Source organism: Hippopotamus amphibius, chromosome 13, assembly GCF_030028045.1.
Source record: "Hippopotamus amphibius kiboko isolate mHipAmp2 chromosome 13, mHipAmp2.hap2, whole genome shotgun sequence".
NCBI lineage: Eukaryota > Metazoa > Chordata > Mammalia > Artiodactyla > Hippopotamidae > Hippopotamus > Hippopotamus amphibius.
Window position 1 is genome coordinate 77910431 of NC_080198.1, and position 144179 is coordinate 78054609.

Below are 144179 nucleotides of genomic sequence, written 5' to 3' on the forward strand. Positions count from 1 at the left end.
AAGGGGGGATACAATCCCTGAGGCGGTACCCAGCTGCAGTGTTGAATGCATCTTGTAGCAGCCGAAGTATCCACGGGCAGTACTGGGGTCCTGCTTTGTCTTAAAATATATATTTTTTCCTATTAGCATAGCTGCACCAGGTTTCTTTTGGTTTGAATGTGCCTTGTTATCTTTTTCTACCCTTGTGCTTTCAATCTTTCTGTATCCTTTTGCATCTCTTCTGAAGAGTGTGAAATTGGATTTTAAAAAATTCAGTCTGATAATATTTGATTTTTACTGGAGCATTTGGTCCATTTACAAGCAATATAATTAGTAACAGGTTTGCATTTTTATTTATTATCTAATTTTGAGTTTTGTATTCATTTTATTTGCTCCATTCTCCCTTCTCTCCCTCTCCCCCAACATCTTTGCTTTTTTGGGGGATTGAGTATTTTTACTATTTCCACTATTTTCCCTTCTACTTTGGAGTGTATATATCTGCTTTAGATGGCTCTAAAAATTAAAGTATGAATATTAAACTTATCAAACTCTAAAGTAAATGAATGACTTTTTCTTCCTACCAGAAAATACAAGGATTCAGACCCATTGATCACTCTGTGCAAGTATTTAATTATATTTTTTACCCTGCAATACACTATTTTTATTATTTCCTAAAGTCAGTATTTCTTTACTCACACTTTTATCCCTTTTCGTGCCTTTCATTTTTTCCTAACAGACTTTTGATATGAAACTACCTTGTTTCTGAGTCAAATATAATCTTAGAATTTCTTTAGCAGGATCTGCTGGTGGCAAACTTGTCAGTTTTTATTTGTCTGAAAAAGGTCTTTCTGCAGGAAGCCCATAATATTCATCTAAAAGGCCTTTGTTTGCCCTCCTCATAATAGTTATGGGGATCATAGCAAGAGATGAAATGGAAGGCTCTGGAGAGTAGCATACTGCATATTGTCTTCCCATCCCCCACTTTGTCCCTTACTGCGAGGATTCTTAACGTGTGTGCAGCGCCTGAATCTCCAAGTTCTGTTCCTATAAACAGTCTCCATTTGAGAGGTGAGGCAGGGCCAGAGAGGGATCTTGTGAATTATAGGGGCCAGGGCAAGGCTCCTGATTGCCCCTGTCTAAAGGTAGCAGTATTTATTTTATGGTCATTCATTCCTGAAAAATATTTTCACTGTATAAAATTCTAGTTTAATACGTTCTTTTTTTTCTCAATCATGAGGAGTCTATCATTTGCTATTCAGAGTCAGCTCTCAGCCTAATGTCACTCATTTGAACGTAATCTGTTCTTCTTGTCTGACAACTTTTAAGACTTTCTATTTGTCTTTGGCTTTCTGAAGTTTCCCTATGATGTGTTTAGTATGGGTTTCCTTTTATTGATTCTGTTTGGGGTTTACTGGACTTGTTGAATTTGAGGATTGGTGACATTAATTAGTTTTGCAATATTCTCAGCAACTATTTCCTTAAATGTTGCCTTTAACATTTAATCATTTCATTCATTCAATCATCATGTGTTTATTGGTTATCATCCACATAACAAGCACTCCTCTTGGCACTGGGGATACAGGTCTGACCAAAGTAGTCCTGCCCTAGTGTTACTTGCATTCTACCAAGGACAAACAATGAACAAACAAGAAAGCAAAATCCATTTCACCTAAAGTGATGAATTGAGAAGAAAAATGCAGCAGGAAATAAGGTAGAGAGTGTCAGAGTCAGAGTTGCAATTGAAATAGTGTGTTCAGAGAAGGCCTCAATGAGAGAAGGTGGTATTTTAGTACATATATGGAAGAGAAAAGGAGGTGAACTTTTCACATATTTGCGAAGAGAATGTCAGGAAGAGGAATTCACAAGTGTAAGAGTCCTGATGTGGGAAGAAGTCGAGTGTGTTCACAGATCTGTAAGGAAACTGACCAAGCTTATGCAGTGTAGTATTTTCATTTCTTCATTCCTTTCGAGAAAGGCAAATTAAGGTTCTCATACACAGAAGAAAACAATTGTTCATTTTCAATGAAGAGGCACATTAAACACAATACTCCTACAGTAATAAACAAGTGTGGCAAATGCTGATATATAAACTACCCACACACAAATGACTATATCCTTTTCAGTTTAATGAGTGAAACTTAATTGCTTCATAATAGCTAGTGGTCTAACTATTTTAACACAGAGCAAGATGTTCTGTTTTTCAGTGATTATTTTTACGTTATTTGATCTAATCTTAAAATACTGGAAATTTCATCCTATCAAGTGGAACTTCTCATGTAGTAAAAAAAATAAATTTAACATTCAATTAACACAATTAAAAAACTCTTTTGGTGATAAATTTGAGGAATGATTTTTCTCCTTTGGTTAGAAATGCATATTCTTTTTGAAATTCAGTTTCTACTTTTTGGTCAAATTTAATCACATGGAAGGTAGCTTAGAATCTACACAGAAAGGGCATGATTTAGCAGAGCTGTGCATAAGTTTCTGTTCTATTGGCTTCATCATCTTTGATGGAATTGGTACTAATTAAAATGCTTTTAAATACTTTAAAAGAACTGCGTTTGGGGAGAACGTTTTATCATTTTACAAAGTATTAGCTACAATTAATTTGTTTTAGCTCTTTTGTGCAAGTGATTTATAGAATCTTCAGAGAAATGACATGAAAGGTGTTCTTTCAGGTCAAGACTGTTTAACCAAGTGAATGAGTTCCTTTCTTATCTAGGAATATACATTTTCTAGAATCATAAGCAAGAGAGGATCCATGGATAGAACTTTCTTCTCTCTTAAGTCTTTACCTTGGCAAAGATACCGTCCTCCATCCCAGGGCATCCTATTATAGTTCTTTGGGCTTCTTTTTTGTTGGCCTTTTAACCCTTTCCCTATACATATCATTAAATATTTCAGATCACATGTTAACTTTAATTAACATCTATGTGATGGCGATTCTAAAACATCCATCTCCATTCAAGATTTCTCTCCTATCCTAGGGATCTATATAGGCAACTGCTTATTGGTTATCCCTATTTTGATGCCTCAAGATTGTTTTAGATTTACCCTATCCAATTAATTTTATTTCAAAAATCCCTTTCCTCCTCCTGTGTTCTTTATTTTAGTGAATGACGTTACTAGCTACTATAAAACTTGAATGCAATTTATCTTTAACCCTGTTTTATTTCCCTATCCATATTCAGAAGCACATGACCTTTCCAGAGAATAACTTTTTATTTTATTTTTAAAGTCTTTACTGAGATATAATTCACATACCATACAATTCATCCACTTAGAACATACAATTCAGTGGCTTGTAGCATAGTCGCAGAGTTGTATACCCATCACCACAATCAACTTAGAATATTTTTATTACCCCATAAAGAAACTCCATGTCACTGTGCTATATCACCCATTAATGTTCTCATTTGCCACAGCCCTAGACAAGCACTAATCTACTTTTCTTCTCTATAGATTAATCTATTCTGGATTTTTCATATAAATAGAATCACTTTGCATAATGTTTATGTGTGTTGTAGCGTGTATCAGCATTCCAGTCTTTTTTGTGGTAGAATAATTTAGCAGTGCATAAATATACCACACTTTGTTATTCCTTTATTCATCATTTGTGTTGTATCCATTTTTTTTCCAATTGTAAATAACACTGTAATAATCACTCATGTACAAGTGTTTGGTGGACATATGTTTTCATTTATCTCGGACATATACCTAGGAGTGGAATCTGTAATCACATGGTAGCTCTGTGTCTAACCATTGGAAGAACCGCCAGATGGTTTTCCGAAACAGCTGCAGCATTTTGCATTCCCATCAGTGATGCATGAGTGTTCCAATTTCTTTACATCTTTCAAGTGTTTTCATTATTTGTCTTTTAGGCTATAGTCATCCTCATGAGTGTGAAGTAGTATCACATTTTGGGTTTGATTTGCATTAGCATGAAAGCTGATGATTCTGGGAATGTTTTTCATGTGCTTATTTGCCGTTTGTATATTTGGGAAAATTCTATTCAGAACCTTTGCCCCTTTTTAAATTAGTTTGTCTCTTATTTTTGGATTATGATAGTTCTTTATATATTCCAGATGCAGATACCAATTATGTGTATCAACCAAAGATGGTCTCTGTGTATTTGCCCCTACAGTGTTCATTTCTTCACTGCAGGTTGACTTGTTAGCTCAAAAGCCCACTGGTGGTAACTCCAATTTGTACACATCAATCCAAACAGTCAATTTTTAGCCATTTAGAGCCTGCTTGTTTATCACACCCACAAGACCTCACTCCATATCTGCTAGCAATAGATGACATAAGCCCAGGGGTATAAAGATACCAAGCAACACCTACACTTTAGTCAGCATAGCCCAGTAAAGTCTGTATATGCTGCTGCCACCTCATGGTCACATCTTTTTTCTTGATCAGTCCTCAAAACTCTAAAAGTCCCTCTAGTACCTTATCAGATATATGATTTGCAAAATTTTTCTCCCATTCTGAGGGTTGTCTTTTTTTCTTTCTTGATGGTGTCCTTTGAAACACATTTTAAATTTTGGTAATGTCTAGTTTATCCTTTTTTTTTTTCTTTTGTTGCTATTGTTTTTGATGTAATATCTAAGAAACCATTGCTTAAACTAAGGTCATTAATGTTTATACCTATGTTTTCTTCTAGGAATTTTATAGTTTTAGCTCTTATATTTAGGGCTTTGATCCATTGTGAGTTATATTTTGTCCTTGGTGTGAGCTGGGCCCAACCTCATTCTTTGTATGTGGATATCCAGTTGTCCCAGTACCATTTGTTAAAAAGATGATCTTTTTAATCCCACGGGTATTGATCTTCTTTCCCCCGTTCTTATTGCTATTGCTTTAGTTCACACCACCATTTTTTTTGGTGCATTTATATGAAACAATCCCTTGACTTACGTTTGTTTCATATTGCCAATTTACTTTCTGTACTATAGCCAATGATCTGTCTCAAATAAAAATTTGAGGGAGTTCCCTGGCAGTCCAGTTATTAAGACTTGGCCTTCCAACACAGCAGGTGTGGGTTCAATCCCTGGTCAGGGAGCTAAGATCCCACATGCCTCATGGCTAAAAAAACAAAACATAAAAACCAGAAGCAATATTGTAACAAATTCAACAGAAACTTTAAAAATGGTCCACATCAAAAAAAAAAATCTTAAAAATAATTTGATGTGTCCCTCTCTTGCGTAAAACTTAATCTTCACTGATTTCAGGTACAGTGCAAATGTCTTAGTAGGGCACAGAAGTTCTGTCTTGTCTCCCACACTTGCCCTCTATGCTTCAGTTGTATCAAGTGTACCGCTTCCAATTTTGTGCCTTTCATATGCAATTTCCTCTTCTGGGAATCTCTCAGTCAGTGTTCTTTAGTTCTAACTTGGACAATTATTTGAGAACAGTTTCCTTAAACAACATAAGTCAGTTTCTCCCATGGATTTGGGACTGGTCCTTATCATGCTGTTTATCAGAGAGTACTCTAACTACCTGATGATTGTCTTTCCTCCTCTAGTTGGTAAATTCAGTGATCAAAGGATTGCCTTTTTCACTCTGGTATTTTCAGGGCTGAGCATAGTATTGGGTACAAAGTAGATGTTAAATTAATATTTGCATTGTATTTTCTTGTACGTGAAACAAAGTCTGTAAGAAAATATAATTTGAGGCCAATTTGAAAGGCACGACACTGAGGACTATAAAAATAAAAGTATTGATTACTTATGGAAAAATAAGATTGCTATGTTCAAACAGTTTGTTGTGCAGTTTGCCATGCTAGGTATAAACCCATGGAGTATAATAAGTAAGAAGTCATTTACGTATTTCCAGAAAAAGTGTTGGAGAGGTGTAGCCCTTGATCCTGAATACATTTAAAGCAATTTTATATTAGGTAGTCATATTTGTTGGGAGGCAGAAAGACACTTAGATAACTATAATCCATTATAGTAATTGGAATGATCACATTTGTAAGCGTAACAGGAGGGCCTGGTCTAGCTTAAATATATATTTGGGAAAATGAATGGCAAAAGTAATTATTTTTAGCAACTGGATAGTAATACATGAAGAAAATAAAGCATGAATATAACCATTAAGAGTATTTCATCTACAGTTTTTCTTATATTTAGAAGCAGACAAACTTGTAACATTCCAAAATATCTCCCTTCACTGGTAAAATATAGATACTTCAAAAGTTGTAGAGGTAATGGAGGTTGTGGTAAATCTCAATTTCATTGTTAGATAATTAGATCTCGTGAATCTTTACTGTGTGGATCAACATTCAGCAAAGCCTTATATTACAGACTGGCTGTTTTTTTTTTTTACTTTAATCATTTTATGCCGTAGGGTAGACATTAACCAGAAATTGAATGATGGTGAAACCTTAATAGCTTTAGTAGTTTAAGGCAATTTAAATAATTATACAAAGAAGGTTCTCAGAAAAAAAATCCATAATTTACAAAGCTGAAATTGTTGCAAGATATTTCTTTCCTATGAGTTATCCAGTATCGTAAAGGCAGTTTTACAAGAATATATATATATACATGGAAAATCTTGACCCAGCAAAGGTATTTTCCTTCTCTTTTAGTTTTCTTGAACTTAGAACAATCAGTTTAAGTTGTTTCTAAATCAATATTCAAGATGTTATTATGTGTGGAACAATTCCCAGCTCTTTGCCAACTATCTTCCTTGAGAGGAATAATTAGTTAGAACATAGCATGACCTTGGAGAGGCAGTGATGGCATATTTAGGAAACTAGGCATGAGTGATGTCATTCTCTATGCCCACATAGGCTTTGGGAAGGCAAGTGTTTTTCTTTTTTAACTACCTCAAGAGCAGGTATGAATGAATAGTGTTTCACTGGGAAGTAAAATTAATCCACAGGAACTTTGCAAAATGCATATTGCTGGCCATCAGCACTGCACATATAAATGATGCTGAATGAATTGGAGATCATCTTGATACCAGTGCCCCAGAGGAGAGCTAGTTGGCACATTGATATAGATTTTCCAGCCACAAACTATTATCATTTTATACTCTTCCTTGACCCAGTGACTATTTCATTCTCCAGAGACTACAACTAGGGATCAGCTGTAAATGTTTAACAATGTCACGTTCTAAAGAATGACTTGAACAAGGAGACTATTAAAAAGTTGAAGTATTCATACAAAAATGGTACTATAGGACGATAACTAATATGATAAAGTCATAGCCCTGTCAAAGGATCCTATAATTAATTCCAGAGATTATAGGATATTTTGGACATAGAATGGATGGATAGATGAAAGGATAGATAGATATCTAGAAATATTCCATTTCCAATTTTCAAATGAAACTATGCTGATGGGGAAGATAGTGATCACTGAAGAAAGATATGAAATTTGAAGTTACAGAAAAATATGCTCGGAACTAATCAAATCAAAGGCAAATAATCAACAAATTATAATCAACTGGATAGAGACCAATAATTAGACTGCATATTTTTCCCATTCAATTTAAAAAGTGATTATCAAATCATGGGGCTAGACATTTAAGTATAGGCATAATATGCCTGTAATTTCTGAAACCCATACTTATACATAATCAGCTTAACATTTGTTACCTTTTCTGGAGTTTGATTATTAGACTCATTATTAGACTCACAATAAGCTTTAGAAAATCAGACTCTTGATGCCATTTTCCTCTCTGTTGCTTGATGCTATGATTTTCTGTTTCCTGTTTCTCTGCTCCATTTTGTAGCATCTTTTCTTGATGCTGCCTCCCCCTCCTTGCTTGTCATTCTCCTCTAATCAATCCCAATAGGAAGTGATCCTCCCCACAGCTCTGCTAAAACTGATCTTGCCAATGTCTTCAATTACCCGTGTTGACAGATCTTGTGGTCACTTGGTTTTTCTCATCTTACTGGAGCTATCAATACTATTGGATAGAGTTGATACACAATTCTTCATCCTCTTGATGCATTTTTTTTCCTGCTTGATGTAATTCCTTGAATGCTTTATTTTCTTCCTCCAGCATCAGCCATGAGTCAATTTTCTTTGTCAGTTCTTACTACTAGGCTTGATGTCTTGGGATGCCCCATCCATTGGTTGTAAGTAAGCCTTTTCTTTTCCCTTTGTACCCTCTTGGTAGATTATCTCCTCCAGTGCCTTTGTTTAAATATAGACTTTATGCTAATGGCTACCAAATTAATACCCTAGATCTTACCATTCCTCTGAAATTCCAACTACCTACTAGGATGCTTAAGAGACGTCAAAATTAATCGACCAAAACATAATCTTGATGTTCATTCTGACCCACAAATATGTTTCTCCTCCAGTGTTTCCTTTCTTAGTACATATTTTCATTATTCTTGCTCTTTGAAGTTATTTAAGTATAATTCATTATCTTATCTCATCTTTATGACATCAATAACCTAACTTCTGCTTCCATCTACATCTATTGTTAAAAAACAAATCTGGACTTAGGTAAGGAGAGACTTTATTCAAAACAATTATTGCAAGAAGAGGGAAAGGTCAATAGGGGGGAGGAAAACCCTTAGAAACAGGGGTTGCTCTCCTATCATGAGTTCTGTAAGCACCTGAGCAATTGGGCTAAAGAGGATTTTCTCTTGTGGGGAGGAGTAAACAAGGTTAGGAGAATGGAATGTGAGCAAGGGTGATGAGAGAGTGGATTGAAGGGATAATAAATCAGAAAATATTTTATCATGAAGCCAGCCTGTTTTCAGGAGATGGTGTATACTGGCTCAGCCTGTGGTGCATCCAAGTTCAGGAGTCTGGAGGAAGGAGAGAAAACTGTTTCATTAACAAGCATTTTGTTCTGATTGATAGTGGGACAAGCAGTTCAGCCAATCATTTATAAGGCAAAGAAAGGGAATTTGGAGGGTCTGTGTCTGGCCTGGTCAGAGGTAAATGTGTTGTGGGATAGCTGTGAGTCTTACCAAGTCTTCTGGGGAAGGATGTTTCTTTGTAATAAGCCATTTCCAAGAACACAAAAAGGGGGATTTCTTTTCTTTTTTTTTTTTGGAATATAATTTCTTTACACCCTTGTACCAGTTTTTGAGATACACCAAGGTCAATCAGCTGTATTTATACACATATCCCCATATTCCCTCCCTCCCTCAACTCCCCCCCACCCTCCCCATCCCTGCCCTCTAAGGCATCATCCATCATCGAGTTGATCTCCCTTTGTTATACAGCAACTTCCCGCTAGCTATCTATTTTACAGTTGGTAGTATATACATGTCTATGCTACTCTCTCACTTCGTGCCAGCTTCCCCTTCACCCCCCGCCCCCCCAACCTCATGTCCTCCAGTCCATTCTCTGCATCTGCATCCTTATTCTTGTCTTGTCACTGAGTTCATCAGTACCATTTTTTTTTTTTTAGATTCTGTATATATGAGTTAGCATACTATATTTGTCTTTTTTTCTTCCTGGCTTACTTCACTCTGTATGACAGACTCTAGGTCTATCCACCTCATTACATATAGCTCCATCTCATTCCTTTTTATAGCTGAGTCATATTCCATTGTATATATGTGCCACATCTTCGTTATCCATTCATCTGTTGATGGGCATTTAGGTTGTTTCCATGTCCTGGCTATTGCAAATAGTGCTGCAATAAACACTATGGTACATGTTTCCTTTTGGATTATGGTTTTCTCTGGGTATATGCCCAGTAGTGGGATGACTGTATCATGTGGTAGTTCTATTTGTAGTTTTTGAAGGAACCTCCAAACTGTTTTCCATAGTGGCTGTACCAACTTACAGTCCCACCAACAGTGCAGGAGAGTTCCCTTTTCTCCACACCCTCTCCAGCATTTGTTGTTTCCAGATTTTGTGATGATGGCCATTCTGACCGGTGTGAGGTGATACCTCATTGTGGCTTTGACTTGCATTTCTCTGATGATGAGTGATGTTGAGCATCTTTTCATGTGTTTGTTGGCCATCTGTATGTCTTCTTTGGAGAAATGTCTCTTTAGGTCTTCCGCCCATTTGTGGATTGGGTTATTTGCTCTTTTGGTATTAAGCTGCATGAGTTGCTTGTATGTTTTGGAGATTAATCCTTTGTCCATTGTTTCATTGGAAACTATTTTTTCCCATTCTGAGGGTTGCCTTTTAATCTTGTTTATGGTTTCTTTCGCTGTGCAAAAGCTTTTAAGTTTCCTGAGGTCCCATTTGTTTATTCTTGATTTTATTTCCATGATTCTAGGAGGTGGGTCCAAAAGGATCTTGCTTTGATGGATGTCATAGAGTGTTCTGCCTATGTTTTCCTCTAGGAGTTTTATAGTGTCTAGCCTTACAGTTAGGTCTTTAATCCATGTTGAGTTTATTTTTGTGTATGGTGTTAGGAAGTGTTCTAATTTCATTCTTTTACATGTAGCTGTCCAATTTTCCCAGCACCACTTATTGAAGAGGCTGTCTTTTTTCCATTGTATATTCGTGCCTCCTTTGTCAAAGATAAGGTGCCCATATGTGCTAGGGCTTACCTCTGAGTTCTCTACTCTGTTCCATTGATCTTCCTTTCTATTTTTGTGCCAATACCATACTGTCTTGATCACTATGGCCTTGTAGTATAGTTTGAAGTCAGGAAGCTTGATTCCACCAACTCCATCTTTCCTTCTCAAGATTGCTTTGGCTATTCAGGGTCTTTTGCATTTCCATACAAATTGTAAGATTTCTTGTTCTAGTTCTGTGAAAAATGCCATTGGTAATTTGATGGGGATTGCATTGAATCTGTAAATTGCTTTGGGTAGTACAGCCATTTTCACAGTGTTGATTCTTCCAATCCAAGAACATGGTATGTCCCTCCATCTGTTTGTGTCATCTTTGATTTCTTTCATCAGTGTCATAGTTTTCTGCATACATATCTTTTGCCTCCTTAGGCAGGTTTATTCCTAGGTATTTTATTCTTTTTGTTGCATTGGTAAATGGGAGAGTTTACTAATTTCTATTTCTGCTTTTCTGTTGTTAGTGTATAGGAATGCAAGAGATTTCTGCCCATTAATTTTGTATCCTGCTACTTTACTAAACTCATCAATTAGTGCTAGCAGTTTTCTGGTAGAGTCTTTAGGGTTTTCTATATATAATATCATGTTATCTGCAAAGAGTGACAATTTTACTTCTTCTTTTCCAATTTGGACTCCTTTTATTTCATTTTCTTCTATGATTGCTCTGGCTAACACTTCCAAACTATGTTGAATAATGGTGAGATTGGACACCCTTGTCTTGTTCCTGTTCTTAGAGGGAATGCTTTCAGTATTTCCCCATTTAGAACGATGTTGGCTTTTGGTTTCTCATATATGGCTTTTATTATGTTGAGGTGATTTCCTTCTATGCCCATTTTCTGGAGAACTTTTATTATAAATGGATGTTGAATTTTGTCAAAAGCTTTTTCTGCATCTATTGAGATGATCATATGGTTTTTATCCTTCAATTTGTTGATATGATGTATCACGTTGATTGATTTGTGTATATTGAAGAATCCTTGCATCACAGGGATAAACCTCACTTGATCATGGTGTATATTTTTAATGTGCTGTTGGAGTCTGTTAGCTAGTATTTTGTTGATGATTTTTGCATCTATATTCATCAGCGATATTGGTCTGTGATTTTCTTTATTTGTGACATCTTTGCCTGGTTTTGGTATCAGGGTGATGGTGGCCTCGTAGAATGAGTTTAGGAGTGTTCCTCCTTCTGCAATATTTTGGAAGAGTTTGAGAAGGATAGGTGTTAGCTCTTCTCTAAATGTTTGATAGAATTCACCTGTGAAGCCATCTGGCCCTAGGCTTTTGTGTGTTGGGAGATTTTTAATCACTGCCTCAATTTCCGTACTTGTGATGGGTCTGCTCATATTTTCTATTTCTTCTTGGTTCAGTCTTGGAAGATTGTATTTTTCTAAGAATGTATCCATTTCTTCCAGGTTATCCAATTTATTAGCATACAGTTTCTTGTAGTAGTCTCTCATGATCTTTGTATTTCTGTGGTGTTCATTGTTACTTCTTTTTCATTTCTAATTCTGTTGGTTTGCATCTTCTCCCTTTTTTCCTGATGAGTCTGGCTAATGGTTTATCAATTTTCTTTATCTTCTCAAAGGACCAGCTTTTAGTTTTATTAATTTTTGCTATTGCTTCCTACCTTCTTTTTCATTTATTTTTGATCAGATCTTTTTTATTTCTTTCCTTCTGCTCGCTTTGGGGTTTCTTTGTTCTTCTCTCTCTAATTGTTTGAGGTGTAAGGTTAGGTTGTTTATTCGATAATTTTATTGTTTCTTAAGGTAGGATTGTATTGTTATAAACTTCCCTCTTAGAACTGCTTTTGCTGCATCCCATAGGTTTTGGGTTGTTGTGTTTTCATTGTCTTTTGTTTCTAGATATTTTTTGATTTCCTCTTTGATTTCTTTAGTGATTTCTTGGTTGTTTAAGAGTGAATTTTTAGCCTCCATGTGTTTGTATTTTTTGCAGTTTTTTTTCCTGTAATTGATATCTAGTCTCATGACATTGTGGTCAGAGAAGATGCTTGATATGATTTCAGTTTTCTTGAGTTTATCCAGTTTTGATTTGTGACCCAAGATGTGATCTATCCTGGAAAATGTTCCATATGCACTTGAGAAGAAAGTGTAGTCTGTCGTTTTTGGATGGAATGTCCTATAAATATCAATTAAGTTGAGATGGTCTAATGTGTCATTTAAAGCCTGTGTGCCTTTATTTTCTGTTTGGATGATCTGTCCATTGATGTAAGTGGGGTGTTCAAGTCTCCTACTATTATTGTGTTACTGTTGATTTCCCCTTTTATGGCTGTTAGCATTTGTCTTACGTATTGAGGTGCTCCTGTGTTGGGGGCATAGATATTTACCATTATGACATGTTCTTCTTGATGGATCCCTTGATCATTATGTAGTGTCCTTCCTTGTCTCTTGTAATAGTCTTTACTTTAAAGTCTAACTTGTCTGATATGAGTATTGTTACTCCAGCTTTCTTTTGACTTCCATTTGCCTGGAATATCTTTTTCCATCCCTTTACTTTCAGTCTATATGTATCCCTTGGTCTGAAGTGGGTTTCTTGTAGGCAGCATATAGAAGGGTCTTGTTTTTGTATCCATTCAGCCAGTCTGTGTCTTTTGGTTGGAGCATTTAATCCATTTACATTTAAGGTGATTATTGACATGTGTGTCCCTATTACCATTTTCTTAATCGTTTTGGGTTTTTTTTTGTAGGTGTTTACCTTCTCTTGTGTTTCCTTCTTAGAAAATTTCCTTAAGCATTTGTTGTAAGGCTGGTTTTGGTGTGCTGAATTCTCTGAACTTTTGCTTGTCTGTAAAGCTTTTGATTTCTCTGTTGAATCTGAATGTTGTTCTTGCTGGATAGAGTATTCTTGGCTGTAGGTTTTTCTCTTTCAGGACTTTCAGTATATCCTGCCATTCCCTTCTGGCCTGCAGAGTTTCTATAGAAAGGCCAGCTGTTATCCTTATGGCTTTTCCCTTATATGTTATTTGCTGCTTTTCTCTTGCTTTTTTTTAATATTTTTTCTTTGTGTTTAATTGCCGTTAGTTTGATTAATATGTGCCTTGGTGTATTTCTCCTTGGGATTATTCTGTATGGGACTCTCTGTGCTTCTTGGACATGGTTAATTATTTCCTTTCCCATGTTGGGGAAGTTTTCTACTATAACCTCTTCAAATATTTTCTCAGACCCTTTCTTTTTTCTTCTTCTTTTGGGATGCCTATGATTCAAATGTTGGTGCTTTTAATGTTATCACTGAGGTCCCTGAGACTTTCTTCTCTTCTTTTTTCTTTTCCCTGCTCTGTGGTAGTTATTTCCCCCATTCTATCTTCCAACTCACTTATTCGTTCTTCTGCCTCAGTTATTCTGCTGTTTATAGCATCTAGAGTATTTTTAATTTCAGTTATTTTGTTATCCATTGCTGTTTGTTTTTCTGCGTTCTTATGAACTGTTTCTTGTACTTTCTCTATTTTGTTATCGAAATTTTGTATCATTTTTACTATCATTACTCTGAATTCTTTTTCAGGCATTTTTCCTATTTCCTCTCCATTTATTTGGTCTTGTGGGTTTTTTTTTTCCTGCTCCTTTGCCTGCATGGTCTTTCTTTGTTTTCTCATGGTAGTCCAAACTTCAGGGGTTGCTTGTCCCGGCAATAGAGGGGTTTGTCCCTCTATTGGGGGGGATTGTCCAAGCCCCAGACTAGTGGCAGAGTGTTGAGTCAAACAAATACTAAGTCTAGGAAACACATACATGTATAAGACACACAATTACTGAATCCAATAGAACATAAGGCACTAGAACCTGACAGAGGAACCCCAGTATGCTATCAGACATTCGACGAAGAAACCAAGAGAAATCAAAACCAAAACAGAACAAAACAGAAACAAAAGCAAAAACAAACAAACAAACACACATATAACACCATACACACACAAACACCAATCTGGGGAGATATTGAAAGCTAGGATCAAATATAAAAAAGAGCTAGAGTACCACTAGACAGAGTGGAGATTCTCAGAATGAAATTAGACAATTATACTAAGAACTAAGATAAAGACAAAAACCTCATATTAAATATCAAGGCGGTGTGTCATTTGGAGAATAAAGCAAGGAGACTGAGCAGGTCAATAATGTTTCTTATAGGTATGTTAAGATAAAATAAACTAAAAAGGGATAGAAGACAGGGCAACAGAAGAGCGTAGTGTGACTGGAAATATGAAAATAAAAAAGAAATAGAAATGTATAAAAGATAAAGATGAAAAGAAATTAGGAGAGATATATAGTGCACAGTATAAAAAACTTAGCTAGAAATAGAAATATTTTAAAAGGCTAAAAATAAAAATAGAATAAAAAATAGAATAAAAAATATGGTATAAAACTTGTAGATCCCTTAGGACTAAGATCGTAATTAATAAAGAAAAAGAAAAAAAAGAAAAAAAAAAAAAACCTGGAACTGACCCCAGAATGAACCAGTTCAATAGAATTAATACTAATATTTCTGTTTCCTTAGAGTCTCAGCTGTAAGTATCCTTCTACCTGCCTTGGGTTTTTTGTATTCTTCTGCAACCAGCAGAGCTTCCTTTACTGTTTGTCTGTAAGTGCTGATGTGTGGGGAGGGAGAGGGTACAGTAGTGGCTCCTTCCGCTGGGAATGAGTGAGCAGTGGCACACTACCTGGGTCATGTTTCAGTCAGGCGTGGTGGTGCCAGTTGCAGAGGGATGCCGGTGGCTCAGGTGTAAACAGAATGTCTCGGAGTTGGGCCTCTCTCTGGGCTTTTTTGCTCTCAGCTGCTGGCGCTCTAGGCCAGCCCTTCCCGAGGGCCTGAGGGCCCTTGTTATCCCTGAGTGCCTTAGCTTGGCCCACAGGGGTCCTTCCCCTGCCTGTTGCAGGTGCCAAAAGAGAGAGAGGCTATGCCCGTGGCTCCTCCCCCCCCCCCCACCTGTGAGCCAGGAGCATCCAGCTGCCATCATGGCCCAGCAGCTCTCAGGGACAGGCACTCCTCGCTGCAGACCTCTTCCCTCCTGTCCTCTCAGTCCGTCTCCCTACTGGCAACAATGTATTTCACCCTGAACCAGTTCTCTGGTTCCCACTCCCGCTCCCAGATCCCTTGTTCAGCTGTGAATTGACATCTCAGTCAGGGAACGCTGAGCCGTGGTACAGACCCTCCGTGTGTTTCTCACTCCCTCCTGTTTGCCACAGCTCCGCCACTTCACCCTCTTTGAGCCGTCGTAGATGCCTCCCTACCGGTTATGTCGGGATCCTTGTGGTCCTTTCTGGTGTCCAAGGTCGTCTGCTGGTGTTCAGTTGGTTCTCTGTGGGAATTATTGCATCTTTTGGTGCATTCCCAATGCATCTGTGGAGAGGGATGCATTCCACGTCCCTCTACTTTGCTGCCATCTTTTTTCCCCCAAAAAGGGGGATTTCTTAACTGTCACTGTTTTCCAGGAGCACAGGGTTCAGGTAGAATACAATGTTGACAGAAGTGTCCTATCATCTATTCTTCATTGATTGGGCAGAATTAACTTTCACAGAGTATTCTGTAATTAAAAGCTTTTTATCTTTTTTTTTTTTTTCATTTACAATGAAATCAAAACTTATTGTCTTCAAGGCCCTCTCTGATTAAGAACCTGTCTGTTTCTCTGAACTCATTTTGGGATTCATTCCCTTTTGTCCAGCATGCTAAGAACCCCTGGCCTTCTCAATGTTCTTCAGACAAGCCAGGTTCTTTTTCAGACCTAGAATGTAAGCTCTGTGAAATCAGGGGCTGGTCTCCCTGGTCTCTGGCAAGCTCTATTCTCAGAGATGGAATTTCCCTGGTACATCATAGCCAGATATTCAGACAATATTTTAATGAATAAACACCTTAGGTGTTAACATGTTTTTATGAATGGTTCTAAATTTGTATTTCACTTGATGATATATTTTGACAAATTCAACTTTGACTCAGGTTTACTCACTAATTATTGAAGTATAGTCAAGTCATTGAAAAAAAAAATTGTGGGAATCATGTGAGTCCTATACCCTAGATCTATTATTTCCTATGGATATCTTAAATTTTTTCTTACTTTAAAGAGAAGAAATAAGACGTCTATTATTGGAGCATGATCATGGCGATGCCCATAATTTTTATGTTGTACCTGTTGAGGAGATTTCAACTATTACTCTATAGACCTAAAAAGCATATTTGCACTGCCCTTAGCCTGTGTTCTCTCCTTTCCATTTTATAATGGTCAGAATACAACAGTTTTCTTTTCACAAATAATTTCTCCTCCTCTTCACTTCTGGGATCAAAGGAAAAAATGTAAGTCATTTCTAGCCCGTAGCATTTTGACTGAACTCTGTTAACCCAGGAAATAAGAATAAGGTTTCATTCTTTTCCCAGGTAACTGGCAATATTATGTAGTTAGAAGCAGTTTTGTCATTCATAAGAGTCTAGTGACTTTTGAATGAATCTGTGGCATGGAGACAATAGTTTCAGAAGAATTCTGTTAATTTTTCTTGTACAAAAATGCATTTAATGGCACAGTTCAAAATGCCTCACTAAAGAATTCTAGATTATTGGTGATACGGAAATGCGGAATAAAAGGAGAAGTACTGGAAGCCAAAATGATCTGGGGCTATGTTTAAGGGCCACTCATTTAAGAGTAAAATATTTAGTGTTCTGTTAGGTTTGACATACTCATATTTGATTTGAGTCAATGTTGGTGAAACAGAGCCAATGCACTGGATGGAATTCAGCTGCATAAGAATATAAAATGGTCAATGTTAAAATCAGTCAAGGCAAGGACATCATGATTTCAGGTGGCTAGGACTCTAGGAGCAGAACGGTAGTTAGTGTTTAGGTGTATGGAGAAGACACTCCAAAGTCAAATCTGGGAAGGACTGTGTGAGGTGCTAGAAGTCCAGCATTCTACTATCCAGACTCAGTGTATAATTGTGGTTCTAAGTAGGAAATTGGATCAAGCTGACAGAGACTGAGGGAAGAATGCCTGAATTTCCAAAAACAGCCCTAGAAACATATAGATAGCAACCACTGGATAGGTTTCTTATCCTGGTCAGTGTTGGTTGCAGAAACCAGGTGAGGCCAGTAACATGTTAAAGGAACTCAATGCCAGCAGCCATGTAGGCCTAAAAAATCTGATTTGGTTCAATGTTTATGTAACTCTGGAAAGCATCTTTATCAAGCTTCAGCAAATGATTGCTCTTACTTAATATTCTCAACTCACGCTCCTACAATTAAGGTTTATATGGATAGTGTCCATATTTGCCATGAATACAGGTATATGTGTTATCCCTGCATTTGACACTTATTACATTTATTTATACTCTGCCATTTACTTTCTTCCATTTTGCCTCATTTTGCAGTATGATAATGGGAAAATATACCTGCAGTTTGCATTTTTATGTTCATTATCTCTCATCAAGAAAAAAAGTTTAGTTTATAATCACTGATTACAGTGTTATCCTATTCTGAATTCTGCCCATGGATACATTTCCTTCAATTAGCAGAGTATTGACAGTTTGAAAAAATGTATTTAGGAAGATCACGTATTCTCCAGTTTTCTATAGTCTCAAAAACTTCCTTTTGTGTTAACCCAGGTGCTGCCTAACTGTATAAAGCCTGCCTGGCCACAGAGGCATTTACATTTTAAACCTTTCCTTTATATGCATGGAATGGTATGAGGAGGAGGGTAAACACTGGAAAGAAAAATGATTTTTCATGTATTTGAATCTGAAAACCAATTTTATGCAGCACAAAACTAAGCATCTGATACACTGCATCCTCATAAATAGAGTTATAATTGTTTTAGAATTAAATAGGTAGAGGTCCTATACGTTAATAAAGCTTTATTTACTTTTGTCTATGCTATATAGACATACTGGTTCATTTATCTTTCCCCCTTTGCTTATCAAAACAATGCATATTCATTTTGTGGGTTTTCGAAGTACAGAAAAGAGTGGAGATAAAGGAAAACTAGGACTCAAACACATCATACAGTCGTAACCAATGTTGAAATTATGGGTTTGCTTCTGGGCTCTCTAATCTGTACCATTGATCTGTGTGTCTGTTTTTGTGGCAATATCATACTGTTTTGATACCTTTGTAGTATAGTCCAAAGTCAGGGCATGTGATATATCCAGTTCTGTTCTTCTTTCTCAGGATTACTTTGGCTATTCAGGGTCTCTTGTGTTTCCATACAAATTTTAGAATTGTTTGTTCTAGTTCTGTGAAAAATGCTACTGGTATTTTGATAGCGACTGCATTAATCTGTAGATTACCTTGGGTAGTATGGTCATTTTAACAATATTAATTCTTCCAATCTGTGAACACAGTATATCTTTCTATCTGTGTATGCCATTCTCAATTTCTTTCATCAGTGTCTTATAGTTTTCTGAGTACAAATCTTTCATCTCCATAGTTAGGATTATTCCTGAGTAGTCTACTCTTTGTGATGGTAAATGAGATTGTTTTCTTAATTTCTCTTTCTGATAGTTCACTGTACCTGTATAAAAATGCAAAAGAATTCTGTATGTTAATTTTGTATCCTGCAAATTCACTGAATTCATTAATGAGCTCTAATAGTTTTTTGTGGCATCTTTAGGATTTTCTGTGTGTGGTATCATGTCATCTGCAAACAGTGACAGTTTTATTTCTATACAATATAGATTCCTTTTATTTGTTTTCCTCTCTGATTCCTGTGGCTGACTTCAAATACTACATTGAATAAAATTGGTGAGAATGGGAATTCTTGTCTTGTTCTTGATCATAGAGGAACTGCTTTCAGCTTTTCACTGTTGAGTGTGATATTAAGTGTGTGCTTATTATATATGGCCTTTATGATGTTGAGTTATGTTCCCTCTATGCCCACTTTGTGGAGAGTTTTCATCATAAGTGGGTGTGGAATTGTGTCAAAAGCTATTTCTGCATCTATTAAGTTAATCATATGATTTTTATTCTTTGATTTGTTTATGTGGTGTATCACTGACTGATTTGCAGATATTGAACCATCCTTGCATCCCTGGGATGAATCCCACTTGATCATGTTGTATGATCCTTTTAATGTATTGGTGAATTCTGTTTGCTAATATTTTGTTGAAGATTTTTGCATCTATGTTCATAGATTACTGCCAACTTACTGACAGGCAGAGCCTGTCCTTTTGTCTCTGGCTGTGGGACCCAGGATTCCGAGAGCTGGTGTCTGCCTGGAGGTGGATGGGGCCAAGGCCCAGGGTTTTCTGGAGCTAGTGGTGACATACTGTAGGTGGACCTGTGTCCCAGGGTCTCTGGTTATAGGGCTCTCAGGGTCCTGGAGCTGGTGTAGGCCTGCTGATGAGCAGGGTCAATTCCTGATACAGCTGGCTGTGGGGTCTGGGGCATCCTGAAGCTTTTATTGGCCCACTGTTGTGGGGGCCAGATCCTGGGGCTGCTGGCTGAGGGGCCCAATGTGTCTCAGAGCTGGTGTTAGCCTGCTGGCAAGTAGGCTGGGTAGTACCATGGCAGGTTGCTAAGCTAGGATTGTCCTGGGGCTTGTGTTGGCCCACTGGTGGGCAGAGTGGGTCCTAGGGTCTCTGGCTGCTGGGCCCTGGAAATTCTGGGGTTAGTTTCTACGCATTGGTATATGGGGCTGGGTCCAGGGCTGTCTGGGGCACAGGGGTGGCTGTGGGCTCAGGGGGTCTGAAGGCAGCTTGCCTGCTGGTGGATGGGGCTGTGTCCTCACCCAGCTAGTTACTTGGTGTGAGGTGTCCCAGCACTGGTGCCAGCAGGCTAGTGGGTGGTGCCAGGTGTCAGCGCTAATAAGCTAGGTGAAGGTTTCCAAAATGATTCTTGCCAGCACCAGTGTCCACATGGTAGCACAAGCTCTTCAAAGTAGCTGTCACCAGTGTCTGTTTGCCCAAGGTGAGCTCCATTGCCTCCTACCTTCCCAAGAGACCCCCCCAATTTCAGCAGGGGCTCTGAGCCAAAGTCCTTTCAAATTACTGCTTCTGCTTTGAATCCCAGAGGATATGAAATTTTGTGTGCACACTTTAAGAGTGGAGTCTTTATTTCCCATAGCCCTCTGTGTCTCCTAAGAGTAAGCCACACTGGTCTTCAAAGCCCAACATTTGCGGGGTTGCTCTTCTCATTGCAGAACACCTGGGCCGGGCAACCCAATGTGGGACTCAGACCCATTGCTCCTTGGGGAGAAACTTTTCAATTGTAATTATCCTCCTCTTTGTGGGTTGCCCAACTAGGGGTGTATGTCTTTTTTTGGAGAGGAAAGTTATGTATCCTGACTATACTGGGACTCTGCCCCTCTTGCCCATCTTTTTGTGGTTCCTTCTTTATATTTTTAGTTGTAGAAGATTTTTTTCTGCTAGACTCTGGTTTTTCTCATCACTAGTTTGCTCTGTAAATAGTTTTAATTTTGATGTGTCCTTAGAGTGGCTGGCTCAGGTCAGGGTCTTCTTACTCTGCCATCTTGGCCAAGCTCCTCCCAATGTCTTATTTTAAATGGATATCTTTTAAAACACAAATAAAGAGGACAGTTGTAAATAATAATGCATGATTATATTACTGTGTACATGTTGTATATTATAGTATGTATAAAACAGCTTTTTATTCAATATAAATTACCATGACTTGAATGATTAAAAGTGATTTGAGGCATTGATAGAATTTATATTTATTTGTATGTGATTTGTATATTTTGGAAATATATAATTATATAAATAATACCCATATTTGTATCCCTCTAATTTCCTAGAGTTAATGCATTTCAGTAAATAAGTCAAAAGGCTAATTATAAAATTATTTTTATTTATGTATTTTAAATGATGGAGTCATGAGGAGAAATTTGAAATTAACTATTTAAATTTAATAGTTTAGCAGAGCATGATGTTTAGTCATAGAATAGTTAAATGATCTAAGTTCAAATCACTAAGGATAGATCTGGAACCACATATTAGTTCATTTTTGAACTGCATTTTTTACTAATAAAACTTTACTTTGTATTAGATATTTAAAGATAGATTATTTTTTGGTGGAAAAATTTTATTTAAATTCTGAAGATTTTAGATATCAGCAGTAGAAAGAGGCTGTGTGATCTAGCAGTATACCACATCTTCCATTGGTAACCGTTTACATCGCAGGTACAACAAATACAGAGATTATGTCAAGAGAACTAAAACGTATTAGTAATGATAGTATCATAAATAATTGCCTCCTCTGGAACAGTGGCCTCTATTGTGGAGTAATGCTTTAATGGGGACACAGAAAAAGACAATTGAGTTGTTCATACTTTATTTCTAGTAAGAATAAGGGAGAAGTTAGGACCTTAAACTGGACAGGAAGTGGGTATCTTCACAGTTCACAAGTTGTCCAGCCGTAAGTTCATATGAGTAGCAGACCTGACAAGTATTTTCAGTCAAAACACTACCATGTGTTAAAAAAAAAAAACAAACCATCTTAATAAAAGTGTTCGTTTTTTCAAAAAGGCAGGAGACCTAAAATTTTTTAAGTTCATGGTTCAAAATGTGCCCTTACACAGCTCATTGTCAGTTTGGCCACAATTTCTACAGTGGCTTTTGCTGCCAGTGATCCAGCAGTGGAAAGTCTGTTATTGTTTATGGCTTATGTCTCTCATTTGTCTTCAGAGGACTGTGATGTGTTGCAGTTTATTTTGTGCCAACTTTAGTGGATAGTTCAGATCTTTGTTTTATCTTTGTTACAAAATAGACAAGTAGATTAAACGTTTCCAAAAATAAACTGTAAGTTGAAAAGTAAAACACCATAAATAAAAGTGGACAAGCTCAGTGGCAGAGCTATGATTTTTTTACTTTAACATTATTCAAGAACCCGAATATAAGAAAAAAGAGAGCAATATAATCATACATATACATGAGTTGGTAAAAAATGCAACATGATAAAGAGGGGTATATATGTATACTGTTAAAAATCAACCTTACTCTGAGGCATATTTGCCCTGAGATGTTTGTGAATTTCTTAGCACATCAGTCTACTTAAGTACTGGTAATATGTGTTTACAATTTTAATTTATAATGGTTAATTTTGGTTTTCCTATCGATACAGGTTCTGAAACGTGAATGTTTATTGAGTGAGTGAATAATATGCATGAGAATAAAAATAGTGAATCTTTTGCACACCTATCTAAATATTAAAGATATAAATAGCATATGTATATGTGTGTATACATAGATACATATGAATATAATTGTTAACTGCATCTGTCAATGTGAGATGCATAATCTACTAATGTTACGTAAAACCAAACTTAATCAAATCAGCCTCACTGCTTGGATAGTTATATCTAGGTATTGTGAATCAGATATGCCGTTTGTGTTTATCCAATCTGACTATACTTGTATTTGTATCTGCGAAGAATACTTCCAGCCCCTAAAATGTAATTGTTGGAAAGCAAGACCATTAGAAGAACTGGAAAAGGGCACATAGCTCCTGGAATGAGATTGACACCTGGTGGGTGAGGAGGCACGGTTATAAAAGCTTCCTCTTAGGGAGACTGGAATGAGAGGGTTTGGCCACAGTATGGGAAAATGTGAAAGATAAGCAGAGAAGGTGGGATTTGATCCACTAAGGAAAGAGGACTTCAAATGCTTATTTTAACCAAACATTATTCTAGATGCTTCCTCATCAGCTCCCTCACCATATGAGAGCTGTGTTTCCCCTGAATGATAAGAACCAGACATAAATAGTATTCCGCAGCCTGTTTCATGTAAATTTCTTTTATGTCTCTCAAATTTTCCAAAAACATATTTTCCACCTCTTTTATTTTACAATTTTCATTTTTTCCCCTAATGTGAACAGAAACTGTCTTTAGAGAAAGCATGTTGGTTATTACCCATTGACCTCTTCCTTTTTTAAATGTCTTTAGATCAATTTTATAAAGAATTTTTTCAACAGCAGTAAAATATACTTCCTTTTGTTTCTAAAGAAAGCTTTTGTGGTTAATATCATATCTTAAATTCATTGGTAACATGAAAAATGACAATCCTTTTCATTTATGAAGAATTCTGGTTGTAGCTTCACATTTAGACATCAAACTTAATTTTTACTTATAAAAACAAGTAAAGAGCTTAGCTAATCAAGAAAACATTAGGATACTGCACATTGAATTCTTGAGACCGTCTAATGCTTGGAGTCAAGTTTTTTCTTTTCTTTCTTTTCCTTTCTTTCTTTCTTTTCTTTCTTTCTTTCTCCTTTTGAGAAACGCTGATTAAAGCTGACAGATTTTTAGTTCCAGGGAATGGAGTTCAGTGTTGTGTAGTATGTCAACCAATTAAAAGCGAACTTTAAGTTCATTGATTCATTAATAACAAATTTTCATTGTACTAGCTGCTAATATTGTGCTGGTGAGTAAAAGAATCATGGTTGCTGTCCTTGATCTGGCAGGGGTGGCAGATGATAAACAAATAAGAACAGTGAATTAATTTTTAAAATGAGATGTGAAGACTTTTTAAGGAGGTGGCAATGAAGTGTACCTCCTGCTAAGAATAGAGTTTACATCCATTCACTTCCACGAATAGGAGTGCAGCGATATATACAAGGCTCTAGGACAGACATAAAGATACCAAGAAGAAAAATAACAAACACGAACCACAGAAGGTTGCTGAATATCGACAGCACCAATGCCTCTTTAGAATGTTTTTTTTTTTTAAAGATAAGCCTTTCTATTTACTTATTTACTTATAGCCACACCATGCAGCATGTGGAACTTCCCTGACCAGGGATGGAGCCCTTGTCCTGTGCAGTGGAAGGGCGTAGTCTTAACCACTGGACAACCTTGAGTTCTGTACTTTGCTGAAATGTGTGCTAAATTTGGCTTTTAACTTACCAGGAATTATCTAGCTAGTAAAAACTTGATTTCATCTTTTTATGGGAAGTTGCTCAGACAAAAAATTTCCTCCTTTTTTTTTCCCAAATAGAATTCTATTTAGAATTGATTTGGGGGTGGGGGGTATTTTTACTTTTAACAGTGAAGAAAATTACTGTACATTCAATAATGCTTAACTGTGTTTTATTCAGAGGACACTTGCTATATGTATTTGAAGTCTATATGTATGTAATGCACATTATCTATGTGACAGGAATATTGCACATATATGGTTGCAGTGGCTCACTGTTAAAACTGGAAAACATCACTAAATTTGACTTTATTTCATAGCGATGGAAAATCTCATTCAGTAAAATCTCATGCACATTTGTATGCTGTTTCAAATGTGTGAAAGATATGTTGAGTGTGTGTATAATACGCACTGTCATTTACATTTGAGAGATACATATATATTTATATTTTATATGACTGTATTTTTTAAATCTTATTTAGTTTTATAAGGCACACTTGGACACAAATGAAATGGATATCATCTCAGTGGAAATTAAGGCTTAGAATGCTTGGAGGACTTCTCAATATCACACAGCTGTGAGAAACAAAGGGCAAGATTGGTGCTTGCTTATTTGTTAACTATTGTTCAGATTCATGTTATTAGTTCTTTATGCTGAATTTATACTCATATAACCTAGAAATATGCCTTTAAAAGGCATTGGCACGTTTTCTAAATTATGCTTTTAGATTCATGTAAACACCAGTGACAACCTTGAATTTGTTGATTTTATCATAATGAGGATTGAAGAAGGGGGGCAGCTGTTTTTGAATTAAGCGAAAGAAGAAACTAATTATCTTTGGATATAAATATTTTTCTGTGTGTGATGATCTCAGTGAAATCCCAGTTGCGCCCTAGGAAATGTTCTGTGTTTTCTCAGATTTTCTTCCAGCCATGAGATTCTGTGCACTGATGTGAATGATACTGGTAACATTGAAATGGTGTGTTTTAAGTTTTAGTTTCAGGAATTTAGTTGTCATTGGCTTAAACTAGATCTTGTGCCTGAATCACAAAGCATTCTTTAACTTGGACCCTAGGCACTTCTAGGCTGGAAGGAAGATGTACAGATTACCACTGCGAACTTAGTCTAGCTCTCTTCATCCTTAATTTTAAATGAACCTTTAATGACATTACATTTTGCTGTCGTCTCAGTTAATCAAGTATCCCCTTAAATTGGGTGTTGATGCTTTAGTGGAATTAACAGATTGCACAATGAAAAGATTAGCTGAAACAATTAGACACTATTCAGTAGCCTTGAAAGCAAATAATGTCACCTGCCAGAAAAGATGGAGGTAGCAAGTGACTCACCCTAGGAGCATATTTCTTATGCTCTGATTCCATGTAGTGTGACTACTCATAACTGCCAGGGGCTGAAAAAAGCCTAAAAAGGACTTGCTTATAGGAATTAAATGGTGAAACCAACAGAGTGAACTGGTACAGAAAAATCTCAATTTAATAGTTTGGAAAGTTACAGTTTTTTATAGGATGGATTTGTAATTTTTAAAAAATGTAATTTAAAAATTAATTTAAAAAACCCAACGATTCCTCTATAAGAAACATGTCCACAGGTTCTCCGTTTGAGTGTTTGAAGTGAAATGTTTGAAGTAAACAGTGCTTCTTGTATTTCCAGAAAATATCTGCAGGCGGGGGAGATGCTGTTTTTTGGAGGGGGTATTTGTGATTATTGTAACTGTAACTCAGATCCTGTTTTCCAATCTAACCATAATTCCATCTGCTCAGTAATATTCTCTCTCTCCACATTCACGGTGCTTGTATTTTTTTCCAACAGAAAAGCCTTCTCTGATGCACCACTGTAAAAATCTTTCCAGACCACAGTGCCCACTCTACATGCAGGTGCTCCACTGTGATGTTTAAGACATTGGGGTAATGACTTTATTGCTATTGGAGGGCTACCTTTTATGGGAATAATTCTCACTGGTGCTAAATGTGGTCTCAACTTAAAAATGCATATCTATTTTTCCAATTCAAAGGATAGCAGTACCTCTTCGTTATGACACTGAAGAGAATGTAAATTAATATATTAACAGTTAAACACCATAAAATTAAAGACCATCACTGGTTAGGGAATACCATTTGGGCATGATATTTTGTCTCCTTTTATTCAGAATTCTTTTATAATTAGAGCTATTGTTTATTGAATTTTTTTTTTGGTGCTAGATATTGCAGGGTTTTTTTCATATAACAGCCCTTTCCATATGCTCATTATAAAAAGGAGCAAATGGAAGCTTAGGCAAAATTCCTTCCTAATGTTTCAGAGCTGTAGCAGTATGGGTAGACTGAAAATACCAAATTGGCAATGTTGAGCGACTCTGATGCTTTGCTGATGGGTCTGTAAAATGGTATAACCACTTGGAAAATAGTTTAGTTTTTTTTTTACTAAGTCTGAACATATGCATACTCTATGAAACAGAAATGTTATATTTCACACATTCAAAAAGGGAGGTACTGTTACTATTATAACAAATGCTTTGAGAGGAAGATAAGATGAAGGAAGTCACTGTGTTTCAGTCTGGCTTCAGCTTCTTTGAGCATTAATTTATAAGAACCCTTTCTAAGAGAGTCAATAGGTAAGATCAGAAGAGAAACCTCAAAAACATGGGACTCAGGGTGGTTGGAGCTTTTAGCATGGGGCTTACATATTTATTTAAGGAATGACATTTTGCAAATATTGGAAAGCATAAATCAGAATAAGACCTTTAAAATCCAAGCAATAGGAGTGTGTGATCTGATATCTTTTCCAACTTTGTGATTGATCATCTATATGCATTTACATAATAACGCTTGCTAAGGACAAATACCTTGAATAGCTAGTAGAGCATATTTTTTGCTTTAATAAAATAATTTACAAAAAGTAAGTTTCTGTAATGCACTTTGGTGGAGTCCAAACCTCATATTAAGTTTTATGCTTAAAAAATCTTTTCTTTTGTTTGAAAATGTAAACTTTTGAAAAAGGACTTAACACCTTGGGTGACACGACTTGAATTTCATTTTAATGTTGCTTTGATAATTTATCCATTACGATCCAGTACATGTTTTATTTTCTATCCATATTTGTTGAACTGCAACAAAAGTGTAGCCAACCCCTTTCCCTCTTTTCCCTACCAATAGCCCATGTGTACGTTGCAAATGCATTGCTAATAGGAAATATGGCAGTTTCTCGATCCACAGGTGAAGTGCATAGTATAACTTAAATGAACCAACACAGTATACCTTTTGATGACTAATGCGTTCAGTACGAGTAGTATTTCAGGACTTTTGGTAGGAATCAAAGGATACAGATCCTTTCTCTGGATGGCGTTTTGTGCACTTGTAAGGACTAGAAGTGCTATATTTATTTTGCTATCATGATCTGTGAATGAATTTGACTTATGAGAAAGACAGAGCTAAGATAGTCTCTCTCTCTCTCTCACACATACACACACACACACACGTACATGCACACAAATGAGATGAGGAGTCTTTACAAACTGAATGCTAACCCTGACACATCTGTTGATGTTTAATCATGTGGGGTAATCATATTCTTGCATTTTTTGCTAGTTTGATTTGCTATTATTAAATTTTCAATTAAAAAGTATATAACTGATACCATATTTGGTATCAAGAATGAGGTTTCACAAGTCATAGGCTCTAAAATACTGGATTACCTGAATTCTATTAGGATATGGTAGGTGAGAAATTGAGGATACTAGTTATTTAATTGCTCAACATATGGTTAAAGGGGTTTTCTTTTATTGCAGATCTCAGATCATGTACCTACCAAGACTTTGATGTTAGGGGAAGTGAGTCAAAAAGGTTTCTAATGCTAGAATCTCTATTAAGAAAGAACCAAGCTTGCTTTGCAGCTATTCTCTGAAGGCAGAGAGAGAAGGAAGTTTTGCCAAGAGTTGCTTTTCAGTTTTTGATGTACAATCCAAATTTATTGACAGTTTGATAATTCAGGTACTTGAATGGTCAGTCAAGCTTAATTTTGTTCAGTGAGGTGAAGATAGTGTTAACAGGGAAATGTGAGACTTAAGAGGAGAAAATATGGGGAACTTAAAAATAAATGACTTCACTGGCCTAATCCATGAGCATTATCTTACGAATTCCCTGCATGATAAACTAGCTAACTGCTCACATTGTGGACATGAAACTGAAATGTAGGCTTAGGACAAGTATATAAATATGCTTATTTTACCAACCCAGTCATGAATTCAAACTGCTGTAAGAGGCAGACCTCTTTGAAAAGATCTAGGTGAGTGATTAGAGCACAGAAGATCAATAACAACTACTAAGAGAGAGAAAGCTCCAATTCTATTTCTAGGCTCAAGGTCTATGATTAAGTATGATTTCTGGTTTGGATTACTAGAATATGGAATTGGCCAAATATAAATAGACCTACAGCTAGCTGTGATTTTTAAAGGTGATGTATTTATAAATAAACCCAAGCCTGGTAACTAACAGCTTATAATTGCTCAATTGTGTATTTCCTAGGCACCCAAACTTGCACTAAAAGAGGATGCTCAAAAAATATAGCCTCAATTGGATGGTCTCTCAAATGCAAATTGCAGTTTTTTACATAGAATAAAATTGACAAAGATTTTTCTCAATATTGGCAGAGTTAGGGTGCATGGACAAAATGGATGAAGGAGGCCCTCACCAAAGTTAAAACCAATACTGACAAACTGGCTGTTCAACGCCATTCTAAAGCAGTAATTGCCTACAACTCCTGCTTAGGAGGTGATGATATGTGATGTATATCAGTGACTAACTTTTCTCATAATCAAAGGAGAAATTTTACCGAGCAGTATTAGAGTATATTGGAAGTCAATAACTAATCATTTATCCCTAATTTACTAGGTCATCAAGAGCTCAATGCAGAACTAGGATTCCCTCATCCAGAAATCCTGGATGTAGAACTGGTTGCAGTACACTTAAGTTAGGGAGGGAGCCAGTAGGTTTCAAATTGGTGCTTCTTATTGAATGTTTGTTTGGGAAGCAAAGAGGTGAAACACACCTGCATCCTTTGCTTGCTGTCCTACATCCATCACTCTTTCCTCTTCCTATCTGCTCCTCTTTCCATCAAAGACCCATTTGCTTTGAGAAAGGTTGACTTCAGTGTTGGCTCCAGGGTTTGAGTACATTATTTGGTTTACTATTGCAGGTGTTGCTGAAACTTTCACAGACCCGAAGGAACCTTTGAAAGCATCCAGTCTCCTTCATAGAACTTCTTGTGTTTTAGCCCATTCACTTCCTATAAATGTTCTAACATGACCTAAAGGATGCTACCTACTCATGGAAATGTTACTTTTTAGCATTCTAGAAAAATCATTTGGTAAGAGAGATCAGATGTATTGTTAAAGTAAGGTGCTATTAAATCTATATGTGTGTGTATATATATATATATATATATATACACAACATATATATATTTTTCCCTTTACTCTATGACCACAGATAAATAAAAGTAGCTATAAATAGCATTACTCAAATTATTTCAAGCATTCTTTCTTAATGGAAACTGTAAGGCTAAATTCAGGACCAAGAGAAATATTTAGATAACTACATCTTTTAAAAGTTCGAAATATGTGTCTTAAGAAAAACAATTCTCAAAGATACTGTTGTGTGAACTCTTTCTTGTCACATTCCTTTCAGTACTGGCTTAGAATTTTTAACAAATAACTCTATATTATAGGATTTATGTGCATAAGGAAAAAATAAAAAAAGAAATATTTTTGTAATATCCTCCCCAAGGGAAAATCTTTTATTATTAATTATTGAGCTGCCAATGATTGAACTCGGTTTACTATAAAACATGAGGGTGGACATGGTCCCTGAACCTTGCAAAGTATTTGAGTTGAGATGTGTTTAAAATTTTTATTGAATGGTAAAATGTTTGTTTCTGATTGCATATGAATCAAATATGCCGTGTGATTTCTTGATGTTTCCAGCCAGCATTCTGTTTAATTGTTCAACTTTAGGGAAATATATCCAATGATTTCTCCTGTGAGTCATAATCAGACTGGTTAAAAGCATTCTTGGGGCCCATTCTCATCTCATTTAGCACCTCCCATGGTACGGATCAGAGTGTGGAGTCTACCTTGCCTTTAGAAGTCCTCCTGTGCTTGGATCCTCTCAGTGGGGCACAGAAAACATGCTGAGCATGTGGTCCTTCAGTTCCCATTACAATCTCTCTGAATTTCAGTTGGCAGACGATAAGACACTAATGTTTACCTAGATTATATTTAAGGAGGAACTCTGTGAAGTACTTGAAAGAAAACTGCTAAGATAAAACCTTCTGAAGAAGAACTTTTTATTCTACTATTCACATGCAGGAAATCTGAATATATATCATGAGATTGTTTAATAGAATGAGCCTGATTTTCTTTCTCCTTCACAGAAAGGATAGCAGATTTGCATAACACCGTGCCCCATGAGAAGCTTGGCATCGCTTCATATAGAGTGTGGAAGGACATAATTTTCCCAAATGAACTGTGTGTACCATTGGGCAGACTTCAGGCGTGGTGGGCAGGAATTGATCAAGCTGCATTTAAGTCTTGCCCTTTTGTGGATTGATCTCCCCATTGCATGATCATAGAGTATGTCCAGGATTAAGAGAAGAACACAAAGCCTCAGGGAATTGATGGATGGTGGAGAGCATTCTCTTATCCTATCATTTTGGCCTCATGTTTAGAATTGAGGGTGAATTGTTAACATACTTATGGGATCAGATTGTTTATTTAGATAAAAATTCATAACAACTATTCTTGGTTATTTGGGGGGTTGATCAGACAGGACCAGATTTAGGCTAAGACGCTTCTCCTCAGGAACTTGCACATGTGTGCATATACTACCACTCTAGGTAAGGGTGTTTGCAAGTATGGAAAGGTGAATACGTGCAATTTTGCAGGTACTGCTTTAAGGCATACGTTTTATATCTCTACATGTTATTTCAGGTTTAAGAACTGGCGGAAAAAAAAAAAAAAAAAACTCCAGCAGGGAGACTGCAATTGTTACTTCTGTTCTTTCTAAGATAGCATGTACTTACTGTTTTGTGGTTCCATGTGCCTGACTCTTTAGCTTGTTTCCAGGGCTGTGGTTCCTAAAGCCAGGACAGTTAGTTTCATGTCTTTAAGGAAGCTGAGGATTCTAAGATCATGATCTGTAGCTCTGAATCATAGGCAAAGTACAGGGATGTGGGGATAAAGTGGAGAGCTGATGATCTATTGACTGCAAACACACTACAAAAACATCAGTTAAATAATAATGAATACAAACAAATTTGACATCCCATCTATATAATTCAAAATCCAAAAATCTCTGAAAAAGAGAGAATTTTTTTTTTTCCTGGATATGTGTGATAAATTCATGTGACTTTAAAATCTGAGCCGAATTAATGGAGAATATGGAATCTGTATTTATGCAGTTTATCTTCAGTGCAGAAATATCAGTATGTTTGTTAATGAGGGATTTCCCCAGATAATTCTGAGAATATCATATAAATTATGACTTTGCACTGTATTTCCTTTATAAAATCTGAGGAAAAATGCTATTTCCTGAAATAGATCTGGCATCAAGTGTAGACCTGTATTTTTATCATTATGTGCTAATATGGGATATTAAGAAATACACACTTTGGTGTACCTCAAAAGCTGGTACCAGAGTGTAAAGCAATTATATTCCAATAAAGAGCTTAAAAAAATACAAGTGTATTTGAAAATTTCACATGGAATCATGCATCTAGATTTTTAAAATTAAAAATATTTCCTCTTTATATAATATATATATAAAATATTACCTTCACCTTCTCTTTTCCTGACATAAGATAGGACCAACCAAATGTCGTTACCTACCTAAGATAAGGATCCTTAATGTACCCTTGAAAACAGTCCCTTGAGAATTCATGTCCACTGGTCAAAGACAACCTGAGTTGGTGGAGAAACTGTCAAGTATGGGGTCATAAACCCCATCTACTTTTAAAACGGTATGCTTTTAACTAAGCCACTTAGATTTTATGAAACTCAGGATTCACATTTGAAAATGGGAGATTACATATGTCACAGATTATTAAGAGAATTAAAGTAAGTCAAATTATAGAATGCATGTAAAATGCTTAGGGAATTTCTATCTTACATACTTTTATAATCACCTCAGAGGGAGGTGGAAGACAGATTAAAAAAATGTAACATCTGAGAACATGCTCATAATTATTTTTCAAAGGTATTTTCATGAATAATTAAGCTACAGTAGTTGAGAACACTGTTCTCCCTTGCAGTAGTGGTTATTATTTTGTATGCATGTGTACCAGACTGCTATTCTAAGCACTGTAAATATGAAAACCGGCTAAGTCTTCCTAGCCTCTATGAGACAAGTAGTATTGTTGTCCTATTGCTTTGTTGCAAATGAGAGAATGAAGGCACAGAGAAGTTAAGTAACTTGTCCAAGGTCACATGGTAGTAAATGGCAGAGCCATGATTTGAATCCTGGCAGGTTGAGCTCATAATATTCATATTATGCTGTATACACCATGCTATAATGCCTCTCAGTGAAAGTCAATCGTACCTGGAAGTCTTTTACTACAGATGTGGCAAAGCATAGATGAAAATATTTCCTTGTTGACAGACTAGTTCTTCAATGAGATCTTATTGTCCATAAAGCGATTGGATTTTGCCATATTGAATGGTCATTGCAAGGATGAAGAGAACTAATTATTAGTTTGTGGGAAAAAAAGATCAAAGTCCATAGTCTGCTGTGTGGACCAAAATGAATTTTTTTTTAACTTTTGTAGATAAAAAATAGTATGTTTTATACTTCACTTGTCTTGTTTTGGATGTAATCTTTCTGAAACTCAAACTTCAAAAGTTAGTTTCTTTAGTAAATGATGATGGCTTTCTAAATCAAAATTCTAGATTTATCTCATATCTCTTTGAACTGGAGGCAGTTACTTAGCTTTTTTGTGTCTCTTAAAAATCACAACAATCAGTGATAGAGTTATGGTTTGAAGTCTGGGGTATAGGGTTACAGAAGTTGTTAATGATTCAAAGGATAAAGCATATATAATACTTAGAATTCCTCATTGTTTTATTTTCTTTGTGTTTCTGCAGACAATGAGGCGAAAAAATATTTAGCCATTTGGTGTAATTATTTTTACAACATATAGTTATGATCAACAGGCTGTGATCAACAGACTGGGCTGCCTTCGTTTCCCAGAGTAGCCAAACAATTACATATGAGATTTGATCACAGAAAGCTTTCTTTATTTAAAGAAAGTGCTGCAATATTGTTCCATAACATAAATTTCCAGTGTCTTGAAGTACACATCACGTGTCATCCCATTCCTTTCAAGGCTCCGCTGTACTGTCTTTTCTTTTGTTTCCCCAGCTGTTATTCAGTTCTTGGCACTGTCAGCTGGATTGTGTGTATTATTTGAGGTTAATTAAAATCACTGATGAATTATAAATTGAGGTGTAAAAATCAGCGCAGTAGCGAATAGGAAAATTTCAAGCCAGTTGTATGAAGTCTATAGGACACCAAAAATAATGGATATTGTCAAAGATGAAAGCAGAGCTTTGTGGGAAGTGTCAAGAGTTTATGCAGTGAAGTTGGCATCTACTTTTTGGTTCTAATTATATTCTCAGATATAAAATTCAGAAATCATTTTTACAAACAGACAAAATGATACTCAGTTATTGCAATCATTTAAGAGAATACATAAAGTAAACACAGCAAATAATACAACATACTACTGCAATTGGCAAGTGTGTTTATTTTCGGTTTCAAAATCTGTTTAATAGGACTTCCATGACAAAAATAATCAAATTTGTATATTTTCCTTAGATTTCACATCTTTCACATATCTTTTACATACAAAATAAAATATTAGTTTTCTAGAATTATGATGCTTATTTTCAATTGTTTGAGTGGCTCTTTTTTTTTTAAACAAAAAACATAAAATGTACATAACAGTAGTTCAATATTTTTGATACTTGTATGTTATTTTATGTAACTGATATTGTGGAATTTCTCTATAATTTCAGCCTACGATCAAAAATAATTATAAGAACTCAGTGATTCAAATACTGAGTTTCCCAATATGATAGCCACAAGCCATACACCACAAACCGAATAATCAAAATGAAATAAACTTAAAAATTTATTTCCTCTAACACAGTAACCATATGTCAAGTACCAAGTAGTCCCAAATGGTTAGTGGCTAATGTATTGAACAGCGCAGATGCAGAACATATCCACGATGGCAGAGGGTTCTATGGGACTGTGAACTGAATTAATTCACAACAATTGTGCATGGCTTTGGTAAATACTATATTAAATTGAAGTATTTGGTTTATGTAATTACATATTTTAACAATATTTTTATATTCTGATGATTGCAGTCCTTTTCCTGACAATGTGGTCATTTTAGTAAGACACTGAAAAATTAGGATTTACTATAAATGAGTCAGATTTTACTAAGTAATGTAGGTTTATTTATATTTTTCTATTAATCTACCTTAAAAATAATCATTTTTTAGCATCTTATTCTATCAAAGTTAATAAAATTCAGGACTTAGTCAAGCAATAAATATAAGTGTGAGTATATACTAGGTTAAAAGTATGACATCCTATTAGCTGTGGTTCAAAGAACATAAAACCCAGGACAAAATAAACAACATATAATCTAATTATAATATGGCATATATGTGAAAAGTTATAAGGCAAATATTTTATTGTAGGGCTTTTGATAGATAACAGGGCTTGAAAATCAGGGAAGGTTTTGTGGAAAAAGTGGGATTTTAGATAGCTTCTGATAATAGCAAGATAAGAAAAACAGTCTATGGTAAATTTACCAAAACAACATATTGCTTGTTTAGTGTTTTGAGATACTTAATTTAAAAAAAAAAAAAAAAAAACCTGAAAGCAGCTTTAGAATTTATCTAGTTGAATCATTCTCAGTTCTATCAGACCTAATATCTATTTTAAAAAAATATTTTTAATGCCCCCAGATCAAAATAGCTTCAACATTCTCCTAAGATTGGCTAAACTTCAAAGAGGTTTCTTCTTGACTATAGGCCCCTGATTTCCCTTTTCTTAGTGCATTTACTTTGGAAAACTTGAGATTGCAAATTCTTTCCCTGATTTTAAAGTGCAGATAAATCTTCTCAGAAGCCTCTTGCCAGTTTTACAACTCAAAAATGTCTTTCCCAAGTACCTGGGAGCCATCCCTGTGAAAGGTAATCATCAAGAAAGATAGCACCCCTAGCTCCCAGGTTCCAAGGGACAGTAGGAACCTAAAGTTGATAAACGACAATTAGCAAACACACATGGCCTTATCAACTTATCAACTCTCCCCTAATGTCCTCTAGAAATTCTCCATTAGCTCACCAGTGCTTAAAACAGGTTTGAATTTAATCTGTCTCCCATATTGCAATAGTCTTGAATAAAGACTTTCTACATACTTATCTCTATTCAGTGCAATTTTTCTCTGAGAACCTGTGTTTCCTATTGCTGCTATAACAAATTTCCACAAACTTACTGACCAAAAACAACACAAATTTATTATCTTTCTGTTCGGGAGTTCAGAAGTCCAAATGGGTATCACTAGGCTAATGTTAAAATCTTGGCAAGGATGCATTCCTCTGGAGGCTCTAGGGAACAATCTTTTTCCTTGTCTGTTCTAAATTCTAGAGGCTGGTTGCATTCCTTTGTTCTTGGCCCCATTCTCTATCTTCAAAGCCAGCAATTGGATCACTGTGACCCCTGCTTCTGTCATCACATCTTCTGTGACTCTGGATCTTCTGCCTTCTTCTTTCACTTATAAGGATCTTTGTAGTAACATTGGGCCCACCTGCATAATCCAGAATAATTTCATCTGAAGATCAAATCCTTTTTGGAAGATAAACTTACATAATCACATGTTCTGGTGATTAGGGCATGGGCATCTTTAGGGGAGGGCGATATCGATCTTCCTATTACTAAATATTTGGAAATTAAATATAAAATTATATAAACTACTAATAAACTGGGTTTTTTTGAAAACACAAAATAATGCCCTGACTTTGATAAAAAGGAGTTATAAAATGAAAAGTAATTTTAAATAAATAGTATATATGTATTTCAATATGTAGATGACTGGGCAAGAGACACTCAAAAGTAAAGTGGTCAGATGGTTATATTTACTTATGATGAGTAAGTTTGAAGATAAGCAAAGCAAAGAAACAGCACATAAATACTGTTGCTATTTTTTATATTTGACATTTGAAAGTAAAGTTTACATAGATTTATTCATACACATACACACACATACCTGTATACAAAAATTATCATGAATGGAAATATAGAAAAACAGACTCAGTAGGGGGTGTTATATTAGCAACTCAAATACCACAAAAGTCTTTTCTATTGGTAGTGTAATTTTCCAAAATGATGAACTCATGGGAAAAAATAAGGTACAATTATGCCTTAATAGTCAGGAAAGATTCATATTTGGAAATTCAGTGTATATTGAAACCAGCTAAAATGCTAGGTATTTATATGTAGAATAGAATATTTTAGCTTTAGATAGTAAAAATCCTATATAAATGCCTGATTACACAGGCAATCGTGAGATAATTTGAATTTCTATTACACACACACACTCACACCTTCCAAACTTTTCAAAACAACTATTGCATGCAACACTTCTCACCCTTGAAAGTCACCAGTGTTTCCAAACTTCTCATTTTATAGAGGAATACACTGCAGTTCCCATTGATTAAGTGATTTTGGAGATTTAGTCTAGGAGCCATTTGAAGTGTTAGGGATACACGAAAGAACCAAATTTACCCAAATTTTCCTTTCTCACCAGATTTTGTTTTTGTTGTAAATGTGACAAAAATAATTTATAACACAGAAAATTAAATTGTGTTATATACTAGAAATTGATATGTTTATTCATAACGCAGTCATTAAGCAATATTTATTATGTGCTTATCTTGAGCCAAGAACAAAAGCATACTTGAAAAAAGGTAGTACCATGCCAAGCATGCTAAAATGTTGGTAATTTATTTATTTTTACTGTTGAAGCAATGGGACTGTTTTGAGCATGGAAATGAAATCATCTGATTTTTGTATTTAAGCAGAATCACTCTGCTCTGCAGAAAATGGAGAATGGTATAGAGGATTGGAAGGAGAATGAAACCAGAGGCACTGGTTAAGAGTAGATTAGATTAGAAATGATAGTCGAACTACAGCGTGGCAGTAGGTAGATAGAAGTGCATGGACTTCACATATATTGCAGAGATAGAATTGATGAGACTTCCTGAAGAATTGAATTTCTGAGATATTGGAAGGAGGCATTTTCAGGATTGACTTCTTGGTTTCTGAACTGAGAAAATCTGTGGCACTTACTGATAGAGAATTCAGGAGGGTGTGTGGTAATCCATGAAAAGAAGAACTTGAGTGTTATTTTGTTTGCCAGGATTTCAGGGTTGAAATCCACATATTTAAATTTCTTTGCAGAATTTGAATACCTGCCTTAAATTGAGGTTTATGCATAATGTAAGTAAAAGTAGTTCATTAGAAAATAGAAGGTCTTGATTGTTAAACACTTTTCATAACTATGGGAACAATTTTTTATTGAATTTCAGCTTCTCCCTAGGGAATTACTGAAAAATTTCTGACAGGTAGTCACACTAAAAATATCAGTTCCAACAATGCTTAATACTATCTATTTTCTTCTTTAAAACTCAGACCAATAAATAAGATATAACAATTGTTTTGGAAAATATTTCACCAAAAATATTTTTTTGCACAAATTATACCTCTAGTCAGCACTTTCACATATTTCTGTTATTAGATTATTTCTATGTACTAGCACGTTTAAATATGCCTAGAAGTCAGTAATGAAATTCCTTTAGTTGAACAAAATTCTCTCATGAGTAAAACAGGAAAGAACAAACACTCAAGTTACTAAGAACTTATCCTTGCACCTTTTTAAAGCCCTCTTTACAGATGAGGTCACAGAAGCTCAAACCATTAAATGAACCACCAAAGACTCAACATTGAACAGGTGTTGTCATTCAAAGATTTAAACCTCATTAGTCTGCATACACCTTCCACGATTGTCTAAAATTCTGGCAGTTTGAATGTAGGCTATAAAAATAACTGTCAGTTTACAAAAGTAATAGATTGCACTTTTTTCAATGAAGTAAAGAAAGACAGAAATCAATAATGCTTGTCCTATTTAATATGTTAATATGTTTTTACTAATTTCCATTTTATTTACCATGATTTCTGTGAGATTAAACAATTGCAGATAGATATTGTTAAATCAGGAACAGCCACCAGAGCAGTCTATTGACAATTACCTGATGTTACACCTCATTATTTAAAACTAAACATACACTCAACACAAACATTTATGTGCTATTAAAACCTCATTATTGCAAACTATTCTTTGTTACTTTCTCTTAAGGCAGTTTGCTCCTTTCTATTAAATTTGTAATTCTTACTGCTGTTTCTCATTCTGTTATTAATGAGAAATTTAGGGGCCTCAGGTGCAGAGAGAACACAATTCAACTCCTATTCTGCCACCTATTTTGCATCCCTCCCACCTTTATTTTGGGTAATTTAATCAACTCATCAGAGTTCTGGTTTCCTTCTCTATAATATAATGATAATATCTAACCTGGAAAGATAATCTTTAGGATTTAGTTAATTTTGAGGGTTAACAGAGATAATGGATAGGTATTGCCTAATTTAGTGCCTGGCACATAGAGGCTGCTCAATTAACAAAGAAAAAATGGGGCTATTTGGAAGTTTGTACTCTTTGAACAATAGCTTCCCACTTCCCCCACTCCCAACCTCTGGGAACCACCATTCTACTCTCTGTTAGGCTTTTTAAGAATCCACATATAAGTAATACTACAGAGTACTTGTTTTTCTCTGTCTGACTTACTTTTCTTAGCATAAAACCTTCAAGGTCCATCCATGTTATCCCAAAAAGCAGAAGTCCTTCTTATGACTGAATAATATTTTATTGTACAAATACACCACATCTTCTTTATCCATTCATCCATTGATGTACACTTAGGTTGTTTCCGTTATCTTGGCTATTATGAATAATGCTGCAATAAACATGGGAATACAGGTGTCCCTTTAAGATTCTGATTTCATTTCCCTTGGATATATACCCAGCAGTGGGATTGCTAGATCATATGGTTGTTCTAATTTTAATTTTTTGAGGACCCTCCATGCTGTTTTCCTTAGTGGCTGTATCAATTTACATTTCCACCAACAGTCTACAAGTATACCCTTTTCTTTACATCCTCGCCAGAATATATCTCTTGGTTTTTTTTGTTGTTGTTGTTATTATGGTTAACAATACTGTATTATATCCTTGGAAATTTGCTAAGAGAGTAGCTCTTCAACGTGCTCACCACAAAAAAGAAATGTTAATTATGTGATGTGATGAAGGTGTTAGCTAAAGCTAAAGTGGTAAACATATTGCAGTATATAAGTGTATCAAATCAACACATTATATACCTTAAACTTACACAGTTATATATCAATTATATCTCAATAAACCTGGCGTGGGAAGGCCTATGATATGTTTTGAATAAAATTCTCAAATTTTCTTACTTTTTTTCTGGATAGTAATTAAGCATTTCAGAAAGAGCACAAGGAGGAAAGAACATATTTGATATCTAGTCTCCTAGCTGGCCCTAGTCTCCTCAATTATTAGCCATTATATAGCCCTTCTCACATCAAATTAAGACTGATCATATGTGATTAATGGAATTCAGCAAAAGTGACAGTATTTGACTCCCAACACTAAGTTACAAAAGGTATTGCAGCTTTTACCTTGGTCTTCTGGACAGGTTACTATAAAGGAAGTCAGAAGTCATGCTTGAGAATACTCAAGATACCCTGCAGAGAGATCTATGTCAGGAGGATCTGACCTACCGTTGCCCAGTAGCCAGCACCAACTAGACCGCTATGTCTGGAAACCACTTTGAGAGAGGCTTCTCCAGCCCAAGTCAAGCCTACTGATGACTGTAGCCCAAGTTCATGAGAGACTCCATAGTCAGTAATGCCTGAGTCACTTCTGAAATCCTACCCTATGGAAACCGTGAGAGACAAAGAGTGATTACTGATGCTGTAAGCTGCTAAATTTTGGGGTGATTTGTTATGCAGTGATAGATATTTAATAGAGATTTTTGTACCGGCTGAAGGGTGCTGCTGTAAAAACAAAACAAACAAACAAACAAAACCCCTCTAAATGTATGGCAGTAATTGTGGAATCGAACAGCAGGCAGACGTTGAAAAGCCTTGAGGAGACTATCAGAGGAAGCCAGAAGGTCCTCGAGGAGGCTGCGGGAGAGTGATTAAAGGAAAGTGAAGAAAACATTCCTGGAAACTTGAGGGAAGACGATCATTGTTGAGTAGTTATAAAATGTTTAACAACACTTTAGCCTGCAGAAATGTGGAATTTAGAAAATATGTCTAATTGACCGGATGATGTAGCTAGGGAAATTTCCAGCCAGAGTATCGAAGGTGCCACTTGGCTTCCTCTACCTGATTAAAGTAAAAAATGAAAGGAGATATGGAAGCCAAAGGAAGATTTGTTAAACATAATGAAGGCAGGATTTGCAGAGTTTGACATTAATTTCTTTCCTCATCCACAGCCTTTCCAGTTGGCAAGAGAAATGGCAAGTGGCTGCCAGGAAAAGATCAAATTCATAGCACTTGCAGGAAAACATGATCTAAAGATGAAGCCACGGTTGAAGCCATACAATTTTTTAAGATGTCAGAAAAGTCTAAGACGGTTTCTCTAAGAAGCACTTTGTCATATGAAAGCCCACTAAGGATCTTCAGCGTGAGCCTCAGATCTACTTCCTTTAAACTATGTGTTATAAGAAACTCGATGGAGTTGTCCCTTACCCACCTTAGTATATTCTCAACAAAGACACTAACTTATCTCAAAGAAATTTGTGAGTGACACATTTATATAATGAAATGAACCCTAATAAGATTCATATGAGACTCATAAGATTTTAAAGATTAACTATCAGAAATACCTTCAGTTTCAATTAAAAAGGACAGACAAAAAACAATATGACAACAGGCACACAGACTCTCTTACTATTATCAACAAGACAAAGTTGAAAAAACTCAACGGCAAGCATCAGCCATTTTTTATGGAAAAACAAGGACACCACAGCGTAGAATCTAGAACCCAAGGGGCAGAACAAGAGCCAAGATGAATTACTCCTAGGAAGTAGGTATCGTTTTTAATTAAAGAATTGGCATCATGTGCTGGGCAAATTCCAGAATTGTATGAAGCAATGACAGTTGTGTGCTTCCTTTTTTTTCATTTTGAAAATAAAGTTCTGGAGAGGTTATCTGTCTTACAATTGTATAGGAGGTGTTATGGAGTTGAAGGGAGTGGGTGGGGAAGAAGTTAACTTTCCAGTTCACAGGTCTTTACTTGAAAAGAACTTCTTCTAAGTAATTGTACTCCAGCAATCATACCTGAAGTGCTTTATCTATACTTGGAAGCTGAAGTAGACCCTAGTGATGCTCCGCTCCTGGTATTCCATCCTTGCTTAGTATCTTAACATGAAATCAGGGCTGGACCTTTGTGCCCAATGGAGTACAGTGGAAGGGGTGAGGTACGACTTCTACAGGAAGGTTATAAAAGGCATGCAGCCTCTACCTTGGACTTTGTGCTGCTTGATTTTGGGAAAGCCAGACCCCATGCCATGAGGACACTCATGGTGTCCTAGGGAGAGGTCTGTATGGAGAGAAGCTCAGGCTTCTCTACTATCAGCCACTACCAGTTTGCCAATAACGTAAAATGTGTGACCCACCTTGGAAGAAGATTGTCTAGTCCCAATTTGTCCTTCAGATGACTGCAGCCCAGATGACAACTGATTGCTACCTCATAAGAGACCTCAAGTTAGAACATGTCAACTAAGCCACTGAAGTTTCTGACCCACAGAAATAGTGAGAAATAATAAATGGTTATTGTTACTTTAGTTGTTTCAATGATATCCCACTAAAGCATACCTGATTTAAATTCACACTTTTTCCATTTCAAAAGATAAATACATTTATCATCTTCAGATATGTGAAAGAGAAATTAGGAATCAGACAACATATGGTAAAGTTTCTAAGATGCTGATCTGGCCTTTCAATAGGGAAAGTGAGAATTGTAAAGAATAAATTTTGGTTAAAATAACTGGTGAGAGATAAAATTAATTGATATTGGTCATATGACCTGGCTAAAAAATAATTCCTAGTATAAATTAAACTTCATGTGCCTAAGAAAAATGAAGCACCTGAGTTGAAACTGAATTAGCTCTTGGTTATTAGAGTATTGTAGAGGAAACTAAGTCACTGGAAGAAAGCCCCGCCTCTGATGTAATTAACAACCTTAGTGGAGAGTATCCAGTGTTCTGATAATTAGGTGTTGTACATGCATGTAAAGGCTGGCAATAGAGGACTGAATCCGGTCGTAAGGTGGAACTATTTGTCTGAGCACATCGCGATGATCTGAATGGTGCCCTGAGACCTAGTCAACCTCGTTACTGTTTCCGCAGAGAGGACAGTTGTGAATATCGTCATATTTGTCCTCATATAAAGTTGTCTATAATGTTAGGGGTCACATATTCTGTCAGGACAACAAGGACCTTTGACACAGTATGTTTCATATCTAAAAATGTGTCAGATTTCCTCATCTCTCCTACTTAACTGTTTTCTATGCGTCTTTCGGCTATGCAGAGTTTGTTAGTAGGAGTGAGAAAATGATGTTTAAGATATATAGAAAGTAGATTTTTTAAAAAATTGCTAGAGAGAACCTCAGCATAACCACTATCAATTACAATACATTTTCCTATTTATTTGTTTATTTAATTATGTATTTTTATCAAGGTATAGTTGATTTGCAATATTAGATTCAGGTGTACAATATAGTGATTCAAAATTTTTATAGATTATACTCCATTTAAAGTTATAAAATATTGGCTATATTCCCTGTGCTGTATGTCATAGTAGCTTATTTATTTTATTATCTTTGTGACCTTTAATCGCCTACTCCTATTTGGCCCCTTACCCCTTCCTTCTTCCCATGGGCAACCACTAGTTTGTTCTCTTTATCTGTAAGTCTATTCTGTTTTGTTATATTCACTCCTTTAAGTTTTTCGATTTCACGTATGTGATAATGTATAGTATTTGCCTTTCTCTGTCTGACTTATTTCACTAAGCATAATACCCTCTGGGTCCATTCATGTTGTTGTAAATGACAAAATTTCTTTTCTTTGGCTGAGTAGTATTCCATTGTGTATATATACATACAATGTATATACACACATTGTATGTATATATACATTGTATACATATGTACATACATATACATTGTGTGTATATATATATATATATATATATATATATATATACACATTGTACATCTTCTTTATCCATTCATCTCCTGATGGACACTGAGGTTGCTTCCAGATATTGGCTATTGTAAGTAATGCTGCTATGAACATTGGGGTGTCTGTATCTTTTTGAATTAATGATTTTGTTTTCATTGGATATATACCCAACAGTGGAATTGCTGGATCATACAACAGTTCTATTTTTAGTTTTTTTTGTGGAACCTCCATACCGCTTTCCATAGTCTCTCCAACAGTTTACATTCCTACCAACAGTGTACAGGGTTATCTTTTTTCCACATCCTTGCCACCACTTGTTATTTGTGTTCTTTTTGATGATAGCTGTTCTGACAGGTGTGAGGTGATATCTCACTGTGGTTTTGATTTTCATTTCTCTGATTAGCATCTTTTCGTGTGCCTGTTGGCCATCTTTATCTCTTCTTTGGAAAAATATCTCAGATCTTCTGCCCATTTTTTTGTTGGGTTATTTTCTTTTGGCATTGAGTTGTATGAGCTGTTTATATGTTTTGAATATTAACCCCTTATTAGTGTTATCACTTGCAAATATTTTCTCCTATTCAGTGGGTTATCTTTTTTATTTTGATTGGTAACTATTCAGCATCTTCTATGTGACAGGAACTGCATTTATATTATTTTGTTCTTCACTTACAATAACCACACAGAGTTTCCATTAAAAAGTAAATTACTGTTCTTAAAGGACAAATGAGTTGCCCAAAATCACACAATACAAGTGCAGGGATTCTAACTCATTTCTCCGATTCCAGAGAGGGGATTGATTCTATTGCACTACACTACCTCCAACTTACAGACCTATCCTTGAAAATATATCCTTCAAAATAGATGCTGGTTTTGCTTGATTATAGCACATGTATCTTTGTTGATTTATAGTTTATGAATTCTAGTTTTGTTTTTGTGTGGCAAATGTCATTAATCGTCTCTTTTTTTAAAGTCTAATTTTCTGTGATATATCATTATCAGTGCTTGAATTTTAGAAAACGTAGTTTTCCATCATCACTGGAGAAGCCATTTTATGTTTTCTTCCCTATCTGAAATAAGAAAAGCATTGTATACAATTTTATAATGTTCTATATTCTGCAGATTCAAAGCTTGTGCCTATAACACAGTCTGAGTATTTTAGATTAAAATTGCACAGAGTCTTTATGCAGATCTGTATTTGAGATTCTTTCAAGAAGCTTATAACTTTTAATTGTTTAGATTTTAAAACTGAAATTTGGAAATTTGGGACTGTAATGCAGTTTTCAACTAATCTAGGTAATAAGGAATAAACAAGGTAGCTCAGAGGGTACTAAGTATTTAGCCCAATGTTAACAATTACATTTGAACTTGAAAAAGAATAATAGTATAAAGTGCATTTAAGTGCAATTTGGAAGTCTTTCTAAACCTTGATTTAATATGTTTATTAATGTCTTGGGTAGATGAATGTTACACAAAGTATTGATAGGAGGGATTGAAAAGAAGTCTGTAATTTTTAGGGATGAGATCCAGTTCCTGCATTTAAAAAAGAAATCTTCATGAAATAATTGAAACAGAAGCATGAGTATTTCCACATCACCTTTCATTCAGTTATACTAATTTAAAAATGACTGGCTTGACAAGTTTTGACTTTAATTTCATCTTTGAACACTGTCAAATTTCCACTTATTCCTTTAGTATAATCAAAATAGGAAAACAACCAAACAAACAAACAATAAAAAGAGAATCTTAGAAACATGACCAGGACTATATATGTATAGCCTCTTATAAATCATATTTTGTTACTCTACCCCAAGTTGATGGTAATTATTGCTATCTCATTTTCAGCCTGTAGTTTCTTTCATGATTAAATTTGCAAATAACCGCATATCACTATTTCATTTATCTGTGAGGTTAACTTTATTTTACACTGTACTGCTTGTTGAAGCAACCCCATTGCTGTGGTCAGCAGGTTAAGCCAAGTCACTTCATTTTTTATGTAGTAACTTGTTTTGGTTTCTGTCCTCCACCCCCAATGATCCATCCTGCATATTGTAGAGAGATCAGCCTTTCTAAAATACCAATTTTACTCACCTACCAAAATCTTGGAAAAGTTCTTTGATGTGTATCTCAAATGCTGGAAATAGTACAGACATTTTAAAGGTGACTGTTCTATATGGTAGATGGGCCAGGAATACCTGGAAAACTGGTCCTCAGATCACTTCTTTCTTAAATCTTTTCCACAGGTTCTTAGCTGACTTTTGTATCACAGGGTCACTGAAATAGTGAAAATACCCATAGTATATACTTCAAAAGCAGTGGCATCAGGACAGTTTGCTTTTTATAAAGAGTTGTTTTCAAATCAGATGCTTGTCAGTTAGGCACTTGTGTCAGGTTTTCATCCACTCAGAAGATGGTTCTTGAGAACACTGGAAATACCCTCTGGAGGTTTCTATCTCAACATTACATTACTCTATTGGACAAGAAATTCTATTGCTGGGACCTGATTCTTCTGAGTTCAAAATTAATTATGGGTGGAAATAATTTGAACAAATGTCTCATAACATTAGAGGAAAAAAAGTATACAAAAAAGCCTCAAGAGAAAATCTTTTCAGTGACTTGCTAGATTCAAAGAATGAAGCCATCATGCCTTAAGCTAACAGTTAAGGCCTTTCACTGTCGCCTACAATTTTCTTCACTCCTATAATCCTATTACCCAAGCCAAGTACCATCCATTCTAATTCTCCAAATGTGCGTGGCTCACCATATCTGAGGCAGTTGTCTAACAAACCAATTGATATTTGTTTAAACAGAGCTTCAGCCTAAAGTGCATTTCATTTCTGTAGCTTATAACCTTTAAAAATGAAGGCACTTTTATGAAAATCCCATTCTTTTCTGTGCCATCTATGAAAAATCTCAGCCTACAGTTATGTCTCGTTACTCACATGGCCTGTGTAAATTATTGGGTGTCTTCCTGACTTAGCACTTACTGCTTCCTGTCTTTTATTATTAGTTCTCTTTCCAAAGGCTTATGTATTGTTTCCCCATTTTGAGTGTAAATTCAAATGAGCATAAAACCTGTACTATGTGCTGTTGTGAACCCTTAATAAACCCTACCACATTTCTTCATGCAAAGTAAATATATAGACAGTCATTTAAAATTATCCTTTATTAATTGTATTTGTGATATGCCTATAACTGTAAACAAATCAAAAGTTTTCTAATATGTTGTAAAGTGCTTAACAATACCATAAACATCCCATGCTTATGTGAATATAAAGTAGGATACTATTGATTTTGTGGTAAATAAGATGTTTGGGAAACTGATTGTCAGACAAATTGGTATTATAGCCCAATTTTATAGGGTTGAAAATATTTTGCTATCTATGTAAAGTTTACATATGAAAATATAGTAATGTGCACAGGTCTTTAGTATCACTTAATCATTAATTCTATCCAAGTATTTACACAGAGAAGTGGTACTCTGCTGTGGAGGTCTCATGTGTCTAACTTGGATGTAAGTGAATTATTTTAACCTATTTTTTTTCCTGTAAGTTATGAATCCTTTAAATTAAGAATAGATATAACTATACTAGATCTGGTTTTTTAAGACTAAATTCCCAAGTTGGTTGAGAGATTAAGAGTGAGAACTCTGCTCTCATGAACTAGACCTCAACAGGTGAATTGGACTGTACCTAACTGCACTTGTCCAGTACGCTCTTTCAATATTGGAAGCCTATAGTTTATATTCAAAGAGCCAACTTTGATGAGAAATATGATGGAACATATTGTTGGGTATTGGGTATAATTTTAATGCTACTATCAGAATTTAAAATTATACTTTATCCTGAATGATATATTATGAAATATTTTGTCCTAAGCAACATTTTGCATCACCATTAAGATTCTTTCAATTTCTTGTTTTCCTCTGTTGGAAATCCTTTACCATTTTTTTTTTTCAAAAGACCAGAAATTAGAAATAATATAATCAAGAGAAAAATGTTTATGAAATTAGATAATACCAAATAAGAAGATGTAGTTTCAGCAAGAGTAATGAGACAGGACATTCATTGACATTTGCTTTCTCCCATTAATGAAATTATTTAAAATATTATTATGTACTTCACAAATAATTCAGAGAGACATTTTGACAAAAAATTTATGCTTTTATGTTATTGATTCATAAATACATTTTTGGATATTTCTGTTTTTCCTTAGGATTCTCTAGGACATATATGCTTACATAAATATTACAATAACATTATTTTCTATACATAATACGAACACATTTCAGGCAGTTTATACCCTTGGTTGTAAAAAATAAAGGAAGAAATGATCCTCAAGAAATTTACAATTACATAGGGAAATAAGAGAAATAACACTGTGGGATGAAATTTGAGACAATGCCAAACTATGGTCACTGTGTTGGCCTGACTCAGTCTTGGCTTTGAATCTCTCCAACTCATGCGAGTAGAACACATTACTCTCCAGCTACATGTCCTATTTCAGATCTGAGGATGAATTCTGCCTTTAGGCAGATGGATTATAAAGATCTCCATATCTATAGCACATTTTTGGAAACACATTTTTTCTTATGCCAACTCATCTTTTTCTGCCAGATGCAGATCCCTAAGAAATACAGCTGGGGACATGACCCAGCCAAAAGCACAGTCTTATCTTGACCCCATCTTATCTTTGTAGATGGCTCCATGAGGTAGAAAGGAACCTAAGCTTTCTTGATGAAGTCTAGACCCTCAAGCAAGTTTAGAGGAATTATCTCTACCCTGGGCCTCTACCAGTCTTTCTTTAAAAATATGCTTTCTGAAGATTGAATCTCTCACTCTGTGGATTCCCTGAACTTTTATAATCCACACACTCCTTCTTTGTAAAACCAAATTGTGGAGTCAAACTGTATGTTCTGTGTAACAATGGCAGGCTGTCTATGTTCTCTCCTCTTGGAAGTAATTTTCACTAGATTTCAATGTACTAATAGACTCTATTATTATTACTTATGTGACAAACAATGTCAGTTAAGACAAAGGAAACCAAAACCAAGCATTGTTATTGACTGTATGATTGATAATAATATGTTGTAAATATGTGTACACTCAAAAATATGAAAATATCATTGAAAAATTATATAAAATGTTTGTTAGTTTTGAAATTATTTTTTAGTCAAAATATTTACTTTTTTTTTTTTAACCTGAAATACCTTTCAGTTTTATACTAGAAAGTTTAAATCCTGCCTCTTATCCTTATGTAGTATATAGCACTTAGTCAAGTTTTACCACACAATGTTTTGTTTTTTAAAGTTAGTTTTGGCTTATTCAATTATAATAATATACACAGTATGGATGAGAAGGATAGACTTGGCTTCTTACCATTGATCTTCTATTCATGCTAGAAAACTTCATAAAGTCTATGGAAAGAGTAGCTTTTCTCCTTTCAGAAACTTGGATTACAATATTATGAGTTTATTTGCTTTTGTTTGTTTTTTAGTATATTTTAACAGATAATAGCCTCTAAAAACAATGTTGTTAACATAAATTTTTTTATGTAATAATCAACATCTACCATAATGGAGATGTATCTCTCATCTCATATTTTGTCTGTTATCCTTTTTTCACTGTCAACTAGTTGTATAAAATATCTGAATGTCCTGTACTTAGTTGCAAATATATGTTGTCTATTGTACTCTTCAAATTAATATCTCTATTAACAAGCTGATAGGGGTAACCAAATGTGGATGAAATGGATATGTTTCTCAAAGTGCTGCCTAGAGAATGGCCTCACGTTTGGCCAAATGTCTTCTAAAGTGCCGTATTGATTTTGTTATAAGGAACATTTGATATTCTGAAAAGAAATCAATAAGAGGCCAAAATAATTTAGATACTATCTCTTAAATCACTACTAATGTATATTGCTTTCCATTAGCTATGGGATTTGACATTTTGAAGTCTATATTTTGATTTATATTATTATTTATGTAGATTGGTTATAAACACTAAAGACTGATCTTTTATATACCTTATTTAAAAAGTATAACTACTTTAAAATATTGGGTCTCATTCTGACTTTGTTAAATAATCAAAATAAGGACTTCTCTGGATTATGTATTATTGTTTATTAAACTGCTCTCAAAATAAGAGAATAATATAGCCATCCATTTATAATTTCAAAGTTCTTTTAAAATATAAAGAGAATTTTTGAGTTCAATAACATTTGAAGAAAAATAGGTTAAAAGAAAACCAATTAATGAAAATCATACCTAAGTCACTTTGAGATGACCAAAATGCATTTTATTAATGTTTATTTATGTTTATGTTATTTAGCAATCATTATAATTGACTGTGGTTCCCAAATATTTGTTCCTTTAAGCAGGATGTGTTTGAAGTGGTGCATGAAATTACAAAATTGCTTGGGATTTGACTATTTTAAATAGTCTTGGATAATTCATTTATTCAATTATTCTGTCATTTCCTTGAAACTGATAAGCTATAGTAATACATAAGCTTTTCAAAAATATGCAAGTTTCTTAAATAAGCATATTTAATATGCTTAGATAAGGGAAAATCCGTGAAATATTTTAAAATTCTATGATGGCAGATAACATTTTTAATATGAAGCCCTGCCTAAAGGTTAGCTCTTAGAAGAGGTTAATAGTGTCAGCTTACATGTGAATATATAAAAATTGAAAAAAATAATATTGATAAGTTTATTTTTTAATATATTCCTTTTAGTGACTAGTTAAGTAGCATGGGATGGGGACACTAAAGTCCCTCATATCTAGATGTGAATCACATCAGTGACTTTATAATCTAAGCAAGTTCTTCAGCCTTAGAGAGCATGTTTCCTATTTTACAAGTGATAAAATAGCATCACTTACCTCATAGGGTTTTGTGGGGGTTTAATTAAATCATGCAACATTAAGATCTTAGAACACACCCTGGCAAATAGTATTTTTTAATGTAGGTAAAATTTTATTTTTAAATTGTTTCACTTTTGAAAGGATAATCTCTCACTGTCATAATTTTAGAAGCAGTTGTGTCTCTTATGCTTATCTACCACAGCGTTTTAATAGGCTATTAATTATTAGATGGTAAACTTTCTCCACAGCAATAATTCAAAGAAACTGACAAAAATTTGGGTGTCTATCCCTTACCTTAAGAAGATAATGGTATAGAAATCAAAATTGTGTATCCTGTGATTGTACTATCTTCTTGTATCACTTCAGTGATGTGGTGTGGGCTTGTGGGGAAGCTGGGCTAAAGGCAGAGTGGGCCTGAGGCCAGATGCCCAAGGCCACTGTTACCCACATTCCTGGGAAAGATTGATGACTCTGGACACAAAAACAGCTTATGTAAAGTAGCTGTTCAAACTGTTCTGGTCACTCCATATTTACTCAAGACCATAGATCTGGTAACCATGTTGAACACCCTAAATTCTTTTTTTTTTTTAATTTTATTTATTTGTTATTTTTTTTGGGGGGGTACACCAAGTTCAGTCATCTGTTTTTATACACATATCCCCGTATTCCCTCCCTCCCTCGACTCCCCCCCAACCCTCCCTTGAGTCCCCCCCACCCTCCCCGGCCCAGTCCTCTAAGGCATCTTCCATCCTCCAGTTGAACTCCCTTTGTTATACAACAACTTCCCACTGGCTATCATTTCACAGTTGGTAGTATATATATGTCTGTGCTACTCTCCCGCTTCGTCTCAGCTTCCCCTTCACCCCCGCTCCTTCCCAAACCTCGAGTTATCCAGTCCATTCTCTGCATCTGCGTCCTTGTTCTTGTCACTGAGTTCATCAGTACCATTTTTAGATTCTGTATATGTGAGTTAGCATACAATATTTGTCTTTCTCTTTCTGGCTTACTACACTCTGTATGACAGACTCTAGGTCTATCCACCTCATTACATATAGCTCCATCTCATCCCTTTTTATAGCTGAGTAATATTCCATTGTATATATATATGCCATACCTTCTTTATCCATTCATTTGTTGATGGGCATTTAGGTTGCTTCCATGTCCTGGCTATTGTAAATAGTGCTGCAATAAACACTATGGTACATGTTTCTTTTGGGATTATGGTTTTCTCTGGGTATATGCCCAGTGGTGGGATTACTGGATCATATGGTAGTTCTATTTGTAGTTTTTGAAGGAATCTCCAAACTGTTTTCCATAGTGGCTGTACCAACTTACATTCCCACCAACAGTGCAGGAGGGTTCCCTTTTCTCCACACCCTCTCCAGCATTTGTTGTTTCCAGATTTTGTGATGATGGCCATTCTGATTGGTGTGAGGTGATACCTCATTGTGGCTTTGACTTGCATTTCTCTGATGATGAGTGATGTTGAGCATCTTTTCATGTGTTTGTTGGCAATCTGTATGTCTTCTTTGGAGAAATGTCTGTTTAGGTCTTCCACCCATTTGCGGATTGGGTTATTTGCTTTTTTGGTATTAAGCTGCGTGAGCTGCTTGTATATTTTGGAGGTTAATCTTTTGTCCGTCGTTTCATAGGCAACTATTTTTTCCCATTCTGAGGGTTGCCTTCTAGTCTTGTTTATGGTTTCTTTCGCTGTGCAAAAGCTTTTAAGTTTCCTGAGGTCCCATTTGTTTCTTCTTGATTTGATTTCCATGATTCTAGGAGGTGGGTCCAAAAGGATCTTGCTTTGATGGATGTCATAGAGTGTTCTGCCTATGTTTTCCTCTAGGAGTTTTATAGTGTCTGTCCTTCCATGTAGGTCTTTAATCCATGTTGAGTTTATTTTTGTGTATGGTGTTAGGAAGTGTTCTAATTTCATTCTTTTACATGTTGCTGTCCAATTTTCCCAGCACCACTTATTGAAGAGGCTGTCTTTTTTCCATTGTATATTCGTGCCTCCTTTGTCAAAGAGAAGGTGCCCATATGTGTTTGGGCTTACTTCTGAGTTCTCTGTTCTATTCCATTGATCTTCCTTTCTATTTTTGTGCCAATACCATACTGTCTTGATCACTATGGCCTTGTAGTACAGTTTGAAGTCAGGAAGCCTGATTCCACCAACTCCATTTTTCCATCTCAAGATTGCTTTGTCTATTCTGGGTCTTTTGCGTTTCCATACAAATTGTAAGATTTCTTGTTCTAGTTCTGTAAAAAATGCCATTGGTAATTTGATGGGGATTGCATTGAATCTGTAAATTGCTTTGGGTAGTACAGTCATTTTCATGATGTTGATTCTTCCAATCCAAGAACATGGTATGTCCCTCCATCTGTTTGTGTCGTCTTTGATTTCTTTCAGCAATGTCTTAAAATTTTCTGCATACAGATCTTTTGCCTCCTTAGGCAGGTTTATTCCTAGGTATTTTATTCTTTTTGTTGCAATGGTGAATGGGAGAGTTTCCTTAATTTCTCTTTCTGCTCTTCCGTTGTTCGTGTATAGGAATGCAAGAGATTTCTGTGCATTAATTTTGTATCCTGCTACTTTACTAAACTCATCAATTAGTGCTGGCAGTTTTCTCGTAGTCTTTAGGGTTTTCTATATATAATATCATGTCATCTGCAAAGAGTGACATTTTTATTTCTTCTTTTCCAATGTGGATTCCTTTTATTTCTTTTTCTTCTCTGATTGCTGTGGCTAAAACTTCCAAAACTATGTTGAATAATGTGAGAGTGGACACCCTTGTCTTGTTCCTGTTCTTAGAGGGAATGCTTTCAGTTTTTCCCCATTTAGAACAATGTTGGCTTTTGGTTTCTCATGTATGGCTTTTATTATGTTGAGGTAATTTCCTTCTATGCCCATTTTCTGGAGAGTTTTTATCATAAATGGATGTTGAACTTTGTCAAAAGCTTTTTCTGCCTCTATTGAGATGATCATATGGTTTTTATCCTTCAATTTGTTGATATGATGTATCATGTTGATTGATTTGCATATATTGAAGAATCCTTGCATCCAAGGGATAAACCTCACTTGATCATGATGTATGATTTTTTTAATGTGCTGTTGGATTCTGTTAGCTGGTATTTTGTTGAGGATTTTTGCATCTATATTCATCAGCGATATTGGTCTGTGATTTTCTTTATTTGTGACATCTTTGCCTGGTTTTGGTATCAGGGTGATGGTGGCCTCATGGAATGAGTTTGGGAGTGTTCCACCTTCTGCAATATTTTGGATGAGTTTGAGAAGGATAGGTGTTAGCTCCTCTCTAAATGTTTGATAGAATTCGCCTGTGAATCCATCTGGTCCTGGGCTTTTGTGTGTTGGGAGATTTTTAATTACTGCCTCAATTTCCGTACTTGTGACTGGTCTGTTCATAGTTTCCATTTCTTCCTGTTTCAGTCTTGGAAGATTGTATTTTTCTAAGAATGTATCTATTTCTTCCAGGTTATCCAATTGATTGGCATCTAGTTGCTTGTAGTAGTCTCTCATGATGTTTTGTATTTCTGAGGTGTCCGTTGTTACTTCTCCTTTTTCATTTCTAATTCTGTTGATTTGCATCTTCTCCCTTTTTTTCTTGATGAGTCTGGCTAATGGTTTATCAATTTTGTTAATCTTCTCAAAGAACCAGCTTTTAGTTTTATTAATTTTTGCTATTGCTTCCTTCCTTTCCTTTTCATTTATTTCTGCTCTGATCTTTATGATTTCTTTCCTTCTGCTCACTTTGGGGTTTCTTTGTTCTTCTTTCTCTAGTTGTTTTAGGTATAAGGTTAGGTTGTTTATTCGATAATTTTCTTGTTTCTTAAGGTAGGACTGTATTGGTATAAACTTTCCTCTTAGAACTGCTTTTGCTGCATCCCATAGGTTTTGGGTTGTTGTGTTTTCATTCTCGTTTGTTTCTAGATATTTTTTGATTTCCTCTTTGATTTCTTTAGTGATTTCTTGGTTGTTTAAGAGTGAATTGTTTAGCTACCATGTGTTGTATTTTTTGCAGTTTTTTTCCTGTAATTGATATCTAGTCTCATGGCGTTGTGGTCTGCGAAGATGCTTGATATGATTTCAATTTTCTTGACTTTGCCAAGGTTTGATTTGTGACCCAAGATGTGATCTATCCTGGAGAATGTTCCGTGTGCACTTGAGAAGAAAGTGTATTCTGTCATTTTTGGATGGAATGTCCTCTAAATATCAATTAAGTCGAGATGGTCTAATGTGTCATTTAAAGCTTGTGTGTCTTTATTTTCTGTTTGGATGATCTGTCCATTGATGTAAGTGGGGTGTTCAAGTCTCCCACTATTATTGTGTTACTGTCAATGTTTCCTTTTATGGGTGTTAGCATTTGCCTTATGTATTGAGATGCTCCTATGTTGGGGGCATAGATATTTACCATTGTGATATGTTCTTCTTGAGTGGATCCCTTGATCATTATGTAGTGTTCTTCCTTGTCTCTTTTAATAGTCTTTACTTTCAAGTCTAACTTGTCTGATATGAGTATTGCTACTCCAGCTTTCTTTTGACTTCCATTTGCCTGGAATATCTTTTTCCATCCCTTTTCTTTCAGTCTATATGTATCCCTTGGTCTGAAGTGGGTTTCTTGTAGGCAGCATATAGAAGGGTCTTGTTTTTGTATCCATTCAGCTAGTCTGTGTCTTTTGGTTGGAGCATTTAATCCATTTACATTTAAGGTGATTATTGACATGTGTGTTCCAATTACCATTTTCTTAATTGTTTTGGGTTTGTATTTGTAGGTATTTTCCTTTTCTTGTGTGTCCTACTTAGAGAAGTTCCTTTAGCACTTGTTGTAAGGCTGGTTTGGTGGTGCTGAATTCTCTTAACTTTTGCTTGTCTGGAAAGCTTTTGATTTCTCCCTCAAATCTAAATGAGATTCTTGCTGGGTAGAGTATTCTTGGCTGTAGGTTTCTCTCTTTCAGGGCTTTCAGTATATCCTGCTATTCCCTTCTGGCCTGCAGAGTTTCTGTAGAAAGGTCAGCTGTTATCCTGATGGGTTTTCCCTTATATGTTGTTTGTTGCTTTTCTCTTGCTGCTTTTAATATTTTTATTTTGTCTTTAATTTTCATTAGTTTGATTAATATGTGCCTCAGTGTATTTCTCCTTGGGTTTATTCTGTATGGGACTTTCTGTGCTTCTTGGACTTGGTGAATTATTTCCTTTCCCATGTTGGGGAAGTTTTCCACTATAACCTCTTCAAATATTTTCTCAGACCCTTTCTTTTTTTCTTCTTCTTCTGGGATGCCTATAATTCGAATGTTGGTACTTTTAATGCTATCACTGAGGTCTCTGAGACTGCCTTCTATTCTTTTCATTCTTTTTTCTTTTTCCTGCTCTGTGGCATTTATTTCCCCCATTCTATCTTCCAACTCACTTATTCGTTCTTCTGCCTCAGTCATTCTGCTGGTTATAGCATCTAGAGTATTTTTAATTTCAGTTATTTTGTTATCCATTGCTGTTTGTTTTTCTTAGTTCTTATGAACTGTTTCTTGTACTTTCTCTATTTTGTTACCGAGATTTTGTATCATTTCTGCTATCATTACTCTGAATTCTTTTTCAGGCATTTTTCCTATTTCCTCTCCATTTGTTTGGTCTTGTGGGTTTTTTTCCCACTCCTTTGCCTGCATGGTGTTTCTTTGTTTCCTCATGGTTGTCCAAGCTTTTGGGGTTGCTTGTCCTGGCAATAGAGGTGTTTATAGAAGACTGTCCAAGCCTCAGACTAATGTCCAAGTGTTGGGTTAAACAAATGCTAAGTCTAGGAAACACATACATGTATAAGACACACAATTACTGAATCCATTAGGACATAAGGCTCTGGAAAGACCTGACAGAACCCCAGTATGCTATCAGATATTCAAAGAGAAACCCAACAGAAATTGACAACTGAAACAGAACAAATAAGAGAGAAAAGCAAAAGCAAACTAACAAACAAATAACACCTTACACATACAAACACTAATCCAGGAAGATTTTGTAAGCTAGAATCAAATATAGAAAAGAGCTAGAGTACCACCAGACAGAATGGAGATTCTCAGAATGAAATTAGACAGTTGTACTAAGAACTAAGATAAAGACAAATACCTAATATTAAATACCAAGGTGGTGTGTCATCTGGAGAATAGAGCAAGGAGTCTGAGCAGATCGATAGTGTTGCTTATAAGTATGTTAAGATAAAATAAACTAAAAATGGATGGAAGAAAGGGGAACAGAAGAGCGTAGTGTGATTGGAAATATGCAAATAAGAAGAAAGGAATAGAAATGTGTAAAAGATCAGGATGAAAGGAAAGTATGAGAGATATATTGTCCGTACTACCAAAAACTTAGCTAGAAATAGAAGTATATAAAAAGGCAAAAAGTAAAAATAGAATAAAAAATAGCATTAAAAAATTATGGTATAAAACTTGTAGATCCCTTAGGACTAAGATCGTAATTAATAAAGGAAAAAAAAATCCAGAACTGATTCCAGAATGGACCAGTTCAATATGATTGATACTAATATTTCTGTTTCCTTAGAGTCTCAGCTGTAAGTGTCCTTCTACTCGCCTTGGGTTTTTTTGCATTATTCTGTGACCAGCAGAGCTTCCTTTATTGTTCGTCTGTAAGCTTTGGTGTGTGGGGAGGGAGAGGGTACAATAGTGGCTCCTTCCCCTTGGAGTGAGTGAGCAGTGGCGCACTGTTGTTTCAGTCGGGCTTGGAGGTGCCTGTTGCAGAGGGACGCTGGTGGCTCAGGTGTAAACAGAAAGTCTTAGAGTTGGGCCTCTCTGTTTTTTTTTTTTTTTTTCTCTCTGCAGCCTCCCTGCTGCTGGCATTCCAAGGGGTTTTAATCCAGCCCCGCCCGAGTGCCTGAGGGTACTTCTTATCCCTGAGCACCTTAGGTGGCCCACAGGGCGTCTCTCTACTGCCAGTTGCAGAGGTGCTGAAAGAGAGAGAGTCTATGGCCACGGCTCCTCCCCCCGCCCGTAAGCCTGCAGCTTCCAGCCGCCATCATGGCCGGGCAGCTCTCAGGGGCAGGAACTCCTCACCGTGGACCTCTTCCCTCCTGTCCTCTCGGTCCGTCACCTTTCTGGCAACAGTTTTTCTCACCCTGAACCAGCTCTCCGGTTCCCACGCTCCCGCTCCTGGACCCTCTGTTCAGCTGTGAATTGACGTCTTGGTCCGGGAATGCTGAGCTGCGCTGCGGACCCTCCGTGTGTTTCTCACTCCCTCCCGTCTGCCACAGCTCCACCGCTTCACCCTCTTTGAGTCGTCATAGATGCCTCCCTACCGGTTATGTTGGGCTCCTTGCGGTCCTTTCTGGCGTCCGAGGTCGTCTGCTGGTGTTCAGCTGGTTCTCTGTGGGAGTTATTGCGTCTTCCGGTGCATTCCCAATGCATCTGTGGAGAGGGATACATTCCAGGTTCCTGTACTTCGCTGCCATCTTTTTTCCCTAAATTCTTAAGATAAGTTGTAAGACACCTTCAACTTTCTGTGAATTCCTCCTTGCCCTCAGGCAAAACATATCTGATGATAAGTTAATATGTGTGTATGTGTAAATATATATGTATATAGATCAGGGTTCTTCGGAGAAATAGAACCAATAGGAGATGTATGTGTGCGTGCATATATTTATTTATGTATGTATGTGTATATAGATATGTATATATGAGAGAGAGATAAATGAATGAATAAATGAATATGGGGGAAATTTACCATAAAGCGTTGGCTCATGTGATTATGGAGGCTGAGAAGTTTGGACCCAGGAGAGCCTGAGAAGACTAGACCCAGGAGACCTGATGGTATAGGTCCAGTCTGAGTCTGAGTCCAAAGGCAGGAGAAGACCAATATCCCAGCTCAAAGACAGGCAGAGAAAGAGACTTCTTTCTTATTCAGCGTTTCATTGTATTCGGACCTTCAACAAATTAGATGAGGCTTATCCACATTAGGGAAGGCAGTGTGCTTTACTCAGTCTATGAGTTAAACAGATTCACATTTTTTAAGGATGGTCTGTGCTTAGAATCCAAATTCAGCTGACTATAAGGGGTAGGCAGATGGCATAATGGATGAGATAGGCTTGAGGTGCACAAAAGGGAAGGGATGTAATAAATTGGAGGGCACATTCTCTTTCTGAAGACACTCAAACTTAGTTAAAATTAAATGTCTCCAGGCTAGATATGCCTTCAGACATCTAGTCTGTGACACTTATCTAGATGCCTTTTGGAAAACAAATTGTGGGGAAGATGAATGGGGACACATAGGTTTTTGTGGGAGCCAACTTCAATAATCAAAGCCAAAGATGATGCAATCTTGGAAGATTGATGGCAATAGAAGTAATGACAAGTGCATACCTTTTAGATATGTTTTGAAGTTGTAACCAGTAAAACTTGGAGAAAGGGGAGAGAAAAATGGAGTAGTTAAATGTAACTTCTAGACTTTCGGATTGAGCATCTGGTTTATGGTGGCATTTTCTGACATTGGAAAGAATGGAGAAGAAACAGGTTTGTGGGGGGAGCATTTCAGTTTGGATGTGCTACATTTGAGCTACCTATCAAATTTCAAGTGGAGACTTCAAGCAGTTGGGTACATAAATATAAAAGTCTAGAAATCAGAGGAGATTCTAGTGCCAGAATATAATTTTGGAGATCATCAGTATGGAACCATGGGACCAGATAAAATCTTCTGGAGAAATGCTATTGAAATCAAGGACTGAGAACTCCTGCATCGAGAGAGAATGTGGAGGCGTATGTTCAGCAAAGGAAGGGATAGCCAAAGGGTAGGAAGAAACCCATAAAATGCAGAGTCAAAAAGTCTGAGAGAATAAAATACTTCAAAAAGGAGGGAATGATCAACCTCAAAGAAACTTTCAGGAAATATTCTATCATGACAACAAACATGTACCAATAAATTGACCAACATGGAGGTCTTTGGCAACTTTGATAAAAGACATTACAGTGATTGCAGAGGACAGAAATCAGAAGGGTGGGGATTAAAAAGTGAAAAGGATATGGGAATATGGAGATGTCCTTGCACGTTTTTAAGAAGGTTTTTCTGAAGAGGAGAAATGGGGAATATGTGGGAGGATGTTCGTAGTAAACAGGAAGTTTGGTTTTGTCTTGGTTTTTATAGAATAATGCTAGGATTGTCTTTTTATTACAGAATGATAGTAGAACATTAGAATATTGAACAGAAAAAAAATTATATAGTAAAACAAGGATTAACATCCTTAAGATGAAAGAAAATACATAAGGAGCACACAGGGAAGAGGTACTTTGAGAAGTATAGAGATATTTCTGCTTTGTAATAGGAAGACAAAGAATATGTGTACGGGTTTAGTCATATTTGTAGATTTGGTGGTAGAAGATGAGGAGGTCTGTTTAAATTGGTTCCATTTCCTCAGTGAAGTATAAGGACAAGTTCCTTCCATGAGAAAGGGGTGAGGATTTTGCAGAACTTAGAAGTGCAGACTTTGTGAAATCACTCTTATAATGTGTGGGAAAGTGCACTCACTAGGGCAGTATAATAGGATTGTTGTGAAGTGTTCTTTTGAACTTTGCAGTTACACATTAAAATAAGAAAAGTCCACACAGTTTTGTGATTTTCTCCACCCATTCATGTGGTCCTATGAACAACAAAAAAGCAGATATGTAGGTTGACCTAGAATATTAGTTTCTCAGGGCTGTACCAAAGTACTACAAACCTGGTGTCTTAAAACAACAGAAATTTATTATTGGCTCCCACTTCTGGAGGCTGAAAGTAAGAAATCAAGGCGTTGATGGGGCCATGCTCCCTCTGAAACCTGTAGGGGAACCCTTTCTTGCCTCCCTTTAGTTTCTAGTGGTTTACTGACAGTCTTTGGTATTCCTTGGTTTACAGCTGCGTAACTTCATTCTCTGCCTTTGCAGTCACATTGCATTCTCTCTGCTTGTTTCTATCTTTACATGGCTGTCTTCTTATAAAGGCACCAGTTACATAGGAATAAGGGCCAACCTTACTCTTGTATGATCTCTAACTTTACTTATATTTGCATCGAACCTATTTCCAAATAAGGTCACATTCTGAAGTACTGTGGTGTAGGACTTCAACATGTTTTCTTTGTCAGGGGAGCACAATTCAATGCATAGCATCTGGGTTGATGTTTTTGCCAGGTGAGTATGACTGAGAGAGAAGATAGAAGTTAACTGTTCTCTTATAACTCCAGGAAAGTCAGGTATGTTTTTCGAACTCAGCTTCCGCACTTATATAATGAGAGAGTTGGTCTTGATGATCTTTTATGTACCTTCTAACCTTAACATTATATGATGTATCTATCTCTATTCTTAAACTTCATTTTAGTCTAAGGGTGGTAAAGTTTTCCAGTCATTTTAGATAATATGAAAACTTTTATTTTTTTCCTGATGTATTTCTACAGCACAAAATCAAATGGACATGGAGATTTTGGCTATTGTAAGGAGACCTAAGAAAAATAAACAAACCAGCCAGTTAACACAGGCATCACAGGACTCAAATATTTAGCTTGCTTATCTATATTCACTGTTATTCATCAGAAAAGGGTTATTGTGCATTGAGTGAAGAAATAAAACTAGTGGTTGACTTTGGGCATGCGAACTGCAGCCTTTTAACCATAGGACTGACACTATTAAACTTATCTTTACATGATGCAGAAAATTGTATCTTGCAGTTCATTGATAGATGCAAAGTGTAGTTTATTAGAAAAGTTACTCAAAAATTATATACAACAGAATTTACTGTTGTAATTTTTATAATTTCAATATCAATAGAGAAAAGAAAAAACTGCAGCTCAAAAAGCACATCAGCTACTAAAATCACACTTATTTTTCAGACTGTACCTTGCTTCTAGTTCTGCTTTTAATTTTAAATTAACTAGCTTGCTGAATATCTTTATTCTGCAGGGTTTTTTTAAAAAGGCTTTTGGATTAACATACAGCCTTTCATCTCAGGATAAAGATGCATACATCCTCTGATGGATCTAGTATACGAATGACAATGCTGCTATTTGGTTGACTACATTGTGTATAACTTATGCTCCAAATTATTATGAAAATATTTATATTGAAATGTAGCAGAAAATTAAAAATACAGAAGTGAGTATGTTCTCTGTCCACATAATCAAGTGAAACTGGCATTTTCTATAGCGTAGGAAAAATTCATTTTATTCTTCAGGCCCTGTGGTATTCTTAAAGACAAACTAACAAATTAACAAATGGATTTCAAATACCTAAATATGATTATTAGCCCTTTCAAAAAAGGGAATTGTCCCATTGTTTCATTTTTCTTAATAATACTGTTGTAAAAAATACATACACGTGAGAAAAAATGCAGTGTGTGAAATGGTTCCTGTGTCTGTAATGACTGTTATGTCCTGGGTCAATCTGTATTCTCTTCTTCTCTAAGCATCTAAAAGTTTCAAACATGCATTCCTAGAATTGTACTTGTTAGCATTTGATTCTTGCATTTCTCTGTGTCCTTGACTCCTCTGTAAACCAACCTACACGGAACTCCAAAGTTTTATACTTGTGAAGTATAGGCTTCCACCACTGCTTATCAGTTCACACCTATTTATTGTTAATCTATAATAATATAACTAAAATATATATGATAAATAACGTATAAAATAGTATTAGTATAAGCATTTTTATTACAGGTGCACAATAAATTACCATTGTTATAATTTTGGCACTTTGTTGATAGTATAATGTATATAAGGACATTTAACTGAGGGTTCTTATTAAGAGTTCACATTCTATTTAGGGAGAAAGTAAAAAACTTTGAACTTTGGATTCAGGCAGATTTGAGTTCAGATCCTAATTTTATCATTTGCTATCAAAACAGAGACCCTGGGCTTTATATTTTTCAAATTTTTCAAAGCAAATTAGCTCAAGCATAAAGGGAATTATTAATTCATATACCTGTCAAGGGTAAGATTCGTTTCAGTAACTGCTCAATTCAGGAGCTCAAACAGGTTAGGCAAAGTTCTGTTTCTTGCTACGTGTGTAGCTCTGATTTCCTCAGTGTGTTGATTTCAGTCTGCATGTAGTTTCCTCCTTAATATCCAGAAAAATGGCCACTAGTAGTTCCACACTTACATTGTATTATATGCAAGATAAAGAATGGTGTGCTGTCTCTTACTACCCTCATTTCAAATCTGAGGGAAGAGTCTGGTTAGCCTAGTTTGGGTCATGAGACTTCCCATGTGGCATGAGAGGACTGACATTCATAATAGATTATCTTGTCATGATGTGTGGAATGAGAAAGGGGAGATTGCCAAAGGAAACATGGTTGAAAAAAAGGTGGGGTATAAATGAGATTATGGGAATCTAAAAGTAGCACAAGTCCAATTACATGTTCAAATTCTAGCTTTTTCAACTTTAAAATGTGAGTAATCACACTTATATAAGTGTATGTAAAGTGTTTAGCCTAGTGCCCGAGACATAGTGTGTATAATGACAGGATTATTATTATAATTAATATTATATTATAATAGTTATTGTTACTTGAAAAGGTGACTACTAATACTCATTTAATGCACATAAACATGTACCAAACACTCATGCTTGATTTGATAGTAGAGAAATAGAAATAAATCAAAGTTTTTTCTTTTGCAATATATTAGGCTATAATTTATGGGTATTTCTCTGTGTGTGTACAACTACATACATACATAAACATGGAGGGAAAAAAGGTAGAGAAAGAGGCGCTTAGCACATATACATTATACAAGATACTGTACTTGACCTAGATTCATTATATGGGAGTCCAGAAAAAGAGTGTTTGATTCCAAAATTTTAGGCCAGAGCCATCTTCAAAGAGAAGATAATGAAGTGAAATTTCAACCATGCACAGGAGTTGCTGAGATAGTAGGAAGGACAGAGATAGTAGGAAGGACAGAGATAATAGGAAGGACATGAGTGATGGCTAGAGGTATGAACAAGTGTGGTAAGTTCAAGAGACTAAAGGCATGTATTTGTCTATTGCTACATAAAGAAACTACCACAAGTTTAGCATCTTAAAATAGCACATGTTTTTTTATCTCATGGTTTCTGTGAGTCAAGAGTCTGAGCATTGTTTAGCTGGATTCTCAGCTCAAGATCTCACAAGGCTGGAATCAAGACATCAGCATAGTACATTCTCATCTGGAGACCTGACTGGGGAAGAATCCATTTCCATATGTAGTTAGATTGTGGGCATAATTAATTTTCTATGGTTGTTTGACTGAGGTCCTCATTTTCCTGGTGGTTGTTGGTCAAGGCTGCACTCAGCTCCCATGTTCCACCTGCAGTTCCTTGCCATGTGGCCCCCTTCATAGGCTCTCTCACAACATGGCAGCTTCCTTCTTCAGAGCCAAGAGGGGAATGTAATTCATTAGAGAAGAACATATTTGAAACTAGTATATATCTTTTTATTGATGTGGTATTCCAGGAATAAATTTGAATAAAAATTCTCTCTTGCTGGTCTGCTAAGGTGGGGCCTTATATAATGTAATGATCAGAGTTACTTCCTATTGGTTTTGCCATATAACGCAATCTAAGCCTGTGGCATCCCATCCTATTTACCACAGTGTGTTGGTGAGAAACAAATCACTCGATGAGAGGCATCGATACAAAGGCATAGATCATTGGGGATATTCATAGGATGTGTTTACTACAGGGCAACTGAATAAAGCTTGGGATGTGAATCAGTCATGAGGATACAAAAAAGTAAATAGAAGCCATATTATGAAAGGTCTTGAATTTTTGGCTAAGAGATTTGAACATTATTTTCTAGGAAATTGAGTATCATTTGGAAATTTTAAGCAAGGAAGTGGCATAATCAGATCTGTGTTTGGGAAGGACAACACTGCTGAGAAAATGAAGAATGTGTTGCAGGAGGCACAAAAGGGACGCAGGAAGATAAGGGAAAAGGCAGAATTACACAGGTTATAAGGAACCAGAAAGAGTGGGAATGGGAATGGGAGGTTAGTCATAGAAGATTCAATATTTTGAATTTAAAATTATAATTCAAATTTGTTCCTGCAATACCACATCAATAAAAAGATAAATACTTTTTCTAATATGTTCTTCTCTAATGAATTACAGTTAAAATTTTCATTTAAAGATGTTTGCAACATTCATTCACTTGACATTGAAAATCCATTAAAAAGTAAATGATTTCATAAATTTTCAACGTGCTATGTTAATAATGTGTTGCCTAAATGCCACAAAATTTGCATATTCAATAAACAATATTTGTTTAGCTATGCATCTTTTAGCTTAAAATATTATGAACATTTTGATAATATTTTACTTAAAGTCAGAGCTTAGAGTTTTGTGGCTCTTTAAGCTATGCGTGATTCACTTTGACACGTAAATTAGTTGTATGCATAATTTGGCCCATTTGTATTTTGTCTTTAGATTTGGGAAATTATTTTGCAACTGAAGATACTTTAACCTTGAAATTCAGGGTTGAGCACAAATATTATACGTGAATTGCCACATTGCCCCTTTAATTCAGATAACATTTCGTTTTCCCTTTGGAGGCTGAAGTTCTTTGCCTTGCATATGCTGTGAGGTCCTAGGCTGACAGCAATGCTGAATACTAAACCCATCTGTCAGGACCCAGGGGAGTTTGCTATTATTCACTGCTTCCTCATGGTGTAAGGTCAATACTACAACAAGGTATGTTTCAATAAATATGCAGTGAGAAGAGAAATTGTCTCAAAGTAGGAACTACCAGCTGTCAATACAATTAGTGACAAAAGAGCAGGGAAGTAGCCTTGAGGGCTCACAGATTCATTTGGGAATTGATTTCCATGGGGTTCTGAGCTTTGTTCTGCAGAATGTCTTTTAACAGAAAAGAAGTGTGTGTTGAAGTGGCATCTTTTAAAATATTGTTTTTCTACACAGTCTCTCAAGCATTATTGTTACAGATCTATGTTCGTTTTGTTGTTGACAGATACAACTATAGGATATGATGTATATATAATTTTTTCTCCAAAGAGAAAAAAGGCTTATTATGTTTAAAGGGAAATCAAAAATTTGTGTTCAGCCATCTGTGGTGCTGGCTGTAGGTTAAGAATATTGTCATTGGAGCACTGATTCTTGAGATAATTAATTCTAAATGGACTAAGTTAAGTATTAATGACTTTCAAGAGTAGGGAAGCAGGGTGAAACATATGTCACTCCCACATTAAATATACTGTTTCTTTCTTTTCTTTTTTTTTCAAAAAAATGCAATAATCCATTGCATTATGTTGAGGTTGGTTAATATTTTTAAGAGAGACTAATGAAAACCAGTCAAGGTCAAATAATTATACACTGTCCCAATCTTAAATATCAAAAATCTATTGGTATCTCCATTCTTTCACTCTATTCCTGAGTATAATTAATATTTTGGTGCAACCCTATGTAGTTTCCACTTTTCTTGGCAAATTATAAGCAATGTCTGTTTTTCTCTACCCTTTTCTACACAAAATAGATCATTTTGGCTACAGCGATAAACACTTTAAAAGGAATAAACAGCATGTTCCAGGTATTTAAAAGCAGCAAGTTACTGAGTACAAGATAGATTTGTTCATTAATATGGAGGAAAGAGTTAAAAACAAACAGGAATGGTTTGTTATAGGATTTCCTGAAACTACAGTCTGCCTAAGCTACTATCTCCTAACTGCTGTTTTTGTAAGGACAAATAAAAATTAAAAAAAAAAAGACAATTCTCTCTGAAAATAAGGGAATTGTTTTCCCTCCTCTCCTTTTTCTTAGAGAATTTACTTTAGACAAAACTAGGTAGGCCTTTTGTCAGTTTTGGGACCGAAGAATGTTTTTCTCAAGGACCTGGTCACCCTCTGTTTGAAATGTAGTCATCAAGAAAGATAGGGTCCCTCTCTCCCAGCTTCTGTGGGAGGGTCGGAGTCTAACTGCACTGGGCATCTTGCTCCACGTTGCAAACAACCTTCTGATATGAAAATAGGAGAAGTTTGTTTTTCCTCAGGATAAAGCCAGTAAGCTGAAACAGATGGTCACCCCAATTACCAGGCAGAGTTAGCATAAACTATTTGTGACAAAAGGTGCTGTCAAGTCATCATACTTGAGGACTAATCATTGTTGATCTTGTAATGAGTTGTATCTGCTTGGCTGTGTAAGAAAGGAAGATTTCTGTCTGTCTTCCCAATTTATTAGCAGATAGCCTATGAAATGTATCACATTTTGGTATAATGTTTATTCAATAATATAACTTTTGAGACTCCACTACCTTTGTGGAGAGGTTTCCTGGGTTGAGAGAAAAAAAAATTGTTTTTGGTTTTGTGGTTTTTTTCTTTTTTAAATTATATCTCCCCAATAGTTCCTTTCTCTTTTACAAGGAGAAATCATTAAGGATAAGGATTGTTTACAACGTGGTACTTCTTTGTTTACAACTCCTTAAATATGCTGTGAATATTTGTGCATTATTTTGTTTGTTTGTTCATTCCTGCCAATATATCTGTTTTGATTATTTAAATCAGATAAACAATTGTACTTGTTTAGAAAGAACCTCAGTGCATGGTTTATGGTAAAGACGATGTCAATACTTAAAACTAACCAAAATTACTACCTGTTATGGATTCTGTCAAGTGTCTTTTGCATTTCTTGTACGTATTCTAAATACATTAAGATTTTCATAAAATTTATGTTTCATAATTCCAAGGCATTCAAATGTAAACTTTAGAAGAGACTCTCATGTTCTGAAAATGAGTTGAACATAGGTACTGTTTTCATGGCAAATCTTTATTTTCTTGAATAATCTACTTTTACAATGCCACTTTTTCTCCTGAGAATATCATGCTATGATTATGTTGAAATCTATATGGTGCTTTTAATGGAGTAGGTGAAATGGCATGATGGTTAAAAGCAGGATCTGGAGTCAGATTTCTTAACTTAAAATCCCAGCTTTACTTTTTGTTATCTGTGAAAATACTAATGAATTACTTGGTCTCTAGGCTTCAGTTTCTTCATTAGCACAACAGAAATGTGTCTCGTCAGGCTCCTTATAATGAGACTTTGTTGTGGCGATTCGCCGGCAGGAGATTTATTGCAGATTGCTTAGGGGTACAGCACCTCTAAGAAAATAAGGGAAAGACGTTGAAGTCAAAAGAATCCTTAGCGGATCCTAGGTAGGACTGGAGCTAGGGTGGTCCTTCAGAAGTATTCTAAATGAATGCAAGAAAGTTGGGCTGTTGTTTTAGGGCATGGACCACTTGATAGATTTGGGCTGTTCCCCCAGGAGGGGCATAAACGTAAATGAGGCAGTCTCTTGGGCCACAGAGCAGGGCCTGGAAAAACCATCAGGTGCAACCCTTTAGCAGCCAATACTTCCAGCAGCTGGGGGAATAAATGCCTTGGTCCTGAAAGGGGGCTGGAGGTGGATCCACCTAGGCAGCCTAACACAGCCTCCACTACAAAAAGATACTACTCCCTATATATTTGTTGTTTTCAGATTTAAAAGAAATCACTGGTGTACGCCCTTAGCTCATACATAGTAAATACACTAAAAATGTTAGCTTGTAAAAATAGATAAGTTTTCATTCTAGGTAATTTTATTTAGGTTAAAGTGACATTTACGTCTGAAATATACTGTTGGCTTACTAGAACTTTTAATGCACAATTATCATTCTAGGAAATTTTCTTTGGGAGTGACTCTTTAGCTTTCATGGTGAATTTGAAAATTTCTTTTGTACTTAATTTGTCATTAAGATGAGCCATTTTTATACTCTGCAGGAGTTTCATACCTTCTGACCCAAATTATTGCAGAGATTTCCAAATTCTGACAATTCTTTAAAGAGTCAGGACAAAATAGGACAGAATATCAATGATGTTGCTCCTGTATTGATAGCAATCTATTATGTTAATGGATAGCCATTCCCTAAAGTTGGGTCTGTATTATAACGAGTTGTTGTTATTAAATAAATCCTAAGACTAATTACTCAATGGAATGCTCTTCACCAATGGAATCAACTTGAGAGGCATTAAATGTATTTCAATTCCTATTTTAGAATTTTCCATACAGCCAATTTTCTAGCTACAAAACACACAAAATTTAATATTAACATTCAATAAGACAATTTTGGACATAAGTAAACTGTCCTATCTTACTGATAACTATTTTCATCTTGCTTAGTGTAAATAATTTTCTTATTGTCATATTTAAGTCAAATATATTCACTAGAAGCAAGATTTGACAATGTGAACTTGAATATCTTCTATGTTAAATGTGAGGTGGCACAGTATAGTGATTTTGAGTTTGAAGAATTTGGTTTAAAATTCTTATTTTGCCATTATGTAGCATGTGTGATCTTCAGCAATGTATTAAATCTCTTGAGGTCCAGCTTTCCTCATCTATGAAAAAGACAAGAATACATCCATCATTTGTTTTTTGTGAAGATGGTGAATTTAAATGAAACAAACAAAATAGTGTGTTTAATATAGGCTTTCTTAAATGATGGTTGGTTGTATTAATAGCTATTTTGGTGACTTAAGCCCCAAGGGCAGTTTTTAAGAGAAATTCCAGAAAATGTTTTGATAATGGGAAACATTATTAGCATAAGTATTTAGCCTCTGAATGTGACCATTTTGGAAAGAAAGTCACTCATCCAAAGGTATAAGAAAAAATCATGTTACTTAAAGGAATAATTGCTACAAAGCAGGCTTCACTCCAAGGGCTGGATTTTCTTTGGAGGAGTGAAATACAATCTGAGATTTTTGTCACTAGATGGCAAACTTTAATATAATCCCACAAAATTTCTTCCTTTAAAAAATGTGTCAAATTTGCATTTTTCTTAGGAGGAATTCCCCCCATAGTGTTAGCCTTACTAGTGTACAAAAAATTTAACACGTTAAAAAAAACAATAAATATTAAGAGCTTAACCCTATAAAAATCACATAAGAAATATTGTATCAACTTTAAAGCTAGAATATGATGTAAATGTACTTGAGGATAATTGTGCTTTATTTCTATGAATAACTTTTCTGTGCTACTATTAAATTCACTCTGGTTTGTTTACCTATTTTGTACCTCTCCTATATGAAGACTTCTGTAAGAGCCCTTCAGAAAAAAATGATAATAATTCTCAGCTTTGGGGCTGCCACTGAAAGTCAGGAATCTTGCTGTGTTCCTGCAAGATCTTTATCTTTTTATCCTTTAATTTAGTGATCAAAAAACCTCGAGGCTCATCTCTATATGAAATAGTTAAGACCACTGACTGCCTTCATTACACTAGGGGAAAATGCACAGGAGCTGGATTTTTCTTTTCCTTCTGCCCTTTTTCTTCCTGCAAAAAATTTAATTTCCCCAGTGCCTTTATTCTGATGACTGGGTACTATCTGGTGAATGCTGCACACAAAAAGAAGATGTTATGGACATGTTACTATAGAGAAGTACTGTTAATTTCCACTTGTGTTCATGTGGAATTAGAAGACTGATCATTTCATGATTATGTCCCTTCCTGTTTCATTTTGCTGCTAACAAATTTAAAGGTTGTTTAAATTATTGTTTAGCAACTACATCATTTGCTGAAACATAAGCTGTGTTCAACTAAATAGTTAGGAAATAGGATATTCTATTTAATCTAATCTATCATCTATCTATCATAGCATAAACTGAAGTTCATTCAAGCAACTCCATTCCCTAATTATGTAGTTGTTTTTATTTTCTAGCCAAAGTGCTAGATTTTCCTGTTAAATTGTGTTTTGATAGGATCAGCCCATCATTTCAACTTAAGAGCATATGGATTCTCTAGTTCAGAAGTCAGCAAACTATAGTAGTCTGCAGACCCACTGCCTGTTTTTGTAAATAAAGTTTTATTGGAACACAGCCACATGCTTTCATTTATGGAATTCCTATTGCTGCTCTCATGCTATAATGTCAGAGTTGAGTAGTTGCAACAGAGATCTCATGACCTGAAAAGCCTAAAATATTTACTATCTGGTCCTTTACAGAAGAAATCAGCCAAACTGTATCTAATCCAACCTGTTAACTATTTTTTCCAGATAAAATATGCAAGTACTGTAGATGTGTTAAAAAAAAAAAAAAAAAAAAAAAAAAAAACACTAACTGGGCTAACAATTTAAAGGTTGAAAGGGATCTACTCATTAATATGAGAAACAAAAGTGTATTTTGGTTCTTATTGGCATGAAAATAAGTGACTAAAATTATTAGCAACGATAATAAATTTTGACTAATGATTACTCTCTCTCTAGTGTCTCAGTCAAACAATGCTTCTACCACACAGAGTGGTCCACTGAACCCTATCACTTTCATCATCCAACAGACTTCTCTTAAACTCATTCCTCCAGCAGAATGAGATTTCATAGAGCCTGAGCTGCAGGCAATTTAGAGGCTTTCTTTCTTATGGTAAAGAGTAAAGAACTCAAATGTAAACTTAGAAATGAAAATGAATCTTGGGTAAATATTCTAAAAATAGCTAAGTAATTAAGTAAAAATGGGAAAAATCTCAACAAATTGCAGATTTTAAAGAGTTGAAAAATACCACAAAGAGTAAAAACAAAGTAGAAAAAATAGCACATATGATATTAATTATTTGACTTACCCTTCAATACTTTTTATTAAACACTTTTAGTTGTAATTACTTTCTTTTATGATAATAGTTTTGTAATATAATTTTCTATAGAGAGACCATAAAGATTTTTTCCAGTGTGAATGGTCAAAATTTTTGTTTTTAGCATTAATAGATTATAAAAATAAACATCAACTTCCCAAATTGTAGTTAATAATACCAAGTGATTTTTTAAAATTGTCAAATGTGGACAAAGCTGTATCAAATTTCTTTCATACACAAGCTGAAAGGTTCAAATGCCAGTGCATATTTTGTCTCTATACCTGTCCATTCCCCATCCACATTTATCCAGTTGCAAATGCTATAGGCCCATGGTCCCCAACCTTTTAGGCACCAGGGACCTGTTTCGTGGAAGACAATTTTTCCACGGTGGGAGGATGGCTCAGGCTGTAATGTGAGCGATGGGGAGCCGCAAATGAAGCTTCACTGGCTTGCCTGCCGCTCACCTCCTGCTGTGCAGCGGGGGTTGGGGACCTCTGCTATAGGCTACTTCAGTATCTCAGTGTGGCCACTGGCCCAGCAACTTTGTGTCAGGGCTCATGGTATGTGGTAGGAATAGTCCTGGAAAACATTTTTATGTTAGAACAGCTAACAAGTACTGAACTATATATAAATGTGACTGCAAATCATATACCTGTACCACAGTAATCCTGATATAAATGATGCATTCCAAATTCATTTTCACTTTATGTTAAATTCAACACCACATGGCATAAAGGACAGTGAGACAAAGGGTAGGAAGGACTAAAATAAAACATTTTTAAAAAGGATAACTTAATTGTGGTTAAAATACCTTATTATGACTTTTTAAATTATAATCACAGGTATTAACACATGGCTATAGCCCCATCCAAGGCCTTGGAAGAAGGCAGAATAAGTGAGGAGCTCTGAAATTGAAGCTTCATTAGCTTTGAATTAGATTCACCTCACTTACTCTCTTCTTTACCCAGCCTGAAATCCATGACCAGTTCTTGGAATCATTGCCTTATAAATGCCCTTTTTTCTCTTCTCTTGCTTGGTGATATTAACTTGGTGAAGCCATAGACGTAGTGAATCCTGTTCTCTCTATATGCTCCCATATCGCTGAAGCCTAGTTTTTACTGATCTCTCTCCTTGATGAATGCACTCGCCTGCTTACCACCCTTCTCTGGCTTCAACTTATTTTACATATTTAATTTATTTAAATGCAAATCAGATTTATCCACTCCTCTGCTTAAAATCTCTCAACTGTCCTCATATTTTTCTAAGAGGAAAAGGCAAAGTTCAAAACGGTGATCTACAAGATCCTAAGCAATCTGAACCCAATACCTCTCAGAGCTCATCCTGTTGTCCCTCTTACTTCATCTCTGCCCTTCTGGCTTCATTCTTCGTGTATATCAGACACCCTCCATATCACAGCCTTGGCACTTACTTTCTCTGCCTGAGAAGCTCTTCCTTTAGATACTCCTACCCTTGCCTCTTTTACCTTTTTTTCGTTCAAGTACTGCCTTTCTGACAATTCTACATAAAATTTCACCTTCCAACTTTTGTTTTTTCCTTTCCCAGTTTGTTTCCCTCCATAACAAACTTATCACCATCTAACAAGCTATATATACATATATATATTAACTTTTTGATGTTATTATTTTTAAATTTTCCAACTCTAACCCATTCTAAGATAATTCCATGCGGGTAGAAATTTGCATCTGTTTCCTTTATTGCCATTTCCACAGCATTTAGCATTTTGCCTAGAAAATATTTGGAAAATATCGTCATTCATTTTTAAATGAATGTATGATTAGAAAGTGAATCTTAAAATGACACCTGACATTAAAAGAAGTTTAGAAGACTAACTTCATGGCTGAAACAAAAATTTTAACAGATATAAATGGAAAAAGTAAGATTAGATCCCCACAGCATACCAGGTACCATATTTAAATCTAGATGGATTCAAGTGCTTATCATGTTTTTTAAAAAGCTAAAAAGCTAGAGAAAAGATAATGTCCATCAAATATCTGACTGGTAGAGGATCTTCTATACATAAAAGCAAATAAAGATATCTTAAATTTATAAATATTTTAAAGCAATGGAAACTAAAATGCAGGAAAGTATTGATAGATGTGATTACTCTGGATATCTATAAAGAACATAAACATTCAATTAAAAATTTGGTTAAGACAAATAAGACAAAATTTTAATAATCTAAAGGAAGATAGCAAAAAAAAAAAAAAAAAAACCCTAAAACCCCAGAAGATAATATAGGAGATGAATAGAATATTCAGTAAAGTATATTTATAACTACTGGAAGCACGATATAAGTTTAATGTTGACTTTTTTAGAAAAATGTTTATTAGAATATAGTTGATTTATAATGTTGTGTTAGTTTCAGGTATAAAGCAAAGAGAATCCATTATACATATACATATATCCACTCTTTTTTAGGTTCTTTTCCCATATAGGCCATTACAGAATATTGAGTGGGCCTAATTTTTGATACGGTTCTCAGAAAACAAATTTGCAACATTATTAAGAGACCTATTTTGCCTTCCCCTGTTGTAGTAGGTTGAATACGCTTCTTCTCTCCATGCAACAATATGTGCACCCTGAATCTGTGAACATGACCTTATTTGGAAAAATGTCTTTGCTAATATAATTAAGGATCTTGAGGTGAAATCAGCCTGGATTAGCATGGACTCTGAGTCCAATGACAAGTATCATAAAGAGAAAAGAAGGACAAAGTTTCCCTTTTGTCCACATCCTCGCTGACACTTATTATTTCTTATCTTTTTGATAAAAGCCATTCTAACAGTGAATTGATATTGTAGTTTTGATTTGCATTTCCCTGATGATTAGTGATACTGAGCATCTTTTCTTGTACCTGTTGGTCATCTATCTGTCTGCCTTCTTTGGGAAAATGTCTATTCAGATCTTCTACCCATTTTTCACTCAGATTTTTTTTCTGCTATTATTTTGCATGAGTTCTTTATATTTTTTGGATATTAGCCCCTTATCAGATACATGGTTTGCAAATATTTTATCTCATTCAGTGGCTTGCCTTTTCATTTAGTTGATAATTTCCTTTGCTGTGCAGAAGTTTTTAAGTTTGATATAGTCCCACTTGTTCATTATTACTTTTGTTGCCTTTACTTTTGATTTTAGATCCAAAAAATCATTGGCAAGGCCATGTCATGGAGCTTATCCACCTCTATTTTCTTCCAGGAGTTTTAAGGTTTCAGGTCTTACATTCAGTTCTTTAATACATTTTGAGTTAATTTTTATGTATGATGTTAGACAGTGGTCCAGTTTCACTTTTTTGCATGTGGCTGTCCAGTTTTCTCAGCACCATTTGTTGAAGAGACTGACCTTTCCCCATTGTATATTCTTGGGTTCTTAATTTCTGTTGTTTTTAAGCCACTCAATTTGTAGTAATTTGTTATGGCAATCATTAAGTATTAAAGCACATTTCTAAACCTGAATGGACTCAGAAAACAAAACAAAGCATAGACATACACATAGACACAAACGTACAAATGCATACACACATACAGAACCACTTTTCCTAACCTGAGGTGGAAAATGGCACCTAACTTTTCAAACTGGCATTCCAGTTTTTCAAGACATTTTGATCATTTTACAATACGTTTACTAGTTATTTGTGTTAAAAGACAGTTTTCCTTGAGTTTCTTTTTCTGTACATTTTGTGAGCAAGCCATAGAATTTTCTTATTTCTAGACTGTCTTTTCAAAGATGTTTGAGTTGAATTAAACCTTGGAAAAAATAGTATCTCCCACATAGTAAAAAACAAGCATATTGACTATTCATTATCCAATATCGGGGTTCCTAAGCTTAGGGTCGTCTTCTATAATGCAACCTTCTAAGCATGCAGGTGTCATCTGGCCTCTTTATGTGGCCCTGTGAAAACTGGGGCTTGTGGCTCCAGTACAATGGTGATACGCTGGCTAATTTGTTTGCCATGTGTAATAAACGGTTTGTCTCTGATTCAGGAGTCTCATATCTTCTACCAACATTCATAAAGCTGTGATAGGCTAACTTGTTCGCTTGCAAGTAGTATAAAACTTGACAAATTGATGTATTTTTCAGTAGTTTTCTTAATTTGTATGACTGTCAAACATGTGTCTCTGGCTTTTGTCTAAGTTATGAGTTGATGACTAATACTTATAACTGTCTTCTGAGCATCATTCTCCAGAGGGCCCATAATTTCTCATTCTGGACATGTTCCAAAATTGAACTCATAATTTTTCCTTCAAGTACTCTTCCCTCCCTTTTTGAAACTTCAGTTAATGTGATCACCATTTCAAACGAGTAGTATTTGATCTTTCTTCTGTTTCACAAAATCAGCTAATATTTCCTGTTAATTTTACTTTGAGAATTGCTTGTTGTAAACTCCTGTCCTGTCTCTGCCCTTGTGTTAGTCTAGGTCCTTTGAGAAACAGATGCCAAGATGGGATTAAACATATTAGAATATTATTAGGGGAATTATCCATGTGAGAAAACGTGGTGTGAATTCTAGAAAGGCTAGAAGAGTCCTTGGGCCATGATGCAAGATTGCCCTTGAGAAAAAGAATTAAGACTGGATGAGAGCATCCAAGAATGTCATGCAGTCTGAGAAAAGCTGGGCAAGCAATGGGAGATTCTCAAACCCAAGCCAGCCCTCAGATGATCTTCCTGACTCCCAGTAATGAGCCTGCCTTAGTGTTCTGCTGAGAACTGCAATATTCCGGAGGACAGTCTGTGAGAAGAAGCGTGGGTTGGCATAAATGCCACAGGGTGGCCTAAGTCACTTACTTTCCCTGTATTTAGAGTCTATAAAATGCTGTCTCCGGATTGCCACAGCCTCATGCAGGATTGTGTGTTTTCACAATAGTTTTAATATTCAGCCTTATCCAGAAACTCCCTGTGCTAACCTGTCTTAAAACATGCTGCTAGAGTTATGTTCCCTAAAGTACAAATCTAACCATTTACCTCTTCATGTGAAACTATCAAGATTTTCTTATTCTCAGTCCTATCCTTCAATGTCCCATACCTTTAAAAGAATGTGCCTACCTTGACTTTTCAAGCAAGAATATCCCAAACTATGCTTTCAAATTTGATCAGTTAATTGTACATAGCAACATTTTGGGGACCATTTTATATGATGCTTAGTGACATAAACAAAAGTTTACAAATTTTAACATTGGGTAAGAGTTTCTTTGTGCCATTTTCTCTGCTTGGTGTCTTAAATTACAATTATAGCACTTGCAACTAGAAGTCTCTTGGTTAGGGCACCAAGCTCTTCTATTCACCTTATCTTCCACTTCATTCCTCTTAGGCTTTCTGATTTTGATGTTAAAATCTCTGCAGTGGCATGTCTGACAGCTTAATTAGATCTGCAGACAGCACTTGTGGAGAATCTCATCCTCCTTGGAGCCATGAACTCATGCTTACAGGGCTTGAGACTGGAGTACACATGGAAATGTACTTATATTCTCACGGTTTTTGCCAGTAATTAATATTCATCTAATAAAGACCTGGTATTGTTCTCTTCATAAATTTCCTATGGGTGTGCATTGTAGATGTATGTTCACTTTTACTATTTATAGGTTTTTTACAAAAATACAATAGGCTGCATATTTAAAGATTTGTCTTTTCTTTTTTTCTTTTAGAATTTTTCTTTTCTGATATTTATTATTATAGTTTTATTTTTCCAAATTTTAATTGCCTCATTCTCAATTATTTAAAGAATGAAAAAATAAATGTAGTTGTATTTAATGTTTTCAATTTGGTTCTAATTTCATTAAAATGAGATTAAATATAAAAGTCAATAAAATTGACATTATTGTATTTATATTTTCAAAGAACATTTTTACTAAAATATTCAAAATCATACAAGTTAAAATGAATAATATAAATTATAATTGAAAAGTTAAACAAAATGAAATAAAAAATTATAAAATAAAACAAATGTTTTAATTTTACGTATTTTAATTGTGTTAAATATTTTCATAAAAATAAAAGTCTTTACAATTCAGTGAACATTATGTAGCCAAAGAAAAATTGGCGTTACACTTTGTTGTAATTAATTTTATATTTCAACTTGAGTGGGCCACAGATTGCTCAGACATTTGGTCCAACATTATTCCAGGTGTTTCTGTGAGGGTGTTCTGCATGAGGTTAACTTTTAAATTGGTAAACTGTGTAAAGCGCTTGCAGCGCATTTGGTCCTGTCCCAAACATGCACTGAAACTTCCTAGGATGTGTTAAATAATGCAAACATTTAACTTCACCAAAAGGATCTTGAAATTTGGTCCTGTCGAGACATTTGGCTCACACCAAAATACCTTGAAATTTGGTACTATCCAAAACACCCACTGAGACATTTGGTCCATGCTTTGTTATATAATACAAATATTTAACTGTTTTGAAATTTTATATACATTATTTTTATCACAATTCATGATGAATGTTGTATTTCACATTTATTCTTGTTCTTTCTTGCCATGAAATTCGGCAGAGCTGTTCTTAAGTCAATAAGCAATTGCTCTCTAATCTATACACCTGATTATTGACTTTGTCATATCTGATAACAATTTGAGTTATATGCATTTGATTTTGTCCATATCATCATGAAGTTGGTGGCTGTATTTGAGTGTGACCACCAAGAATCTGGGTGATAACTTGCTCATTGCTTTGCTCTTCCTCTTTTAACACTTCAGTAAATCTTCAGATCAGAGGATGACGCACTACCATCAGCTTTTGAAATTCACTATGCCAGCCTTCAACTGCATTGTTCATTCTGTGATCACTGTTCAGTACTGATATATAAACATTTCCAGTTTCTGGTGGAAATCTTGGAGCTTCTGGTCTTCTGATTCTGCCACACCTTCCTGAATATACACTCTCTCAACATAATGCATTAGGCCATCTAAGTTTTATTCTGCATTCACCACAATGTATTCAGATTTTCTTCTACATCTTTTAAAGGCACAAATGGAAGTCCAAACACTTGCAAGTGTTGCTTTTCATTGCCATATACTTGTGTGTTAGACCCAAAGAAGATACTTTTTGCCACTGTGATTGTGAAAATTAAAACAAGCATCCTTTTACTTGTGCATTTGATAGGAGTAGTTGAATTGCATTCATATTTGCAAACTCAAAATCTGTTCTGCACAACGAAGGATTAATGTCAAGGTTTCTTTCCTCTACAAATTCAAGTATTTCTCAGGTATATATCTGTAAGTGTCTTCTGACCTTTTCATTGTTAGTGCATAAATCAGTGGCATAGTATAACCCAACACTACATTGGGCACAGTAAATAACTGAGTCAACTGTGTTGATGCCATCTTGAAGCTGCCATCATTGAAGAATGTGGTACTGGCACTTAAATATTGAGTACTGTCTTAAGTTGTGTAAATGAGAATTCTTCTGTCATCTTGAGCACTGGAATCATTTATAAGAAATGATTTTCCACATCTGGTCGTTTTTTAATCCACTGGAACTTCAATTATATGCAGTGAAGTTGAGCTTGGGGGTCTATGTCTGTTTTGAATTTTATTTACTTGCCTCTTTAATGAGTTTCTTTCTGGTAGCACTAACAGGACCTTTTCATCTCTAAATATTACAGAGAGTTCTTTGAAGTACCTGTGATGAGGTTGCATTTGGCTCCTCTGTGTGTCCTTTTAACCTACTCAGGATTTCCCTTATTTCACCTTCAAAACCAACATTGTGTGGATGTTTTCATATCTTATCTTGAATGATTATAATGTTATCCAAATCCTGACCAGTTGTACACTGGGCAATGCAGATTCTCCTCTCTTCAAAACATTAGTACCTTTTATTATTTTTTGTGAGATTTATATTTAGCATTATTTATTTATTTTTAATGAAGTATAGTTGATTTAAAATATTGTATTAGTTTCAGGTGTACAACAAAGTGATTCAAAATTTTCATAGATTATACTACATTTAAAGTTATTTTTTAAAAAGATTATATTACTCTGTGCTGTAAATACATCCTTGTTACTTTATTTTATACATGGTAGTTTGTATCTCTTAATTCCATACCCTTATCTTTCCCCTCTCTCCTCCCCTCTCTCAACTGGTAACCACGAGTTTGTTCTATAGATTTGTGAATCTGTTTCTGTTTTGTTATATTCATTCCTTTCTTTTGGTTTTTAGATTCCACATATAAGAGATAACATATAGTATTCATCTTTCTCTGTCTGACTTTCTGACTTATTTCACTAGCATAATACCTTCCAAGTCCATTCATGTTGTTTCAAATGGCAAAATTTCATTCTTTTCTTTGGCTGGGTAGTATTTTATTGTATACAATACCATATCTTCTTTATTCATTCATCTGTTGATGGACACTTAAGTTGCTTCCAGATATTGGCTATAGTAAATAATGCTGCTATGAACATTGGAGGGAAGGTCTCTTTTCAAATTAGTGTATTTGTTTTTATTGGATAGATGCCCAGCAGTGGACGTGCTGGCTATATTTTTAGTTTTTTGAGGAACTTCCATACTGTTTTCCATAGTGGCTGCACCAATTTGCATTCCCATCAACAGTGTACAAGTATTCCCTTTTCTCCACACCCTCGCCAAAATTTGTTATTTGTAGATTTTTTGATGGTAGCCATTTTGACAGCTGTGAGGTGATATCTTTTTTTTTTTTTAATATTTATTTATTTATTTGGTTGCTCCAGGTCTTAGTTGCAGCTTGTGGGCTCCTTAGTTGTGGCTCACCAGCTCCTTAGTTGGAACAGGCGAGCTCCTTAGTTGGAACAGGCGAGCTCCTTAGCTGGAACAGGCGAGCTCCTTAGTTGCAGCTTGCAAGCTACTTAGTTGCAGCACACAGGCCCCTTAGTTGTGTCATGTGAACTCTTAGTTGTGGCATGCATGTGGGATCTAGTTCCCTGACCAGGGATCAAACCCCGGCCCCTTGCATTGGGAGTGTGGAGTTTTAACCACTGCACCACCGAGGAAGTCCCAGTGGTATCTTTTTTTTTTCCCCCAGTGATATCTTAATTGCTGTTTTGATTTACATTTCTCTGATGATTATCAAAGTTGAGCATATTTTCATATGTCAGCCATCTGTAGGTCTTCTTTGGAAAAATGTATTCAGGTCTTCTGCCCATTTAAAAATTCTTTTTATATTGAGTTGTATTAGCTGTTTATATATTTTGGATATTAACCACTTATCAGTCACATCATTTGCAAATACTTTCTCCCATTCTGTGTCTCTTAATTTTGTTAATGGTTTCCTTTGATGTACAAAAACTTTTAAGTTTAATTAGGTCCCATTTGTTTATTTTGCTTTTATTTCTTTTGCCTTAGGAGACAGATCCAAAAAATATTGCTACAATTTATGTCAAAGAGTGTGCCACCTATGTTCTCCTCTAGGAGTTTTATGGTTTCAGGTCTTACATTTAGGTCTTTAATCCATTTTGAGTTTATTTTTGTATGTGGTGTGAGACAATTGTCCTAATTTCATCCTTTTACGTGTAGCTGTCCAGTTTTCCCAGAACCACTTACTGAAAAGACTGTCTTTTCCCCATTATATATTCCTGCCTCCTTTGTCATAGATTAATTGACCATAAGTGTGTGCATTTACTTCTGGGCTCTCTGTTCTGTAATATTGACCTATATGTCTGTTTTTGTGCCAGTATCATACTATTTTGGTAGGTTTGTGATATAGTCTGAAGTCTGAGAGTGTAATATATCTAGTTCTGTTCTTGTTTCTCAAGGTTACTTTGGCTATTCAGTATCTTTGTGTTTCCATACAAATTTTAGAACTATATGTTCTAGTTCTATGAAAAATGCCACTGGTATTTTGATAGGGATTGCATTGACTCTGTAATTGCCTTGGGTAATATGGTCATTTTAACAGTATTAATTCTTCCAATCTGTAAACACAGTATATGTTTTCATCTGTGAGTGTCCGTCTCAATTTCTTTCATCAGTGTCTTATAGTTTTATGAGTACAAGTTTTTTACCTCTGTAGTTAGAATTACTCCTAAGCAGTTTGTTCTTTTTGATGTGATGTTAAATGGGATTGTTTTCTTAATTTCTCTTTCTGATAGTTCACTGTACCTGTATAAAAATGCAACAGAGTTCTGTATATTATTTTGTATCCTGCTACTTTACCGAATTCATTGATGAGCTCTAGTGGCATCTTTAGGTGGCGTTTTTAGGATTTTCTATATACAGTATCATGTCATCTGCAAACAGTGACAATTTTATGTCTTCTTCTCAAATTTAGATTCCTTTTATTTCTCTTTCTTGTCTGATTGCTAGGACTTCCAATTCTATGTTGAATAAAAGTGGTGAGAGTGGGCATCCTTGTCATGTTCTTGATCTTTTAGGAACTGGTTTCAGCTTTCCACCATTGAGTATAAATGTCAGTTGTGGACTTCTATGTGGCTTTTATTGGGTTGAGCTATGTTCCCCCTATGCCCAAGTTCTGGAAAGTAATGAATGGATGTCAAATTTTGTCTGAAGCTTTTCCTGCATCTATTGAGATGATCATATGGTTTTAGTCTTCAATTTGTTAATGTGGTATATCACATTGATTGGTTTATAGATATTATACCAACCTTGTGTCTGTTGAATAAATCCCACTTGATCATAATGTATGATCCTTTTTATATATTGTTGAATTCAGTTTGCTAATGTTGAGAATGTTTGCATCTATATTCATCAGAAATATTGGCCTGTAACTTTCTTTCTTTTAGTGTCTTTGTCTGGTTTTGGTATCAAGGTAATGGTAGTCTCATAGAATGAATTTGGAAGTGTTCCCCCCTCTTCAACTTTTTGGGATAATTTGATAAAGATAGATATTAGCTCTTCTTTATATGTTTTGTAGAATTCCCCTGTGAAGCCATTCCATCCTGGACTTTTGTTTGCTGGGAAATATTTTTATTACAAAATCAATTTCACTACTAGTGATCAGTCTCTTCAGGTTATTTCTTTCTGATTCCTTCTTGGAACATTGTGTATTTCTAGAAATTTGTCCATTTTTTTCTAGGTTGTCCAGTTTGTTGGCATAAAACTATTCATAATTTTCTCTTATAATTTTTTGTATTTCTATGGTATCATTTTTTATGTCTACTCTTTCATTTCTTATTTTATTTATTTTGATCCTTTCTCTTTGATGAGCATGGTTAAAGGATTATTATTTTTTTTTCTTTTCAAAGATTCAGCTCTTGGTTTCATTGATCTTTTCTGTTTTTATTTATTTTTGTTGTTCTCTATTTTATTTCCTCTCTGATCTTTATTATTTCCTACCTTCTACTGACTTTGGGTTTTGTTTGTTCTTCTTTTTCTAATTCCTTTTAGATGATAGGTTAGGTTGTTTATTTGAGTCTTTTCTTGTTTCTTGAGGTAGGCCTGTATCACTGTAATCTTTCTTCTTATAACAGTTTTTGCTTCATAACATGGATTTTGGAAAGTTGTGTTTATGTTTCTTTTTTTGTCTCAAGGTATCTTCTGATTTCCTCTTTGATTTCTTCATTGACCCATTCATTTTAGTCTCCATATGTTTCTGCTTTTTCCTTTTTTCTTTCTGTATTGATTTCTAGTTTCATACTGTTGTGGTTGGCAAAATTGTTTGATATAATTTCTATGCTATCAAAGTTGTTGTGACTTGTTTCATGGTCCAGCATGTAATCTATCCTGGAGGATGATCCATGTACAATTGAAAAGAATGTGCATTCTCCTGTTTTGAATAGAATGTCCTATAGATATCTATTAAGTCCAGCTGCTATTGTGATGTAAGACTGTGGTTGTATTATTGATTTTCTCTCTGGATGATCTATTCATTGATGTTAGTGGGGTGTTAAAGTCCCCTACTATTGTATTATTGTTAATTTCTCTCTTTATGTCTGTTAATATTTGCTTTATATATTCAGGAGCTCCTGTATTGGGTGCATATATGTAATGAATATATTGGGATGGCCAAATATTTCATTCAGGTTTTTCCATGATATCTTATGGAAAAACCTGAATGAACTTTTTGGTCAACCCAATAATATCCTCTTGTTCTTTGATCTGTTATCATTCTATAATGTCCTTTTTGGTCTCTTGTTATAGACTCTGTTTTAAAGTCTATTTTTTTTCTGGTATAGTATTGCCAACATGCTTTCTTGTCATTTCCATTTGCATGAAATATCTTTCTCCATTTTCTCACTTTCAGTCTGTATGTGTCTTTAGCTCTTAAGTGAGTCTCATGTAAGCAATCCAATATCGATGGGACTTGTTTTTTTTCCTCCACTCAGCCACCCTTGTCTTTTGATTGCAGCATTTAGTCCATTGACATTTAAAGTAATTATTTTTTAAGCTTTATATTGGAATATAATTGCTTTACACTCTTGTACCAGTTTTTGAGGTACACCAAAGTCAATCAGCTGTGTTTATACATATATCCCCATATCCCCTCCCTCCTGCGACTCCATCCCACCCTTCCTTTCCTGGCCCTCTAAGGCATCACTCATCATCAAGTTGATCATCAGCTTCCCACTAGCTATCTATTTTACAGTTGGTAGTGTATATATCTCTATGCTACTCTCTCACTTTGTTCCAGCTTCCCCTTTGCTCCTCCCCCCAACCCCATGTCCTCCAGTCCATTCTCTGCATCTGCATCCTTATTCTTGCCCTGTCACTGGGTTCATCAGTACCATTTTTTTTTTTTTAGATTCCGTATATAAGTTAGCATACAGTATTTGTTTTTCTCTTTCTGACTTACTTCACTCTGTATGACAGACTCTAGGTCTATCCACCTCATTACATAGAGCTCCATCTCATCCCTTTTTATGCCGGAGTAATATTCCATTGTATATATGTGCCACATCTTCTTTATCCATTCATCTGTTGATGGGCATTTAGGTTGCTTCCATGTCCTGGCTATTGTAAATAGTGCTGCAATGAACATTATGGTACATGTTTATTTTTGGATTATGGTTTTCTCTGGGTATATGCCCAGTGGTGGGATTACTGGATCATATGGTAGTTCTATTTGTAGTTTTTTAAGGAACCTCCAAACTGTTTTCCATAGTGGCTGTACTAACTTACATTCCCACCAACAGCGCAAGAGAGTTCCCTTTTCTCCACACCCTCTCCAACATTTATTGTTTCTAGATTTTTCGATGATGGCCATTCTGATGGGTGTGAGGTGATACCTCATTGTGGCTTTGACTAGCATTTCTCTGATGATTAGTGATGTTGAGCATCTTTTCATGTGTTTGTTGGCCATCTGTATGTCTTCTTTGGAGAAATGTCTATTTAGGTCTTCCACCCATTTGTGGGTTATTTGCTTTTTTGGTATTAAGCTGCATGAGCTGCTTGTATATTTTGGAGGTTAATCCTTTGTCCGTTGTTTCATAGGCAATTATTTTTTCCCATTCTGAGGGTTGTCTTCTTGTCTTGTTTGTGGTTTCTTTTGCTGTGCAAAAGCTTTTAAGTTTCCTGAGGTCCCATTTGTTTCTTCTTGATTTTATTTCCATTATGCTAGGAAGTGACTCCAAAAGGATCTTGCTTTGATGTATATCATAGAGTGTTCTGCCTATGTTTCCCTCTAGGAGTTTTATAATATCTGGCCTTCCATTTAGGTCTTTAATCCATGTTGAGTTTATTTTTGTGTATGGTGTTAGGAAGTGTTCTAATTTCATTCTTTTACATGTTGCTGTCCAATTTTCCCAGCACCACTTATTGAAGAGGCTGTCTTTTAAAGTAATTATTGATAGGTATGAACTTACTGCTAGTTTATTACTTGTTTTCCGGTTGTTTTTGTAGTGCTTCTATTTTCATTCCTTCTTTTTATTTCTTCCCTTGTGGTTTGATTAATTTCTTTAGGGGTATGTCTGTATTCTTTTCTCTCTAGTTTTTGTGTATCTACTGTTGTTTTTTGATTTTTCATTGCCATGGAGTTCATATATGCTGACCTGTAACTATATCTACTTTTCTTAAGCTGGTAGTCATTTAAGTGCAAACACATTCTAAAATATCCACATTTTTTACTCCTCTTCCCCACATTTTTGTCTTTGATGTCACATTTTATATCATCACTGTTTATTGTAGTTATAGTTGTTTCTGCAATATTTTTGTCTTTTAATCTTTGCTAGTTTATGTTGTTGATCATCAGCCTTTACTCTTTATTTGCCTTTATTAGTGGGATTTTTACTTTCCTATAGATTCTTACTTCCTGATATAGCCTTTTCTTTTTGTGTTAGAAAAGACCTTTTAATATTTGTTTTAAGGTAGGTTTAGTATTGATGAACTCTTTTTGTTTGAGAAGTTCTTCATCTCTTCTTTAATTCTCAGTGATAATCTTGCTAGGTAGAGTATCCTAGGTTGCAGGTTTTTCCCTTGAAGTACTTTGAATATAATGTGACACTCCCTTCTGGCCTGCAAAATTTATGTAGAAAAATCAGCTGAGAGCCTTATGATGCGTCCCTTATTTATGACTTTTTATTTTTCTCTTTCTACATTTAGAATTCTCTCTTTAACTTTTGCCATTTTAATTATGATATGTCTTTATGTGGGTCTTTTTGGGTTCATCTTGTTTTGGACCTTCTGTACTTCCTGTATGTGCATATCTGTTTATTCAGGTTTAGGAAGTTTTCAGCCATAATTTTATTAAATACATTTTCAACCCCCTTCTCTCTCTTCTCCTTATGGGAGCCCTATGTTGTGAATGTAGGTACACTCGATGTTATCCCAAAGGTCTCTTAAACTGTTTTCACTTTTTACATTTGTTTTTCTTTTTGCTGTTCTGATTGGGTGATTTGTACCATTCTATCTTCCAGATCACTTATGTGTTTTTCTGTATCACCTAGTCTGCTGTTAATGTCTATTAGTATGTTTTTCATTTCAGTTATTGTACTCTTCAGTTCTTAGTTCTTTTTTATATTTTTTAGATGTTTGTTAAAATTCTCAGTATTCGCTAATTCTCTTCCTTAATTCAGTTAGAATTTTTTGTTACTAACACTTTGAATTCTTTATCTGGTAAATTATTTATTTCTGTTTTCTTGTTTGTTTTTTTTTCCGGGCTTTTATCTTGCTCTTTCAATTAAAGCAAATTCCTCTGTCTTCTCATTTTGCTTAACCTTCTCTGCCTCTATGAAATTAGGTGAAATAGTTACCTATTGTGTTCTTGAAGGGATTTCCTTATGTGGAAGTATAAAGTCTGCACGTGCCCTATGCCTTTGGTGGGAGAGCTGGATATAATGTGAACACAAGTCATGTTTTTCCTTATGGTGTGCTGGCAGCCAGAGAAGGAGGGGCTAGAGCCAGAGGCAGCTCTGAGCCAGGCTTCCCCTCTATTCATTGGCTGTCCACACTTTCAGGTTCAGGGGTGTGTCCCAAGTTGCTGGACAGAAGTTATGAGGGTCAGGTCCAGGCTGGTTCTGTTCCTTTAAGTATGCTCTCTCCCCTCTCCCAGCACCTCCATTCTTGCCCCAGAAGGGAGCAGTTCTGGTGGAAAAGGGGCCTGCAGGCTCTCGGCATGTGACTTAGTACAGGCTGCAGTGGTCTGGCTGCAGAAAGAGGTTCGGGCTGCTTCTGATGTGCTTCTTGTGGAAACTATAGTAACAGCTGTGTCTGCCTGGCTCAGAGACCACTTCAGGTCTGTCTCCTTCATTCCTCACAGCCAATCTCTCCCCTTGTCCTCTGCTGCTCCCACCTTGGTGCAGAAGTGTGCTGCAGGGGAGGTGGTGACCATTTGTCTCTGATGTGGGTCAGAGTGGGAACCGTGGTGGTCTGGCTGCAGACAGAGTTCAGAGCTGCTTCCGATGTGTTCCCCGTGTAAGCACCAGTAATGGTTTCCCCTGACCTGTTCAGATGCCAGCTTGGGTCTTAGCCACCTCTTTGTCTCATGGCTGAGTACTTTCCTTGGTCATGACAGCCCTTGGTCCAGTGTAGTGATGTGACATGAAGGAAGTGGAGCTGGAGCATTTGCCTGGCTCAGGCTGAGTCTCACGCTGGAGTGGTCACAGGAAACTAGTTAGCCACTAGCACAGTTTAAATCCACTGTCTCCACCTTGTTTTGGAAGTACGCAAGCCTGCACACAGTCTCACAAGCAGAGTCCAGGCTTCCTGCAGCCTTTCTGTTAGTACTACCAGCCAAGGGGGCTCATCTTCCCTGTGTTTGTATCCAGGGCTGGGTGCCCAATATGTGACTTGAACAGTTCACCCTCCAGGGTGGATTTCCCCCTATTTAATCTTCCTTTTCCTCTGAGTCCAATTCCAGGGGCACAGGTCCCCACCTGATCTCTTCTCTTCCCTTCCTACCTGATTCTGTGTGGACCTTTCTTACAGCCTTGATTGTATAGGAGGCTTTCTGACAGTTTCCAGTTAGTTTTTCGTGGGAATTGTTACACTTGGAGATGTATTTTTGATGTGTTCACGGGGGAAGGTGAGTTCTGTGCCTTCCTACTCCACTATCTAGATCAATAACAACAATACTGTTACCATTTATTTCTGTCTCTGTTAAAGGAATGGAAATGGTGACAAAAACCATTATAATGTAGCACTGGCTTTTATTTTTGTGAGTATACTATTTCTGCCCTATTTCACTGAGAATTTTGAAATAAAAATATCATATTGCCAAGCAACAGGGGAAGAAGTTTTTTTGTTTGCTTGGGTTTTTTGGGTAGCCATCTGACCAATAGTTGCTGGTTTACTTGTAAGGGAAAACTTACTAGCTTCAATTTGACCAGGCTGGATCAGCCAGTAGGTAAGCACTAGCCAATTGGCAGGTAAGTGTGGGCATCACATCCACTAAAACCTCTCCAAATAGCGGGAGACACTTCTTGTACTCTACTGCAATCATACCTCTATAGAACATCTATTCAAGGGAAACATTGCCTCTTAATCCTGGGTAGTAGGATCGATGTAAGGGGTTTAATTAAATGCCCAGTATCCCCCTCATGGCAGCTATTATACCTGACCGCTATGTGGTGGGAGAGGCACACTCTTCTCACTCTTCCAGAATAAGCAAGATGCTCTGCAAAGTGTTTATGTCAACATGTTTGCCACATATTTTACATAGTAGTCAAACCACTAGCACAGTTAGAATCTACCCTTTCCACCCTGTTTTGGAAGTATGTAAATATGTGGCATAGGAGCTTGATCACTCCTTTCAGACTCCACCCTTATTGAACACCTCAGCCACATCCAGTCAAATGTCCAGTGACATATTAATGCACCATGCATCGTGAGATCCCATTCTCATTTGTTGTCCTTTGCCTCTAACTATAGGACTCCTTTTGGTACTCCTAGTTAATATAAATCTCACTCTTCTGCAAAGTGAAATCCTAATCCATCTACCAAAACCCACGTACCATTACCAACTAGGCTACAGGGGCAAGAAGAATTATTTTTGGCAACAGCCATAGCACAATTATTGGACCAATAAAACATGATAGTATTTTTTATGTATTAACCCTGTAAACCAATAGTATTAATAAACTTTGTGGGCTATTTGAACTTGGGGATGTTTTCTAAGTGTAGGTGTTTTTGAAAGGACAAAATATCAAGGACCGTTTGTCATGAACCAAATATGTTGAACATTTTTGATAGAACCACATTTCAAAGACCTTTTGGTGTGAACCACATGTCTCAGTGGACATCTTGGATAGAACCAAATGCCAAATGTCTGCGAATTGTGCAAAGCAGACTGTCTCTTTACTGTGGGTAGGCCTCGTTCAATTAGTTGAAGGCCTGAATAAAAGAAAAAAACTGACCCCCCCCACCGACTCTCTGCCTCCCCCACCCCCCACCACACACACACCAAGTAAGTGAGGATTCTTTGATTCCTTCCTTCTGTCTCTTAATGGGAAATTGTTTTTTTTCCTGCCTTGAGACTTTAACTGAAACATTGACTCTCCTGGATCCCCAGCTTGCCAATCACTCTGAAGATATTGGGACTTGTCAGCCTCTGTAATCACATGACCCAATTCCTTCTAATAAATTTCTCTTCTCTCTGTCTCTCTGTCTCTGTCTCTCTGTCTCTGTCTGTCTGTATGTATTTTACTGGCTTTGTTTCTCTGGAGGACTCTGATGAATACCTATTTCATGCACACACAAGTTTGAAAATAGAACAGAGTATTTAATAATGAAAAATTTTCTCAGCTGCTGCATGCCATTGTTGTGACTATTGTACTAACTAGTGGGTACCTTGGTATCACACACTGGGTACCAAGAAAAACTAGAAAGCAGATGCTTGACACTGTACCTCATTATGCAAGAATCTATTACATCCTTGCTATCTGAGAGGAAGGATTTGACAAGTTAATTAAATTGTCTTTTTTCTTATCTAAGCACTTCCATCACACAAGTCCTTTCTGCAATGCAAAATAGTATTTGTCTTCAATAATGACAGCAACACCATCAGCAAACCTTCATGACACTCAGATATAGTTATGTTTTGTTATGAAGAATTAGACACATAACAGCAGACATATAGAGTATATGTGAGTGCTGGCTGGTGAATCCCAAGTGAAATAATTGTTTCTGTGGTGTGTGTGTATTAGGGGGCGGAGGGTGGGGTGCATGTATGTCTATGCCCATAATTTCCGAGGCTCTTAAAAATGGATACAAATCAGTGGTTCCTCTTACCTAGGTGTCATGATGGTAGTGATAGAATCAGCCCATAGGTTTACCAACTTTGTTGGAGTTTTAAATCTTTAGGGCTAAACATGATATTCTGCCTATGTGCTATAGACTGAATGCTTATCTTCCTCCAGAATTTATATGTTGAAATCTAATTTCCAATGTGATGGTGTTTGGAGATGGGACATTTTGCAGATGATTAGGTCATGAGGGCAGAATTTATGTTGTTGGGAGATAAAAAAAAAAGAAAGTCTTTACTCTTCTAAGTTCTTCTGGCTTAAGAATTAAATTGACAAGAAACAGATTAACAGGAGAAAAAAAATCAAAAGTTTAATAACACATATATTTCCTATACACCTGGGAGAGATCCAGGGTAACTGAGTAACTTGCCAAAACTGCCAAAGTGCTCATGTTAAATACCATCTTCAGCTAAAGACAAAAGAGAATGTTGGGGAAGAGGTTTGGGATTTGGAGGAAGGCAATTCATATGGAGATAGAAAAGCAGATGTTTGATAAACAACTATTTGCTGGGCCCAGCAGAGGCAATGGGGCAGAGCGGACTCAGGTTTCTCTGCCCCCAAACCTAGCCCATGTTCTTTGTAGATATCTCTGGTGATAGAGCTCTTCTGGAAACAAGCCCTCTATCTTAATTCTTTAGGCATCTAAAGGGGAGGTAAAAAGAAAGACTTCCTGAGTCTTCTCTTTCTTAAAAATAATCAGCCTAAATTAATCCTTTTGCCAGAGAGACATATTTTGGGGTGGCACATTTTGCTTCCCTACAGTGTCCCTGTGAAGGAGGCCCCCGAGTGCTCCCTCACGCCCTTCCACCATGTGAGATTACAGTGAGAAGACTGTCATTTCCAAGCCAGGAAACAGGCTCTTGATCTTGGACTTCTCAACCTCCAGAGCTGTGAGAAATACATTTCTGTTGTTTGCAGGCCACTAAATCTATGGTATTTTATTATAGCAACCAGAACAGACTAAGATAGTGTAAAAGAGATAGCAGACCTACTTGGGGGAAGACACTGTGCTAATTTTAGTGCTTCAGTGGTAAGCAACAGACATGCTTTCTAACACTGCAGTTGTTACAATCTAACGATGTGTACTTGTGTTAAAGAGATGATTACTCAGAGTCTGGACTAGGAACTATATTGTAAAGTTACAAGGTACAGCGGACATCCTAACTGGTAGGCTGTGGGTCAGTGCTATGGCTGGGAAGGTAAGGTATCTTGATGATCTCGGGTGGTCTCGGCCTGCAGCAGCTTGAAGCAGGGTTCCAGTTCCTGGCCAGAGATTGAAGTCGGGTCACAGTAGTGAGAGCGCTGAATCCTAGCCACTAGGATTCAGTGGCACATGTCTTGGCCAAGATGGATTCTAGCTAAAAAGCCTATGGGTAGGTTGACATCACTTACTATCAGGTGATGCCCACTGCCTTTTTGACCTTCAAGGAGCCTTTCTGCACATTGTAGTTGGGAAGGTCTCCTTGACTTCAAGAATGAGGAATATGTGGTCTTTTATCTGGGCAGGGCTCAGCTCTTCTCTTACCCCTGCTATTTTGGAGTATCTGTCTGCAGAAAACGTCTCTAGCTGCCTAGTCTGGGGCCCATCTATCTCCTGCTTCAAAGAAGGTTATTTTCTACTAGATACATACGTTAATGTTGAAGAAGGTGGTTTCCCAAAGTTAGAGGATTATCTGATAATATAAAGATGGTCTTCTATTATAAGAATCAACATTTATGAATATTTCTGAACTGCAGTACGTTAGTCAAGGCTGGAGTCTTCTATTTGAACTTTATTGCCACATAATTTGTACTTGGAGCCCTGAGAATATCTGAGAGCCCCAGTGACAAGGTATGGAGTGAATATCAGTGAGAAGAATGTCCAGAACGATTTTAGCTTTTTATCTTCAGGCAAACAAAGCTGAGGCATACTAGCTAGCAAACAGTTTGGTTAGAATGATTAAAGCAGTTTCCGAGTCTCCTTGGCAAGGCTGCACCCTTATTATGTTTAGTTGAATTATGAATCATGTTTTTGTAGCTCTGTAGACTTCCAAGGTGTCATTGTACTCTGGGGACTGATTGTTCCAACAGGTGTTTAACCATGCCTCTAGGAAGAAAATTGTTCTAACAAGTTAATGAAATCTTTATTTATGAGAAATTTTATAACCAATTTCTGAGAGGAGATCAACAAATAGTTCTCTTTGCTGATGTACTTATGTCAATAATTTGGAAATTATGAGCCAAATATAGCACATTTAATATGTATCCATGTAGTGTCTGAAACCAGAGTTCCAAAAATAACTACAAAATCTAAGAGGCTGCAACGCCTTGATAGAATCACATGCAATTTAGGTATTTAAATTTTCAGTAAGTTTAGTGTGAGTCAACAGTAAAAGGTGATGGCTAATAAGTTCTTTAATAGAAGAGTTTAGCCTCTAGAATGAGGGAGGTAATTTATCCTTTTTTTTTTTTTTTTTTTGAGTTTTAGACAGGCCAATAAAAAGTATTATGATAAAATGGAAAACATTTAGAGGACAGTTACAGGAATGATGAGAATACACAAAACCAGGGGATATTTATCCTGTAAAAGAGAAAACTTAGTTGTCTTTATGTGAAAAATTACCCTGAAAAACTGGATTAGAATTGTTCTTTAGGTCCTGGCTTCTATTTAGATAAGGTTGTCAAGAAAGAAAAGTTGGAGTAGGTGACATTTTATCAGAGATGTGAGGGAAGTGATCAATTGAGCAGAATAAAGATCTGGAAGAAATAAGTTTGGTTTGAGAAAACAGCAACTGCACAGCCTAAGGCAGGAATGAGAAAAGGATTTGGAAAATAAGATTCTATACACATATACATGTGTTGCAATACCATGTGTGTGCATAACACATATATATTCAATTATATATGTGCTCTGAAAATCCCTTCAACAAAGAGCAGTCTAGAGTCTTAGGTTATAGATATTACTCACAGTGGAAGAAAGGTGGTACAAAGCTTTTCAGCAATGAGACCCCTCAGACAATTGGTGTTGCTTTCCTAAATGGTGGTTCAATAAGAACATTTAATCCTTTAGGTTATTTTCAATAATATAATCTAGAAAAACAAAGAAATAATTCTTTTTTTTAGCTGAAAAATGTTAGAGTTGTAATGACTAAAAATTCTTTCATATCCATTTAAGCAAATTTATTGTGATTCAAGTTCATTTTCTGTGTGAAATAGGAAGACTAAAAAATGCAGAAAGAGTTGACTATTCAAAGGCAGATTATTGCAAATATTTCTCAAGTTTTTGGTTGACATGCTTATCACTGGCTTTGCTAAATTAACTCCTTTGTTAATATTGTCTCACCTTCTTGGCTCCGAGAGGTTATTTCAGAATAACGTTCTTGTGTGAATTTCAATCATACTTCTATAGTCAAAAATTACCTTTTGCTTGACTATAATTTCCTAAGGAGAGTCTTAAAGATTATATCAGATCCCTTCCCATGTGTGAGTACTGCATTCAATCTCATTAAATAAATGAAATAAATAATTTAAAATTTAGCAGATATGGTAGTAGAAAGGTCTGTAGTTTAAAAAAAACAAACATGTCTTTTCTAGAGCATGAGTATCTTCCTTAAGTCATATGATATTTTACAAAGTATTTTCATATGTATACCACTCTGATCTTCACAAAAATGTTTCAGTAGAATAGGTATCGTGTATATTATTTTGAAAATCAGGAAATAGACTCATAGATATTCAGCACATTTACCAAGTGAATAAGAACTGGAACCACTACTTCTTACTTCCAGCTCAAGGTTGTTCATATTTTTAGTCAATCGCTTTCCTTGAAATGTTTTACTGAAAAAAATAATAAACTGACCAATTAAGAAAAAGAATGATCTAAGCAAACTGGAATAATATATGATCACAGATATCAGTTTGTACAACATCCGACATTACATTCTTTTTTTTTTTAATTTTATTTATTTATTTATTATTTTTGGGGGGTACACCAAGTTCAATCAACTGTTTTTATACGCATATCCCCGTATTCCCTCCCTTCCTTGACTCTCCCTCCCCTCGAGTCCATTCTTTCCCTACTTTTTGAAACTATCTTCCCTTGACCTCCCAGAACTTGGATTCCAATCAGTCTTCTTCTAATTCTTTTTAATTCCTCTTGCTGATTGATCCTTTCACAATCAGTGAAACTTAGTGTCCAGCAGGGCTTTATTCTGGCTTATTTTCGCAGCCTGCCTACTCTTCCTTACAGATTTCAAATTTCTAGTTCCAGAATTCACCTGCCTTCCCAGCTTCCCATCTATTCTGAGTAGGATATATATCATCTATTGATGAAGCCTAGAAGTGTTTACAAAAACAACTTATTGGAATACAATATAAAATTCAACTAAAAATAAGTTTAAAAAAAGTTTTACCAGCATCAAGGAACAAAATTTGAAATCTAAGACTTTGTGATTAAACTTATTGACCTGTTCTAAGCATTTTTAAAATTCAAGAATAATAAGTTAAGAAAACTAACATGGTTATTATTAGCAGAAGGAGAGACGAACTCAAGGTTGAGGGGTTCCCTGTCACTGAAGTGAGCAGGACCAAAAAGCATCAAGATATACACTCTGTAAATATGGAATTGTCTGTTTAGTTCACTGCTGTAAGCCTGCCACCTATAATCATGGTAGCCTATAGTAGCTGTTTAATCAATATTTTCCCAATGAATGGATAAATACAATGCTCAAAAGCAGGACTATTACTGACAGTGTGTATGATGGATATTCTAGCAAACTTTTTATTAAATTCCATTTTCTTTAAAATGTAGTCAGTTTTAAAAATGGCTAGTTTGGGAATGAACTTGTCCAGTGTGTTATTCTTCCTTCCTCTAACTGAATATAATCATCAAATTCTATGACAACATCATAAACCTTGTATCTAGCAAGGGTACATTTGAAGAAAGTGTTGAATGATAACATGTGCTTTTACTTCTTGACTGGATCAGATTAGTATCGATTGTCTTTGTGTTTAAAGCAAAATGTTTTATGCCTCTTTGAATTTATTCTTTCCAGCTCATTTATTGTTGATGGAGAACACAAAGTACCAATCATAATTTTCTTGTAACATGGATATCCTGTTATCAATGGCAATGCTGAGATTATCAGAGTAAAAAGGAAGTGTGTAGAGAGGTCCAATTAATAGTAATGCTTAAGCAATGCTTCGGTGCAGTTTTTAGAAAGCTTGCTTTGACAGATAAATGTGTTTTTTCTTATATTGTGCTTAGTATTAATTAAAATTTTGTAATTGGCTCTTTTTTTGTTTTTGTTTTTTGAGACAAAAAACAATTTTTTTATTGTAGTGTTATGATTGGGTTAGTTTGACCACATGCCCGGTCTCCAGTTGGGAAAAGATGGGAAACCTAATAGTCCCACTTGATTTTATCCAAAGGAAGATAAGTTTCCCGAAGGACATTGGGTACTAATAGAGAAAAGAATTATTTTTTGGTCTGATTGTTTTATTAAACAGCTGTTTTAATTATGTATTTTATATACAGTTAGAATTTCAGTGTCAGAGAACTAGGAAGCAAGAATTAAAAGAATGGAATGAAAATCTTTAGCCAAGTGATAAAAAGACTGAGAAGAGTTGGAGTTCATTCATTTTAGTGATATCACTTAATGATATAAAGAATCCATAGTATTTACACTGCAAGATTATAATTTTATGTTTCTATAATACTGACAGAATATAACTGATTTTTGTAATATCACTTATATAATAAAAGTTTGTCTGCAATTTTTTTTTAAAGAAAATTCAATATTGAGAACGTATGGTCATATATTTTTGACGTTGTGTAAAGGAACTCCACACTGTTTTTTGGTAAATTTAGTTTTTCTGAAAACATTACCAAAGACAGGCAACTATGGCATCTATATTACTAAAAGTATTTACCTTCATTTCAAACAAGTTTTTTTTGTTTTTAAATTTTATTAAAGTATAGTTGATTTAAAATTTCTGGTGTACAGCAATGTGATTCAGTTATACATATATATATTCTTTTTCATATTCTTTTCCAGTATGGTTTATTACAGGATATTGAATATAGTTCCCTGTACTATACAGTAGGACCTTGTTGTTTATCCATCCTATGTATAATAGTTTGCATCTGCTAGTCCTTAACTCTAATCCTTCCCTACCCTATCCCCCCGCCCCCCCACTCCCCAGCAACCACAAGTCTGTTGTCTACATCTGTGAGTCTGTTTCTGTTTTGTAGATATGTTCATTTGTGTCATACTTTAGATTCCACATATGTGATATCACATAGTATTTGTCTTTCTCTTTCTGACTTACTTCACTCAGTATAATAATCTCTAGGTTCATCCGTGTTGCTGCAAATGGAATTATTTGATTCTTTTTTTGACTGAGTAATATTCTATTGTATGTATGTATGTGTGTGTGTGTATATATATATATATATATACCACATCTTCTTTATCCATTCATCTGTCAATAGACTTTTAGGTTGTTTCCATGTCTTGGCTATTGTAAATACTGCTGCTATGAACATAGAGGTGAATGTATCTTTTCAAGTTACAGTTTTGTCTGGATAGATGCCCAGGAGTGGGATTGCTGATCATATGGCAACTCTATTTTTAGTTTTTTTTTGAGAAACCTCCATACTGTTTACCATAGTGGCTGCACCAATTTACATTTCCACCAACAGTGTAGAGGGTTTCCTGTTCTCCACACCCTCTCCAGCATTTATTATAAAACAAGATTTTTTTTTTTGAGAGAAAAATAAGATTAAAAGAAATTTTTTTTGAAGTTACCTGTAGGAGGAAAACGTTGAACTCAGTGGCATCTAGTGTGTATGCTGAAGGGGAAAGTAAGGAAGAAAACTTGTCCTGTTTTATTTCCTTAGGCCATTAGAAGCATAGCAACAATTACCTTGAGTTTTACAAATCCCTGGGCTAATCCTTTAGTGATTAGCTTGTCAAATTAGCTCTATAAATATTATGTGAATGAGTAAAAATTAAATTAATAAATACAGAAATTACAAACATAACTTTTACAAAATAAACAATGATTACTTCAATGAGGAATGACATTAATACATATGCATTGATAGTAGAAAAACATTACTTTTCACAATGTTTACTCTTTTGAAATTTATTTAAATGCTTTTCAAAAATTTACACTTACATATTGACATAGAGAAAATAATATAACCTATACTAGACTACAAAATTGGCTGCAAACTCTTGCCCTCCCAAGAAGAGATAGATTTTCTTCCCTTGACTCTGTATTGGCCACACAGCTTTCTTTGGCTAACCAGGCATTAGTAAGTGTCATAAGCAGAGGCTTGAAACATGTTTATTAATTGGTGTTTATTCTTTTGTGACTCTTGGAAGTCTTCCAGCACTGTGTAAAAACACCCCTGGAGAGCCTGATAGAGAATGAGTGTTTCTTCTGAGCAGGGACACAAGCAGTCTCTACCCCTCTAGCCATGACCCTGCTCCCTGCTGTCCTGGTAGCTAACTGTAGTTGCAAGTGTAAGACCAGGTGAACCAGATGAACTGCCCAGCTGAGGTAAAGAGTCATTATTTTAATCTATCAAGTGTGAAGTAAAGTCGGCCCTTCATATTCATGAATGTGGAGGGCCAACTGTACTACGCCATTCTGTATTAGGGATTTCAGCATCTGTAGATTTTGATATCTGAGGGGTTCCTGGAAACTATCCCACCCCCCAACACTGAGGGATGACTGTAGTTTGTTACATAGCACTAGATAAGTGATACAGAAATTGGTACTTAGAAACAGTGTTCCCATAGCAGGAACAGAAAACTTGTGGTACTGGATGGAAGAACAATGGAAAATTATTAAAGATGCTGTTAGCATTTTCACTCTCCTGGGCTCCTTCTTCTGTTCCTTTCAGACTCGATAAGGATTCCATCTATTAACTTTGGGACTGTAGTACACAGGGTTTCAAAAGCAGTGTGTTGCATTGCTAACAATTTCTGCCACTGGTATTCCATGTGGATAAGCGAGAAGAGGGACAACTTGTCACTTCTAGTTACCTCCTGACAAAGAGAAAACTTCCATAGTGCACATCCTACCAACTGAGATTCTTTTTAAAACACTCCTAATAAAAAACAGTTCTATCTAAATCATGACTGTTTAGTACTTTTAGAAACAGTGTCTTTTAATTACCATCAAAATGGTTTCTTGCTTACACGAAGGAATTAAGATCATCGAGGGGCACTGGGGAAATTCATAGAAGAAAATCAAATTCTCCTACTTTATATTTTGCTTTGAATTTGTCCACTGGCTATTTAATGGATACTGAAGATTACCTTAAATATAACTTGGGAGTTTTTGGAGTGAACTTGGGCTTGTTACATGAAGTATATCCATTAAAAAATCACTTTATAATGTTTCTGTGAATATTAAATGAAATTAAGTGTATAAAGAACTTCCTGAAAAACTTATATTGTCATATGAATTTCGATGATGATATCAATGGACATGTCAATACCTGAAGTTATACATGCTGAAATTGTCTTAATTCCCACATATAATGTGTGATCATGTTAGTCAATAAATTTCTATAATTGGGGGGAAAAAAGTGCTGTTAACAAAGCCAGGAAAAATGTTAGGCAAACTTTGTGGATGCTGAAAGTTGTCAAGTAAATGGCATGATGAAAAAAGGTCAAAACTGTCAGAGACAATAACTTGAAGACTGAAATGAACTAATGAACTTGTCATTGGCAACATGATTTCCAAGCAGAATGCTGAAACTGTCTATTGTTTTCTTTTATCTGCCTAAAATAAATATGTTCCAGGAAGAGAGAGATGAGCTAAGGCAAGTATGATTCAGTTCGCAAGAAGAATTTAGAGGGAATGTAAATGGGCCAGAATGTGATGAGCTGGAAAATGAAACTGTTTGTCTTCAGCTAAGGGAAGATTCTTAAAATAAATAAAAAACTGGAAGATGAAATCCAAAGCATTACCGATGAAACTTGGCGTTAGGGTCATGATGATCACAGCAGAGTCATGGCATCAGATCAAAACTAGGGTGTTAGCTTTAGACCCTTTGTTAAGACCTCTGAAGATTTAAGTAGTTGGATATGTTCAAAATAGAGAAAAGTCTGTCTGGAAAACAAATAGTGATGTAGCTTTTATCAAGTGCAATGGTCTATTATTTGATACATGGCTAGCCTACAAAGATTTTTAAAGGGAGTTTTGTCAGTTAAAAGGATCCCAGCTTGAAATAAAGGGACTGAGAAAATTGCATAAAAGCCTCTGGACCTTTTATTTTCTATGGACAGAAAACAGGCTGAGTAACCCTCTCAGCTTTTCACATAGAAAAGGTAGAATTTCTCAAAGGACAAAGCCAAGAGCCTAGTATGTGGAGTTAAGAGCCAGCTGTGGGAAAAAAAAAAAAAGATATTCTTTTCTTTTTTTTTTTTTTTAAATAATAAACATTATGATCAGGTTATTTATTAAGGAGGTAACCACACATACAAGTTTGGCTATAGAAATGTTTGCATATCAAACTTCATGTGATCTAAAAGGACCATGCATAATGTCAAAAATTATACTGTAGAGAATCAGTTGTGAACGGGGAGCCACTTGCAAGGAAATGGCTAGATCCTGTCCCCAGGGTAAGAGAACCTGGCAACATCTATCCAGGAGTAATTTATAATGGCTATGGACCAGTGATTGCTATGTGCCTCTCATTCATCCTCTCTGTGAACAGGTGTCAGTTGCAGTTATGTTGCCCCTCTTTCACCATTGTATCATGTGTATGTGTGTGTGTGAAGGGGACAGATAGCAGATAACTCGCCTTTTTAGTTCATAGCGCCATGAATTAAGAGGAACCACCATCTGTATTCACATTAATATAGAGCATGAGATCCTTTACTTCAAGCTTGCAGTGCAATTCAGTGAGATTCTGGAGGATCCTGGGGTAGAAATGAGCATATTTCAGGCAGGAGGAATGTGAACAACTATGATGAGGAGAATTGCGGCGTTTTTGCAGAAATGATTATAATACTTTGAGCTTCTCCCATCAACAGATGGAATCTATGTCCCCATGTTCACCTCTTGAATCTGGATTAGCCATATGCCAAAGGCTTTTTAGCAAGTATGATACAAGTAGAACCTTGAAAGATGCTTGCACATTGGACTTTACCTCTTGAGGGCTTTGAATCCCTCCTTCCACCTTTTGAGCAAGCCTGGGGTAGCCTCCTGGCAGACAAAGCTACCCTAGATAGGGCCTCGCTACAGAGACCAGACCCATGAAGATCTGGCAGTTGACTACAGATAAAAGTGAGCCCAGGAGAGACTTAGCAGTAGAACCAATCAGTTAAACTCATCCAGAAAATCAAGAGCTTAAATAAATGGTGTGTTTTGAGCAAAAAAAGTTTTGGAGTTATACAGGAAAAACTAACTGTTTAGCATCATCCTCGATTTAAAGTTGCTGACATTTTGTTATGTTTTCCTCCAGTGTTTTTTTGTAAAAAAATAAAATAAAACATTACAAATTAATCTGAAGTGAGAACCTTCTCTTTCCTTCTCTACCCAGAAGTAACCACTACTGGGGAGTTGGCTTGTTTTATTTTTATGCACATAACGTATTTAAAATTGTGTAAACAATACATAATGTTGTTTTATAGTTTTAACATGTTACACAAATGAGATCCACTGCACTTTTATTTACTCTTTTAATTTAGAAAAATGAATATGGTTTGGAACTATAGTCATTCATTCATTCATTTTTTAACACCGATTGAAAGAAATTCACAGGACATGCAGTAGTTGCTGGAAATCTTAAAAATGTATGAAAACTGGTCACACTGGACCAGTAGAATCATAGAGCAGCTAGGGTGACATCTTTTAAATATTAAGTTACTCTTTGGTTGGTGAAATTCTGTAGTTTCTGTTCATTTCATTCAGAATGAAAGTCAAAGTCCTTATAACGGCCTATGAGGCCCTTTGTGATCTCCCCAGTCTTTTTCACTTCTCTTACTTCATCTTCTACTATTCTTACCCATCCTTACTCAGACAATAAATAATGGAAGACTGCACATAAATTCCCTAGCCTCCTTTCCTTCAAATGGGCAATTCTAGAATGTACTTTATACATGTTTCAAAGTCCCTTCTGGACAGAATCCGTGTTGTCTGTGGTAATGACCTCAGTAAGCTGCCTTTAATAGGCTTTGCCTTCCTCCCTGTCTCATTCTCCCTGCTCTATCATCCAGCTTCCTGGAATTACCTCTCAAGTAGACCCAGTTTCCTTGCACTGGATACCTTGTCTTTGTCACCTCCTAAGGTGAGACCATTCAAGAATCTTTAATCAAGCCAGGAAGAGACTCCCTGGGCAACGGGAGAAGCTGTTTCTACCAGGTGAGGAGACTTGGTGGGGTTTGAGGGCTTGAGAATTTGGAATTATCTTTGTCCTTCCAAAGCCTCCAGTGTGGTTTGTCATCTGACACATTCAACTCAATCCCTGAATTTCGAGCCATCTTCGACTCTTCTCTTTCACACCCTTTCTCAGCTCTGGATTAAAATATATTCAGAATCTGATCGCTTCTCACTTTGTTGCAAACACCCTGGTCAAAAACAAAGATATCATTTCTCTAGTGAAATTTTGCGATAACCTCCTAACTGATTGGTTTACAATCCTGTCTCTCTATAGATTATATTTCACAAAAGAGCAAGAATGATCAAACATAATTCAGACCATTTCAAACATCTCATTTCTCAATACTCTGCAAAGGTTTTCCATCCCTATTAAAGTTCAACACTCTCATCATCAACTCTCCCCCACCCCTTTTAACCTATTGTATATGGCTCTACATGATTTTGCCTCTGCTATCCCTTGAACTTACCTTTTACACCTTAGCTTAGGCTGTTAGGTACATGTAACATGCCAGGTGCATTTCCTCCTTAGCATCTTTGTACTTGCTATTTCCTCTATGTAGAATGCTCTTCTCCTATTGAAACCAATAGGCATCATTTAGGGGGGATCCAAGGAGCCCAGTCCTTTATGTCTCAGCACAGAAAGAATTCAGCGAGAGGCAAAGTGACAGATAAGAAGTGACTTATTAGAATAGGATGCTTGTGAGGCTTACAAGTGGTGGGCGAGAGGGTGCTGCCCCGAGAACCTAGTGAGCTACAGTTTTATAATCATAGGAAAAGTGGGGAGGGGGAAATGAACATTTTCTTCCTCATTCTTGAGTAGATGGCACTCTCCCATCTTCAGCTCCTCCTCTGGGTCGGGCAGGGTAGTTTTTTTGTCCCTACATGGACAAGCTAGGACTGTCACAACACTATGAAAAAATTATTTCAGGTGTCAGTACAATGAGTGTCTTTCATTTTGAAATGACACCTTTCCATAAATTATTTTTTTCTGTGCGCAAAAAGCACATCCTAGGGATCATTAACTTATTGAACTCACTGAGCAGGATGTGGGTCTCAAGCCGCCATTGTTATTGTTTTGGGGTATGTCTTGTGCTTCTGTTGCATGGTTTTGTTGCTAAGCAAGCCTGGTTGATTTTGTGTTTAAGCAAACTTGTTTTCTTGAACAATTATTAATTTACAGGGGTGTCCATACTTTATTCTACTTACAATCCCCTAGTGGGATTAATTATTTAATCACTTACTTTGTCCCTTTACTCTGTCCCTATCACTATTATCTATATGACATAATGCCTAACTTCCTTCAGTTTTCTACTTTAATGCTATCTCATTAGAGAGATGTGGTAAACTGAAAATATGCTGCTCAGGTTTTGTACCCTTGGAAACATAACTGACTGATGTCCCTGACTGGTTCCACTACCATCTTGAGTCAAGGCTATGATTCCTGTGGTCTGTTTCAAGTCAGTGGCTGACTGTAATGGGAGTACTACTGCTGGCCCATTCCTGCAGAATGAGAAAATCCTCACACAGCTGACTTTGGCTAGAGAATTATCTGCCTTGGCATAATGTTTTTAAAAAACTGCTATATCCTGAGATTTCCTGTGCTCAGATATTCTTTCTTGGCCCTCTCTTTCACAGGTGATTTGAAAGCTCTCTCTACCTTCTCTGGCTCTGCCTCTTAATCTTTCACAGGTATTTTCCTTAATACGTCTGTTGCTTGTCTAATCTCGTCCTGGTGTCTGCTTCACGGAGTATCCAGACTAACAGGGCATTCCCTGATAATTTTCTGTAAAATTTTATCATCATTCTAGTTTCCCTAGCCCGCTTCATTTTTCTTATTAATACCTCTCCTGTTATCTATTCTCTGATCCTTGAAGGCAGAGAACTTACCTATTTCTTTAGCTTCTATAATGCAGCATCTGTATTAGTGCCTTTCACGTGGTTGACTAGAGATATCTGTTGAATGAATAAATGCATAACGAAAAGAGGCCTAAAGCAGCTGTGGATTCTGCCTATCCTGAAACACAGTAATGACAACAGCAGGTTCTGTGTTGCTAAACAGTCCTGTTGCTAAATGACAAAAAAACATTTTAAGCACGTCATGAGAATCTTTTGCTTATCTGGTAATGGTCGAATAATAATTTAAAACTTTGAGCGGTTAAATTATTTTTTAAACTCTCCTGGGCTGCTAGAAGCAATCCGTGCACAAAAGAGCCTTGGTATTTTTGATACTCATTAAAATGGTGTAAATAGTAAACAATGAATCCTCAAAAGGTTGCTCTAATAGACACTTGGTTCGAAGGACCACAGTGATGAGTTAGGTCAATGTTTGGTCACTATGTGCTGTGAAATACTAACGTCCCTTTTCTAATGCTAATCAGTTCTCTACTTACTGACTTCAAAGTCACTCAAATGAGATGACCCATTTCAAATTCCCACTTTTATCTTTTTTTGGAGTGCTGGATGCCTGAATCTTCCTCTGAAGTCAATTACTCTGTTGGTCATCCTCCCTACTATAAGCCAACAGACTCCACTCTCACAAGTTTAAGCAGGAAGTATTTATCAACATATATTAATAACCTTCAAGGAACAATTCTCAGACCATACCACAGAACTAGGTAGTTGAGCAACTACAACTCTGACCCCCCACTACTTCCATCACAATTAGGAAAGGACTGTCATAATCATTTATCTTATTTTATTAGCTTTTAAATTGTTCTGTTACTCAAAAAAGGCTTTATTTTTTAATTTCGGTTTCTGATTCTGTTCTCCTGCCTTCATCACTTTCACAATGTTTCTGTTCCTCAATAAGGAAATCACACTTGACCCTGGCATGGACTTAATTTAGCACATATGCATCCAAAGTAGGCCCACTGACATTTTTTTGTTTGTTTTAAACTACCTTCTAAGAACTTCAGGTCTCACAGCATGAACCCCTTGAAGTCAGCCTGGGAACAGGCCATATGCAGATTTTGGTGCTTTTGCAAACTTCCTGTTATAAAGGTAAACAATTCTATTACCAGAGGTTTAGGACAACCTAGGTTTGTTAGAGGCTATATTGTCAGATAACTTACAATAATTATACATCAAACATTGGACCATTCTGAATGCCTTTAGGCATATCTCTGGAGGAACAAAGGGTCACCAGTATTGCCACCCTCATGAACTCACTGCCCTTGCCTCTGTGTGCTCCAGCAAGTTGGGTGCCTTATACCTGACTGGTTTTCTGATATAACTTACATATGACTCGGAGACTCATACAGGTGCATCAAGTTGGCAGAACCTAAGTCCTATGTCTGCAAGGTAGCAGAAAATGTGATTGGAAATGTAGGGTTTCAATTTGTGGAAAGTAAGATTCACAATTTAGGCAGCTATTGTGTTGCAAAAATCAGTCCATCAAGAAACCAAGCACCACACTCGGAGGGTTGGAGAACTCAGGTTTACTATGCCGGTGGCCCAAAACGAGCTAATGCTCCAAAGTTCTGGGCCCTGAGCTCAGGGTGAGCTTTACTTTTATAGGGGTCTGTGCACATGTTTACAGTTAGCATTGGTAGATTGGTTACTTGGTTTACAGAGCACGGCAGTTTCCAAACAGAAACTTACAAAAGCAGGTGCAGAACTTTCCATATTTAGCAAAACATCCTATGGTTACATTTGATTGCTAGGTCATCCTGTTTTTGTTTTCCCTTTTTGGTGCAGCAGGCATATTTTACAAAAGCAGAATGAGCATGGAGTTATTTTTAGCTGAGTGCAAGTTTCTAATTTTCCTCTTCAATGCCCCCTCTTGATGCCCCTTAAATCTTATAAGGCATCAACATGATGATCTTCTAAGCCCAGGGGCTGATAACCTCTCAGGGCTGGAAGGTGTGCAGTGGCCCTCCTATCTGTGGTGGCCTCAGCTAGGCTGGAAACTATCCTCATGAATAATGGCAAGAGGCAAGGTAAAAAAAGGCAGGTCCCGAGGAGGAGTAGGACTATCCCCACAAGAGTTTTGAATCCCCCTAGTTAAGAAAACCAACCCCCAAATAGCTCTTTGGGATTCCATCCCTTCCAAGTCTAGACTGGGACATGAACTATTTTAGTCATCTTGTCAGTTATTTCTTCTATAACCTTGCCCTTATCATCTATCTGTAGGCAATAATTACTGAGGTTGAACTTCCCACAGACGCCCCCTTCTACAGCCAGCAAGTAATCTAGGGCTAGGCAGTTCTGATAAATAGCACCATGCATCTTGGTTTGTTGTCCTGCCAACAAATTAAGAGCCTTGGCCATTTCATTAGTAATGATTTCAACCATAGCCTGGAGCCGGATAATTCTGTTAAGCATGTAAATTGGGGTTTGGTAGCCCCAGGACCCATCTTTTGCCCAAGAGGCTGGCCCATAATATTGGATTATGCGTTCAGGAGGCCACTCATCATCTTTCCAGTTTCCAATCTGTAGAGACCTGTGCTTCCTGGTGAGGCCTCTGCCTTCATAAGCTGGGGCCCCTAATGATTCACCTTGGGCTAAGGGAAGTAGGAAAAAGGAGGGGCGGATAGTCCCCAATATGCATGCCCCTGAGCAACTGGCTGGCAAAACTGAATATGCGTTAGCCCCACATATCCAATATAATCCTTCTGGAGCAGGCCACTGACCTTCAGTGGACAAGTCATTCCATCTGGTCTTTAAATTGGGGAAGCTTGCTAGAGGGTGAGGATTAGGCTCTATACAGTTTGGGCTTCCCCACCAGTCAGAAGTGTGAGTAGTTGTGTTATAGTGTTTTTGGCCTAGGCAAGTGAGGTTTCCTACTGGAACGTTGAATAATGGGCCCCACCATGCCAGACAGTTCCTGCCAATTATGGAAGTCTTTAAATGCCAAACCCCGACCCTGGTTTTCTTGACTTCGCCTGAGTTGTTGAAGGGTCTCTGGGGATCTAATTCTTTAGCTTCCCAGGGCCAATTGGTCTCCCATATTAGTTCCTCCACACACATAGCAGGAAGTAATCATCAATGTCTGGACTATGGTTTCTGCTAGGGCTAAGAATAGGTTTTTAGTTTTGACTGAAACAGGAGGAGGACTACTTTCTATCTCTTCATAAAAAGAATGGAAGAGCTTGTGTGTAGAAGCCCAGAGTGGAACAGAAATACTCTGGAAATTTAACACAGTTCCTAGGTCAGCACCTCTCCCATTGATATAAATACCGATTTTCAGAACATTTTTCTATTTTGAGTCTTCGGGGTTGAAGACAATGAAATTGACAGGAGTACCTGTCCCTAATTTACAATTGGGGCCAACAGTTCCCTTTTGAAGAAGAGCTATTTTGCTTTGATTCTCCCAGTTTGCCCATGTGACACAGCTCCAGTAAGGGCAATAAACCCAGCGGTCACCACAGTAGGAGGAGTGGGCTTAGGCCTGTTCACACATATATTTGTCATTGAGCCTGTACTCCCATTGCCACGACAAACCCCCACATCCTGTAGTTACCCAAGGGTTACCCTGCTAACAGCAGCACACACATCAAAGTGTACCGACACCAGACACTCTAGATTTGTAATTCGTGTCCGGCTGGTCAGAAGCCCCCTTTGTTGGTGCTGGACCTCTAACCAGTCTTCACTGGAGGGGGATCGGGGGTCAAAACAGATATATTGGCCTGCTTGTTGACAAGTAGAATAGGTTGTTTTGTTATGTTCACAGGTTCCTTGGACCTCCCCTTGGCAGGAGAAGTGAGTATGGTAAAGCAAGGTCCAAGTGACCCCCTGACCTGATCTAGTCTTGCAGATGCATGGAGTACATGAGAGGTCTATTTTACTCTCCAATGTACTAGAGCTCAGTGGAATATAAATTGCTACTACACAAAACATTTGATTCCCACTTAATAATTCCATTACTTTTGGGTAAATTGTAGCCAAAACAACCCCTTGTGTTCAGCCTACAGAAAACATCAAGGCCAGTGGTGCAACCAATCCCTACAAGGCAGAGTGTCATCGTAACCCTGACTCTCAGATGTCCCTGGTCGAATTCCTCAAGCTTCCGCCGTGCATAGACCAGTCAGCCCTGATGTGACTGGAGCAGGGCTGAAGATCTCAGGCAGGACTTGGTTGTCTCTGTAGGAAGACCCAAAGCGGCTGGTTTGGATGAGCTTTTGCAGTCCAGGTCCCTCGCCCTTCTAGAGGTGCTGCTCTCTTCACCCGGGTGTGGTGGATCCACGGGGTGACTCCTGTAACTTTAACAGCAGTAGGGGTCCCCAAGACGACTGTATAAGGGCCAGTCCAAACTGGCTGAAGTGGTTCCTTCCTCCAATCTTTTACCCATACCTCATCTCCTGGCTGATAGGGATGAACCCAATTGCCCAAGGGAATGGGAGTCCTTTCTAAGATTTCTTGAGTAGTATGGTGGAAGACCTTTCGCAGGGCCTGGAGGCGTCAAGACATCTCCAGGTCTGCTAGTTGTTGGGGATCTCCTTTGAGCTTTCCTATCACTGGAGGAGGTCTCCCGTATAAGATTTCAAAGGCAGAATAGCCTGAGGACCTCGTGATGCATCGGGCTCGAAGTAAGGCTAAGGGTAGCATGTTGACCCAAGATAATTGGGTTTCTTGACAGAGCTTAGCTAACATAGTCTTGAGGGTTCGATTCATGCACTCAACTTTCCCTAAGCTTTGTGGCCTGTAAGCGGTGTGGAACTTCCATTTGACTCCTAGTGTCTTGGACAAAATCTGGACTATCTCAGACACAAAGGCTGGCCCATTGCCAGACCCTGTGGAGAGAGGTAGCCCATATCTGGGGTTATGTCTCTTAGTAGGGCCTTGGCCACCTCTCGTGCCTGTTCAGTGTGTGTGGGTTAGGCCTCAGCCCATCCCGAGTAGTTGCAGACTATCACAAGCAAATACTTATAGCCCTGGTAAAGCCTGACTTCAGTAAAGTCCCCTTCTAAATATTCAAGGGGCAACGTCCCAACTGTCTGCACCCCTGGGCTGGGTCTTGGTCTTTGGCTGGTGTTGTTTTGTGCACAAGTCACACACCTAACACTGATCTGGGCACACAGGGTTGGGAGCTTAGGAATGAAATAGTAGCGGCTCAGTAGACTTTCTAGTGCAGTTTTCCCTAAGTGAGTTGTCTCATGGTGTTGCTTCACCAGCTGGACTGCTATAGCACTGGGGACAAAGAGCCTTTCGTCTGGAAGCTTCCACCAGCCCTCTTTTCCTCCCTCACCTAAAGTCCATTGATCTTCTTCTTTGGTATATATCAGGGACAGGGGCAATTCTGGTACCAAGAGGACCTTAGAGATCGACTCAGGGCCCACTCTGGGACTCCGTTGGGTCACCGCATCCTTGGCTGCCTGGTCAGCCAACCGATTTCCTTTGCTGACTGGATCAGTTCCTCTCTGGTGGCCTTTGCAATGGATGACTGCCACCTGGGAAGGCTTCCAAATTACCTCTAACAGTTGAAGGATTTCTTCTCTGTTTATGATCCCTTTTCCCCCTGCTGTTAGTAGTCCCCTTTCTTTATAAATGGCTCCATGAACATGTAAAGTAGCAAAGGCACACCTTGAGTCTGTATAGATGTTGACCCGCTTCCCTTCGGCGTGCCGCAGCGCCTGAATGAGTGCCCACAGCTCAGCCCGTTGTGCCGACCACCCCTGTGGCAAGGCCTCAGCCTTTATTATCTCAGCTGTTGTTGTTATTGCATAACCTGCTTTGCGTTGTCCTTCCTGGACGAAACTGCTTCTGTCAGGGAACAGTTCCAGTTCTGGATTCTGGAGAGGAGTGTCCATCAGGTCTGGCCTGCTGGAGTAGATTTCATCCAGGACCTCTTCACAGTCGTGATCGGGGGTTCCCACCTCCGTAGGTAAGTAGGTGGCAGGATTCAGCATCCGCACAGTCTCGAGGCAGACCCATGGGTTTTCGCAGAGCCGTCCTCGATAGTGAGTCATTCTGGTGTCGGTCAGCCATTTATGTCCCTGGCTGTTCACCAGTGTGGTAACAGCATGGGGAACATTTACATTTATATTCTGCCCCAGTGTAAGCTTGTCTGCTTCTCTGACCAGGACCACTGTAGCAGCTAATGCCCGGAGACATGGCGGCCATCCCGCGGCCACAGGATCCAGTCATTTGGACAGATGTGTGACCAGGCGCTGCCATGGCCCAACTGTTTGTGTGAGGACCCCCAGTGCAGTATGATTTTTCTCATGCACGAAGAGGTTAAAGTCCCGTGTCACATCTGGCAGCCCTAATGCTGGAGTGCTGGTTAAGAGTCTCTTTATCTCCTTGAAGGCTTTTTCTTGTTTAGGCCCCCACTCTAGGGGGTCCTTACCAGACCCTGCCATGGCCTCTTACAATGGCTTGGCAGTTTTAGAGAAACCCGGTATCCAGATCCAGCAGAATCCGGCAGCCCTGAGGAACTCATGGACCTCTTTCTTGGTGCTTGGCCGAGGTGTTGAACAGATGATTCGCTTCCTCTCATGTCTGAATGCCCGATGCCCTCTTGAGATAACAAACCCAAGGTGCTTGACCTCCTGTCTGCAGATCTGTGCCTTTTCCCATGATACCTTGTACTCTGTCATGGAGAGTAGGGCCAATAAGGCTTTGGTGCCTTTCCAGCAGTCCTCTTGGGTGGGACTGGCTAGCAACAGGTCATCTACGTACTGCAGTAGGGTGCTGTTCAAAGCTTCTCCGGGGAAGGCAGCAAGATCCACAGCCAGTGCTTCACCAAACAAGGCAGGCGAGTTTTTGAAGCCTTGTGGCAGTCGGGTCCAAGTCAGCTGTGTTTTTCTCCCAGTGTGTGGGTCTTCCCATTCAAAGGCAAACAAGGGCTGGCTGGCTGGTGATAGCTGGAGGCAAAAGAAGGGGTCCTGGAGATCTAGGCAAGTGAACCAGCTTGCTTGGGTGAGTAGGAGGCTCAGGAGGGTGTAAGGGTTCAGGACCACTGGATGGATGGTGATCACTGCGTTGTTGATGGCGCGGAGGTCCTGGATGGGGCGATAGTCGTTCCCTCCAGGCTTCTTGACTGGTAGGAGCAGAATGTTCCAGGGAGACTGACACTCGATCAGAATTCCAGCATCATGCAGGTGTTGGTGTGTTCCCGAATTCCCAGACATGCCTCTCGCGGTACTGGATATTGCCTCTGCCTGACAGGAGTGGCCCCTGGCCTCAGGTCCACCACGATGGGTGCATGGGTTTTGGCCAAACCTGGGGGCCCCTTTTCTGCCCAGACGGCAGGGAACTCTTCTAGCAGGCTAGTTGGATTCATTTGTTCTCTTTCTGAAGAACAGAGACGCCATTCATCTTCCCTGGGCACAGTCACAGCCATTATCAGAGCTGGTTGGCTCCCCAGGGTGAGGCTCGTGGGCTTCCCAGGGACAAAGGTGATCTGTGCCCCAAGCTTTGTCAGCAAGTTTCTGCCCAGCAAAGGAATAGGGCACTCTAGTAAGTATAAGAATTCATGAGTCACTAGGTGGCCCCCTAACTGACGAGCAGGCCTTGCAGAATGAGCGAGCAGTCCTGTCCCCTGTGGCCCAATGATAGTTGCTGTTCGACCTGTGAGGGGAGCCACAGGTATGGTTACCACAGAGTGTTCAGCTCCAGTATCCACCATAAAAGTCACTGATTGGCCCCCTACTTTCATTGCAACCGTAGGCTCCCAGGGGCCCAGGATCAGGGAGCCCGGTCCTCCCTATCCTGATTCTACTCCAGCCAGGCTGATAAGGTCTTAGACAGCTGGCTCAGGCTGGTACCTTCTTCTGCTGGGTTGACTGGACTTCTATGACCCTTCAAATGTCCCTCTACGATGGGGACATTCATTCTTCCAGTGTCTGGTCTCTTTGCAATAAGCGCACTGGTCGCAATGTAGTGATGGTCTCCTTTTGGCTTCCCCTTTCCACGGGGGAGCAGTCTGCTTTACTGGACCTGGGTTCCCCAGTGCAGCATCCAGCAGGGACACTTTCTGCTTCATGTGCTTGTCAGCCACCTTTTGGGCCTCTTGGTCGCAGTTCACAAACACCTTGTTTGCAACTTCCAGCAGCTGGGTGGCATTCATTCCAGCAAAGCCCTCAAGCTTCTGAAGCTTATGGCAGATGTCAGCACAAGACTGGGCCATGAATGCCACATTGACTGTGAGTTGGTTTTCCCACGCTTCAGGGTCAAAAGGGGTATGCACCCGGAATGCCTCACACAGTCTCTCATAGAACCCCATGGGTGATTCATCTGGCTTCTGGTGCGCTTCTGTTGTCTTGGATGTGTTGGTTGGTTTTCTGGCTCCTGCCCTCAGTACCTGCAGCCAGGCTTGTCAGTATTTATCAGGGAGTCCTTCCCATCTGGGGCGTTGAAGTCCCAGTTGGGTCGATCATCTGGTGCAGCCCCCAGGGCCTAGGCTGCAGGATCTACTGTACCAGGTGGTGCCTGCCCTTGGAGCCATTTCCATGCCTCTGACAGGATCTGGCAGCATTCCTTAGTGTTGAAGAGAGTCAGGAGGAGATGGTGACAGTCATCCCAGGTAGGTTGGTGGGTGTAAAAAATGGACTCAAGGAGGTCAATCATTGCTTGTGGCTTCTCTGAATAGGACGGGGTGTGGTGTTTCCTGCTGAGGAGGTCAGTAGTGTGCTGACAGGCTGATAATAATGGACCGGGCATCCTGGCCCTATGGAGCCATCCTCACTGACCTGGAGTGGACCTCAGGTCTCTCACAAGTGCATCTGCAGGGCTGTGGGCTGTTGAGCTGGTTGGTTGGCCAAGTGAAGTCACTGCAGGCTTGGAGGGTGCTCTGGATTTAGAGGCAGTAGAGACACAGATGGCGGAGGGCTGTCTGGTAAAGGGTGAGGAGGCTGAAAGAAAACTGGCAGAGCAGCTGGCATATAGGGCAGAGACACAGGGGGCTCTTCTTCGGGGTCTTCTTGGTGGATAACCTTGCCGGCTTTTCTCTGCTTTTCCTCGGAACCGGTTGGGCCACGAAGATCCTACACTGTCCCTGCCTATTTGTACAGAACCAAACCCAGGGAGGCAGCTGAACAACAATTTGCAACCAGGAATCTATGTATGGAAACTGGTCTGGGTGCCCAGGGGTCCCTGTCACCACTCGGTATACAGCTCTAACCTTAGGAAGGCCTAGAGTACCCTCTGTGGGCCATCCCACCCCGAAGATGGGCCATTCTAACTTGCACAGGGTGCGGAGATTTCCCGAGTTCATCTTAACCCCATAGTCTCCGGAAAAACATTTCTTAAAGTTTTTCATCATACAATCCAAGACAGTCAGTTTAGAGGAGCTTCCCCCCATGTTGACAAGTGTAATCTACCTCTTTGACCAGGGAGGAGAGGGACGCGCATGGGAATGGCCTTGTCTTAAGGCCTTATAACCCAGGTAGTGCTGATGTCACTACTCCTGGAAAGCCCAGTATTCCCAGACAGCACAAGTACATGCCTCTTTGAAGATGGCCCTGATCGTTAAATGTCTCAGGGAGATGGGGCTGAAAGGAGGCAGTCCCTTGTAATGGGGTTTGTGGAGGAATAACTTCAGGTGGGGCTCTAGAGGGGGTCTAGGGTGATTGACCCTCTCGAGGGCACTGAGCAGGTGGCAGGAGCAAGTATGCATACTCCTCGCCTAAGTGAAGAGCCTGAAATCCTTGGGAAATCAGGGGATTATGAAGGAAAGGTGACAGAGGAAGGCAGCCTCATAATGAGAATCCAAAAGTATATAAGAACACATCAGAGTGTGCCACTCTGCACAGACTGGTCCAGCGGACCAAGAGGGAGGGAGGTACAGGTCTGTCTAGCAAATGGGGCAAGTCTTTTGGGGAAAACCTAATTCCTCAATAAATTGGCTCAAAGAGTCAGCTGATGGAAGGGGAGAGTGAGCCTTAAAATTTTAAGAAAATAATCTTGGTGGAGGGCCCTAGGGCAAAAGGGCCATTTGGACGTATACAATTTCTAAATCAAATCAGTAATCAATTGTCTCCCCCCACCCATCTATCCTGCCCTGCATTGGTGGTGCAAAAACAAACAAGGGTGGGTGCCCCCACAAAAGAGGAGACCATTCAGGTGCCCGCCTGGCCATGTCCCCATGGGGAACTTAGGTGCCTCTTAGCTTTGGCGGGCCAGTGTAAACTCCTGGCCTGGATCTGACTCACAGGGAGGGACCAGGTCCCCCAGACAGACACTGCCCTGAGCCGTATGAGGTCACCACAGAACCGCAGGTTAGGGCCCACTCAGACTCCTTAGCCATGAAAGCCGTGGAGCCACACAATCGCCCTGGAATGAGGATGAACCAGGGCGATCACTCACACACACATTCAGACCAGAGTTTATCACAGTGCCTCCCCCCTCTGGGAAGATCCCTAACTGGTGGTCTTCTTACTGAAGACCATAGGAGGTGATCAAGTTCCTCTTCCATCCGGAGACGGGACCTGACTGGGTTCAGTGCCCTGGGGCCTTACCTGCTCCTGTGGCTGTTCCTGGTGAGTTGGTCTGTCCCTCCAATGAGTCCGGTTGGGGCCCAGCCTCCCGGAGAGTCAGTGCACCAGTCCGAAAGAGAACCGGGATACTGTCAGGTGGTGTGCCTCCTTGTTCTTCTCAGAGCTCCTGTGCTCTGACTCAGCTGAGCCACCAGTCTGGAGGCTCAAGGGGCAAGCATGGTTGGTCTCGCTGGGGCCTCCAGAAATGTTGCAGAAATCGGTCCATCGAGAAACCAAGCACCACACTTGCAGGGTTGGAGAACTCAGGTTTATTAAGCTGGCGGCCCCAGATGAGCTAACACTCCAAAGTTTTGGGCCCTGAGCTCAGGGTGAGCTTTACTTTTATAGGGGTCTGTGCACATGTTTACAGTTAGCATTGGTAGATTGGTTACTTGGTTTACAGAGCACGGCAGTTTCCAAACAGAAACTTACAAGAGCAGGTGCAGAACATTCCATATTTAGCAAAACATCCCATGGTTACATTTGATTGCTAGGTCATCCTGTTTTTGTTTTTCCTTTTTGGCGCAGCAAGCATATTTTACAAAAGCAGAGGTGCATGGAGTTATTTTTAGCTGAGTATAAGTTTCTAATTTTTCTCTTCAATTGAAATATAGAAAAGGTGTCTGACAGCTTTTAGACAGCTCTTAGTGGCAGATTGCCACTAAAATTAGTATCTAGTATCTAATATAATAGCAAACACTTATAAAGAGTTTACTATGTACAAATTTGTTTCTCTGCATTCTGCATATATTATTTTTATCATCACATCTCCCCTTTGTGATTGATACCACTGTTGATCCTATTTTATGGATAAGGAAATTGAAGCATTGAGATGTTAAAGAACTTGCCTAAGGTCACAGTGGTTACACATGACAGAGCTGAGATTCAGATACAGGTAGTGGTTCAGAAGTCCCAGTTCTCACTCTTAACCAATATATGCATAGCCTTTTGCATATATGTATACAAACAACATCAACAAATCAATATGGACTAAGAAAGAGAAAAAGAAAAATGGGTAGAATTTGTGCATAACGAAGTCATAGGAACTGAGCAAAGATGGTTAATAACAATGGATTATTAACATTATAGACAGAACTATTATATAATTATCCATATTTCTTTGGACCCACTACACACATTACCTGGATAAACTATATTCATCTTAAGAAACTGACTTAGACATCAATTTTTCAAACTTCATTTACTAATTCTTCAAATATATATTTCAAATCCCCTTCAAATTGCTGCATGCTACTGTCAGAATAGTCCTTAGTTGTAATTGTTTATTTTTTTGTGTTAGCATTAGGAGGACATTTTGACATGTGGCACTTAGCATTCATCACACAGTAGCCATTCAATAAAAATTGTTACATATTGTTAAATGTAATGAAAATGTCTGCTATTGACTCTGTAAGAATTATTCAAAAATTCTAGGTACAATTTCCCTTTAGAAATGGAAAGGGATAGCATATTTATTAAACCAACAGAAATTGAAGTTCTTTCAAAGGAGCTGAAGAAAATACTACAAATTGTAATGATTCCTAATCAAAGCAGAAGATAATGAAATCTTGCCAGACAGAAATTCACCCACCTAGTAGATTAAAATAACAAGATGAAGAGGGGGAGAAAAAGATTCAAAGGACTCTGATTTTCATGTTGAAATAAAAGCTATCCTTGGAAGATTAAATCTACCTTTGAAATAAAAGTGATTTAAAATCAGTCTCAATTAGGTTAAGTTGCACTTGATGTGATTTCCTTTCTCTAAAACTTCTTATATTAACTTCTCTGATTTGACTATTGTGTGCTTTGCATATGAATATATTCCTGTGTTAAGCTGTCTGAATTCATTTAAATTTGATTTAACTTGGTTAACACTAATAGTCTGTTTTGACAAATTGAAAAAAATTGCTCTAAAAAATTAAAGACAGTAAAAGTACATGAAAATTTTTATATCTGTGAGAAATGTATTGGCTGTGAGATAGTATTAAAACTGTACAGGTATAACAATTCTTGTAGAAATTTTCATTGTAACATATATGAGAAACAAGCAAGGGTGAGAAATTAGTACTAAAGAGCAATCACAACAATATTGTAGATTATAATGAGACATTTTTTTATTGAAGTATAGTTGCTTTACAATATCGTGTTTCAGGTGGACAGCACAGGAATTCAGCTACACACACACACACACACACACACACACACACACATTCTTCTTCAGATTCTCATCCCTTATAGGTTATTACAAAATATTGAGTATAGTTCCCTGTACTATTTAGTAGGTCCTTATTGGTTATCTATTTTATATATACTTTTGATTTTAAAATAACATCTGCCTCTTTTTGAGAGGAACTTGTGTGTATTTGGTTCTTTGGGGGAGTACAGTCAAATTTTCTCAGAACCAGGCAAAAACAAACAAGACCAAGGGCCCTAGAAAATACCAATGGGAAATGCTGATATGGGAGTATGAATGAGCCTAACTGCAGGGAGTCTGTTTTCCTATGCTAAAGCCCAGGTTGAAGTTCATTATTCTCCAGCCATGGGGCTGGTCAGGACTCCCTCCCACAGGGCCCCTCTCCCAAGGAGTAGACCTGAATATATGCTTTATGGGTAGCTTGTTTCAAGAAAGGAAGCAGGCCAAATGGGGAAGATTTACTTAGCTCAAGGGTTTCTTCCCAGGTTTCTGATTCTGTAAGTCTTTTCTCTCTACTTCCAATCTAAGTAGAGGAGTATGTTAGGATCCAGCAAGATCCAGAGTAGCACATTTCCAGGAGGGTAAAAAAAAGTGTTATTTTCCAACAGAGTAGATCTGGCACTTTAGTATTATAGTATATGAAGGTCTGCAAGGTCAGCATAGAGCACTATCTGAGAAATGGTATGTGCTGTGAGAAAGATATTTGGAATCTAAGGAGGAGCTTGAAACTATTGGGCAGAATGAATTGACTCAAGTGGTGGATATTTGCTTGATAAAAACAGATTCTATTAAAGCCTCATATCGGAGGGGAGAATACTATACCAACACAGGAAAACCGGAAGAAGAACTTAAGACACTATCTACTAAGGAGAGGCTCAGGGTGGTGGGGGTGGAAAAATGAGTGCTTCCTATTGCTGGTGATTTTCATCTATTTAAGACTTGTTTGTGTTTTCCTTTACTGGTATTCTTCTGTTCTCCTCTGGCTATTTTTCTCTTGGGATTTTGGTGTTTTTGTTACTAATTGTAGGAGTGTTTATATAGTAAGAAAATTAAGCCTCTTCTGTGGTATGTGTTGCAAGTAAATGTTTTTTCCATGTGATCATTTCTCTTTTGACTTTGTCTTATTTATTTTATTTAAGGTGGTTATTTTAGGCACACAGGGAAAATATATATATTTAGGAACAGAAAACTAAAGTACAGCTACTTCATGACTAGCATCAAGTTTGTGTGCGTGTGTGAAAAAGAGAGGGGGAAGAGAGAGAGAATTATCCTTAATCTATTTCAGAAGTATAAACTTCATTTGAGGGCATTTAAAATTATTGAGCTTAGTCAATTTTTTAACCTGTTGTTTATATCAGGAGATGACTTTGATTTTGATTTTTTTTTTCAAATGGTAAATGGTATATGCTTAGTACTTTACATAGACAGCTATTTTGTCTTGCTTGTATTGTGTTTGTGAGAGCTGTTGGGATTGTATATATTTAGGAGTTTAGCGCTTTGGGGATTCGTTTGTGCAAAGGAAAGTGTAAACAATTGGTTAAATATATTTTATGGATAGTTTTTTTCTGTGCAGTACATTTTGTACCTTGACAAAATGAGCAATTTAGGGTATGCAACAATAATTAGATATATTATCTCTATCTGCCAATTTTTACTTTACTTATATTTCATACCCACTGTTTTAGTTTTCAGAGAGATGATGATAGGATTTGGAACTTGATACATTGCTATGCTACTGTTTCAACTTTAATGAGGTAGGTGGTTAGTCTGCTTTCTAAATGAGTTGCTTTCAATGAGGCTCATCAGAAACACTTTGAGTAGGCATTGCTTACTTTCTCTTAAGCTTAAGTAGAGCTTTGTCACATATACTTTTTAAAGTTCAAAGTAATAAATTTTCAAATGATCATGTAAATTGAAAAACAGTTTAAATTACTACAATCTGACAAGACATTTTAGAAGCTCATAATTTTATTAACATGGTGATCTCAACCAAAAAACACAGCTGTTTAATTTATACTACTGGACAACTTCTGTGCAATTAAACATATCAGTAAACCATAAAACTGCAGAAATTATATTAAAGTAATGCTGTTGTCTAGAATTGATGATAAATATATGCAACTCATGCTAGTATAAAGAATTGACAATAACTTCAACTGCATGCATTTTGATCATTTACACCATATTTGAAATACCACAGAGTAGAAATGGATTTTAGCATGGAAAATTGGTATGAGTTGAAAAGTGAAAATTGTTTCATGTGGCCCAGAAACCAGTCACCTAATGAAAGTTCTAATTAAAATACAAGAAATATTTATTAAACTACTATTGATAAGTAACATAGATGTAAAAACCTTAAGTAGGCTCTGTTTTGTTATTTTCAATCCTTATATTTAGCTCCAAGATAAGTTCCACAAGAGATGCTTGTGGAAGACAACGCTTGTGGAATTGCTAATGCTGATGTTTCATACAGAGGAGACAAACTATAACAGACAAAACACTTTTAACTTCCATTACTTAAAGTTATAAATATATATTTTTTTCTTACAAATAGAAAAGTGGTATTAGCTTACTGAACTTTAAGCTAATTCCCTTTTTGTGCACTTTTCTCTTTGGAGAGAAAAAAAATAAAGCAGTATGTACTGCCAAATTAAAGAAAATATTATCCAATAGGTGTATTGAGCTTTAAAGTCTTATTTTGCAGATTATTTGATATCTATTTACAAATCTGGATTTTGAGTCTTAAAAATAATTTTGAGTCTGGTGTGCTTGATTCCAGGTCTTTATGGGAAATGTTTAGATCCATTCAACCCTAATAACTAAGGAGCCCTATGCTAAAACAAAACAGGCTCTTTACAGCCTCTTCAGAAATAAGACCACTGTAAGTGGTTCCTAACTAACCTTCCTGCTATACTTGGCAAGCCCATTGTTTCCATTTTCCACACAGTAACTAGACTAATCCTTTCAAAATAAAAATCTTGACAATATCAGGTACCTGTTTCAAACATTCCATACTTTATACCACCGACTCCGAAGGCAGCATTGTCTGCCTCCAGTATTTCTTTATCACATTCTTATTGCATCTTATCACATTTCAATTTCCCTCTTCCTAGTTGCAGTCCACCACACCAACATTCTTTTTATTTCTTCAAAACAATGAACATATTCCTGACTCTGATGCTTTAACTCTTGCTCCTCTCTTTGCCAAAAGTTCTCACTTTTCCAGATACCTACAGAGCTCACTTGCTCCTTTGCTACAGGTCTCTGATGAGATGTCATATTTGAAAGCTTTTCCTTCATCACTCTGTAAAATTGACATATTAGTCCCTCCCATATTCAAACTCCTTACCCTGTTGTATTCGTTTTACATCACTATAATTAACTTAAATTTCTATTTCTTTATTATTTTCCTCTTTCCACTGGAATGTAATTTGCATGTGTGAAGAAACTGCCCTTGTGCTTACACTTGTATCCCTATACATGTGTGATATACAAATACTTACTAAACATTTCTTGAATTAATTAAATAGTAATTAAATGACACAAATAAAATGGTCAATGATTTAATTATCTGTAGTTTATGCAAAAAGTACTGGCATTTGAAATCAACCTAAGGAAATTTTTCTGACTGTGTTGATGAGGTTAATGTTTGCATGCAAAAATTACATTTTGTTCCATAAAGAATGAGAGCTGTTTTTTCTTCCTTTTTGATTCAGGTTTTTTTTTTTTTGGCAGGGTTGGGGCAGGAGGGAATGGTAGAGTGGGACTTTTAGCTAGGTCTAAGAGCTTTGTTTTCTCAAGTCCTCTTCCCTATGTGGTTCTGGGTTGGAACTGGCCAGAACGGGAACATATATAGGGTTTAGATGGTAAAAGTGAAGAGGAAGCCATTACTCTAGATGGTCCTGATGTGCAAACTGGGTGATACACAAATGCAGATATGCCCAGAAGGTTTGAACTTCTAGTTTATCTTCCCAATCACTGGCCCCACCCACCATTCAACAGTAATGCAAGACAACTATCCAATATTTGACTGCATCTTCCTCAGAGAGAGCAGCTTTCTCAGACCTCACTATGCAACACTTCTTCTTAGACACCAGTGGGCTACCAGATATTCACAGCTTCTAAGCTTTTCCTGTAGACTCTTAAATACCCACTCACATCATTGCTTCAGGTTACTACAGTTAGTGATTTTCTCACAAGGTTATATGTATATATAACAGCCAGGATCAAACAGTATAGAAAGTGTCTCTGACTGGCTACTTTGAAACCTTTCTATTCCTAACTTTGCCACATTTGTGAAAGTTCTCATTTCTCTGTTAAACAGCTTGTTCCCATAATACTGCTAGTGGCTCTGGTTTGATGAGGAAACTCTGACTAATAAACTTTTATGACTGAGTACTGGTCATCTGTCATTATACCTCCTTATCCTGTTTGATCCTGGCCGCTGTATGTAAATATAACCTCGTGAAAAACAAGTTGTAGTATATATGTATTTGTATATGTATATGTGTGTGGGGGGATATATAGCAGAACTTTACAAAATTTAATTAAGCAGAAAAAGGATATTTATATAAAATCATCGTGGTGTTTTGTGATGAATCTACCTAAAGATATAACATATTTTTGTACCTCCATATGCACACATATCTACTCTCATTCTTCAACACCTATCCTAGCACAAAGTTGTGTCACCTTCTTTTCCTTAACTCACGCACTCAAAAAGATTTATTGAATATTTATTTGTGCCAAATATTTAAAAATACATCAGTAAATCAAAAAGAGGTTCTCACTTCTTTCTTCACTAATGTTAAAATCTAATAGAGATTACAAACAACTAAACATATCATTAAAGTGAAGTGTAGTAAATGTGATTGAGGGAAATACAGTGAGTGTGCACAGTAAGCATATTGATGAGTACGTAAAGGAATGTCGCTTCAGCTGGAATTTGACTGAAGGTTAGAAGGTATCCAGATTAGATGAAGTGGGGAGAAATACTCCAATCATAAAGTCTGAGTTAAGGTTCCGGGATATGAAAACACCTTAATTCATTTGGAGCATAAATTAAGGCTGGGGGATGGTAGGCAACAAGGGAGATCAGAGCTAAAGAAGAATTCACAAGATTTGAATGGAATTTTAGACTTTCTCATGAGGGCAATGGAGAGACATATAAGAAATGACATATCAACATTGAAATTTATTTTCAGGAAGATTATTTGGCTGCTGTGTTGAGAATAGTGAGAGAAGAAGGGACAAACCTGGAGGCAGGGAAATCAGTTAGAGAGCAACAGATGACTCTTCCAAACTCTGATAGTGAGGATGGAAATAACTGTTTCTATCTAAAAGGTATTTACAAAGAGTAACATATAAGACTTGGCAGTTGATTACGCAGGGAAGGGGGTCGAAGGAGAGGAGTTGACTTTAACTCCCAGATTTTGAGAGTGAGCAAGTGGTCAGAGAGGCATCATTTTATGCCATGTGGAATACAGGATGCAGAGCTGTTTTTGTAGCTGTGAGGATGAGAAATAGTTTATTATGTAACTATCAGCTAGGATTGACCCATCTAATCTGAAGTAGGATTTAATCTAGATAATTAATATGTCCTACAGGCAAGTGAAGAGATGGCAAGTGAGGAGTTATCTGGCAGGAAACATGGGCTTATTTAGGATTTTAAACATTTTAAGGTATAAAATGTGATGATTTAATATATGTTGTAAAATGATTAGTACAATCAAGTTAATTAACACATCCACCTCCCCACATGGTTGTATGTTGTATGTGTGTGTGTGTGTGTGTGTGTGTGTGTGTGTCATGAAAACAAGATCTACTCTTAGATTTCAAGTATACAGTACAGTATTGTAACTTATAGTCACCAGGTTTAAGGTATAAAATGTGTTGATTTGATACACTTATATATTGCAATATGATCACCACCATAGCATTAGCTAAGACCTCTATCATGTCATATAATTATTATTTCATTTTGTGGTGAGAACATTTTAAGATTTAGTCTCTTGGCAACTTTGAAGTGTATTATACTCCTGCTTTGTTGACTATAATTACCATGCTGTGCATTAGATCTCCAGAACTCATTCAGCTTATAACTGAAAGTTTGCACCCTTTTGCCAACCGCTCCCCATTTCCTTTATCCTTCAGCCCCTGGCAACCATCGTTATACTCTCTGGTTCTATGAGTTCAACTTTTTAATATTCTGCATACAAGTGAGATCATACAGTATTTGCTTTTCTGTGTCTGGCTTATATCACTTAGAATAATGTCCTTCAGTTTCTTCTGCTGGAACAAATGTCAGGATATCATTTTTATGGCTGAATAATATTCTTTTGTATGTGTGTTCGATTTTCTTCATCCATTCATCCATTGATGGACATTTATGTTGTTTCCATATCTTGGCTATCATGAATAATGGTGGAATGTGCATGAGAGAGTGGATATCTTTGTGAAATACTGATTTCAATTCCTTTGGATATATACACAGAAGTGGGAATGCTAGATAATGTGATAGTTCTATTTTTAATTTTTTGAGGAATCTCCATTCTCTTTTCCATAGTGGCTATTCCAATTTGTATTCCCACTAACAGTGTTTAGGGGTTGCCTTTTCTCTACATCCTCACCAACACTTGTTATTTTTTGTATTTTTAATAATAGCTATCCTAACAGGTATAAAAGGATAGCTCATTGTGGTTTTAATATGCATTTCCCTGACAATTAGTGAGGTTGAGTACTTTTTCATATCCCTATTGGCTATTTGTATGTTTTCTTTGAAAATTTTATCTATTTATGTCTTTTGCCCATTTTTTTAGTCAAATTATTTATTTTTTGTTATTGAGCTGTATGAGTTCCTTACAAATTTTGGGTATTAACCTATCACTAGATATGTATTTTGCAAATATTTTCTCCTACTCCATAGGTTACTTAGTCATTCTGTTGATTGCTTCCTTTGCTATGCAGAAGTTTTAAAATTTGATTTTGTCCCACTTGTTGATTTTTGCTTTTGTTACTTTTGCTTTTGATGTCATATCCAAAAAAATCATTGCCAAGTCCAGTTTCAAGGAGAATCTTCCCTATGTTTTCTTCTAGGAGTTTTACAGTTTTGGGTCTTATGTTTAAGTCTTTAATCCATTTTGAGTTAGTTTTTATGTAAGGTGTAAGAAAAGGGTCTAATTTCATTCTTTGACATGTGAACATCCAGTTTTTCTAACAGCATCTATTGATGAGACTGTCCTTTCCCCATTGTATATTCTTGGCTTCTTTGTCATAAATTAATTGATCAAATATATATGAGTTTATTTCTGGGCTCTCTATTCTGTTCCATTGATCTTTGGGTCTGTTTTTATGCCAATACTGTACTCTGATTACTATAACATTGTAAAATAGTTTGAAATCAGAAACTGTGTAGCCTCCAGCTTTGCTCTTCTTGCTTGAAATTGCTTTGGCTATTTGGGATTTTTTTGTGTTTCCATACAAATTTTAGGATTGTTTTTTTCTGTCTCGGGGAAAATGCCATTGAAATTTTGATAGGGATTGCATTGAACCTATAGGTCTCTGTAGGGAGTGTGGGTATTTTAACAATATTAATTCTTCCAGCTCATAAACATGGGGTATCTTTCAATTTATTTGTATCTTCTCTGGTTTTTTCATCAATGTCTTATATTTTCAGTATACAGATATTTTTCATCTCTGGTTAAATTTATTCCTAAGTACTTTATTGTTTTTGATTCTATTGTAAATGGGGTTCCTTTTCAGATTGTAGGTGATACAAAAGGCATACAAATGATTTTGTATGTAGACTTTTATTCTGAAACTTTACTGAATTTATTTACTAGTTCTTATAGCTTTCTGGTGGATTTAAAAAAAATTTTATATATTTTTTTTAGTTTTGGCTGCGTTGGGTCTTTGTTGCTGTGTGCAGTCTTTCTCTAGTTGTGGAGAGCAGGGGCTACTCTTCACTGTGGTGTGTGGGCTTCTCATTGCAGTGGCTTCTCTTGTGGAACATGGGCTCTAGGCATGGGGGCTTCAGTAGTTGTGGCACTCAGGCTTAGTAGTTGTGGCTCATGGGCTCTTAAGTACAGGCTCAGTAGTTGTGGCACACGGGCTTTGTTGCTCCATGGCATGTGGGATCTTCCCAGACCAGAGATCGAACCCATGTCCCCTGCTTTGGCAGGCAGATTCTTAACCATGGCACCACCAGGGAAGTTCTTTCTGGTGATTCTTTAGGATTTTTTTTTTTAATGTAGCATCCTGTTACCTGTAGAGACTATTTAATGTCCTCCTTTCTGATTTGAATGTCTTTTATTTTTTCTTGCCAAATTGATCTGGCTGGGACTTCCAATAATATGTTAAGAGAGATAAGAGTAGGCATCCTTGTCTTGTTTCTGACCTTAGAGGAAAAATTGAAACATCCTTCCATCCCAAGGGTAGATGTCACTTGATCATGGTGTATTATCCTTTTCATGTGCTTTGGATTCAGTTTTGCTAGAATTTATTAAGGAATTTTATATCTATGTTCACCAGGGTAATTGGCCTATAATTTTCTTTTCTTGTAGTATCCTTATCTATCTTTGGTATGACAGTAATGCTGGCCTTGTGAAATGTATTTGGAAGTTCCTTCTTTAATTTTTCTGTAAGAGTTTGAGAAAGATTGGCTTTGAACAGTTGGTAAAATTTACCAGTGAAACCATCTGGTCCTGGGCTATTCTTTGTTGCAAGGATTTTGATTACTGCTTTAATCTTCTGACTCATTATTAGTCTCTTCAAATTTTCTGTTTCTCCATGATTCAGTCCTGGTCACTTACATGTTTTTAGAAATTTACATATTTCTTCCAAGTAATCCAATTTGTTGGTATATAATTATTCACTGTAATCTGTTATGATTTTTTGTATTTCTGTAGTATCAGTTCTAATATCTCATTTTTCACTTCTGGTTTTATTTGAGTCCTCTCTCTTTTATTTTTTTCCTTGTTAATTCTAGCTAAAATTTCAGAATTTTTTTTTTTTTGTATTTTTATAAAAAGCTATCTCTTGGCTTCTTTGATTTTTTTTCTATTGCCTTGTCTCTCATTTATTTCTGCTCTACTACTTACTTTCTCTTTTCTGCTAATTTGGGTCTTAGATTGTCTTTTTTTCTAGTTCCTTGAAGTATGATGTTATGCTTTTTATTTGAGCTATTTATTGTTTCTTAGTGTATGCATTTATTGCTATAAACCTTTCTCTTAAAACTGTTTTTGCTGCATCCCTTGAGTTTTGGTATGTTAGGTTTCCATTATCATTTGTTTTGTGATATGTTTTATTTCCATTTTTATTTCTTTTTGACCCATTTGTTATTCAAAGTGTAATGTTTAATTTCCATATATTTGTGAATTTTCTAATTTTCCTCTAGTTAATGATTTCTAATTTAATACCATTGTAGTTAGAAAAGATATTCGATATATCAGTCTTCTTAAATTCATTAAACCTTGCTTTGTGGCCTAACATATGATCTATCCTGCAGAATGTTCTCTGTATACTTGAGGAGAATATGCATTCTACTGTTGCTGGGTAAATGTTCTCTATATGTCCATTAGGTTCATTTGGTCTATAGTGTTATTTAAGTCAGCCAGGACTGATGTTGGAAGGCCTGTTTCCTGAGGCACAGGTGGATATGATTCTTGATGGGTCCCTTTGGTGGATGTGTTAGTAGCAGGAGGGTTCTACCAGATCACTGCTTGGTATCTGGGTAGGCAAGATTGCTGCTGGAATGCACCTGAGAAAGGTTGAAGTTGAGTTACAGGGCTATTTTAGGCTCTGCAGCAAGACTAAGGTCAGAGGGCCAGCCTTGGCACAGATAGACATATCTCCTGCCTGGATACAGGGTAAGGAGGACTGGCAGCAAGAGGAACCAGAGCCAGATCATGGGCTGCTTCAGGATCCACAGCCAGAACTGAGGTTGTCAGGTCTGTTACCCAAGGCATAGGTGGAAGTGATTCCTGCTGGGTCCCTTGATGAATGGTGCTGGTGGCAAGACAAAGGCCAAATGGGGCTGTAGCCAAGTCTACAGTGGGACAAGGCTATTTCTAGTTTTGTAACCAGGACTACAGTCAGTGAACCTGCCATCGAGGCATGGACCTGCCTTCTCAAATCTGCCCTCTTTGATCTTGGGCTCTACCAGGGTTTCATAATCTTTTACCTGGATCCTTAAACTCCCACACAGGTACTTCTGTTCATGGATGGCTGCCACATTATTACGGATAAGGGATTCAAGCAGGGGAATCCTCTATCCCATCATCATGCTAATGTCACTCTCTGGGGCTTAAAGTTTAATTTAATTCCTTTTTTATGTGAGAGATTTGATCATGATTAAATGTAGAGTTGCAGAAACAAGTAAAGGAGAATGGAGACCTATTCAAAACTTGCCTCAGAGATTATTAGAGCAGTCTAAATACTTGTAATTGTGTCTAAAATGCATAAGGAAATTTAGAATTAACTTGCATTAATTTGGTTTACTCTTTTAAATGTCTAAAATATTTGAGAAATTGAAGTAAAAGCAAACTTTCTAAATTATTATTGAATGGCTAAACAAATTTAATTTCTTCTTTCATCAGGATAAAATTGGTGATGTTTTCTTCCAAACTTTGTGAATATAATGAATACATATACATAAACATTCATACATATATTTTTTCTTCTTCAATAAATCCTTCTTCTGAATAAACAACTAATTAAGGATAACAACACTTGTGTGAAGGTATAAAGAGAATTCGTTCTGTGTTTCACTTGTTACAATCAGATTATCTATTGACACTGATTTTGAATGGCAGTACCAAGAAACATTAGTTACTAGATTGTTTTCTAGACTCATCCAGTTTAATGTAAACCTAACATCTTCTAACCTCAGCATAAAAATAACTTCTAAATCTTACTGAGGCAGTCAGTCAGCAAAACACAAATACTTCTTACTGTTGCCAGTTCCATACCCATCAGTGGAAGCTAGAAAAAAGACAAGGATTATTTGATGCTAAGAGTATCATAACTATTATCATGCAAATGATCTGACTGGGAAAACAGAAATTCAAGTAAAATGCCAAAATGTTACTTTCCTGGGTGAGTAGACAATTTGGAGATCCCAGACTAACATAAACTGAAAAAGAAAAGAGGACCTGGTAGTACTGGGGATGTTTGTCATCTGACATGAGGCAAATATTTTTCTATAATTGAAAAAAATACTCCTCACATAAGTTCGAAGTAACTATTTTATTCTTATCATAAAATGGCTTATAAGCTGCCACAGATTTTTTGAAAGTGAGTTACTACATCATTATGGAGAAATGTTTTCCATTGTATGTCTCTGTGAGGAGTCTTAATAGGGAAGAAGGGGCCAATAAAGTAAATACATGATTAGGTATTTTGTTTACTCAAGTTTGAGGGGCTTTCTTTTCCTTCAGTGGCAGATTCAAATGTTAAACTGTTTGTATATTCATGTAATGACATCAAGTAGTAGAATAATTAATGCCAGTGTTGTACATTGTTCTTATGCTTCTTTTACTTTGCATATCCAGAATGTGTCCAATTTGCCCTGATTTATGTAAGACAATCATAGCCTCCTACTTCCTGAGAGTTTTATCAAGTTTCTGTAAACCAAGAAAGAAACAAATATTTATAAAATAGGAAAATATAAAAAATAGGAGAGTGCTTTCTATGCACCTCCTTACTGAGAACACATAAACATTTGTCATATGTGACATATTGCACTTTTTGGCATATAACTATTAGTGTACATTATGAAACTAAATTTTTATATATTAATATGCTAAAAAGTGCAGTGCAATTTCACAAATCTTTAGAAACTAAAATTAGAGGCAAAAATAGCAGGCAAAATCTTATTTTCCTTTCTGGAATGAAAAGTGCTTAGTGAATTTGTAAAGAAAGGGCTTCTATAGAAGAGAAGATATGCTCTGATAGAATTTGGGGAAAATTGTCCTAGACAGCTGATTTTGTTTTGTTTTATCATAAAAATGCAGGGCTCTGTAAATAAGAGGAAAGCAAATTAACTGAAAATCTGTAATCAAAATCTCTCACAAAACGTTTTCTAAACATGGATCATTCCCATGGCATTGCTTTGGAAATATTACAGCTAATTAGCTGATGTTGATTCCATCAATTTGTTTTTTGTTTTTGATTTTTTTAATTTTATTAATTTATTTATTATTTTTTCAGGGGGGAGTACACCAAGTTCAATCATCTGTTTTTAAACACATATCCCCATATTCCCTCCCTCACTCAATTCCCCCCCACCCTCCCTTGAGTCCCCTCCATCTTCCCCCTCCCAGTCTTCTAAGGCATCTTCCATCCTCGAGTTGAACTCCCTTTGTTATACAACAACTTCCCACTGGCTATCTGTTTTACAGTTGGTAGTATCTATATGTCTGTGCTACTCTCTCACTTCCTCTCAGCTTCCCCTTCACCCCCCACCCCCTCCCAGACCTCGAGTTCTCCAGTCCATTCTCTGCATCTGCATCCTTCCTCTTGTCACTGAGTTCATCACTACCATTTTTAGATTACATATATGTGAGTTAGCATACAATATTTGTCTTTCTCTTTCTGACTTACTTCACTCTGTATGACAGACTCTAGGTCTATCCACCTCATCACATAGAGCTCCAACTCATCCCTTTTTATAGCTGAGTAATATTCCATTGTATATATATGCCACATCTTCTTTATTCATTCATTTGTTGATGGACATTTAGGTTGCTTCCATGTCCTGGCTATTGCAAATAGTGCTGCAATAAACACTATGGTACATGTTTCTTTTGGGATTATGGTTTTCTTTGGGTATATGCCCAGTAGTGGGATTACTGGATCATATGGAAGTTCTATTTGTAGTTTTTTAAGGAACCTCCAAATTGTTTTCCATAGTGGCTGTACCAACTTACAGTCCCACCAACAGTGCAGAAGAGTTCCCTTTTCTCCACACCCTCTCCAATATTTGTTGCTTCCAGATTTTGTGATGATGGCCATTCTGATCAGTGTGAGGTGATACCTCATTGTGGCTTTGAATTGCATTTCTCTGATGATGAGTGATGTTGAGCATCTTTTCATGTGTTTGTTGGCCATCTGTATGTCTTCTTTGGAGAAATGTCTCTTTAGGTCTTCTGCCCATTTGTGGATTGGGTTATTTGCTTTTCTGGTATTAAGCTGCATGAGCTGCTTGTATATTTTGGAGGTTAATCCTCTGTCCGTTGTTTCATAGGCAACTACTTTTTCCCATTCTGAGGGTTGCCTTCTAGTCTTGTTTATGGTTTCTTTCACTATGCAAAAGCTTTTAAGTTTCCTGAGGTCCCATTTGTTAATTCTTGACTTTATTTCCATGATTCTAGGAGGTGGGTCAAAAAGGATGTTGCTTTGATATATGTCATAGAGTGTTCTGCCTATGTTTTCCTCGAGGAGTTTTATAGTGTCTGGCCTTCCATTTAGGTCTTTAATCCATTTGGAGTTTATTTGTGTGTATGGTGCTAGGAAGTGTTCTAATTTCATACTTTTACATGTTGCTGTCCAATTTTCCCAGCACCACTTATTGAAGAAGCTGTCTTTTTTCCATTGTATATTCTTGCCTCCTTTGTCAAAGATAAGGTGCCTATATGTGTTTGGGCTTACTTCTGAGTTCTCTATTCTATTCCATTGATCTTCCTTTCTGTTTTTGTGCCAGTTCCATACTGTCTTGATCACTATGGCCTTGTAGTATAGTTTGAAGTCAGGAAGCCTGATTCCACCAACTCCATTTTTCCTTCTCAAGATTGCTTTGGCTATTCGGGGTCTTTTGCGTTTCCATACAAATTGTAAGATTTCGTGTTCTAGTTCTGTGAAAAATGCCATTGGTAATTTGATCGGGATTGCATTGACTCTGTAAATTGCTTTGGGTAGTACAGTCATTTTCATGATGTTAATTCTTCCAACCCAGGAACATGGTATGTCCCTCCATCTGTTTGTGTCATCTGTGATTTCTTTCATCAATGTCTTAAAGTTTTCTGCATACAGATCTTTTGCCTCCTTAGGCAGGTTTTTTCCTAGGTATTTGATTCTTTTTGTTGCAATGGTGAATGGGAGAGTTTCCTTAATTTCTCTTTCTGCTCTTCTCTTGTTAGTGTATAGGAATGCAAGAGATTTCTGTGTGTTAATTTTGTATCCTGCTACTTTACTAAACTCATCAATTAGTGCTAGCAGTTTTCTGGTAGAGTCTTTAGGGTTTTCTATATATAATATCATGTCATCTGCAAAGAGTGACAATTTTAATTCTTCTTTTCCAATTTGTATTCCTTTTATTTCTTTTTCTTCTCTGATTGCTGTGGCTAAAACTTCCAAAACTATGTTGAATAATAGTGGTGAGAGTGGACACCCTTGTCTTGTTCCTGTTCTTAGAGGGAATTCTTCCAGTTTTTCCCCATTGAGAATGATGTTGGCTTTTGGTTTTTCATATATGGCTTTTATTATGTTGAGGTAATTTCCTTCTATGCCCATTTTCTGGAGAGCTTTTATCATAAATGGATGTTGAACTTTGTGAAAAGCTTTTTCTGCATCTATTGAGATGATCATATGGTTTTTATCCTTCAATTTGTTGACATGATGTATCACGTCGAATGATTTGCGTATATTGAAGAATCCTTGCATCCCAGGGATAAACCTCACTTGATCATGGTGTATGATTTTCTTAATGTGCTGTTGGATTCTGTTAGCTAGTATTTTGTTGATGATTTTTGCATCTATATTCATCAGTGATATTGGTCTGTAATTTTCTTATTTTGTGACATCTTTTCCTGGTTTTGGTATCAGGGTGATGGTGGCCTCGTAGAATGAGTTTGGGAGTGTTCCTCCTTCTGCAATATTTTGGAAGAGTTTGAGAAGGATAGGTGTTAGCTCTTCTCTAAACGTTTGATAGAATTCACCTATGAATCCATCTGGTCCTGGGCTTTTGTGTGTTGGGACATTTTTAATCACTGCCTCAATTTCTGTACTTGTGATTGGTCTGTTCATGGTTTCTATTTCTTCCTGGTTCAGTCTTGGAAGATTGTATTTTTCTAAGAATGTATCCATTTCTTCCAGGTTATCCAATTGATTGGCATAGAGTTGCTTGTAGTAGTCTCTCATGATGTTTTGTATTTCTGAGGTGTCCGTTGTGACTTCTCCTTTTTCATTTCTAATTCTGTTGATTTGCATCTTCTCCCTTTTTTTCTTAATGAGTCTGGCTAATGGTTTATCAATTTTGTTAATCTCAAAGAACCAGCTTTTAGTTTTATTAATTTTTGCTATTGCTTCCTTCCTTTCTTTTTCATTTATTTCTGCTCTGATCTTTATGATTTCATTCCTTCTGCTCACTTTGGGGTTTCTTTGTTCTTTTTCTAATTGTTTTAGGTGTAAGGTTAGGTTGTTTATTTGATATTGTTCTTGTTTCTTAAGGTAGGATTGTATTGCTATAAACTTCCCTCTTAGAACTTCTTTTGCTGCGTCCCATAGGTTTTGGGTTGTTGTGTTTTCATTGTCATTTGTTTCTAGATATTTTTTGATTTCCTCTTTGATTTCTTTAGTGATTTCTTGGTTGTTTAAGAGTGAATTGTTTAGCCTCCATGTGTTTGTATTTTTTGCAGTTTTTTTCCTGTAACTGATATCTAGTCTCATGGCATTGTGGTCTGAGAAGATGCTTGATATGATTTCAATTTTCTTGAATTTGCTGAGGTTCGATTTGTGACCCAAGATGTGATCTATGCGGGAACATGTTCCATGTGCACTTGAGATGAAAGTGTATTCTGTCATTTTGGGGTGGAATGTCCTATAAATATCAATTAAGTCAAGATAGTCTAATGTGTCATTAAAGCTTGTGTGTCTTTTGCTTTTCTCTTGCTGGTTTTAATATTTTTTCTTTGTGTTTAATTTTCATTAGTTTGATTAATATGTGCCTTGGTGTATTTCTCCTTGGGTTTATTCTAGATGGGACTCTCTGCACTTCTTGGACTTGATGAATTATTTCCTTTCCCATGTTGGGGAAGTTTTCCACTATAACCTCGTCACATATTTTCTCAGACCCTTTCTTTTCTTCTTCTCCTTCTCCTTCTCCTTCTTCTTCTATGCCTATAATTCGAATGTTGGTATGTTTAATGCTATCACTGAGGTCTCTGAGACTGTCTTCTATTCTTTTCATTCTTTTTTCTTTTTCCTGCTCTGTGGCAGTTATTTCCCCCATTCTATCTTCCAACTCATTTATTCGTTCTTCTGCCTCAGTCATTCTGCTGGTTATAGCGTCTGGAGTATTTTTAATTTCCGTTATTTTGTTATCCATGGCTATTTGTTTTTCTGAGTTCTTATGAACTGTTTCTTGTACTTTCTCTATTTTGTTATCGAGATTTTGTATCATTTTTACTATCATTACTCTGAATTCTTTTACAGGCATTTTTCCTATTTCCTCCTCATTTGTTTGGTCTTGTGGGTTTTTTTCCTGCTCCTTTGCCTGCATGGGGTTTCTTTGTTTCCTCATGCTTTTGGGGTTGCTTGTCCTGGTGATAGAGGTGTTTATAGAAGACTGTCCAAGCCTCAGACTAATGTCCAAGTGTTGGGTTAAACAAATATTAAGTCTGGGAAACACATACATGTATAAGACACACAATTACTGAATCCATTAGGACATAAGGCTCTGGAAAGACCTGACAGAACCCCAGTATGCTATCAGATATTCAAAGAGAAACCCAACAGAAATTGACACCTGAAACAGAACAAATCAGAGAGAAAAGCAAAAGCAAACTAACAAACAAATAACACCTTACACATACAAACACTAATCCAGGGAGATTTTGTAAGCTAGAATCAAATATAGAAAAGAGCTAGAGTACCACCAGACAGAATGGAGATTCTCAGAATGAAATTAGACAATTATACTAAGAACTAAGATAAAGACAAATACCTAATATTAAATACCAAGGCATTGCGTCATCTGTAGAATAGAGCAAGCAGTCTGATCAGATCGATAGTGTTGCTTATAAGTATGTTAAGCTAAAATAAACTAAAAATGGATGGAAGAAAGGGGAACAGAAGAGCATAGTGTGATTGGAAATATGCAAATAAGAAGAAAGGAATAGAAATGTATAAAAGATAGGGATGAAAGGAAAGTATGAGAGATATATTGTCCATACTACCAAAAACTTAGCTAGAAATAGAAGTATATAAAAAGGTAAAAAAATAAAAATAGAATAAAAAATAGCATTAAAAAATTAGGTTATAAAACTTGTAGATCCCTTAGGACTAAGATCGTAATTAATAAAGGAAAAAAAGAAAGAAAAGGAAAATCCAGAACTGATCCCAGAATGGAGCAGTTCAATAGGATTGATAGTAATATTTCTGTTTCCTTAGAGTCTCAGCTGTAAGTGTCCTTCTACTCGCCTTGGGTTTTTTTGCATTACTCTGTGACCAGCAGAGCTTCCTTTATTGTTTGTCTGTAAGCTTTGGTGTGTGGGGAGGGAGAGGGTACAATAGTGGCTCCTTTCCCTGGGAGTGAGTGAGCGGTGGCACACTGTTGTTTCTGTCGGGCTTGGAGGTGCCTGTTGCAGAGGGACGACGGTGGCTCAGGTGTAAACAGAAAGTCTCAGAGTTGGGCCTCTCTCTGGTTTTTTTTTCTCTAGCCTCCCTGCTGCTGGCATTCCAAGGGGTTTTAATCTAGCCCCGCCCGATGCCTGAGGGTACTTGTTATCCCTGAGCACCTTAGATGACCCACAGGGCATCTCTCCACTGCCTGTTGCAGAGGCACCAAAAGAGAGAGAGAGGCTATGCCCATGGCTCCTCCCCCCCACCCATGAGCCTGCAGCATCCAGCCACCATCATGGCCAGGCACCTCTCGGGGCAGGCAGTCCTCACCGCGGACCTCTTCCCTCCTGTCCTCTTGGCCCATCACCTTTCTGGCAACAATTTTCTTCACCCTGGACCAGCTCTCTGGTTCCCACGCTCCCACTCCTGGACCCTCTGTTCAGCTGTGAATCGACATCTCGGTCCGGGAACACTGAGCTGTGGTGCGGACCCTCTGTATGTTTCTCACTCCCTCCCGTCTGCCACAGCTCCGATGCTTCACCCTCTTTGAGCCATCATAGATGCCTCCCTACTGGTTATGTCAGGATCCTTGAGGTCCTTTCTGGTGTCCAAGGTCGTCTGCTGGTGTTCAGCTGGTTCTCTGTGGGGTTTATTGTGTCCTTCAGTGCATTCCCAATGCATCTATGGAGAGTGATGCATTCCACGTCCCTCTACTTCACCACCATCTTGCTTTCCCTCCATCAATTTGTTTTTGAATCCTTCTTGGGGCACTGTTAAAGTGACCATTGATATTATACTGACTATTTTCTAATGTTGATTTTCTTTAATCATGACACTGTTAAGATGGTGCCAAAAGATTTGGAAATGTTCTGGGTTTCTGGTCATCTCAAAGTACATAGGAAATCAGATTTGTAGGTTGAACCACAAAGTAGCATTTTGGGTCTGAATTAGGGTGGGAGACTCTATGATGATGTGGTTCAATGCATGAGTATTCATTTTTGTTTATTCTTTTTTGAATTTTTCTCCACTGCAGGTCAATAAAATACAGCTGCCATAGGAACGAAAGCACAAGATATTGACAAAGGGAAGCAAGACTATGCAGCATTTATTTCTGACAAGTAAAATGATGTTAATGGCTGTCACATAACTTTCTCACAAAATCTTTCTGCCATTTACATCAATTCATGGATTTTGCTTTGGTGGACATCATCATTGGTATTTCTTCTGGCAGCTTTCCTGCTTCACAGGCACTAAAGTAAGCCCATTTGTTTATTATTATTTTTTAAATATTTTTTAGAGCAGTTTTAGATTTATAACAAAATTTCAAATGTTGAATCAGTCTCTCATTCTGGGGTAAAGAAAACTTGGTTGTGGTGTGTAGTACTGTTTATTCTTCCTTGGATTCAAATTGCTAATATTTTATTGAGGTTTTTTTTCTTTTATTTTCGTGAAAGATGTAGGTCTGTATTTTCTTTCCTTGTCTTTGTCTGATTTTGGTATTAGGATAATGCTGATGTCATAAAATGACATAGGAAGTATTCCCCCTACTTTTATTCTCTGAAAGAGAATTGGTAGAATTTCTTCCTTTTATTTGGTTGAATCCACCAGTGAATCAATATGGCCCTGGTGCCTTCTGTTTTGAAGGGCTGTTAATTATTGCTTAAATTTTAAAAATTTACACAGGCCTATTATGATCTTCTGTTTCTTCCGTGTGAATTTTGGCAGATTGTGTCTTTGAAGGGACTGGTGTATTTCACCTAGGTTATCAAATTTGTGAGCAAAAAGTTGTCCATATTATTGATTTTATTCCATTTTATGTCCATGGAATCTGTAGAGTTGTGTCCCTTTCATTTCTGATAATAGTAATTTGAGTTCTCTCTCTTTTCTTCTGCTTACTTAGGATTTAATATGGTCCTCTTTCTGTAGTTTTCTAAGAAGGACACTTAGATTATTGACTTTACATGTTTCTTCTTTTCTAATACATGCATTCAATGCTGTAAATTTCCCTCAAATTTTGATAAATTTGATTTCTGCCTGCTGGATATGTCTGTATCTTTTAATTTTTTCTTCCAGTTTTATTAGGATGTGGTTGACATGTGACACTGTGTGTGTACAGATTAAAAATAATTTGACTTACATACATCATGAAAGGATTATCACAGTAAGTTTAGTGAATATCTATCATCTCATACAGATGCAATAATAAAGAGATAGAAAAAAATATTTTCCTTATGATAACTTAGAATTTACTCTTTTTTCCCCCTAAGCTTAAATTCATGTTTATTGAAAGCATTCATTATTAAACATACTGAGTGGGACATAATTCACATATTCTTAATATGACATTATGAAATACATTTATGAATTTCTGAACTAATATCAGTTAGAATATCACTTTTCAATATTTTATTTATAATAATATTTTAGCTCACTAAGATGGAAAAATATTTAATAATTGATCCCATTATGATCCAGAGTAACATAATAATAAAAATATGCATACTGCAAAGGGACTACCTATGATTTCACAAGATATGACCTTACTTTACTGTTTTTTTAAATTTTATTGAAGTATAGTTGATTTACAATATCATATTAGCTTCATGTGTACAACACTGTGATTCAGGATTTTTATAGATTATACTCCATTTAATGTTATTACAAAATAATGGCTGTATTTCCCTGTGCTGAACAATATATTCTTGTTGCTTATCTATTTTATACATAGTAGTTTGTATCTCTTAATCATATACCCCTATCTTTCTGCTCCCCTCTTGCCTCTCATTACTGGTAAGCAGTATTTTGTTCTCTTTATATTTATATCTATATCTACATCCACATACACACACCACTTCTTTATCCACCCATTTATTGATGGACACTTAGATTGCCTCCATATCTTGGCTATTGCAAAGAATACTGCTATGAACATTGGGATATGTGTTCCTTTTTGAATTAGAGCTTTTCCACCCCACCCCACCCCATTGGATATATACCCAGCAGCGGAACTCCTGCATCATATGGTTGTTCTATTTTTGGGGAACCACTCGATATTGTTTTCCATAGTGGCTACACCAATTTATATTCCAACTAACAGTGTGCTAGGATTCCTTTTACTCCACATGCTCACCAACATTTGTTATTTGTAGACTTTTTGATGATAGCCATTTTGACAGGTGTGAAATGATATCTCATTGTGATTTTAATTTGTGTTTCTCTGATTGGCAATGTTGAACATTTTTTCATGTGCTTATTTGGAAAATTGTCCATTCAGATCTTCTGCCCATTTTTAATTTTTTTTTAAATATTGACTTGTATAAGCTGTTTATATATTTTGCATATTAATCTCTTATCAGTCATATCATCTGCAAATATTTTTTTCCATTTAGTATGTTGTCTTTTCATATTCTGTTGATGGTTTTATTTTCTGTGCAAAAACCTTTAATTAGGTCCCATTTGTTTATTTTTGCTTTTTTTCTTTTGTATTAGGAGACAGACACAAATAAAATATTGCTACAATTTATTTCAAAGTGTGTTCTTACTATGTTCTCTTCTAGGAGTTTTATGATTTCAAGTCTTACATTGAGGTCTTTAATTCATTTTAAGTTTATTTTTGTATATGGTGTTAGAGAATGTTCTAATTTCATTCTTTTACATGTAGCTGTCTAATTTTCATAGCACCATTTATTGAAGAGACTATCTTTTCTCCATTGTATATTCTTGACTCCTTTATCATGGATTAATTAACCTTAACTGTGTGGGTTTATTTCTGGGCTCTCTATTCTCTTCTGTGTCTGTTTTTGTGCCAGTACCATGCTATTTTGATTACTGTAGCTCTATAGTATAGTCTGAAGTCAGAAAGTATGATATTTCCAGCTATGTTATTTTTTTCCTCAAGATTGCTTTGGCAATTTTGGGGTCCTTTGTGATTCCATATACATTTTAGGATTATTTTTTCTAGTTCTGTGAAGAATTTAATGGGTATTTTGATAGGGATTGCATTAAATCTGTAGGTTGCTTTGAGTAATGTGAACATTTTAACAATATAAATTCTTCCAATCCATGAATACAAGATATCTTTCCATTGCTTTGTATCATGTTCAATTTCCTTCATCAAAGTTCTATAGTTTTCAGAGTATAGGTCTTTCACCTCTTAAGTTTATTCCTAGGGATTTTATTCTTTTTGATGCAATTTTAAATGGGATTTTTTATACTTTCTCTATCTGATAGTTCATGATCAGTGTGTAGAAAAGCAACAAATTTCTGTATATTAATCTTGTATCCTGCAGATTTACAGAATTCAGTTATTAGTTCTAATAGTTTTTTGGTGGAGACTTTGTTTTCTCTATGTAGTATCTTATCATCTGCAAATAATGACAGCTTCACTTTTTCCCTTCCAATTTGGATGCTTTTCTTTTTCTTTTCTGATTTCTGTGGCTAGGACTTTCAATACTATGCTAAATAGAAGTGATAGACTGAGCATCCTTTTCTTGTTCCTGATTTTAGAGGAAAGTCTTTCAGCTTTTCACTGTTGAGTATGATACTAGCTGTGGGTTTGTCATAAATGGCCTTTATCGTGTTGAGACATGTTCCTCCATACCAACTTTGATGAGAGGTTTTATCATGAATGGGTGTTGAATTTTGTCAAATGCTTTTTCTGTGATTATTAAGATAATCATGTGATTTATTTTTTTCTTCCTTTTGTTAATGTGGTGTATCACATTGATTGTGAATATTGAATCATAGCATCCCTGGAATAAATCCCACTTGATCATGGTGTATAACCCTTTTTATGTATTGTTGAATGGAATTTGTCCATTTCTTCTCTGTTGTCCATTTTATTGATGTATAATTCTTTGTAGTGATCTCTTATGACCCTTTGTATTTCTCTCATGTTGGTTTTAACTTCTTTTCCATTTCTGAGCTTATTGATTTGGGCCTTCTCTCTCTTATTCTTGATAAGTCTGACTAAAGGTCTGTCAATTTTCTTTATTGTTTCAAAGAATCAACTCTTAGTTTCATTGATCTTTTCTATTGATTTTTGTAGTATTTTTTCAGTTATTTTTCCTCTGATCTTTACGATTTTTTTCCTTCTACCAACTTTGAGTTTTAATTCTTCTTTCTCTAGTTCCTTAAAGGATAAGGTTAGGTTGTTTATTTGAGATATTTCTTGTTTCCTGTGGTAAGCTCCTATCTCTATAAAATTCCCTCTTAGAACTGCTTTTGCTGTATGCTACAGATTTTGGATCATTGTGGTTTTGTTTTCAATTGTTTCCAGGTATTATAGGATTTCTTCTTTTATTTCTTCAGTGATCCATTGGTTATTTAGTAGCATATTGTTTAGCCTCCATGTGTTTGTGTTTTTTTTTTTTCTTGTTTTTTTTTTTTTGCAGTTTTTTACCTGTAGTTAATTTCTTGTCATAGTGTTGTGGTCAGAAAAGATGCTTGATGTGATTTCAGTTTTCTTAAATTTTACTGAGACTTGTGATCTGTCCTGGCAATTGTTCCATGTGCACTTGTCAAAAATCTGTATTCTGCTGGTTTTGGATAGAATGTTCTGTATCTATTTGCCGAGACCAGCTCGGTGACTCGAGGTGAGTGACAGGTGCCACAAGCTTAAAGAAAACACAGACACAGATTTAATAGAAAGATGGGACCAGGGGACTCAAGACCTCTAGGATCAAGAGCCTCGCTGATTGATCCCACATTGCTTTTATTGAGTTCTTGGCATAGTCTAGGGGTCTAACACTCCCAGTTTAGTCCCACAAAGAAGGTTATCTTTGAAGTAAAGAAACAAAGGTTCACATGACTGGGGGCAATGATCTTTGTTTGCCTCCTGGGTCCATTTGAGCAGGGTGTGGATTTGAGCTGGGTGTGGGTTTGAGCTGGGCGTGGAGAGCAAAGCAGCCCTGGGGGCAGGAGACCTCTTTCAGAAGGATTAAGGGTCTGTGCCCCACCCCTGTTGGCCCCTCTGCGACTGTGCCTGTCTTAGGTTGTTCCTCCCCTGAGGAATCTTACCCATCTCTGGCTAACCAGCCATCCTCTGGGGCCAAACAGGGTGATATGAGGTGTGCAAGTGAGAAAGGGTCTGTGCCCCCAGAGAGGGTCAATATTCTGTTTCCACGGTAGCCTATGCCCCCATGGTCTCCACACCCAGCACCCTTAGTTCCTCCACTGCTCAAGCAGGACATTTTGCATCCAGTCGCTCAGCCCACATACTTTAATTACTTTTAGTAACATTTTCAAGGTTTCAGAAAGACTTCTGAATGTTTTCCCACATCTATTAAGTCCATTTGGTCTAGTGTGTCATTTAAGGCCAGTGTTTCTTTACTGATTGTCTGTCTGGATGATCTATCCATTGATGTCTGCAGGGTGTTAAAAGTCTTGTACTATTATTGAATTACTCTCAGTTTCTCAGTTTGTATCTGATAATACTTTATTTAGTTAATCCTGTATTGCATACATTTTTATTTATAATTGTTAGGTTATCTTCTTGGATTGATTCCTTGATCTTCATGTAATGCCCTTATTTATGTCTTGTTACAGTCTTTGTTTTAAAGTCTATTTTGTCTGATATAAATATTGTTACCCCTGCCTTGTTTTCATTTCCATTTTCATGTAATACCTTTTCCCATCCTCTTTCAGTCTGTTGTGTCTTTAGATCTGAAGTGAGTTTCTTTTAGTCAGCATCTACAAGGGTCTTGTTTTTGTATCCAACCATCCATTCTTTGTTTTTTGATTAGAGTATTTCATCAATTTAAAGTAATTGTTGATAGGTATGTTCTTATTGCAAATTTGTTAATTGTTATTTGGGGTGTTTTGTAATCTTTTTTGTTTCTTCTTTTGCTCTCCTCGTGATTTACATGTGTTTGGATTCTTTCTCTTCTGTGTTTGTATATCTACAATAGATTTTATGTTTGAATTACTTTATCTTTTTTGTACACATATCAATTAGAGATTTTTAGTTTACTGTTACACTGAGGTCTATATATAGCAATCTGTATACATATATGTGTGTGTGTATGTGTGTATGTATATATATATATACATTTTTTTAAAGTTGCTGATCTCTTAAGTTTGAACCCATTTTAACAATCCTGAATTTTGCTCTCTCATATTTATTGTTTTTGACATCACATTTTACATCTCTTTGTTTTGTGTATTCCTTAACTACTTATTTTGGATATAGATGATTTCACTCTTTTTGCCTTTCCTACTAGCTTTATATGTGGTTGATTGACTACCTTTATTGTATCATTTTGCCTTTACCAGTGAGATTTTTCCTTTTGTAAATTTCATATTTCTAGTTGTGGCCTTTTCTTTTCTGCTTAGAGAGGTCTTTTAAGATTTATTGTAAAGCTGGTTTGATGGCCCTGAAATCTTAGCTTTTGCTTGTCTGTAAACTTCTGATCTCTCCATCAAATCTGAATGAAAGACTTGTGGGGAGAGTATTCTTGGTTGTAGGTTATCTCCTTTCAACACTCTAAATATATCATGCAGGACCCTGAGGCTGTGGAGCATGATGTGGCTCAGACCCCTTGCTCCTTCAGTGAACCTCTACAAATGTAATTATCCTCTCACTTGTGTCATGTACCCAGGGGTATGGGTCTTGTATGTATTACATCTCTGTCCCTCCTGCCAGTATTGCTGTGGTGGTTCCATCTTTATATCTGTAGTTGTAGAAGATCTTTTCTATGAGTTTTCTGCTTTTTGTCATCAATAGTTGTTCTGTAAATAGATGAATTTTGGTGTGCCCTTGGGATAAGGTGGGCTCAGGGTCTTTCTATTCCACCATCTTGGCCACTCCTTCCCAATATGTTAATTTCTGAGAGTGCGCTGCTGAAGTTTCCAACTATGAGAGTGAATTCACCTATTTCTTCTTGTAGTTCTATCAGTTTTTACTTCACATAGTTTTATCCTCTTGTTAGGTACATACATGTTAAGAATTGCTTTGTTTTCTTGGAGAATTGATTCCTTTTTCAGTATATAATGCCCTTCTTCATCCCTAGTAATTTTCCTTACTTTGAAGTCTGCTGTATCTGAAGTTAATATAGCTATTAATATAGTGACTCCTACTTTATTTGGATTAGTGTTAGCATGGTATATCTTTTCCATCCATTTATTCTTAATATGTACATATCTTCATATTTAAAATGGGTTTCTTGTAGACAGTATATAGTTGTCTTTTTTTTATCAACTCTGACAGTCTCTGTCCTTTAATAGATGTACTTAGACCTTTGAGATTTGAAATAGATATTAATATAGTTGGATTAATATCTATCCTATCCATTACTATTTTCTATTTGTTGCCATTGTTCTTTGTCCTATTTTTGTATTCCACTCTTTTTTTGGCCTTTTGTGGTTTTAATTGGACATTTTATATAATTCCAGTTTTTTCCTTTTTTGCATATCAGTTTAACATACCAGTTACACTTCTTTAATTTTTTTTATTGGTTGCCTTAACATTTCCAATATACATTTACAACTAGTTCAAGTCCTGTTTCAAATAACAGTGTACCAGTTCATGGGTAATGTAAGTACCTTATAATAAAAATATAATTCTAATTACTCCATCCCATATCTTATTTCATTGCTGTCATTCATTTCACTTCTATATAATCATACACAAGTATGTATATATATATATGATATACATAAGCATAGGCAATTAAATATATTTGTCAATATATTATTTGCTATTTTTTTTTGAGTAAACTGTTATCTGTGAGATCAGTTAAGATTAAAAAAATGAAATTTTTATTTTACCTTCATTTATTCCTTCTTGGATGATCTTTCTTTATGTAGGTCTGCATTTCTGACCTATATATTTTCCTTCTATCTAGAAAACTTATTTTAACATTTTTTGAAGACAGGGCTACTAACAAATGCTCTCAATTTTTCTTTGATTGGGAAAGTCTTCATTTCTCCTTCATGTTTGAAGAAAAATTTCATAGGTACAGAATTCTAGGTTATTGGAGCTTTTTTGTCTGAACCCTTTAAATGCAGTTAATCCTTGACTAATATGGGTTTGAACGTGTATAAGGTCCACTTATACAAAAATTTTTTTCAATAAAAACATACTACAGTAGTACATAATTCAATCCACAGTTGGTTGCATCTATGTATGTTGAACTAGGGATACAGAGGGCTGACGCTAAACATTATACTTGGATTTTCAACTGCAAGTATGGTTAGTATCCCTAACCTCTACTTGTTGAAGGGTCACCTATATTTTGCTCCATTATCTTCTAGCTTTTATAGTTTCTCAAGAGAAGGCAGATATAATTCTTATCTTTGTTCTTTTGTAGGTAAGTTTTTTATTTTCTACTTGCTACTTTTAGGATTTTTTTTAATCTTTGATTTTCTGTAATTTAAAAATAATTTGGCTGGGTCTTGTTTTTGTGTGTGTGCGTGTGTTTTCTTTTAGCCTGCTTAATGTTTTATAATTTTCTTGGATCTGTGGTTTGTTGTCTGGCATTAATTTGTGGGAAATTCTGAATCATTGTTTCCAATATTTCTTATGTTCCTTTCCCTCTTCTCTTTCTGTTATTCCCATTAAACATGTGTAACCATTTTTGTAGTTTTCCTACAGGCCTTGGCTAGCCTGTTCTATTTTTTTTTCAGTCTTTATTCTTTTTGCTCTTTAGTTTTCAGGGAGTCTATTGACATACCCAACAGCACACAGATTCTTTCCTCAACTGTGCCCAATCTACTGAGTCTGTCAAAGGCATTCTTCATTTTCGTTACAGTGGTTTTTGTCTCTAGCATTTCTCTCTGGTTCTTTCTTGGAACTTTTATCTCTCTGCTTACATTGCTTATCTGTTCTTGCATGCTGTTTACTATATCCATTAGAGAACTTCCTGTATTACTCTTAGTTTTTTGTTTTTTTTAACTTTTATATTGGAGTATAGTTCATTAACAATGCTATGCTAGCCTCAAGTATACAGCAAAGCACATTACTCATAGTTGTTCTGAGTCTCTAGTCTGATAATTTCAGCCTCTCTTCATGTCTTGTTCTGATGTTTGCTCTGTCTCCTCAAATTGTGAGGATATTTTGCCTTTTGGTATGCCTTGTAGTTTTTTCTTGATAGCCATACATGATGTACCAGTTAAGAGGAGCTGCTATAAACAGGCCTATAGTACTGTGGTGGGGGGAGAAGGAGCATTCTGTAGGATTAGGTCTCAGTCTTTTAGTGAACCTTTGTCTCTGGACTGTGAACTTTACAAGTGTTTTTCATTTTTTTTCTCCCCACTTAGGATGTTTATACTGGGTTGGAGTTGTGTATTTCTCTCCCCCAGGTCAGACTCCAATAATACCCCAGTAGGTTAGGCTCTGGTTAATTAATTCCCCCTGATAGCAGGCCTTGTTAACAAGAGCAGAGTGGTCTGGTGTATTTCAAAGTGGTTCCTTTTCCCCACACCCTGCCAGAAGACTCAGGGAATTTTTCTATAATATCTACTGTGGGAACCAGGTCAAGCTCTTCATAAATCTCACAATATAGTGTCCCTCCTTTCCCCAATAACTGGGTCCCCTGATGTTTTTATGTCTCAGAGTTGGCCACTCTGAGTCTCCAGCAATTCATCAATTACAATTTAGATTTTCCTACCTGGTGACCTGTTCCTGAGGCAATTTCCTCTCAAGTATCTCTGCCTCAAGGATAAGCTGTGATTCCATATTCAACAGTCTCTCTCTCCAATCTTAGAGGTTGTGATTTGCTCTGGTACCCCCCTCTCTTATCCA

General features: G+C 36.6%; 1 pseudogene; it reads right to left on the reverse strand.

The window, feature by feature from the left end:
- Positions 1 to 103990: 103990 nt before the first annotated feature.
- LOC130834505 (60S ribosomal protein L34-like) lies at positions 103991 to 104371 on the reverse strand (annotated as a pseudogene).
- Between the last annotated feature and the right edge of the window lie 39808 nt (positions 104372 to 144179).